The sequence below is a fragment of the Salminus brasiliensis genome, chromosome 13 (assembly GCF_030463535.1).
Source record: "Salminus brasiliensis chromosome 13, fSalBra1.hap2, whole genome shotgun sequence".
NCBI classification, from domain to species: Eukaryota; Metazoa; Chordata; class Actinopteri; order Characiformes; family Bryconidae; genus Salminus; species Salminus brasiliensis.
This window is the reverse complement of record NC_132890.1, coordinates 12,557,889-12,701,707: the sequence shown is the minus strand read 5'-3', so window position 1 is coordinate 12,701,707 and position 143,819 is coordinate 12,557,889. Positions and strand designations below refer to the sequence as shown.

The window sequence follows — 143,819 nt, the reverse complement described above, 5'->3', positions numbered from 1 at the left end:
TCTTACACAGAAGTTGTAGTTTCTGGAAACTCCAAGATGAGCTACTGAAAAGAAACCATCTGAAGATGCGCTTTAACTAAAGAAACTCGCCGGTTTTATAAAGGACATGTTTTATGTAACTGTGTTTTATCTGCTCGTTTTACTTAAGTCACTATTGCTGAACACGGGCGGACACGAAAAAACACTAGGAGGAATGTCGATATGTTCACAACTACAGCCATCATCGTTGAGTTAGCCTGCAGCAGACTGCAGCTGCTAACAGCAGGACAGCCATGCGTTGTGCAAGAATACAAAGCTACAACGACAGTCTGTATACCTTTAGCTTTGTAATGGGAAACAGACTGCACAAGCAGACGTGTAGACCTGTGACAAACTGAACTATCCCGAATACCGTTCAGACCTGCTTTAGTCAACCAGTATTTAGTCAGTCACTAATTGTGCAAGTTCTCCCACTTAAAAAAAATGAGAGAGGCCTGTAATTCACATCATAGGTAGACCTCAACTATGAGAGACAAAATGAGGGAAAAAATCTGAAAATCACATTGTCTGATTTTTAAAGAATTTATTTGCAAATAATGGTGGAAAATAAGTATTTGGTCACCTACAAACAAGCAAGATTTCTGGCTGTCACAGGCCTGTAACTTCTTCTTTAAGAGGCTTCTCTGTCCTCCACTCATTACCTGTATTAATGGCACCTGTTTGAACTCGTTAACAGTAGAAAAGACAACTGCCCACAACCTCAAACAGTCACACTCCAAACCCCACTATGGTGAAGACCAAAGAGCTGTCGAAGGACACCAGAAACAAAATTGTAGACCTGCACCAGGCTGGGAAGACTGAATCTGCAATAGGCAAGCAGCTTGGTGTGAAGAAATCTACTGTGGGAGCAATAATCAGAAAATGGGAGACCTACAAGACCACTACTAATGTGTTTGGTACAAACACAACTCGTGAATGCTGAGTTGCATCCAAAGAACACCCTACCAACTGTGAAGCATGGGGGTGGCAACATCATGCTTTGGGGCTGTTTCTCTGCAAAGGGACTAGGACGACTGGTCCATGTACATGAAAGAATGAATGGGGCCATGTGTTGTGAGATTTTGAGTGCAAACCTCCTTCCATCAGCAAGGGCATTGAAGATGAAACGTGGCTGGGTCTTTCAGCATGATAATGATCCCAAGCACACTGCCAGGGCAACAAAGGAGTGGCTTCGTAAGAAGCATTTCAAGGCCTAGCCAGTCTCCAGATCTCAACCCCATAGAAAACCTTTGGAGGGAGTTGAAAGTCCGCGTTGCCCACCGACAGCCCCACAATATCACTGCTCTAGAGGAGATCTGCATGGAGGAATGGGCCAACATACCAGCAACGGTGTATGCCTACCTTGTGAAGACTTACAGAAAACGTTTGACCTCTGCCATTGCCAACAAAGGATATATAACAAAGTATTGAGATGAACTTTTGTTATTGATCAAATACTTATTTCCCACCATTATTTGCAAATAAATTGTGTGTAGTGTGGAAGAGGCAGGCGTATTTTGCTGCATGCTTATAAAAAGGCTAAGTGGAAGTAGTGCTTTCGCTTACGGCCATACCACCCTGAGCACGCCCGATCTCGTCTGATCTAGGAAGCTAAGCAGGGTCGGGCCTGGTTAGTACTTGGATGGAAGACCGCCTGGGAATACCAGGTGCTGTAAGCTTTTCTCATCCTCAAGCACTCACATGCACATTCTTTCACTTGCTCTTCTTCCTTTTACTCCATCTTACTTTATGCTTTCACAAATATACAACACATTACACTTTTTTTTTTTACACATACCTCCTTGTATTACATTTCATACACTCTGTGGAGTCTTAGGAGTTGAAACTTTTCAGCGGAAAATTGCCGTTAAAGCCCACCTGCATGGCCTGCCATGGGATGGAAACCAATCACTTGTAGTTTGGCTTAATTATAGCCAAATTCTTACAAAACACTGAAAAATATCAAACCAGAACTCTGTGGAGGGAATGCTGTGGATAAAAGGAACCCAAGCCTGTCAGTAGGGGTCAGTGTACGTTAGAGGAAACTGACAACATGGGGGAAAGTCTGTTACAGGTTGTCAACGCATAGCAAGACTACAACCAATCATAATGACAGCGCTTGAGTGGGCCGACCCCAATATTTGCTATTTAAAAAAAACACCTGCTAATTTAGATCACTTAATTAGGTCATATTAAAGCAACACATCACGAAAGGGAGTGAGCTGTGGGGAAATAACAGCACCGTTTCATCACAGTCGTGATGTTATTTCACCGTTACACACAACCTCAAGTCGTGGGCCTTCATTCATGGGTTCTCGTTCTGGTTTCGGGGGCGGGGAGGGGAGCAAATCAAAAGTCCTTCACCACTTGTGAATTATTTTCTAGGAAGTGGAATGGCTGATTTCCAGTTGCATTGAGGTTTTTAAAATTCTCCTCCCAGATCTGCGTGCATCTACAACAGTTGTTCTTTTATCCCCCTGAAGCTTCACAGAGCTCTTTGAACTTGACATGGCGACACACACTTCCCTTAGTTAAATGGCTGGCCGGCCCACTCAGCCCGAGCCTGCTTCATCGGCATCCCTGCAACTCGCAACTCACCTGAGAGCGATGCTTCACCCGGCGTGCCAGCCTCTTGTTTTGTTTTCCCGGCTTCCATATTGGTAGGAAGTAGCCCCTGCATTTATCCCATAGTCATGTTGTAGCTTAGTATGTCAAATTTAAGGGTGTAAATAAAAGAAGCCAAGACTGTTGAGAAACATTTGGAATTTTAGAATTGACCCGTTTTACAACCGCATTTGACTGATGTGGGGTTTTTTTTGTTTTTGTTTTTTTTTTGCAGTTGAAGGAGAACACAAACTTAATTATTAAACTGCGGCAAAGTAAATACAGCACCATATTCCGGGGCCTCTTTGAAATGAATTTTTCTTTCACCATTCATAAATATTTCAACAGGGTTCACTCCTAAAAATAAAAGAGTTTATTGAAAAGATGGCGAGGAACGTCGAGATTAAAAGCCTGATAATACTTTTCATAATGAAATGGAGCAGCTTTTCTTGTGACCAGGAACACAAATCTTGTCCACATCAGCTCCAAATGAGATGTACAATTTCTCCATTTAGCGTTTTTTATTTTATTTATTTCCTTCCGGAAATGACGTTGGGTAAGGACTTTTATGTTGACAAGACCGAGTCTGCCGGCCGGTGTGAGCCTTTGCTGCTGCTGTAAAAGCAGAGTCGGTTTATTCCTGAAAGAGCAGTAAATGTCAGCTCCCTGACAAGTTGTTGTTTTTGTTTGTGAATGAGACTGAAAAAAATGTGTGATTCACTGTAGAACAGGTTGTTTGTGTTTTTGTGTTTTGTGAGATGAGAGAGATGGACCTGGTGGTGTTTAGATGCAAAGTATTTTTTGTAATGGCGGAGTAAGTTGTTGCTGAAAGTTAAAGTGTCGGGCAAAAGAGCAAGTTTATTTGTTTTTGCAAAAAGAGAAGGAGGACAGGAGAGAGAGCAATGAAAAGTGTGATTGGTGTGAATGAGCTTGGTGGGATTGCTTTGGAAGTAAGAAAGGGGAGGGGGTGAGCGAGTGAGCGTGTCCCCTGTAGTGTGGAAGAGGCAGGCGTATTTTGCTGCATGCTTATAAATAGGCTAAGTGGAAGCAGTGGTTTCGCTTACGGCCATACCACCCTGAGCACGCCCGATCTCGTCTGATCTCGGAAGCTAAGCAGGGTCGGGCCTGGTTAGTACTTGGATGGGAGACCGCCTGGGAATACCAGGTGCTGTAAGCTTTTCTCATCCTCAAGCACTCACATGCACATTCTTTCACTTGCTCTTCTTCCTTTTACTCCATCTTACTTTATGCTTTCACAAATATACAACACATTACACTTTTTTTTTTTTACACATACCTCCTTGTATTACATTTCATACACTCTGTGGAGTCTTAGGAGTTGAAACTTTTCAGCGGAAAATTGCCGTTAAAGCCCACCTGCATGGCCTGCCATGGGATGGAAACCAATCACTTGTAGTTTGGCTTAATTATAGCCAAATTCTTACAAAACACTGAAAAATATCAAACCAGAACTCTGTGGAGGGAATGCTGTGGATAAAAGGAACCCAAGCCTGTCAGTAGGGGTCAGTGTACGTTAGAGGAAACTGACAACATGGGGGAAAGTCTGTTACAGGATGTCAACATATAGCAAGACTACAACCAATCATAATGACAGCGCTTGGGTGGGACGACCCCAATATTTGCTATTTAAAAAAAAACACCTGCTAATTTAGATCACTTAATTAGGTCATATTAAAGCAACATATTACGAAAGGGAGTGAGCTGTGGGGAAATAACAGCACCGTTTCATCACAGTCGTTATGTTATTTCACTGTTACACACAACCTCAAGTCGTGGGCCTTCATTCATGGGTTCTCGTTCTCGTTTCGGGGGCGGGGAGGGGAGCAAATCAAAAGTCCTTCACCACTTGTGAATTGTTTTCTAGGAAGTGGAATGGCTGATTTCCAGTTGCATTGAGGTTTTTAAAATTCTCCTCCCAGATCTGCGTGCATCTACAACAGTTGTTCTTTTATCCCCCTGAAGCTTCACAGAGCTCTTTGAACTTGACATGGCGACACACACTTCCCTTAGTTAAATGGCTGGCCGGCCCACTCAGCCCGAGCCTGCTTCATCGGCATCCCTGCAACTCGCAACTCACCTGAGAGCGATGCTTCACCCGGCGTGCCAGCCTCTTGTTTTGTTTTCCCGGCTTCCATATTGGTAGGAAGTAGCCCCTGCATTTATCCCATAGTCATGTTGTAGCTTAGTATGTCAAATTTAAGGGTGTAAATAAAAGAAGCCAAGACTGTTGAGAAACATTTTAGAATTGACCTGTTTTACAACCGCATTTGACTGATGTGGGTTTTTTTTTTGTTTTTGTTTTTTTTTTGCAGTTGAAGGAGAACACAAGCTTAATTATTAAACTGCGGCAAAGTAAATACAGCACCATATTCCGACGTTGGGTAAGGCCTTTTATGTTGACAAGACCGAGTCTGCCGGCCGGTGTGAGCCTTTGCTGCTGTGTCGGTTTACTCCTGAAAGAGCAGTAAATGGAAGCTCCCTGTGCTTCAGAATGAAAAAGCACCTGTTACTCCCAATATTCAATAATCATTTATCAAGAGTAAAAAAAATGTAAACTGTAATGAATGTGGACAAGAACAGCTTCTTTTCCACACTAAAAAAAGGACTATGAAATATAAAATAAAATGCGAAATTAAATAATCTTTTAAAAACGTCTGTATAGAAATAGATACATCTTAATTATTGTCAATTGTATTTGTCACAAAAAGTGGCATTTGCATTTATTTGTGTTACTTGTGTAGTCTATAAAATATGTCAAATGTTCATGCTATCAAATGTAAAATAAGAAAATGAAGTTACTTATCACACCTAGTATGAATTAATTTAACCCTCAGTATATTGTATGGATACAACACTGACGTTATACTGAAGCTTTTCTGTTCTATGTGTTAGCAGGAGAAATAACTGAGCTTTACTTATTAAGAGTGGAAAATGATCCATCGGTTGTCTTCACTTTTCCCTATTCTCCCCAGCGAGAAGCCGAAACTAACTGATAAGTGCCTGATGTACTGAAGAGGCCTCCAGACCTCTATGAGGTTATATGTTTGCTGGGATAAACTCCATGATACACATTCTACTCATAACAAATTCGCTTAGTCTCTTTTGGGAAAACAGGCAGTGACGGAGAGTATGACATTTTCAGGGTGAAATAGATACACTACATAAATATCTTCCAATAATTACATTAAAAGTTACTTACACATATGCGTCGGACATTTACATAAATATTATTGCAATCGATGAAACCGACGCTTAAATTCGTAAAATCCACAAATATGGCACACATAAACATAACTAACCATTCTCATTTAAATTAACTTCACAGAGATTAAAAAAAAAAAAAAGTCTTACACAGAAGTTGTAGTTTCTGGAAACTCCAAGATGAGCTACTGAAAAGAAACCATCTGAAGATGCGCTTTAACTAAAGAAACTCGCCGGTTTTATAAAGGACATGTTTTATGTAACTGAGTTTTATCTGCTCGTTTTACTTATGTCACTATTGCTGAACACGGGCGGACACGAAAAAACACTAGGAGGAATGTCGATATGTTCACAACTACAGCCATCATCGTTGAGTTAGCCTGCAGCAGACTGCAGCTGCTAACAGCAGGACAGCCATGCGTTGTGCAAGAATACAAAGCTACAACGACAGTCTGTGTACCTTTAGCTTTGTAATGGGAAACAGACTACACAAGCAGACGTGTAGACCTGTGACAAACTGAACTATCCCGAATACCGTTCAGACCTGCTTTAGTCAACCAGTATTTAGTCAGTCACTAATTGTGCAAGTTCTCCCACTTAAAAAAATGAGAGAGGCCTGTAATTCACATCATAGGTAGACCTCAACTATGAGAGACAAAATGAGGGAAAAAATCTGAAAATCACATTGTCTGATTTTTAAAGAATTTATTTGCAAATAATGGTGGAAAATAAGTATTTGGTCACCTACAAACAAGCAAGATTTCTGGCTGTCACAGGCCTGTAACTTCTTCTTTAAGAGGCTTCTCTGTCCTCCACTCATTACCTGTATTAATGGCACCTGTTTGAACTCGTTAACAGTAGAAAAGACAACTGCCCACAACCTCAAACAGTCACACTCCAAACCCCACTATGGTGAAGACCAAAGAGCTGTCGAAGGACACCAGAAACAAAATTGTAGACCTGCACCAGGCTGGGAAGACTGAATCTGCAATAGGCAAGCAGCTTGGTGTGAAGAAATCTACTGTGGGAGCAATTATCAGAAAATGGGAGACCTACAAGACCACTGCTAATGTGTTTGGTACAAACACAACTCGTGAATGCTGAGTTGCATCCAAAGAACACCCTACCAACTGTGAAGCATGGGGGTGGCAACATCATGCTTTGGGGCTGTTTCTCTGCAAAGGGACTAGGACGACTGGTCCATGTACATGAAAGAATGAATGGGGCCATGTGTTGTGAGATTTTGAGTGCAAACCTCCTTCCATCAGCAAGGGCATTGAAGATGAAACGTGGCTGGGTCTTTCAGCATGATAATGATCCCAAGCACACTGCCAGGGCAACAAAGGAGTGGCTTCGTAAGAAGCATTTCAAGGCCTAGCCAGTCTCCAGATCTCAACCCCATAGAAAACCTTTGGAGGGAGTTGAAAGTCCGCGTTGCCCACCGACAGCCCCACAATATCACTGCTCTAGAGGAGATCTGCATGGAGGAATGGGCCAACATACCAGCAACGGTGTATGCCTACCTTGTGAAGACTTACAGAAAACGTTTGACCTCTGCCATTGCCAACAAAGGATATATAACAAAGTATTGAGATGAACTTTTGTTATTGATCAAATACTTATTTCCCACCATTATTTGCAAATAAATTCTTTAAAAATCAGACAATGTGATTTTCTGATTTAATTTTTTTCTCATTTTGTCTCTCATAGTTGAGGTGTACCTATGATGTGAATTACAGGCCTCTCTTATCTTTTTAAGTGTGAGAACTTGCACAATTGGTGACTGACGAAATCCTTTTTTCCCCCACTGTATAGCTAGCTAATAACCCTAAGACTGCAGCTGTAAAGTACAATAGACGGATCCAGCGTTAGATGTTCAACGTAGTTGAACGTTTTCGTATAGCTTTCAGTATTTGAGATACCTCACGAACAACCACATGAAGCAATTCGGAGCAGCTGGTGATACACAGTCTACTTTCACCGAATAAAACATAACTAACCATTCTCATTTAAATTAACTTCACAGAGATATAAAAAAAAACAGAAGTTGTAGTTTCTGGAAACTCCAAGATGAGCTACTGAAAAGAAACCATCTGAAGATGCGCTTTAACTAAAGAAACTCGCCGGTTTTATAAAGGACATGTTTTATGTAACTGAGTTTTATCTGCTCGTTTTACTTATGTCACTATTGCTGAACACGGGCGGACACGAAAAAACACTAGGAGGAATGTCGATATGTTCACAACTACAGCCATCATCGTTGAGTTAGCCTGCAGCAGACTGCAGCTGCTAACAGCAGGACAGCCATGCGTTGTGCAAGAATACAAAGCTACAACGACAGTCTGTGTACCTTTAGCTTTGTAATGGGAAACAGACTGCACAAGCAGACGTGTAGACCTGTGACAAACTGAACTATCCCGAATACCGTTCAGACCTGCTTTAGTCAACCAGTATTTAGTCAGTCACTAATTGTGCAAGTTCTCCCACTTAAAAAAATGAGAGAGGCCTGTAATTCACATCATAGGTAGACCTCAACTATGAGAGACAAAATGAGGGAAAAAATCTGAAAATCACATTGTCTGATTTTTAAAGAATTTATTTGCAAATAATGGTGGAAAATAAGTATTTGGTCACCTACAAACAAGCAAGATTTCTGGCTGTCACAGGCCTGTAACTTCTTCTTTAAGAGGCTTCTCTGTCCTCCACTCATTACCTGTATTAATGGCACCTGTTTGAACTCGTTAACAGTAGAAAAGACAACTGCCCACAACCTCAAACAGTCACACTCCAAACCCCACTATGGTGAAGACCAAAGAGCTGTCGAAGGACACCAGAAACAAAATTGTAGACCTGCACCAGGCTGGGAAGACTGAATCTGCAATAGGCAAGCAGCTTGGTGTGAAGAAATCTACTGTGGGAGCAATAATCAGAAAATGGGAGACCTACAAGACCACTACTAATGTGTTTGGTACAAACACAACTCGTGAATGCTGAGTTGCATCCAAAGAACACCCTACCAACTGTGAAGCATGGGGGTGGCAACATCATGCTTTGGGGCTGTTTCTCTGCAAAGGGACTAGGACGACTGGTCCATGTACATGAAAGAATGAATGGGGCCATGTGTTGTGAGATTTTGAGTGCAAACCTCCTTCCATCAGCAAGGGCATTGAAGATGAAACGTGGCTGGGTCTTTCAGCATGATAATGATCCCAAGCACACTGCCAGGGCAACAAAGGAGTGGCTTCGTAAGAAGCATTTCAAGGCCTAGCCAGTCTCCAGATCTCAACCCCATAGAAAACCTTTGGAGGGAGTTGAAAGTCCGCGTTGCCCACCGACAGCCCCACAATATCACTGCTCTAGAGGAGATCTGCATGGAGGAATGGGCCAACATACCAGCAACGGTGTATGCCTACCTTGTGAAGACTTACAGAAAACGTTTGACCTCTGCCATTGCCAACAAAGGATATATAACAAAGTATTGAGATGAACTTTTGTTATTGATCAAATACTTATTTCCCACCATTATTTGCAAATAAATTCTTTAAAAATGAGACAATGTGATTTTCTGATTTAATTTTTTTCTCATTTTGTCTCTCATAGTTGAGGTGTACCTATGATGTGAATTACAGGCCTCTCTTATCTTTTTAAGTGTGAGAACTTGCACAATTGGTGACTGACGAAATCCTTTTTTCCCCCACTGTATAGCTAGCTAATAACCCTAAGACTGCAGCTGTAAAGTACAATAGACGGATCCAGCGTTAGATGTTCAACGTAGTTGAACGTTTTCGTATAGCTTTCAGTATTTGAGATACCTCACGAACAACCACATGAAGCAATTCGGAGGCGCTGGTGATACACAGTCTATCTTTCACCGAATAAAGGGGGGAGGGGAAGGGAGAGGGGAGGGGGGTGTGTAGTGTGGAAGAGGCAGGCGTATTTTGCTGCATGCTTATAAAAAGGCTAAGTGGAAGTAGTGCTTTCGCTTACGGCCATACCACCCTGAGCACGCCCGATCTCGTCTGATCTCGGAAGCTAAGCAGGGTCGGGCCTGGTTAGTACTTGGATGGGAGACCGCCTGGGAATACCAGGTGCTGTAAGCTTTTCTCATCCTCAAGCACTCACATGCACATTCTTTCACTTGCTCTTCTTCCTTTTACTCCATCTTACTTTATGCTTTCACAAATATACAACACATTACACTTTTTTTTTTTACACATACCTCCTTGTATTACATTTCATACACTCTGTGGAGTCTTAGGAGTTGAAACTTTTCAGCGGAAAATTGCCGTTAAAGCCCACCTGCATGGCCTGCCATGGGATGGAAACCAATCACTTGTAGTTTGGCTTAATTATAGCCAAATTCTTACAAAACACTGAAAAATATCAAACCAGAACTCTGTGGAGGGAATGCTGTGGATAAAAGGAACCCAAGCCTGTCAGTAGGGGTCAGTGTACGTTAGAGGAAACTGACAACATGGGGGAAAGTCTGTTACAGGTTGTCAACGCATAGCAAGACTACAACCAATCATAATGACAGCGCTTGGGTGGGCCGACCCCAATATTTGCTATTTAAAAAAAACACCTGCTAATTTAGATCACTTAATTAGGTCATATTAAAGCAACACATCACGAAAGGGAGTGAGCTGTGGGGAAATAACAGCACCGTTTCATCACAGTCGTGATGTTATTTCACCGTTACACACAACCTCAAGTCGTGGGCCTTCATTCATGGGTTCTCGTTCTGGTTTCGGGGGCGGGGAGGGGAGCAAATCAAAAGTCCTTCACCACTTGTGAATTATTTTCTAGGAAGTGGAATGGTTTTTAAAATTCTCCTCCCAGATCTGCGTGCATCTACAACAGTTGTTCTTTTATCCCCCTGAAGCTTCACAGAGCTCTTTGAACTTGACATGGCGACACACACTTCCCTTAGTTAAATGGCTGGCCGGCCCACTCAGCCCGAGCCTGCTTCATCGGCATCCCTGCAACTCGCAACTCACCTGAGAGCGATGCTTCACCCGGCGTGCCAGCCTCTTGTTTTGTTTTCCCGGCTTCCATATTGGTAGGAAGTAGCCCCTGCATTTATCCCATAGTCATGTTGTAGCTTAGTATGTCAAATTTAAGGGTGTAAATAAAAGAAGCCAAGACTGTTGAGAAACATTTGGAATTTTAGAATTGACCCGTTTTACAACCGCATTTGACTGATGTGGGTTTTTTTTTGTTTTTGTTTTTTTTTTGCAGTTGAAGGAGAACACAAACTTAATTATTAAACTGCGGCAAAGTAAATACAGCACCATATTCCGGGGCCTCTTTGAAATGAATTTTTCTTTCACCATTCATAAATATTTCAACAGGGTTCACTCCTAAAAATAAAAGAGTTTATTGAAAAGATGGCGAGGAACGTCGAGATTAAAAGCCTGATAATACTTTTCATAATGAAATGGAGCAGCTTTTCTTGTGACCAGGAACACAAATCTTGTCCACATCAGCTCCAAATGAGATGTACAATTTCTCTATTTAGCATTTTTTATTTTATTTATTTCCTTCCGGAAATGACGTTGGGTAAGGACTTTTATGTTGACAAGACCGAGTCTGCCGGCCGGTGTGAGCCTTTGCTGCTGCTGTAAAAGCAGAGTCGGTTTATTCCTGAAAGAGCAGTAAATGTCAGCTCCCTGACAAGTTGTTGTTTTTGTTTGTGAATGAGACTGAAAAAAATGTGTGATTCACTGTAGAACAGGTTGTTTGTGTTTTTGTGTTTTGTGAGATGAGAGAGATGGACCTGGTGGTGTTTAGATGCAAAGTATTTTTTGTAATGGCGGAGTAAGTTGTTGCTGAAAGTTAAAGTGTCGGGCAAAAGAGCAAGTTTATTTGTTTTTGCAAAAAGAGAAGGAGGACAGGAGAGAGAGCAATGAAAAGTGTGATTGGTGTGAATGAGCTTGGTGGGATTGCTTTGGAAGTAAGAAAGGGGAGGGGGTGAGCGAGTGAGCGTGTCCCCTGTAGTGTGGAAGAGGCAGGCGTATTTTGCTGCATGCTTATAAATAGGCTAAGTGGAAGCAGTGTTTTCGCTTACGGCCATACCACCCTGAGCACGCCCGATCTCGTCTGATCTCGGAAGCTAAGCAGGGTCGGGCCTGGTTAGTACTTGGATGGGAGACCGCCTGGGAATACCAGGTGCTGTAAGCTTTTCTCATCCTCAAGCACTCACATGCACATTCTTTCACTTGCTCTTCTTCCTTTTACTCCATCTTACTTTATGCTTTCACAAATATACAACACATTACACTTTTTTTTTTTACACATACCTCCTTGTATTACATTTCATACACTCTGTGGAGTCTTAGGAGTTGAAACTTTTCAGCGGAAAATTGCCGTTAAAGCCCACCTGCATGGCCTGCCATGGGATGGAAACCAATCACTTGTAGTTTGGCTTAATTATAGCCAAATTCTTACAAAACACTGAAAAATATCAAACCAGAACTCTGTGGAGGGAATGCTGTGGATAAAAGGAACCCAAGCCTGTCAGTAGGGGTCAGTGTACGTTAGAGGAAACTGACAACATGGGGGAAAGTCTGTTACAGGATGTCAACATATAGCAAGACTACAACCAATCATAATGACAGCGCTTGGGTGGGCCGACCCCAATATTTGCTATTTAAAAAAAAAAACACCTGCTAATTTAGATCACTTAATTAGGTCATATTAAAGCAACATATTACGAAAGGGAGTGAGCTGTGGGGAAATAACAGCACCGTTTCATCACAGTCGTTATGTTATTTCACTGTTACACACAACCTCAAGTCGTGGGCCTTCATTCATGGGTTCTCGTTCTCGTTTCGGGGGCGGGGAGGGGAGCAAATCAAAAGTCCTTCACCACTTGTGAATTGTTTTCTAGGAAGTGGAATGGCTGATTTCCAGTTGCATTGAGGTTTTTAAAATTCTCCTCCCAGATCTGCGTGCATCTACAACAGTTGTTCTTTTATCCCCCTGAAGCATCACAGAGCTCTTTGAACTTGACATGGCGACACACACTTCCCTTAGTTAAATGGCTGGCCGGCCCACTCAGCCCGAGCCTGCTTCATCGGCATCCCTGCAACTCGCAACTCACCTGAGAGCGATGCTTCACCCGGCGTGCCAGCCTCTTGTTTTGTTTTCCCGGCTTCCATATTGGTAGGAAGTAGCCCCTGCATTTATCCCATAGTCATGTTGTAGCTTAGTATGTCAAATTTAAGGGTGTAAATAAAAGAAGCCAAGACTGTTGAGAAACATTTTAGAATTGACCTGTTTTACAACCGCATTTGACTGATGTGGGTTTTTTTTTTGTTTTTGTTTTTTTTTTGCAGTTGAAGGAGAACACAAGCTTAATTATTAAACTGCGGCAAAGTAAATACAGCACCATATTCCGACGTTGGGTAAGGCCTTTTATGTTGACAAGACCGAGTCTGCCGGCCGGTGTGAGCCTTTGCTGCTGTGTCGGTTTACTCCTGAAAGAGCAGTAAATGGAAGCTCCCTGTGCTTCAGAATGAAAAAGCACCTGTTACTCCCAATATTCAATAATCATTTATCAAGAGTAAAAAAAATGTAAACTGTAATGAATGTGGACAAGAACAGCTTCTTTTCCACACTAAAAAAAGGACTATGAAATATAAAATAAAATGCGAAATTAAATAATCTTTTAAAAACGTCTGTATAGAAATAGATACATCTTAATTATTGTCAATTGTATTTGTCACAAAAAGTGGCATTTGCATTTATTTGTGTTACTTGTGTAGTCTATAAAATATGTAAAATGTTCATGCTATCAAATGTAAAATAAGAAAATGAAGTTACTTATCACACCTAGTATGAATTAATTTAACCCTCAGTATATTGTATGGATACAACACTGACGTTATACTGAAGCTTTTCTGTTCTATGTGTTAGCAGGAGAAATAACTGAGCTTTACTTATTAAGAGTGGAAAATGATCCATCGGTTGTCTTCACTTTTCCCTATTCTCCCCAGCGAGAAGCCGAAACTAACTGATAAGTGCCTGATGTACTGAAGAGGCCTCCAGACCTCTATGAGGTTATATGTTTGCTGGGATAAACTCCATGATACACATTCTACTCATAACAAATTCGCTTAGTCTCTTTTGGGAAAACAGGCAGTGACGGAGAGTATGACATTTTCAGGGTGAAATAGATACACTACATAAATATCTTCCAATAATTACATTAAAAGTTACTTACACATATGCGTCGGACATTTACATAAATATTATTGCAATCGATGAAACCGACGCTTAAATTCGTAAAATCCACAAATATGGCACACATAAACATAACTAACCATTCTCATTTAAATTAACTTCACAGAGATTAAAAAAAAAAAAAAGTCTTACACAGAAGTTGTAGTTTCTGGAAACTCCAAGATGAGCTACTGAAAAGAAACCATCTGAAGATGCGCTTTAACTAAAGAAACTCGCCGGTTTTATAAAGGACATGTTTTATGTAACTGAGTTTTATCTGCTCGTTTTACTTATGTCACTATTGCTGAACACGGGCGGACACGAAAAAACACTAGGAGGAATGTCGATATGTTCACAACTACAGCCATCATCGTTGAGTTAGCCTGCAGCAGACTGCAGCTGCTAACAGCAGGACAGCCATGCGTTGTGCAAGAATACAAAGCTACAACGACAGTCTGTGTACCTTTAGCTTTGTAATGGGAAACAGACTACACAAGCAGACGTGTAGACCTGTGACAAACTGAACTATCCCGAATACCGTTCAGACCTGCTTTAGTCAACCAGTATTTAGTCAGTCACTAATTGTGCAAGTTCTCCCACTTAAAAAAATGAGAGAGGCCTGTAATTCACATCATAGGTAGACCTCAACTATGAGAGACAAAATGAGGGAAAAAATCTGAAAATCACATTGTCTGATTTTTTAAGAATTTATTTGCAAATAATGGTGGAAAATAAGTATTTGGTCACCTACAAACAAGCAAGATTTCTGGCTGTCACAGGCCTGTAACTTCTTCTTTAAGAGGCTTCTCTGTCCTCCACTCATTACCTGTATTAATGGCACCTGTTTGAACTCGTTAACAGTAGAAAAGACAACTGCCCACAACCTCAAACAGTCACACTCCAAACCCCACTATGGTGAAGACCAAAGAGCTGTCGAAGGACACCAGAAACAAAATTGTAGACCTGCACCAGGCTGGGAAGACTGAATCTGCAATAGGCAAGCAGCTTGGTGTGAAGAAATCTACTGTGGGAGCAATAATCAGAAAATGGGAGACCTACAAGACCACTGCTAATGTGTTTGGTACAAACACAACTCGTGAATGCTGAGTTGCATCCAAAGAACACCCTACCAACTGTGAAGCATGGGGGTGGCAACATCATGCTTTGGGGCTGTTTCTCTGCAAAGGGACTAGGACGACTGGTCCATGTACATGAAAGAATGAATGGGGCCATGTGTTGTGAGATTTTGAGTGCAAACCTCCTTCCATCAGCAAGGGCATTGAAGATGAAACGTGGCTGGGTCTTTCAGCATGATAATGATCCCAAGCACACTGCCAGGGCAACAAAGGAGTGGCTTCGTAAGAAGCATTTCAAGGCCTAGCCAGTCTCCAGATCTCAACCCCATAGAAAACCTTTGGAGGGAGTTGAAAGTCCGCGTTGCCCACCGACAGCCCCACAATATCACTGCTCTAGAGGAGATCTGCATGGAGGAATGGGCCAACATACCAGCAACGGTGTATGCCTACCTTGTGAAGACTTACAGAAAACGTTTGACCTCTGCCATTGCCAACAAAGGATATATAACAAAGTATTGAGATGAACTTTTGTTATTGATCAAATACTTATTTCCCACCATTATTTGCAAATAAATTCTTTAAAAATCAGACAATGTGATTTTCTGATTTAATTTTTTTCTCATTTTGTCTCTCATAGTTGAGGTGTACCTATGATGTGAATTACAGGCCTCTCTTATCTTTTTAAGTGTGAGAACTTGCACAATTGGTGACTGACGAAATCCTTTTTTCCCCCACTGTATAGCTAGCTAATAACCCTAAGACTGCAGCTGTAAAGTACAATAGACGGATCCAGCGTTAGATGTTCAACGTAGTTGAACGTTTTCGTATAGCTTTCAGTATTTGAGATACCTCACGAACAACCACATGAAGCAATTCGGAGCAGCTGGTGATACACAGTCTACTTTCACCGAATAAAACATAACTAACCATTCTCATTTAAATTAACTTCACAGAGATATAAAAAAAAACAGAAGTTGTAGTTTCTGGAAACTCCAAGATGAGCTACTGAAAAGAAACCATCTGAAGATGCGCTTTAACTAAAGAAACTCGCCGGTTTTATAAAGGACATGTTTTATGTAACTGAGTTTTATCTGCTCGTTTTACTTATGTCACTATTGCTGAACACGGGCGGACACGAAAAAACACTAGGAGGAATGTCGATATGTTCACAACTACAGCCATCATCGTTGAGTTAGCCTGCAGCAGACTGCAGCTGCTAACAGCAGGACAGCCATGCGTTGTGCAAGAATACAAAGCTACAACGACAGTCTGTGTACCTTTAGCTTTGTAATGGGAAACAGACTGCACAAGCAGACGTGTAGACCTGTGACAAACTGAACTATCCCGAATACCGTTCAGACCTGCTTTAGTCAACCAGTATTTAGTCAGTCACTAATTGTGCAAGTTCTCCCACTTAAAAAAATGAGAGAGGCCTGTAATTCACATCATAGGTAGACCTCAACTATGAGAGACAAAATGAGGGAAAAAATCTGAAAATCACATTGTCTGATTTTTAAAGAATTTATTTGCAAATAATGGTGGAAAATAAGTATTTGGTCACCTACAAACAAGCAAGATTTCTGGCTGTCACAGGCCTGTAACTTCTTCTTTAAGAGGCTTCTCTGTCCTCCACTCATTACCTGTATTAATGGCACCTGTTTGAACTCGTTAACAGTAGAAAAGACAACTGCCCACAACCTCAAACAGTCACACTCCAAACCCCACTATGGTGAAGACCAAAGAGCTGTCGAAGGACACCAGAAACAAAATTGTAGACCTGCACCAGGCTGGGAAGACTGAATCTGCAATAGGCAAGCAGCTTGGTGTGAAGAAATCTACTGTGGGAGCAATTATCAGAAAATGGGAGACCTACAAGACCACTGCTAATGTGTTTGGTACAAACACAACTCGTGAATGCTGAGTTGCATCCAAAGAACACCCTACCAACTGTGAAGCATGGGGGTGGCAACATCATGCATTGGGGCTGTTTCTCTGCAAAGGGACTAGGACGACTGGTCCATGTACATGAAAGAATGAATGGGGCCATGTGTTGTGAGATTTTGAGTGCAAACCTCCTTCCATCAGCAAGGGCATTGAAGATGAAACGTGGCTGGGTCTTTCAGCATGATAATGATCCCAAGCACACTGCCAGGGCAACAAAGGAGTGGCTTCGTAAGAAGCATTTCAAGGCCTAGCCAGTCTCCAGATCTCAACCCCATAGAAAACCTTTGGAGGGAGTTGAAAGTCCGCGTTGCCCACCGACAGCCCCACAATATCACTGCTCTAGAGGAGATCTGCATGGAGGAATGGGCCAACATACCAGCAACGGTGTATGCCTACCTTGTGAAGACTTACAGAAAACGTTTGACCTCTGCCATTGCCAACAAAGGATATATAACAAAGTATTGAGATGAACTTTTGTTATTGATCAAATACTTATTTCCCACCATTATTTGCAAATAAATTCTTTAAAAATGAGACAATGTGATTTTCTGATTTAATTTTTTTCTCATTTTGTCTCTCATAGTTGAGGTGTACCTATGATGTGAATTACAGGCCTCTCTTATCTTTTTAAGTGTGAGAACTTGCACAATTGGTGACTGACGAAATCCTTTTTTCCCCCACTGTATAGCTAGCTAATAACCCTAAGACTGCAGCTGTAAAGTACAATAGACGGATCCAGCGTTAGATGTTCAACGTAGTTGAACGTTTTCGTATAGCTTTCAGTATTTGAGATACCTCACGAACAACCACATGAAGCAATTCGGAGGCGCTGGTGATACACAGTCTATCTTTCACCGAATAAAGGGGGGAGGGGAAGGGGGAGGGGAGGGGGGTGTGTAGTGTGGAAGAGGCAGGCGTATTTTGCTGCATGCTTATAAAAAGGCTAAGTGGAAGTAGTGCTTTCGCTTACGGCCATACCACCCTGAGCACGCCCGATCTCGTCTGATCTCGGAAGCTAAGCAGGGTCGGGCCTGGTTAGTACTTGGATGGGAGACCGCCTGGGAATACCAGGTGCTGTAAGCTTTTCTCATCCTCAAGCACTCACATGCACATTCTTTCACTTGCTCTTCTTCCTTTTACTCCATCTTACTTTATGCTTTCACAAATATACAACACATTACACTTTTTTTTTTTACACATACCTCCTTGTATTACATTTCATACACTCTGTGGAGTCTTAGGAGTTGAAACTTTTCAGCGGAAAATTGCCGTTAAAGCCCACCTGCATGGCCTGCCATGGGATGGAAACCAATCACTTGTAGTTTGGCTTAATTATAGCCAAATTCTTACAAAACACTGAAAAATATCAAACCAGAACTCTGTGGAGGGAATGCTGTGGATAAAAGGAACCCAAGCCTGTCAGTAGGGGTCAGTGTACGTTAGAGGAAACTGACAACATGGGGGAAAGTCTGTTACAGGTTGTCAACGCATAGCAAGACTACAACCAATCATAATGACAGCGCTTGGGTGGGCCGACCCCAATATTTGCTATTTAAAAAAAACACCTGCTAATTTAGATCACTTAATTAGGTCATATTAAAGCAACACATCACGAAAGGGAGTGAGCTGTGGGGAAATAACAGCACCGTTTCATCACAGTCGTGATGTTATTTCACCGTTACACACAACCTCAAGTCGTGGGCCTTCATTCATGGGTTCTCGTTCTGGTTTCGGGGGCGGGGAGGGGAGCAAATCAAAAGTCCTTCACCACTTGTGAATTATTTTCTAGGAAGTGGAATGGCTGATTTCCAGTTGCATTGAGGTTTTTAAAATTCTCCTCCCAGATCTGCGTGCATCTACAACAGTTGTTCTTTTATCCCCCTGAAGCTTCACAGAGCTCTTTGAACTTGACATGGCGACACACACTTCCCTTAGTTAAATGGCTGGCCGGCCCACTCAGCCCGAGCCTGCTTCATCGGCATCCCTGCAACTCGCAACTCACCTGAGAGCGATGCTTCACCCGGCGTGCCAGCCTCTTGTTTTGTTTTCCCGGCTTCCATATTGGTAGGAAGTAGCCCCTGCATTTATCCCATAGTCATGTTGTAGCTTAGTATGTCAAATTTAAGGGTGTAAATAAAAGAAGCCAAGACTGTTGAGAAACATTTGGAATTTTAGAATTGACCCGTTTTACAACCGCATTTGACTGATGTGGGTTTTTTTTTGTTTTTGTTTTTTTTTTGCAGTTGAAGGAGAACACAAACTTAATTATTAAACTGCGGCAAAGTAAATACAGCACCATATTCCGGGGCCTCTTTGAAATGAATTTTTCTTTCACCATTCATAAATATTTCAACAGGGTTCACTCCTAAAAATAAAAGAGTTTATTGAAAAGATGGCGAGGAACGTCGAGATTAAAAGCCTGATAATACTTTTCATAATGAAATGGAGCAGCTTTTCTTGTGACCAGGAACACAAATCTTGTCCACATCAGCTCCAAATGAGATGTACAATTTCTCCATTTAGCGTTTTTTATTTTATTTATTTCCTTCCGGAAATGACGTTGGGTAAGGACTTTTATGTTGACAAGACCGAGTCTGCCGGCCGGTGTGAGCCTTTGCTGCTGCTGTAAAAGCAGAGTCGGTTTATTCCTGAAAGAGCAGTAAATGTCAGCTCCCTGACAAGTTGTTGTTTTTGTTTGTGAATGAGACTGAAAAAAATGTGTGATTCACTGTAGAACAGGTTGTTTGTGTTTTTGTGTTTTGTGAGATGAGAGAGATGGACCTGGTGGTGTTTAGATGCAAAGTATTTTTTGTAATGGCGGAGTAAGTTGTTGCTGAAAGTTAAAGTGTCGGGCAAAAGAGCAAGTTTATTTGTTTTTGCAAAAAGAGAAGGAGGACAGGAGAGAGAGCAATGAAAAGTGTGATTGGTGTGAATGAGCTTGGTGGGATTGCTTTGGAAGTAAGAAAGGGGAGGGGGTGAGCGAGTGAGCGTGTCCCCTGTAGTGTGGAAGAGGCAGGCGTATTTTGCTGCATGCTTATAAATAGGCTAAGTGGAAGCAGTGTTTTCGCTTACGGCCATACCACCCTGAGCACGCCCGATCTCGTCTGATCTCGGAAGCTAAGCAGGGTCGGGCCTGGTTAGTACTTGGATGGGAGACCGCCTGGGAATACCAGGTGCTGTAAGCTTTTCTCATCCTCAAGCACTCACATGCACATTCTTTCACTTGCTCTTCTTCCTTTTACTCCATCTTACTTTATGCTTTCACAAATATACAACACATTACACTTTTTTTTTTTTACACATACCTCCTTGTATTACATTTCATACACTCTGTGGAGTCTTAGGAGTTGAAACTTTTCAGCGGAAAATTGCCGTTAAAGCCCACCTGCATGGCCTGCCATGGGATGGAAACCAATCACTTGTAGTTTGGCTTAATTATAGCCAAATTCTTACAAAACACTGAAAAATATCAAACCAGAACTCTGTGGAGGGAATGCTGTGGATAAAAGGAACCCAAGCCTGTCAGTAGGGGTCAGTGTACGTTAGAGGAAACTGACAACATGGGGGAAAGTCTGTTACAGGATGTCAACATATAGCAAGACTACAACCAATCATAATGACAGCGCTTGGGTGGGCCGACCCCAATATTTGCTATTTAAAAAAAAAAACACCTGCTAATTTAGATCACTTAATTAGGTCATATTAAAGCAACATATTACGAAAGGGAGTGAGCTGTGGGGAAATAACAGCACCGTTTCATCACAGTCGTTATGTTATTTCACTGTTACACACAACCTCAAGTCGTGGGCCTTCATTCATGGGTTCTCGTTCTCGTTTCGGGGGCGGGGAGGGGAGCAAATCAAAAGTCCTTCACCACTTGTGAATTGTTTTCTAGGAAGTGGAATGGCTGATTTCCAGTTGCATTGAGGTTTTTAAAATTCTCCTCCCAGATCTGCGTGCATCTACAACAGTTGTTCTTTTATCCCCCTGAAGCATCACAGAGCTCTTTGAACTTGACATGGCGACACACACTTCCCTTAGTTAAATGGCTGGCCGGCCCACTCAGCCCGAGCCTGCTTCATCGGCATCCCTGCAACTCGCAACTCACCTGAGAGCGATGCTTCACCCGGCGTGCCAGCCTCTTGTTTTGTTTTCCCGGCTTCCATATTGGTAGGAAGTAGCCCCTGCATTTATCCCATAGTCATGTTGTAGCTTAGTATGTCAAATTTAAGGGTGTAAATAAAAGAAGCCAAGACTGTTGAGAAACATTTTAGAATTGACCTGTTTTACAACCGCATTTGACTGATGTGGGTTTTTTTTTTGTTTTTGTTTTTTTTTTGCAGTTGAAGGAGAACACAAGCTTAATTATTAAACTGCGGCAAAGTAAATACAGCACCATATTCCGACGTTGGGTAAGGCCTTTTATGTTGACAAGACCGAGTCTGCCGGCCGGTGTGAGCCTTTGCTGCTGTGTCGGTTTACTCCTGAAAGAGCAGTAAATGGAAGCTCCCTGTGCTTCAGAATGAAAAAGCACCTGTTACTCCCAATATTCAATAATCATTTATCAAGAGTAAAAAAAATGTAAACTGTAATGAATGTGGACAAGAACAGCTTCTTTTCCACACTAAAAAAAGGACTATGAAATATAAAATAAAATGCGAAATTAAATAATCTTTTAAAAACGTCTGTATAGAAATAGATACATCTTAATTATTGTCAATTGTATTTGTCACAAAAAGTGGCATTTGCATTTATTTGTGTTACTTGTGTAGTCTATAAAATATGTCAAATGTTCATGCTATCAAATGTAAAATAAGAAAATGAAGTTACTTATCACACCTAGTATGAATTAATTTAACCCTCAGTATATTGTATGGATACAACACTGACGTTATACTGAAGCTTTTCTGTTCTATGTGTTAGCAGGAGAAATAACTGAGCTTTACTTATTAAGAGTGGAAAATGATCCATCGGTTGTCTTCACTTTTCCCTATTCTCCCCAGCGAGAAGCCGAAACTAACTGATAAGTGCCTGATGTACTGAAGAGGCCTCCAGACCTCTATGAGGTTATATGTTTGCTGGGATAAACTCCATGATACACATTCTACTCATAACAAATTCGCTTAGTCTCTTTTGGGAAAACAGGCAGTGACGGAGAGTATGACATTTTCAGGGTGAAATAGATACACTACATAAATATCTTCCAATAATTACATTAAAAGTTACTTACGCATATGCGTCGGACATTTACATAAATATTATTGCAATCGATGAAACCGACGCTTAAATTCGTAAAATCCACAAATATGGCACACATAAACATAACTAACCATTCTCATTTAAATTAACTTCACAGAGATTAAAAAAAAAAAAAAGTCTTACACAGAAGTTGTAGTTTCTGGAAACTCCAAGATGAGCTACTGAAAAGAAACCATCTGAAGATGCGCTTTAACTAAAGAAACTCGCCGGTTTTATAAAGGACATGTTTTATGTAACTGAGTTTTATCTGCTCGTTTTACTTATGTCACTATTGCTGAACACGGGCGGACACGAAAAAACACTAGGAGGAATGTCGATATGTTCACAACTACAGCCATCATCGTTGAGTTAGCCTGCAGCAGACTGCAGCTGCTAACAGCAGGACAGCCATGCGTTGTGCAAGAATACAAAGCTACAACGACAGTCTGTGTACCTTTAGCTTTGTAATGGGAAACAGACTACACAAGCAGACGTGTAGACCTGTGACAAACTGAACTATCCCGAATACCGTTCAGACCTGCTTTAGTCAACCAGTATTTAGTCAGTCACTAATTGTGCAAGTTCTCCCACTTAAAAAAATGAGAGAGGCCTGTAATTCACATCATAGGTAGACCTCAACTATGAGAGACAAAATGAGGGAAAAAATCTGAAAATCACATTGTCTGATTTTTTAAGAATTTATTTGCAAATAATGGTGGAAAATAAGTATTTGGTCACCTACAAACAAGCAAGATTTCTGGCTGTCACAGGCCTGTAACTTCTTCTTTAAGAGGCTTCTCTGTCCTCCACTCATTACCTGTATTAATGGCACCTGTTTGAACTCGTTAACAGTATAAAAGACAACTGCCCACAACCTCAAACAGTCACACTCCAAACCCCACTATGGTGAAGACCAAAGAGCTGTCGAAGGACACCAGAAACAAAATTGTAGACCTGCACCAGGCTGGGAAGACTGAATCTGCAATAGGCAAGCAGCTTGGTGTGAAGAAATCTACTGTGGGAGCAATAATCAGAAAATGGGAGACCTACAAGACCACTGCTAATGTGTTTGGTACAAACACAACTCGTGAATGCTGAGTTGCATCCAAAGAACACCCTACCAACTGTGAAGCATGGGGGTGGCAACATCATGCTTTGGGGCTGTTTCTCTGCAAAGGGACTAGGACGACTGGTCCATGTACATGAAAGAATGAATGGGGCCATGTGTTGTGAGATTTTGAGTGCAAACCTCCTTCCATCAGCAAGGGCATTGAAGATGAAACGTGGCTGGGTCTTTCAGCATGATAATGATCCCAAGCACACTGCCAGGGCAACAAAGGAGTGGCTTCGTAAGAAGCATTTCAAGGCCTAGCCAGTCTCCAGATCTCAACCCCATAGAAAACCTTTGGAGGGAGTTGAAAGTCCGCGTTGCCCACCGACAGCCCCACAATATCACTGCTCTAGAGGAGATCTGCATGGAGGAATGGGCCAACATACCAGCAACGGTGTATGCCTACCTTGTGAAGACTTACAGAAAACGTTTGACCTCTGCCATTGCCAACAAAGGATATATAACAAAGTATTGAGATGAACTTTTGTTATTGATCAAATACTTATTTCCCACCATTATTTGCAAATAAATTCTTTAAAAATCAGACAATGTGATTTTCTGATTTAATTTTTTTCTCATTTTGTCTCTCATAGTTGAGGTGTACCTATGATGTGAATTACAGGCCTCTCTTATCTTTTTAAGTGTGAGAACTTGCACAATTGGTGACTGACGAAATCCTTTTTTCCCCCACTGTATAGCTAGCTAATAACCCTAAGACTGCAGCTGTAAAGTACAATAGACGGATCCAGCGTTAGATGTTCAACGTAGTTGAACGTTTTCGTATAGCTTTCAGTATTTGAGATACCTCACGAACAACCACATGAAGCAATTCGGAGCAGCTGGTGATACACAGTCTACTTTCACCGAATAAAACATAACTAACCATTCTCATTTAAATTAACTTCACAGAGATATAAAAAAAAACAGAAGTTGTAGTTTCTGGAAACTCCAAGATGAGCTACTGAAAAGAAACCATCTGAAGATGCGCTTTAACTAAAGAAACTCGCCGGTTTTATAAAGGACATGTTTTATGTAACTGAGTTTTATCTGCTCGTTTTACTTATGTCACTATTGCTGAACACGGGCGGACACGAAAAAACACTAGGAGGAATGTCGATATGTTCACAACTACAGCCATCATCGTTGAGTTAGCCTGCAGCAGACTGCAGCTGCTAACAGCAGGACAGCCATGCGTTGTGCAAGAATACAAAGCTACAACGACAGTCTGTGTACCTTTAGCTTTGTAATGGGAAACAGACTGCACAAGCAGACGTGTAGACCTGTGACAAACTGAACTATCCCGAATACCGTTCAGACCTGCTTTAGTCAACCAGTATTTAGTCAGTCACTAATTGTGCAAGTTCTCCCACTTAAAAAAATGAGAGAGGCCTGTAATTCACATCATAGGTAGACCTCAACTATGAGAGACAAAATGAGGGAAAAAATCTGAAAATCACATTGTCTGATTTTTAAAGAATTTATTTGCAAATAATGGTGGAAAATAAGTATTTGGTCACCTACAAACAAGCAAGATTTCTGGCTGTCACAGGCCTGTAACTTCTTCTTTAAGAGGCTTCTCTGTCCTCCACTCATTACCTGTATTAATGGCACCTGTTTGAACTCGTTAACAGTAGAAAAGACAACTGCCCACAACCTCAAACAGTCACACTCCAAACCCCACTATGGTGAAGACCAAAGAGCTGTCGAAGGACACCAGAAACAAAATTGTAGACCTGCACCAGGCTGGGAAGACTGAATCTGCAATAGGCAAGCAGCTTGGTGTGAAGAAATCTACTGTGGGAGCAATTATCAGAAAATGGGAGACCTACAAGACCACTGCTAATGTGTTTGGTACAAACACAACTCGTGAATGCTGAGTTGCATCCAAAGAACACCCTACCAACTGTGAAGCATGGGGGTGGCAACATCATGCATTGGGGCTGTTTCTCTGCAAAGGGACTAGGACGACTGGTCCATGTACATGAAAGAATGAATGGGGCCATGTGTTGTGAGATTTTGAGTGCAAACCTCCTTCCATCAGCAAGGGCATTGAAGATGAAACGTGGCTGGGTCTTTCAGCATGATAATGATCCCAAGCACACTGCCAGGGCAACAAAGGAGTGGCTTCGTAAGAAGCATTTCAAGGCCTAGCCAGTCTCCAGATCTCAACCCCATAGAAAGTCCGCGTTGCCCACCGACAGCCCCACAATATCACTGCTCTAGAGGAGATCTGCATGGAGGAATGGGCCAACATACCAGCAACGGTGTGTGCCTACCTTGTGAAGACTTACAGAAAACGTTTGACCTCTGCCATTGCCAACAAAGGATATATAACAAAGTATTGAGATGAACTTTTGTTATTGATCAAATACTTATTTCCCACCATTATTTGCAAATAAATTCTTTAAAAATCAGACAATGTGATTTTCTGATTTAATTTTTTTCTCATTTTGTCTCTCATAGTTGAGGTGTACCTATGATGTGAATTACAGGCCTCTCTTATCTTTTTAAGTGTGAGAACTTGCACAATTGGTGACTGACTAAATCCTTTTTCCCCCCACTGTATAGCTAGCTAATAACCCTAAGACTGCAGCTGTAAAGTACAATAGACGGATCCAGCGTTAGATGTTAAACGTAGTTGAACGTTTTCGTATAGCTTTCAGTATTTGAGATACCTCACGAACAACCACATGAAGCAATTCGGAGCCGCTGATGATACACAGTCTATCTTTCACCGAATAAAGGGGGGAGGGGAAGGGGAGGGGAAGGGGGAGGGGAGGGGAGGGGAGAGCGAGCGGGGTGTGTAGTGTGGAAGAGGCAGGCGTATTTTGCTGCATGCTTATAAATAGGCTAAGTGGAAGCAGTGCTTTCGCTTACGGCCATACCACCCTGAGCACGGCCTATCTCGTCTGATCTCGGAAGCTAAGCAGGGTCGGGCCTGGTTAGTACTTGGATGGGAGACCGCCTGGGAATACCAGGTGCTGTAAGCTTTTCTCATCCTCAAGCACTCACATGCACATTCTTTCACTTGCTCTTCTTCCTTTTACTCCATCTTACTTTATGCTTTCACAAATATACAACACATTACACTTTTTTTTTTTACACATACCTCCTTGTATTACATTTCATACACTCTGTGGAGTCTTAGGAGTTGAAACTTTTCAGCGGAAAATTGCCGTTAAAGCCCACCTGCATGGCCTGCCATGGGATGGAAACCAATCACTTGTAGTTTGGCTTAATTATAGCCAAATTCTTACAAAACACTGAAAAATATCAAACCAGAACTCTGTGGAGGGAATGCTGTGGATAAAAGGAACCCAAGCCTGTCAGTAGGGGTCAGTGTACGTTAGAGGAAACTGACAACATGGGGGAAAGTCTGTTACAGGATGTCAACATATAGCAAGACTACAACCAATCATAATGACAGCGCTTGGGTGGGCCGACCCCAATATTTGCTATTTAAAAAAAAAAACACCTGCTAATTTAGATCACTTAATTAGGTCATATTAAAGCAACATATTACGAAAGGGAGTGAGCTGTGGGGAAATAACAGCACCGTTTCATCACAGTCGTTATGTTATTTCACCGTTACACACAACCTCAAGTCGTGGGCCTTCATTCATGGGTTCTCGTTCTCGTTTCGGGGGCGGGGAGGGGAGCAAATCAAAAGTCCTTCACCACTTGTGAATTGTTTTCTAGGAAGTGGAATGGCTGATTTCCAGTTGCATTGAGGTTTTTAAAATTCTCCTCCCAGATCTGCGTGCATCTACAACAGTTGTTCTTTTATCCCCCTGAAGCATCACAGAGCTCTTTGAACTTGACATGGCGACACACACTTCCCTTAGTTAAATGGCTGGCCGGCCCACTCAGCCCGAGCCTGCTTCATCGGCATCCCTGCAACTCGCAACTCACCTGAGAGCGATGCTTCACCCGGCGTGCCAGCCTCTTGTTTTGTTTTCCCGGCTTCCATATTGGTAGGAAGTAGCCCCTGCATTTATCCCATAGTCATGTTGTAGCTTAGTATGTCAAATTTAAGGGTGTAAATAAAAGAAGCCAAGACTGTTGAGAAACATTTTAGAATTGACCTGTTTTACAACCGCATTTGACTGATGTGGGTTTTTTTTTTGTTTTTGTTTTTTTTTTGCAGTTGAAGGAGAACACAAGCTTAATTATTAAACTGCGGCAAAGTAAATACAGCACCATATTCCGACGTTGGGTAAGGCCTTTTATGTTGACAAGACCGAGTCTGCCGGCCGGTGTGAGCCTTTGCTGCTGTGTCGGTTTACTCCTGAAAGAGCAGTAAATGGAAGCTCCCTGTGCTTCAGAATGAAAAAGCACCTGTTACTCCCAATATTCAATAATCATTTATCAAGAGTAAAAAAAATGTAAACTGTAATGAATGTGGACAAGAACAGCTTCTTTTCCACACTAAAAAAAGGACTATGAAATATAAAATAAAATGCGAAATTAAATAATCTTTTAAAAACGTCTGTATAGAAATAGATACATCTTAATTATTGTCAATTGTATTTGTCACAAAAAGTGGCATTTGCATTTATTTGTGTTACTTGTGTAGTCTATAAAATATGTCAAATGTTCATGCTATCAAATGTAAAATAAGAAAATGAAGTTACTTATCACACCTAGTATGAATTAATTTAACCCTCAGTATATTGTATGGATACAACACTGACGTTATACTGAAGCTTTTCTGTTCTATGTGTTAGCAGGAGAAATAACTGAGCTTTACTTATTAAGAGTGGAAAATGATCCATCGGTTGTCTTCACTTTTCCCTATTCTCCCCAGCGAGAAGCCGAAACTAACTGATAAGTGCCTGATGTACTGAAGAGGCCTCCAGACCTCTATGAGGTTATATGTTTGCTGGGATAAACTCCATGATACACATTCTACTCATAACAAATTCGCTTAGTCTCTTTTGGGAAAACAGGCAGTGACGGAGAGTATGACATTTTCAGGGTGAAATAGATACACTACATAAATATCTTCCAATAATTACATTAAAAGTTACTTACACATATGCGTCGGACATTTACATAAATATTATTGCAATCGATGAAACCGACGCTTAAATTCGTAAAATCCACAAATATGGCACACATAAACATAACTAACCATTCTCATTTAAATTAACTTCACAGAGATTAAAAAAAAAAAAAAAAGTCTTATACAGAAGTTGTAGTTTCTGGAAACTCCAAGATGAGCTACTGAAAAGAAACCATCTGAAGATGCGCTTTAACTAAAGAAACTCGCCGGTTTTATAAAGGACATGTTTTATGTAACTGTGTTTTATCTGCTCGTTTTACTTAAGTCACTATTGCTGAACACGGGCGGACACGAAAAAACACTAGGAGGAATGTCGATATGTTCACAACTACAGCCATCATCGTTGAGTTAGCCTGCAGCAGACTGCAGCTGCTAACAGCAGGACAGCCATGCGTTGTGCAAGAATACAAAGCTACAACGACAGTCTGTATACCTTTAGCTTTGTAATGGGAAACAGACTGCACAAGCAGACGTGTAGACCTGTGACAAACTGAACTATCCCGAATACCGTTCAGACCTGCTTTAGTCAACCAGTATTTAGTCAGTCACTAATTGTGCAAGTTCTCCCACTTAAAAAAAATGAGAGAGGCCTGTAATTCACATCATAGGTAGACCTCAACTATGAGAGACAAAATGAGGGAAAAAATCTGAAAATCACATTGTCTGATTTTTAAAGAATTTATTTGCAAATAATGGTGGAAAATAAGTATTTGGTCACCTACAAACAAGCAAGATTTCTGGCTGTCACAGGCCTGTAACTTCTTCTTTAAGAGGCTTCTCTGTCCTCCACTCATTACCTGTATTAATGGCACCTGTTTGAACTCGTTAACAGTAGAAAAGACAACTGCCCACAACCTCAAACAGTCACACTCCAAACCCCACTATGGTGAAGACCAAAGAGCTGTCGAAGGACACCAGAAACAAAATTGTAGACCTGCACCAGGCTGGGAAGACTGAATCTGCAATAGGCAAGCAGCTTGGTGTGAAGAAATCTACTGTGGGAGCAATAATCAGAAAATGGGAGACCTACAAGACCACTGCTAATGTGTTTGGTACAAACACAACTCGTGAATGCTGAGTTGCATCCAAAGAACACCCTACCAACTGTGAAGCATGGGGGTGGCAACATCATGCTTTGGGGCTGTTTCTCTGCAAAGGGACTAGGACGACTGGTCCATGTACATGAAAGAATGAATGGGGCCATGTGTTGTGAGATTTTGAGTGCAAACCTCCTTCCATCAGCAAGGGCATTGAAGATGAAACGTGGCTGGGTCTTTCAGCATGATAATGATCCCAAGCACACTGCCAGGGCAACAAAGGAGTGGCTTCGTAAGAAGCATTTCAAGGCCTAGCCAGTCTCCAGATCTCAACCCCATAGAAAACCTTTGGAGGGAGTTGAAAGTCCGCGTTGCCCACCGACAGCCCCACAATATCACTGCTCTAGAGGAGATCTGCATGGAGGAATGGGCCAACATACCAGCAACGGTGTATGCCTACCTTGTGAAGACTTACAGAAAACGTTTGACCTCTGCCATTGCCAACAAAGGATATATAACGAAGTATTGAGATGAACTTTTGTTATTGATCAAATACTTATTTCCCACCATTATTTGCAAATAAATTCTTTAAAAATGAGACAATGTGATTTTCTGATTTAATTTTTTTCTCATTTTGTCTCTCATAGTTGAGGTGTACCTATGATGTGAATTACAGGCCTCTCTTATCTTTTTAAGTGTGAGAACTTGCACAATTGGTGACTGACGAAATCCTTTTTTCCCCCACTGTATAGCTAGCTAATAACCCTAAGACTGCAGCTGTAAAGTACAATAGACGGATCCAGCGTTAGATGTTAAACGTAGTTGAACGTTTTCGTATAGCTTTCAGTATTTGAGATACCTCACAAACAACCACATGAAGCAATTCGGAGCAGCTGGTGATACACAGTCTACTTTCACCGAATAAAGGGCGGAGGGGGGGTGTGTAGTGTGGAAGAGGCAGGCGTATTTTGCTGCATGCTTATAAATAGGCTAACTGGAAGCAGTGCTTTTGCTTACGGCCATACCACCCTGAGCACGCCCGATCTCGTCTGATCTCGGAAGCTAAGCAGGGTCGGGCCTGGTTAGTACTTGGATGGGAGACCGCCTGGGAATACCAGGTGCTGTAAGCTTTTCTCATTCTCAAGCACTCACATGCACATTCTTTCACTTGCTCTTCTTCCTTTTACTCCATCTTACTTTATGCTTTCACAAATATACAACACATTACACTTTTTTTTTTACACATACCTCCTTGTATTACATTTCATACACTCTGTGGAGTCTTAGGAGTCGAAACTTTTCAGCGGAAAATTGCCGTTAAAGACCACCTGCATGGCCTGCCATGGGATGGAAACCAATCACTTGTAGTTTGGCTTAATTATAGCCAAATTCTTACAAAACACTGAAAAATATCAAACCAGAACTCTGTGGAGGGAATGCTGTGGATAAAAGGAACCCAAGCCTGTCAGTAGGGGTCAGTGTACGTTAGAGGAAACTGACAACATGGGGGAAAGTCTGTTACAGGATGTCAACATATAGCAAGACTACAACCAATCATAATGACAGCGCTTGGGTGGGCCGACCCCAATATTTGCTATTTAAAAAAAAAAACACCTGCTAATTTAGATCACTTAATTAGGTCATATTAAAGCAACATATTACGAAAGGGAGTGAGCTGTGGGGAAATAACAGCACCGTTTCATCACAGTCGTTATGTTATTTCACTGTTACACACAACCTCAAGTCGTGGGCCTTCATTCATGGGTTGTCGTTCTCGTTTCGGGGGCGGGGAGGGGAGCAAATCAAAAGTCCTTCACCACTTGTGAATTATTTTCTAGGAAGTGGAATGGCTGATTTCCAGTTGCATTGAGGTTTTTAAAATTCTCCTCCCAGATCTGCGTGCATCTACAACAGTTGTTCTTTTATCCCCCTGAAGCATCACAGAGCTCTTTGAACTTGACATGGCGACACACACTTCCCTTAGTTAAATGGCTGGCCGGCCCACTCAGCCCGAGCCTGCTTCATCGGCATCCCTGCAACTCGCAACTCACCTGAGAGCGATGCTTCACCCGGCGTGCCAGCCTCTTGTTTTGTTTTCCCGGCTTCCATATTGGTAGGAAGTAGCCCCTGCATTTATCCCATAGTCATGTTGTAGCTTAGTATGTCAAATTTAAGGGTGTAAATAAAAGAAGCCAAGACTGTTGAGAAACATTTGGAATTTTAGAATTGACCTGTTTTACAACCGCATTTGACTGATGTGGGTTTTTTTTTTGTTTTTGTTTTTTTTTTTGCAGTTGAAGGAGAACACAAGCTTAATTATTAAACTGCGGCAAAGTAAATACAGCACCATATTCCGACGTTGGGTAAGGCCTTTTATGTTGACAAGACCGAGTCTGCCGGCCGGTGTGAGCCTTTGCTGCTGTGTCGGTTTACTCCTGAAAGAGCAGTAAATGGAAGCTCCCTGTGCTTCAGAATGAAAAAGCACCTGTTACTCCCAATATTCAATAATCATTTATCAAGAGTAAAAAAAATGTAAACTGTAATGAATGTGGACAAGAACAGCTTCTTTTCCACACTAAAAAAAGGACTATGAAATATAAAATAAAATGCGAAATTAAATAATCTTTTAAAAACGTCTGTATAGAAATAGATACATCTTAATTATTGTCAATTGTATTTGTCACAAAAAGTGGCATTTGCATTTATTTGTGTTACTTGTGTAGTCTATAAAATATGTAAAATGTTCATGCTATCAAATGTAAAATAAGAAAATGAAGTTACTTATCACACCTAGTATGAATTAATTTAACCCTCAGTATATTGTATGGATACAACACTGACGTTATACTGAAGCTTTTCTGTTCTATGTGTTAGCAGGAGAAATAACTGAGCTTTACTTATTAAGAGTGGAAAATGATCCATCGGTTGTCTTCACTTTTCCCTATTCTCCCCAGCGAGAAGCCGAAACTAACTGATAAGTGCCTGATGTACTGAAGAGGCCTCCAGACCTCTATAAGTTATATGTTTGCTGGGATAAACTCCATGATACACATTCTACTCATAACAAATTCGCTTAGTCTCTTTTGGGAAAACAGGCAGTGACGGAGAGTATGACATTTTCAGGGTGAAATAGATACACTACATAAATATCTTCCAATAATTACATTAAAAGTTACTTACACATATGCGTCGGACATTTACATAAATATTATTGCAATCGATGAAACTGACGCTTAAATTCGTAAAATCCACAAATATGGCACACATAAACATAACTAACCATTCTCATTTAAATTAACTTCACAGAGATTTAAAAAAAAAAAAAAAAAAGTCTTACACAGAAGTTGTAGTTTCTGGAAACTCCAAGATGAGCTACTGAAAAGAAACCATCTGAAGATGCGCTTTAACTAAAGAAACTCGCCGGTTTTATAAAGGACATGTTTTATGTAACTGAGTTTTATCTGCTCGTTTTACTTATGTCACTATTGCTGAACACGGGCGGACACGAAAAAACACTAGGAGGAATGTCGATATGTTCACAACTACAGCCATCATCGTTGAGTTAGCCTGCAGCAGACTGCAGCTGCTAACAGCAGGACAGCCATGCGTTGTGCAAGAATACAAAGCTACAACGACAGTCTGTGTACCTTTAGCTTTGTAATGGGAAACAGACTACACAAGCAGACGTGTAGACCTGTGACAAACTGAACTATCCCGAATACCGTTCAGACCTGCTTTAGTCAACCAGTATTTAGTCAGTCACTAATTGTGCAAGTTCTCCCACTTAAAAAAATGAGAGAGGCCTGTAATTCACATCATAGGTAGACCTCAACTATGAGAGACAAAATGAGGGAAAAAATCTGAAAATCACATTGTCTGATTTTTAAAGAATTTATTTGCAAATAATGGTGGAAAATAAGTATTTGGTCACCTACAAACAAGCAAGATTTCTGGCTGTCACAGGCCTGTAACTTCTTCTTTAAGAGGCTTCTCTGTCCTCCACTCATTACCTGTATTAATGGCACCTGTTTGAACTCGTTAACAGTAGAAAAGACAACTGCCCACAACCTCAAACAGTCACACTCCAAACCCCACTATGGTGAAGACCAAAGAGCTGTCGAAGGACACCAGAAACAAAATTGTAGACCTGCACCAGGCTGGGAAGACTGAATCTGCAATAGGCAAGCAGCTTGGTGTGAAGAAATCTACTGTGGGAGCAATAATCAGAAAATGGGAGACCTACAAGACCACTGCTAATGTGTTTGGTACAAACACAACTCGTGAATGCTGAGTTGCATCCAAAGAACACCCTACCAACTGTGAAGCATGGGGGTGGCAACATCATGCTTTGGGGCTGTTTCTCTGCAAAGGGACTAGGACGACTGGTCCATGTACATGAAAGAATGAATGGGGCCATGTGTTGTGAGATTTTGAGTGCAAACCTCCTTCCATCAGCAAGGGCATTGAAGATGAAACGTGGCTGGGTCTTTCAGCATGATAATGATCCCAAGCACACTGCCAGGGCAACAAAGGAGTGGCTTCGTAAGAAGCATTTCAAGGCCTAGCCAGTCTCCAGATCTCAACCCCATAGAAAACCTTTGGAGGGAGTTGAAAGTCCGCGTTGCCCACCGACAGCCCCACAATATCACTGCTCTAGAGGAGATCTGCATGGAGGAATGGGCCAACATACCAGCAACGGTGTATGCCTACCTTGTGAAGACTTACAGAAAACGTTTGACCTCTGCCATTGCCAACAAAGGATATATAACAAAGTATTGAGATGAACTTTTGTTATTGATCAAATACTTATTTCCCACCATTATTTGCAAATAAATTCTTTAAAAATGAGACAATGTGATTTTCTGATTTAATTTTTTTCTCATTTTGTCTCTCATAGTTGAGGTGTACCTATGATGTGAATTACAGGCCTCTCTTATCTTTTTAAGTGTGAGAACTTGCACAATTGGTGACTGACTAAATCCTTTTTCCCCCCACTGTATAGTTAGCTAATAACCCTAAGACTGCAGCTGTAAAGTACAATAGACGGATCCAGCGTTAGATGTTAAACGTAGTTGAACGTTTTCGTATAGCTTTCAGTATTTGAGATACCTCACGAACAACCACATGAAGCAATTCGGAGCCGCTGATGATACACAGTCTATCTTTCACCGAATAAAGGGGGGAGGGGAAGGGGAGGGGCGGGGGGAGGGGAGGGGAGAGCGAGCGGGGTGTGTAGTGTGGAAGAGGCAGGCGTATTTTGCTGCATGCTTATAAATAGGCTAAGTGGAAGCAGTGCTTTCGCTTACGGCCATACCACCCTGAGCACGCCCGATCTCGTCTGATCTCGGAAGCTAAGCAGGGTCGGGCCTGGTTAGTACTTGGATGGGAGACCGCCTGGGAATACCAGGTGCTGTAAGCTTTTCTCATCCTCAAGCACTCACATGCACATTCTTTCACTTGCTCTTCTTCCTTTTACTCCATCTTACTTTACGCTTTCACAAATATACAACACATTACACTTTTTTTTTTACACATACCTCCTTGTATTACATTTCATACACTCTGTGGAGTCTTAGGAGTTGAAACTTTTCAGCGGAAAATTGCCGTTAAAGCCCACCTGCATGGCCTGCCATGGGATGGAAACCAATCACTTGTAGTTTGGCTTAATTATAGCCAATTTCTCACAAAACACTGAAAAATATCAAACCAGAACTCTGTGGAGGAAATGCTGTGGATAAAAGGAACCCAAGCCTGTCAGTAGGGGTCAGTGTACGTTAGAGGAAACTGACAACATGGGGGAAAGTCTGTTACAGCATGTCAACGCATAGCAAGACTACAACCAATCATAATGACAACGCTTGGGTGGGCCGACCCCAATATTTGCTATTTAAAAAAAACACCTGCTAATTTAGATCACTTAATTAGGTCATATTAAAGCAACACATCCCGAAAGGGAGTGAGCTGTGGGGAAATAACAGCACCGTTTCATCACAGTCGTGATGTTATTTCACCGTTACACACAACCTCAGGTCTTGGGCCTTCATTCATGGGTTCCCGTTCTCGTTTCGGGGGCGGGGAGGGGAGCAAATCAAAAGTCCTTCACCACTTGTGAATTGTTTTCTAGGAAGTGGAATGGCTGATTTCCAGTTGCATTGAGGTTTTTAAAGTTCTCCTCCCAGACCTACGTACATCTACAACAGTTGTTCTTTTATTCCCCTGAAGCTTCACAGAGCTCTTTGAACTTGACATGGCGACACACACTTCCCTTAGTTAAATGGCTGGCCGGCCCACTCAGCCCGAGCCTGCTACATCGGCATCCCTGCAACTCGCAACTCACCTGAGAGCGATGCTTCACCCGGCGTGCCAGCCTCTTGTTTTGTTTTCCCGGTTTCCATATTGGTAGGAAGTAGCCCCTGCATTTATCCCATAGTCATGTTGTAGCTTAGTATGTCAAATTTTAGGGTGTAAATAAAAGAAGCCAAGACTGTTGAGAAACATTTGGAATTTTAGAATTGACCCGTTTTACAACCGCATTTGACTGATGTGGGTTTTTTTTTTGTTTTTTTGTTTTTGCAGTTGAAGGAGAACACAAGCTTAATTATTAAACTGCGGCAAAGTAAATACAGCACCATATTCCGGGGCCTCTTTGAAATGAATTTTTCTTTCACCATTCATAAATATTTCAACTGGGTTCACTCCTAAAAATAAAAGAGTTTATTGAAAAGATGGCGAGGAAAGTCGAGATTAAAAGCCTGATAATACTTTTCATAATGAAATGGAGCAGCTTTTCTTGTGACCAGGAACACAAATCTTGTCCACATCAGCTCCAAATGAGATGTACAATTTCTCTATTTAGCATTTTTTATTTCCTTCCGGAAATGATGTTGGGTAAGGCCTTTTATGTTGACAAGACCGAGTCTGCCGGCCGGTGTGAGCCTTTGCTGCTGTGTCGGTTTACTCCTGAAAGAGCAGTAAATGGAAGCTCCCTGTGCTTCAGAATGAAAAAGCACCTGTTACTCCCAATATTCAATAATCATTTATCAAGAGTAAAAAAAATGTAAACTGTAATGAATGTGGACAAGAACAGCTTCTTTTCCACACTAAAAAAAGGACTATGAAATATAAAATAAAATGCGAAATTAAATAATCTTTTAAAAACGTCTGTATAGAAATAGATACATCTTAATTATTGTCAATTGTATTTGTCACAAAAAGTGGCATTTGCATTTATTTGTGTTACTTGTGTAGTCTATAAAATATGTAAAATGTTCATGCTATCAAATGTAAAATAAGAAAATGAAGTTACTTATCACACCTAGTATGAATTAATTTAACCCTCAGTATATTGTATGGATACAACACTGACGTTATACTGAAGCTTTTCTGTTCTATGTGTTAGCAGGAGAAATAACTGAGCTTTACTTATTAAGAGTGGAAAATGATCCATCGGTTGTCTTCACTTTTCCCTATTCTCCCCAGCGAGAAGCCGAAACTAACTGATAAGTGCCTGATGTACTGAAGAGGCCTCCAGACCTCTATAAGTTATATGTTTGCTGGGATAAACTCCATGATACACATTCTACTCATAACAAATTCGCTTAGTCTCTTTTGGGAAAACAGGCAGTGACGGAGAGTATGACATTTTCAGGGTGAAATAGATACACTACATAAATATCTTCCAATAATTACATTAAAAGTTACTTACACATATGCGTCGGACATTTACATAAATATTATTGCAATCGATGAAACCGACGCTTAAATTCGTAAAATCCACAAATATGGCACACATAAACATAACTAACCATTCTCATTTAAATTAACTTCACAGAGATTTAAAAAAAAAAAAAAAAAGTCTTACACAGAAGTTGTAGTTTCTGGAAACTCCAAGATGAGCTACTGAAAAAAAACCATCTGAAGATGCGCTTTAACTAAAGAAACTCGCCGGTTTTATAAAGGACATGTTTTATGTAACTGAGTTTTATCTGCTCGTTTTACTTATGTCACTATTGCTGAACACGGGCGGACACGAAAAAACACTAGGAGGAATGTCGATATGTTCACAACTACAGCCATCATCGTTGAGTTAGCCTGCAGCAGACTGCAGCTGCTAACAGCAGGACAGCCATGCGTTGTGCAAGAATACAAAGCTACAACGACAGTCTGTGTACCTTTAGCTTTGTAATGGGAAACAGACTACACAAGCAGACGTGTAGACCTGTGACAAACTGAACTATCCCGAATACCGTTCAGACCTGCTTTAGTCAACCAGTATTTAGTCAGTCACTAATTGTGCAAGTTCTCCCACTTAAAAAAAATGAGAGAGGCCTGTAATTCACATCATAGGTAGACCTCAACTATGAGAGACAAAATGAGGGAAAAAATCTGAAAATCACATTGTCTGATTTTTAAAGAATTTATTTGCAAATAATGGTGGAAAATAAGTATTTGGTCACCTACAAACAAGCAAGATTTCTGGCTGTCACAGGCCTGTAACTTCTTCTTTAAGAGGCTTCTCTGTCCTCCACTCATTACCTGTATTAATGGCACCTGTTTGAACTCGTTAACAGTAGAAAAGACAACTGCCCACAACCTCAAACAGTCACACTCCAAACCCCACTATGGTGAAGACCAAAGAGCTGTCGAAGGACACCAGAAACAAAATTGTAGACCTGCACCAGGCTGGGAAGACTGAATCTGCAATAGGCAAGCAGCTTGGTGTGAAGAAATCTACTGTGGGAGCAATAATCAGAAAATGGGAGACCTACAAGACCACTGCTAATGTGTTTGGTACAAACACAACTCGTGAATGCTGAGTTGCATCCAAAGAACACCCTACCAACTGTGAAGCATGGGGGTGGCAACATCATGCTTTGGGGCTGTTTCTCTGCAAAGGGACTAGGACGACTGGTCCATGTACATGAAAGAATGAATGGGGCCATGTGTTGTGAGATTTTGAGTGCAAACCTCCTTCCATCAGCAAGGGCATTGAAGATGAAACGTGGCTGGGTCTTTCAGCATGATAATGATCCCAAGCACACTGCCAGGGCAACAAAGGAGTGGCTTCGTAAGAAGCATTTCAAGGCCTAGCCAGTCTCCAGATCTCAACCCCATAGAAAACCTTTGGAGGGAGTTGAAAGTCCGCGTTGCCCACCGACAGCCCCACAATATCACTGCTCTAGAGGAGATCTGCATGGAGGAATGGGCCAACATACCAGCAACGGTGTATGCCTACCTTGTGAAGACTTACAGAAAACGTTTGACCTCTGCCATTGCCAACAAAGGATATATAACAAAGTATTGAGATGAACTTTTGTTATTGATCAAATACTTATTTCCCACCATTATTTGCAAATAAATTCTTTAAAAATGAGACAATGTGATTTTCTGATTTAATTTTTTTCTCATTTTGTCTCTCATAGTTGAGGTGTACCTATGATGTGAATTACAGGCCTCTCTTATCTTTTTAAGTGTGAGAACTTGCACAATTGGTGACTGACTAAATCCTTTTTTTCCCCACTGTATAGCTAGCTAATAACCCTAAGACTGCAGCTGTAAAGTACAATAGACGGATCCAGCGTTAGATGTTAAACGTAGTTGAACGTTTTCGTATAGCTTTCAGTATTTGAGATACCTCACGAATAACCACATGAAGCAATTCGGAGCCGCTGGTGATACACAGTCTACTTTCACCGAATAAAGGGGGGAGGGGAGGGGAGGGGAGGGCGAGCGGGGTGTGTAGTGTGGAAGAGGCAGGCGTATTTTGCTGCATGCTTATAAATAGGCTAAGTGGAAGCAGTGCTTTCGCTTACGGCCATACCACCCTGAGCACGCCCGATCTCGTCTGATCTCGGAAGCTAAGCAGGGTCGGGCCTGGTTAGTACTTGGATGGGAGACCGCCTGGGAATACCAGGTGCTGTAAGCTTTTCTCATCCTCAAGCACTCACATGCACATTCTTTCACTTGCTCTTCTTCCTTTTACTCCATCTTACTTTACGCTTTCACAAATATACAACACATTACACTTTTTTTTTTACACATACCTCCTTGTATTACATTTCATACACTCTGTGGAGTCTTAGGAGTTGAAACTTTTCAGCGGAAAATTGCCGTTAAAGCCCACCTGCATGGCCTGCCATGGGATGGAAACCAATCACTTGTAGTTTGGCTTAATTATAGCCAATTTCTCACAAAACACTGAAAAATATCAAACCAGAACTCTGTGGAGGAAATGCTGTGGATAAAAGGAACCCAAGCCTGTCAGTAGGGGTCAGTGTACGTTAGAGGAAACTGACAACATGGGGGAAAGTCTGTTACAGCATGTCAACGCATAGCAAGACTACAACCAATCATAATGACAACGCTTGGGTGGGCCGACCCCAATATTTGCTATTTAAAAAAAACACCTGCTAATTTAGATCACTTAATTAGGTCATATTAAAGCAACACATCCCGAAAGGGAGTGAGCTGTGGGGAAATAACAGCACCGTTTCATCACAGTCGTGATGTTATTTCACCGTTACACACAACCTCAGGTCTTGGGCCTTCATTCATGGGTTCCCGTTCTCGTTTCGGGGGCGGGGAGGGGAGCAAATCAAAAGTCCTTCACCACTTGTGAATTGTTTTCTAGGAAGTGGAATGGCTGATTTCCAGTTGCATTGAGGTTTTTAAAGTTCTCCTCCCAGACCTACGTACATCTACAACAGTTGTTCTTTTATTCCCCTGAAGCTTCACAGAGCTCTTTGAACTTGACATGGCGACACACACTTCCCTTAGTTAAATGGCTGGCCGGCCCACTCAGCCCGAGCCTGCTACATCGGCATCCCTGCAACTCGCAACTCACCTGAGAGCGATGCTTCACCCGGCGTGCCAGCCTCTTGTTTTGTTTTCCCGGTTTCCATATTGGTAGGAAGTAGCCCCTGCATTTATCCCATAGTCATGTTGTAGCTTAGTATGTCAAATTTTAGGGTGTAAATAAAAGAAGCCAAGACTGTTGAGAAACATTTGGAATTTTAGAATTGACCCGTTTTACAACCGCATTTGACTGATGTGGGTTTTTTTTTTGTTTTTTTGTTTTTGCAGTTGAAGGAGAACACAAGCTTAATTATTAAACTGCGGCAAAGTAAATACAGCACCATATTCCGGGGCCTCTTTGAAATGAATTTTTCTTTCACCATTCATAAATATTTCAACTGGGTTCACTCCTAAAAATAAAAGAGTTTATTGAAAAGATGGCGAGGAAAGTCGAGATTAAAAGCCTGATAATACTTTTCATAATGAAATGGAGCAGCTTTTCTTGTGACCAGGAACACAAATCTTGTCCACATCAGCTCCAAATGAGATGTACAATTTCTCTATTTAGCATTTTTTATTTCCTTCCGGAAATGACGTTGGGTAAGGCCTTTTATGTTGACAAGACCGAGTCTGCCGGCCGGTGTGAGCCTTTGCTGCTGTGTCGGTTTACTCCTGAAAGAGCAGTAAATGGAAGCTCCCTGTGCTTCAGAATGAAAAAGCACCTGTTACTCCCAATATTCAATAATCATTTATCAAGAGTAAAAAAAATGTAAACTGTAATGAATGTGGACAAGAACAGCTTCTTTTCCACACTAAAAAAAGGACTATGAAATATAAAATAAAATGCGAAATTAAATAATCTTTTAAAAACGTCTGTATAGAAATAGATACATCTTAATTATTGTCAATTGTATTTGTCACAAAAAGTGGCATTTGCATTTATTTGTGTTACTTGTGTAGTCTATAAAATATGTAAAATGTTCATGCTATCAAATGTAAAATAAGAAAATGAAGTTACTTATCACACCTAGTATGAATTAATTTAACCCTCAGTATATTGTATGGATACAACACTGACGTTATACTGAAGCTTTTCTGTTCTATGTGTTAGCAGGAGAAATAACTGAGCTTTACTTATTAAGAGTGGAAAATGATCCATCGGTTGTCTTCACTTTTCCCTATTCTCCCCAGCGAGAAGCCGAAACTAACTGATAAGTGCCTGATGTACTGAAGAGGCCTCCAGACCTCTATAAGTTATATGTTTGCTGGGATAAACTCCATGATACACATTCTACTCATAACAAATTCGCTTAGTCTCTTTTGGGAAAACAGGCAGTGACGGAGAGTATGACATTTTCAGGGTGAAATAGATACACTACATAAATATCTTCCAATAATTACATTAAAAGTTACTTACACATATGCGTCGGACATTTACATAAATATTATTGCAATCGATGAAACCGACGCTTAAATTCGTAAAATCCACAAATATGGCACACATAAACATAACTAACCATTCTCATTTAAATTAACTTCACAGAGATTTAAAAAAAAAAAAAAAAAGTCTTACACAGAAGTTGTAGTTTCTGGAAACTCCAAGATGAGCTACTGAAAAAAAACCATCTGAAGATGCGCTTTAACTAAAGAAACTCGCCGGTTTTATAAAGGACATGTTTTATGTAACTGAGTTTTATCTGCTCGTTTTACTTATGTCACTATTGCTGAACACGGGCGGACACGAAAAAACACTAGGAGGAATGTCGATATGTTCACAACTACAGCCATCATCGTTGAGTTAGCCTGCAGCAGACTGCAGCTGCTAACAGCAGGACAGCCATGCGTTGTGCAAGAATACAAAGCTACAACGACAGTCTGTGTACCTTTAGCTTTGTAATGGGAAACAGACTACACAAGCAGACGTGTAGACCTGTGACAAACTGAACTATCCCGAATACCGTTCAGACCTGCTTTAGTCAACCAGTATTTAGTCAGTCACTAATTGTGCAAGTTCTCCCACTTAAAAAAATGAGAGAGGCCTGTAATTCACATCATAGGTAGACCTCAACTATGAGAGACAAAATGAGGGAAAAAATCTGAAAATCACATTGTCTGATTTTTAAAGAATTTATTTGCAAATAATGGTGGAAAATAAGTATTTGGTCACCTACAAACAAGCAAGATTTCTGGCTGTCACAGGCCTGTAACTTCTTCTTTAAGAGGCTTCTCTGTCCTCCACTCATTACCTGTATTAATGGCACCTGTTTGAACTCGTTAACAGTAGAAAAGACAACTGCCCACAACCTCAAACAGTCACACTCCAAACCCCACTATGGTGAAGACCAAAGAGCTGTCGAAGGACACCAGAAACAAAATTGTAGACCTGCACCAGGCTGGGAAGACTGAATCTGCAATAGGCAAGCAGCTTGGTGTGAAGAAATCTACTGTGGGAGCAATAATCAGAAAATGGGAGACCTACAAGACCACTGCTAATGTGTTTGGTACAAACACAACTCGTGAATGCTGAGTTGCATCCAAAGAACACCCTACCAACTGTGAAGCATGGGGGTGGCAACATCATGCTTTGGGGCTGTTTCTCTGCAAAGGGACTAGGACGACTGGTCCATGTACATGAAAGAATGAATGGGGCCATGTGTTGTGAGATTTTGAGTGCAAACCTCCTTCCATCAGCAAGGGCATTGAAGATGAAACGTGGCTGGGTCTTTCAGCATGATAATGATCCCAAGCACACTGCCAGGGCAACAAAGGAGTGGCTTCGTAAGAAGCATTTCAAGGCCTAGCCAGTCTCCAGATCTCAACCCCATAGAAAACCTTTGGAGGGAGTTGAAAGTCCGCGTTGCCCACCGACAGCCCCACAATATCACTGCTCTAGAGGAGATCTGCATGGAGGAATGGGCCAACATACCAGCAACGGTGTATGCCTACCTTGTGAAGACTTACAGAAAACGTTTGACCTCTGCCATTGCCAACAAAGGATATATAACAAAGTATTGAGATGAACTTTTGTTATTGATCAAATACTTATTTCCCACCATTATTTGCAAATAAATTCTTTAAAAATGAGACAATGTGATTTTCTGATTTAATTTTTTTCTCATTTTGTCTCTCATAGTTGAGGTGTACCTATGATGTGAATTACAGGCCTCTCTTATCTTTTTAAGTGTGAGAACTTGCACAATTGGTGACTGACTAAATCCTTTTTTTCCCCACTGTATAGCTAGCTAATAACCCTAAGACTGCAGCTGTAAAGTACAATAGACGGATCCAGCGTTAGATGTTAAACGTAGTTGAACGTTTTCGTATAGCTTTCAGTATTTGAGATACCTCACGAATAACCACATGAAGCAATTCGGAGCCGCTGGTGATACACAGTCTACTTTCACCGAATAAAGGGGGGAGGGGAGGGGAGGGGAGGGCGAGCGGGGTGTGTAGTGTGGAAGAGGCAGGCGTATTTTGCTGCATGCTTATAAATAGGCTAAGTGGAAGCAGTGCTTTCGCTTACGGCCATACCACCCTGAGCACGCCAGATCTCGTCTGATCTCGGAAGCTAAGCAGGGTCGGGCCTGGTTAGTACTTGGATGGGAGACCGCCTGGGAATACCAGGTGCTGTAAGCTTTTCTCATCCTCAAGCACTCACATGCACATTCTTTCACTTGCTCTTCTTCCTTTTACTCCATCTTACTTTACGCTTTCACAAATATACAACACATTACACTTTTTTTTTTACACATACCTCCTTGTATTACATTTCATACACTCTGTGGAGTCTTAGGAGTTGAAACTTTTCAGCGGAAAATTGCCGTTAAAGCCCACCTGCATGGCCTGCCATGGGATGGAAACCAATCACTTGTAGTTTGGCTTAATTATAGCCAATTTCTCACAAAACACTGAAAAATATCAAACCAGAACTCTGTGGAGGAAATGCTGTGGATAAAAGGAACCCAAGCCTGTCAGTAGGGGTCAGTGTACGTTAGAGGAAACTGACAACATGGGGGAAAGTCTGTTACAGCATGTCAACGCATAGCAAGACTACAACCAATCATAATGACAACGCTTGGGTGGGCCGACCCCAATATTTGCTATTTAAAAAAAACACCTGCTAATTTAGATCACTTAATTAGGTCATATTAAAGCAACACATCCCGAAAGGGAGTGAGCTGTGGGGAAATAACAGCACCGTTTCATCACAGTCGTGATGTTATTTCACCGTTACACACAACCTCAGGTCTTGGGCCTTCATTCATGGGTTCCCGTTCTCGTTTCGGGGGCGGGGAGGGGAGCAAATCAAAAGTCCTTCACCACTTGTGAATTGTTTTCTAGGAAGTGGAATGGCTGATTTCCAGTTGCATTGAGGTTTTTAAAGTTCTCCTCCCAGACCTACGTACATCTACAACAGTTGTTCTTTTATTCCCCTGAAGCTTCACAGAGCTCTTTGAACTTGACATGGCGACACACACTTCCCTTAGTTAAATGGCTGGCCGGCCCACTCAGCCCGAGCCTGCTACATCGGCATCCCTGCAACTCGCAACTCACCTGAGAGCGATGCTTCACCCGGCGTGCCAGCCTCTTGTTTTGTTTTCCCGGTTTCCATATTGGTAGGAAGTAGCCCCTGCATTTATCCCATAGTCATGTTGTAGCTTAGTATGTCAAATTTTAGGGTGTAAATAAAAGAAGCCAAGACTGTTGAGAAACATTTGGAATTTTAGAATTGACCCGTTTTACAACCGCATTTGACTGATGTGGGTTTTTTTTTTGTTTTTTTGTTTTTGCAGTTGAAGGAGAACACAAGCTTAATTATTAAACTGCGGCAAAGTAAATACAGCACCATATTCCGGGGCCTCTTTGAAATGAATTTTTCTTTCACCATTCATAAATATTTCAACTGGGTTCACTCCTAAAAATAAAAGAGTTTATTGAAAAGATGGCGAGGAAAGTCGAGATTAAAAGCCTGATAATACTTTTCATAATGAAATGGAGCAGCTTTTCTTGTGACCAGGAACACAAATCTTGTCCACATCAGCTCCAAATGAGATGTACAATTTCTCTATTTAGCATTTTTTATTTCCTTCCGGAAATGATGTTGGGTAAGGCCTTTTATGTTGACAAGACCGAGTCTGCCGGCCGGTGTGAGCCTTTGCTGCTGTGTCGGTTTACTCCTGAAAGAGCAGTAAATGGAAGCTCCCTGTGCTTCAGAATGAAAAAGCACCTGTTACTCCCAATATTCAATAATCATTTATCAAGAGTAAAAAAAATGTAAACTGTAATGAATGTGGACAAGAACAGCTTCTTTTCCACACTAAAAAAAGGACTATGAAATATAAAATAAAATGCGAAATTAAATAATCTTTTAAAAACGTCTGTATAGAAATAGATACATCTTAATTATTGTCAATTGTATTTGTCACAAAAAGTGGCATTTGCATTTATTTGTGTTACTTGTGTAGTCTATAAAATATGTAAAATGTTCATGCTATCAAATGTAAAATAAGAAAATGAAGTTACTTATCACACCTAGTATGAATTAATTTAACCCTCAGTATATTGTATGGATACAACACTGACGTTATACTGAAGCTTTTCTGTTCTATGTGTTAGCAGGAGAAATAACTGAGCTTTACTTATTAAGAGTGGAAAATGATCCATCGGTTGTCTTCACTTTTCCCTATTCTCCCCAGCGAGAAGCCGAAACTAACTGATAAGTGCCTGATGTACTGAAGAGGCCTCCAGACCTCTATAAGTTATATGTTTGCTGGGATAAACTCCATGATACACATTCTACTCATAACAAATTCGCTTAGTCTCTTTTGGGAAAACAGGCAGTGACGGAGAGTATGACATTTTCAGGGTGAAATAGATACACTACATAAATATCTTCCAATAATTACATTAAAAGTTACTTACACATATGCGTCGGACATTTACATAAATATTATTGCAATCGATGAAACCGACGCTTAAATTCGTAAAATCCACAAATATGGCACACATAAACATAACTAACCATTCTCATTTAAATTAACTTCACAGAGATTTAAAAAAAAAAAAAAAAAGTCTTACACAGAAGTTGTAGTTTCTGGAAACTCCAAGATGAGCTACTGAAAAAAAACCATCTGAAGATGCGCTTTAACTAAAGAAACTCGCCGGTTTTATAAAGGACATGTTTTATGTAACTGAGTTTTATCTGCTCGTTTTACTTATGTCACTATTGCTGAACACGGGCGGACACGAAAAAACACTAGGAGGAATGTCGATATGTTCACAACTACAGCCATCATCGTTGAGTTAGCCTGCAGCAGACTGCAGCTGCTAACAGCAGGACAGCCATGCGTTGTGCAAGAATACAAAGCTACAACGACAGTCTGTGTACCTTTAGCTTTGTAATGGGAAACAGACTACACAAGCAGACGTGTAGACCTGTGACAAACTGAACTATCCCGAATACCGTTCAGACCTGCTTTAGTCAACCAGTATTTAGTCAGTCACTAATTGTGCAAGTTCTCCCACTTAAAAAAATGAGAGAGGCCTGTAATTCACATCATAGGTAGACCTCAACTATGAGAGACAAAATGAGGGAAAAAATCTGAAAATCACATTGTCTGATTTTTAAAGAATTTATTTGCAAATAATGGTGGAAAATAAGTATTTGGTCACCTACAAACAAGCAAGATTTCTGGCTGTCACAGGCCTGTAACTTCTTCTTTAAGAGGCTTCTCTGTCCTCCACTCATTACCTGTATTAATGGCACCTGTTTGAACTCGTTAACAGTAGAAAAGACAACTGCCCACAACCTCAAACAGTCACACTCCAAACCCCACTATGGTGAAGACCAAAGAGCTGTCGAAGGACACCAGAAACAAAATTGTAGACCTGCACCAGGCTGGGAAGACTGAATCTGCAATAGGCAAGCAGCTTGGTGTGAAGAAATCTACTGTGGGAGCAATAATCAGAAAATGGGAGACCTACAAGACCACTGCTAATGTGTTTGGTACAAACACAACTCGTGAATGCTGAGTTGCATCCAAAGAACACCCTACCAACTGTGAAGCATGGGGGTGGCAACATCATGCTTTGGGGCTGTTTCTCTGCAAAGGGACTAGGACGACTGGTCCATGTACATGAAAGAATGAATGGGGCCATGTGTTGTGAGATTTTGAGTGCAAACCTCCTTCCATCAGCAAGGGCATTGAAGATGAAACGTGGCTGGGTCTTTCAGCATGATAATGATCCCAAGCACACTGCCAGGGCAACAAAGGAGTGGCTTCGTAAGAAGCATTTCAAGGCCTAGCCAGTCTCCAGATCTCAACCCCATAGAAAACCTTTGGAGGGAGTTGAAAGTCCGCGTTGCCCACCGACAGCCCCACAATATCACTGCTCTAGAGGAGATCTGCATGGAGGAATGGGCCAACATACCAGCAACGGTGTATGCCTACCTTGTGAAGACTTACAGAAAACGTTTGACCTCTGCCATTGCCAACAAAGGATATATAACAAAGTATTGAGATGAACTTTTGTTATTGATCAAATACTTATTTCCCACCATTATTTGCAAATAAATTCTTTAAAAATGAGACAATGTGATTTTCTGATTTAATTTTTTTCTCATTTTGTCTCTCATAGTTGAGGTGTACCTATGATGTGAATTACAGGCCTCTCTTATCTTTTTAAGTGTGAGAACTTGCACAATTGGTGACTGACTAAATCCTTTTTTTCCCCACTGTATAGCTAGCTAATAACCCTAAGACTGCAGCTGTAAAGTACAATAGACGGATCCAGCGTTAGATGTTAAACGTAGTTGAACGTTTTCGTATAGCTTTCAGTATTTGAGATACCTCACGAATAACCACATGAAGCAATTCGGAGCCGCTGGTGATACACAGTCTACTTTCACCGAATAAAGGGGGGAGGGGAGGGGAGGGGAGGGCGAGCGGGGTGTGTAGTGTGGAAGAGGCAGGCGTATTTTGCTGCATGCTTATAAATAGGCTAAGTGGAAGCAGTGCTTTCGCTTACGGCCATACCACCCTGAGCACGCCCGATCTCGTCTGATCTCGGAAGCTAAGCAGGGTCGGGCCTGGTTAGTACTTGGATGGGAGACCGCCTGGGAATACCAGGTGCTGTAAGCTTTTCTCATCCTCAAGCACTCACATGCACATTCTTTCACTTGCTCTTCTTCCTTTTACTCCATCTTACTTTACGCTTTCACAAATATACAACACATTACACTTTTTTTTTTACACATACCTCCTTGTATTACATTTCATACACTCTGTGGAGTCTTAGGAGTTGAAACTTTTCAGCGGAAAATTGCCGTTAAAGCCCACCTGCATGGCCTGCCATGGGATGGAAACCAATCACTTGTAGTTTGGCTTAATTATAGCCAATTTCTCACAAAACACTGAAAAATATCAAACCAGAACTCTGTGGAGGAAATGCTGTGGATAAAAGGAACCCAAGCCTGTCAGTAGGGGTCAGTGTACGTTAGAGGAAACTGACAACATGGGGGAAAGTCTGTTACAGCATGTCAACGCATAGCAAGACTACAACCAATCATAATGACAACGCTTGGGTGGGCCGACCCCAATATTTGCTATTTAAAAAAAACACCTGCTAATTTAGATCACTTAATTAGGTCATATTAAAGCAACACATCCCGAAAGGGAGTGAGCTGTGGGGAAATAACAGCACCGTTTCATCACAGTCGTGATGTTATTTCACCGTTACACACAACCTCAGGTCTTGGGCCTTCATTCATGGGTTCCCGTTCTCGTTTCGGGGGCGGGGAGGGGAGCAAATCAAAAGTCCTTCACCACTTGTGAATTGTTTTCTAGGAAGTGGAATGGCTGATTTCCAGTTGCATTGAGGTTTTTAAAGTTCTCCTCCCAGACCTACGTACATCTACAACAGTTGTTCTTTTATTCCCCTGAAGCTTCACAGAGCTCTTTGAACTTGACATGGCGACACACACTTCCCTTAGTTAAATGGCTGGCCGGCCCACTCAGCCCGAGCCTGCTACATCGGCATCCCTGCAACTCGCAACTCACCTGAGAGCGATGCTTCACCCGGCGTGCCAGCCTCTTGTTTTGTTTTCCCGGTTTCCATATTGGTAGGAAGTAGCCCCTGCATTTATCCCATAGTCATGTTGTAGCTTAGTATGTCAAATTTTAGGGTGTAAATAAAAGAAGCCAAGACTGTTGAGAAACATTTGGAATTTTAGAATTGACCCGTTTTACAACCGCATTTGACTGATGTGGGTTTTTTTTTTGTTTTTTTGTTTTTGCAGTTGAAGGAGAACACAAGCTTAATTATTAAACTGCGGCAAAGTAAATACAGCACCATATTCCGGGGCCTCTTTGAAATGAATTTTTCTTTCACCATTCATAAATATTTCAACTGGGTTCACTCCTAAAAATAAAAGAGTTTATTGAAAAGATGGCGAGGAAAGTCGAGATTAAAAGCCTGATAATACTTTTCATAATGAAATGGAGCAGCTTTTCTTGTGACCAGGAACACAAATCTTGTCCACATCAGCTCCAAATGAGATGTACAATTTCTCTATTTAGCATTTTTTATTTCCTTCCGGAAATGACGTTGGGTAAGGCCTTTTATGTTGACAAGACCGAGTCTGCCGGCCGGTGTGAGCCTTTGCTGCTGTGTCGGTTTACTCCTGAAAGAGCAGTAAATGGAAGCTCCCTGTGCTTCAGAATGAAAAAGCACCTGTTACTCCCAATATTCAATAATCATTTATCAAGAGTAAAAAAAATGTAAACTGTAATGAATGTGGACAAGAACAGCTTCTTTTCCACACTAAAAAAAGGACTATGAAATATAAAATAAAATGCGAAATTAAATAATCTTTTAAAAACGTCTGTATAGAAATAGATACATCTTAATTATTGTCAATTGTATTTGTCACAAAAAGTGGCATTTGCATTTATTTGTGTTACTTGTGTAGTCTATAAAATATGTAAAATGTTCATGCTATCAAATGTAAAATAAGAAAATGAAGTTACTTATCACACCTAGTATGAATTAATTTAACCCTCAGTATATTGTATGGATACAACACTGACGTTATACTGAAGCTTTTCTGTTCTATGTGTTAGCAGGAGAAATAACTGAGCTTTACTTATTAAGAGTGGAAAATGATCCATCGGTTGTCTTCACTTTTCCCTATTCTCCCCAGCGAGAAGCCGAAACTAACTGATAAGTGCCTGATGTACTGAAGAGGCCTCCAGACCTCTATAAGTTATATGTTTGCTGGGATAAACTCCATGATACACATTCTACTCATAACAAATTCGCTTAGTCTCTTTTGGGAAAACAGGCAGTGACGGAGAGTATGACATTTTCAGGGTGAAATAGATACACTACATAAATATCTTCCAATAATTACATTAAAAGTTACTTACACATATGCGTCGGACATTTACATAAATATTATTGCAATCGATGAAACCGACGCTTAAATTCGTAAAATCCACAAATATGGCACACATAAACATAACTAACCATTCTCATTTAAATTAACTTCACAGAGATTTAAAAAAAAAAAAAAAAGTCTTACACAGAAGTTGTAGTTTCTGGAAACTCCAAGATGAGCTACTGAAAAAAAACCATCTGAAGATGCGCTTTAACTAAAGAAACTCGCCGGTTTTATAAAGGACATGTTTTATGTAACTGAGTTTTATCTGCTCGTTTTACTTATGTCACTATTGCTGAACACGGGCGGACACGAAAAAACACTAGGAGGAATGTCGATATGTTCACAACTACAGCCATCATCGTTGAGTTAGCCTGCAGCAGACTGCAGCTGCTAACAGCAGGACAGCCATGCGTTGTGCAAGAATACAAAGCTACAACGACAGTCTGTGTACCTTTAGCTTTGTAATGGGAAACAGACTACACAAGCAGACGTGTAGACCTGTGACAAACTGAACTATCCCGAATACCGTTCAGACCTGCTTTAGTCAACCAGTATTTAGTCAGTCACTAATTGTGCAAGTTCTCCCACTTAAAAAAATGAGAGAGGCCTGTAATTCACATCATAGGTAGACCTCAACTATGAGAGACAAAATGAGGGAAAAAATCTGAAAATCACATTGTCTGATTTTTAAAGAATTTATTTGCAAATAATGGTGGAAAATAAGTATTTGGTCACCTACAAACAAGCAAGATTTCTGGCTGTCACAGGCCTGTAACTTCTTCTTTAAGAGGCTTCTCTGTCCTCCACTCATTACCTGTATTAATGGCACCTGTTTGAACTCGTTAACAGTAGAAAAGACAACTGCCCACAACCTCAAACAGTCACACTCCAAACCCCACTATGGTGAAGACCAAAGAGCTGTCGAAGGACACCAGAAACAAAATTGTAGACCTGCACCAGGCTGGGAAGACTGAATCTGCAATAGGCAAGCAGCTTGGTGTGAAGAAATCTACTGTGGGAGCAATAATCAGAAAATGGGAGACCTACAAGACCACTGCTAATGTGTTTGGTACAAACACAACTCGTGAATGCTGAGTTGCATCCAAAGAACACCCTACCAACTGTGAAGCATGGGGGTGGCAACATCATGCTTTGGGGCTGTTTCTCTGCAAAGGGACTAGGACGACTGGTCCATGTACATGAAAGAATGAATGGGGCCATGTGTTGTGAGATTTTGAGTGCAAACCTCCTTCCATCAGCAAGGGCATTGAAGATGAAACGTGGCTGGGTCTTTCAGCATGATAATGATCCCAAGCACACTGCCAGGGCAACAAAGGAGTGGCTTCGTAAGAAGCATTTCAAGGCCTAGCCAGTCTCCAGATCTCAACCCCATAGAAAACCTTTGGAGGGAGTTGAAAGTCCGCGTTGCCCACCGACAGCCCCACAATATCACTGCTCTAGAGGAGATCTGCATGGAGGAATGGGCCAACATACCAGCAACGGTGTATGCCTACCTTGTGAAGACTTACAGAAAACGTTTGACCTCTGCCATTGCCAACAAAGGATATATAACAAAGTATTGAGATGAACTTTTGTTATTGATCAAATACTTATTTCCCACCATTATTTGCAAATAAATTCTTTAAAAATGAGACAATGTGATTTTCTGATTTAATTTTTTTCTCATTTTGTCTCTCATAGTTGAGGTGTACCTATGATGTGAATTACAGGCCTCTCTTATCTTTTTAAGTGTGAGAACTTGCACAATTGGTGACTGACTAAATCCTTTTTTTCCCCACTGTATAGCTAGCTAATAACCCTAAGACTGCAGCTGTAAAGTACAATAGACGGATCCAGCGTTAGATGTTAAACGTAGTTGAACGTTTTCGTATAGCTTTCAGTATTTGAGATACCTCACGAATAACCACATGAAGCAATTCGGAGCCGCTGGTGATACACAGTCTACTTTCACCGAATAAAGGGGGGAGGGGAGGGGAGGGGAGGGCGAGCGGGGTGTGTAGTGTGGAAGAGGCAGGCGTATTTTGCTGCATGCTTATAAATAGGCTAAGTGGAAGCAGTGCTTTCGCTTACGGCCATACCACCCTGAGCACGCCCGATCTCGTCTGATCTCGGAAGCTAAGCAGGGTCGGGCCTGGTTAGTACTTGGATGGGAGACCGCCTGGGAATACCAGGTGCTGTAAGCTTTTCTCATCCTCAAGCACTCACATGCACATTCTTTCACTTGCTCTTCTTCCTTTTACTCCATCTTACTTTACGCTTTCACAAATATACAACACATTACACTTTTTTTTTTACACATACCTCCTTGTATTACATTTCATACACTCTGTGGAGTCTTAGGAGTTGAAACTTTTCAGCGGAAAATTGCCGTTAAAGCCCACCTGCATGGCCTGCCATGGGATGGAAACCAATCACTTGTAGTTTGGCTTAATTATAGCCAATTTCTCACAAAACACTGAAAAATATCAAACCAGAACTCTGTGGAGGAAATGCTGTGGATAAAAGGAACCCAAGCCTGTCAGTAGGGGTCAGTGTACGTTAGAGGAAACTGACAACATGGGGGAAAGTCTGTTACAGCATGTCAACGCATAGCAAGACTACAACCAATCATAATGACAACGCTTGGGTGGGCCGACCCCAATATTTGCTATTTAAAAAAAACACCTGCTAATTTAGATCACTTAATTAGGTCATATTAAAGCAACACATCCCGAAAGGGAGTGAGCTGTGGGGAAATAACAGCACCGTTTCATCACAGTCGTGATGTTATTTCACCGTTACACACAACCTCAGGTCTTGGGCCTTCATTCATGGGTTCCCGTTCTCGTTTCGGGGGCGGGGAGGGGAGCAAATCAAAAGTCCTTCACCACTTGTGAATTGTTTTCTAGGAAGTGGAATGGCTGATTTCCAGTTGCATTGAGGTTTTTAAAGTTCTCCTCCCAGACCTACGTACATCTACAACAGTTGTTCTTTTATTCCCCTGAAGCTTCACAGAGCTCTTTGAACTTGACATGGCGACACACACTTCCCTTAGTTAAATGGCTGGCCGGCCCACTCAGCCCGAGCCTGCTACATCGGCATCCCTGCAACTCGCAACTCACCTGAGAGCGATGCTTCACCCGGCGTGCCAGCCTCTTGTTTTGTTTTCCCGGTTTCCATATTGGTAGGAAGTAGCCCCTGCATTTATCCCATAGTCATGTTGTAGCTTAGTATGTCAAATTTTAGGGTGTAAATAAAAGAAGCCAAGACTGTTGAGAAACATTTGGAATTTTAGAATTGACCCGTTTTACAACCGCATTTGACTGATGTGGGTTTTTTTTTTGTTTTTTTGTTTTTGCAGTTGAAGGAGAACACAAGCTTAATTATTAAACTGCGGCAAAGTAAATACAGCACCATATTCCGGGGCCTCTTTGAAATGAATTTTTCTTTCACCATTCATAAATATTTCAACTGGGTTCACTCCTAAAAATAAAAGAGTTTATTGAAAAGATGGCGAGGAAAGTCGAGATTAAAAGCCTGATAATACTTTTCATAATGAAATGGAGCAGCTTTTCTTGTGACCAGGAACACAAATCTTGTCCACATCAGCTCCAAATGAGATGTACAATTTCTCTATTTAGCATTTTTTATTTCCTTCCGGAAATGACGTTGGGTAAGGCCTTTTATGTTGACAAGACCGAGTCTGCCGGCCGGTGTGAGCCTTTGCTGCTGTGTCGGTTTACTCCTGAAAGAGCAGTAAATGGAAGCTCCCTGTGCTTCAGAATGAAAAAGCACCTGTTACTCCCAATATTCAATAATCATTTATCAAGAGTAAAAAAAATGTAAACTGTAATGAATGTGGACAAGAACAGCTTCTTTTCCACACTAAAAAAAGGACTATGAAATATAAAATAAAATGCGAAATTAAATAATCTTTTAAAAACGTCTGTATAGAAATAGATACATCTTAATTATTGTCAATTGTATTTGTCACAAAAAGTGGCATTTGCATTTATTTGTGTTACTTGTGTAGTCTATAAAATATGTAAAATGTTCATGCTATCAAATGTAAAATAAGAAAATGAAGTTACTTATCACACCTAGTATGAATTAATTTAACCCTCAGTATATTGTATGGATACAACACTGACGTTATACTGAAGCTTTTCTGTTCTATGTGTTAGCAGGAGAAATAACTGAGCTTTACTTATTAAGAGTGGAAAATGATCCATCGGTTGTCTTCACTTTTCCCTATTCTCCCCAGCGAGAAGCCGAAACTAACTGATAAGTGCCTGATGTACTGAAGAGGCCTCCAGACCTCTATAAGTTATATGTTTGCTGGGATAAACTCCATGATACACATTCTACTCATAACAAATTCGCTTAGTCTCTTTTGGGAAAACAGGCAGTGACGGAGAGTATGACATTTTCAGGGTGAAATAGATACACTACATAAATATCTTCCAATAATTACATTAAAAGTTACTTACACATATGCGTCGGACATTTACATAAATATTATTGCAATCGATGAAACCGACGCTTAAATTCGTAAAATCCACAAATATGGCACACATAAACATAACTAACCATTCTCATTTAAATTAACTTCACAGAGATTTAAAAAAAAAAAAAAAAAGTCTTACACAGAAGTTGTAGTTTCTGGAAACTCCAAGATGAGCTACTGAAAAAAAACCATCTGAAGATGCGCTTTAACTAAAGAAACTCGCCGGTTTTATAAAGGACATGTTTTATGTAACTGAGTTTTATCTGCTCGTTTTACTTATGTCACTATTGCTGAACACGGGCGGACACGAAAAAACACTAGGAGGAATGTCGATATGTTCACAACTACAGCCATCATCGTTGAGTTAGCCTGCAGCAGACTGCAGCTGCTAACAGCAGGACAGCCATGCGTTGTGCAAGAATACAAAGCTACAACGACAGTCTGTGTACCTTTAGCTTTGTAATGGGAAACAGACTACACAAGCAGACGTGTAGACCTGTGACAAACTGAACTATCCCGAATACCGTTCAGACCTGCTTTAGTCAACCAGTATTTAGTCAGTCACTAATTGTGCAAGTTCTCCCACTTAAAAAAATGAGAGAGGCCTGTAATTCACATCATAGGTAGACCTCAACTATGAGAGACAAAATGAGGGAAAAAATCTGAAAATCACATTGTCTGATTTTTAAAGAATTTATTTGCAAATAATGGTGGAAAATAAGTATTTGGTCACCTACAAACAAGCAAGATTTCTGGCTGTCACAGGCCTGTAACTTCTTCTTTAAGAGGCTTCTCTGTCCTCCACTCATTACCTGTATTAATGGCACCTGTTTGAACTCGTTAACAGTAGAAAAGACAACTGCCCACAACCTCAAACAGTCACACTCCAAACCCCACTATGGTGAAGACCAAAGAGCTGTCGAAGGACACCAGAAACAAAATTGTAGACCTGCACCAGGCTGGGAAGACTGAATCTGCAATAGGCAAGCAGCTTGGTGTGAAGAAATCTACTGTGGGAGCAATAATCAGAAAATGGGAGACCTACAAGACCACTGCTAATGTGTTTGGTACAAACACAACTCGTGAATGCTGAGTTGCATCCAAAGAACACCCTACCAACTGTGAAGCATGGGGGTGGCAACATCATGCTTTGGGGCTGTTTCTCTGCAAAGGGACTAGGACGACTGGTCCATGTACATGAAAGAATGAATGGGGCCATGTGTTGTGAGATTTTGAGTGCAAACCTCCTTCCATCAGCAAGGGCATTGAAGATGAAACGTGGCTGGGTCTTTCAGCATGATAATGATCCCAAGCACACTGCCAGGGCAACAAAGGAGTGGCTTCGTAAGAAGCATTTCAAGGCCTAGCCAGTCTCCAGATCTCAACCCCATAGAAAACCTTTGGAGGGAGTTGAAAGTCCGCGTTGCCCACCGACAGCCCCACAATATCACTGCTCTAGAGGAGATCTGCATGGAGGAATGGGCCAACATACCAGCAACGGTGTATGCCTACCTTGTGAAGACTTACAGAAAACGTTTGACCTCTGCCATTGCCAACAAAGGATATATAACAAAGTATTGAGATGAACTTTTGTTATTGATCAAATACTTATTTCCCACCATTATTTGCAAATAAATTCTTTAAAAATGAGACAATGTGATTTTCTGATTTAATTTTTTTCTCATTTTGTCTCTCATAGTTGAGGTGTACCTATGATGTGAATTACAGGCCTCTCTTATCTTTTTAAGTGTGAGAACTTGCACAATTGGTGACTGACTAAATCCTTTTTTTCCCCACTGTATAGCTAGCTAATAACCCTAAGACTGCAGCTGTAAAGTACAATAGACGGATCCAGCGTTAGATGTTAAACGTAGTTGAACGTTTTCGTATAGCTTTCAGTATTTGAGATACCTCACGAATAACCACATGAAGCAATTCGGAGCCGCTGGTGATACACAGTCTACTTTCACCGAATAAAGGGGGGAGGGGAGGGGAGGGGAGGGCGAGCGGGGTGTGTAGTGTGGAAGAGGCAGGCGTATTTTGCTGCATGCTTATAAATAGGCTAAGTGGAAGCAGTGCTTTCGCTTACGGCCATACCACCCTGAGCACGCCCGATCTCGTCTGATCTCGGAAGCTAAGCAGGGTCGGGCCTGGTTAGTACTTGGATGGGAGACCGCCTGGGAATACCAGGTGCTGTAAGCTTTTCTCATCCTCAAGCACTCACATGCACATTCTTTCACTTGCTCTTCTTCCTTTTACTCCATCTTACTTTACGCTTTCACAAATATACAACACATTACACTTTTTTTTTTACACATACCTCCTTGTATTACATTTCATACACTCTGTGGAGTCTTAGGAGTTGAAACTTTTCAGCGGAAAATTGCCGTTAAAGCCCACCTGCATGGCCTGCCATGGGATGGAAACCAATCACTTGTAGTTTGGCTTAATTATAGCCAATTTCTCACAAAACACTGAAAAATATCAAACCAGAACTCTGTGGAGGAAATGCTGTGGATAAAAGGAACCCAAGCCTGTCAGTAGGGGTCAGTGTACGTTAGAGGAAACTGACAACATGGGGGAAAGTCTGTTACAGCATGTCAACGCATAGCAAGACTACAACCAATCATAATGACAACGCTTGGGTGGGCCGACCCCAATATTTGCTATTTAAAAAAAACACCTGCTAATTTAGATCACTTAATTAGGTCATATTAAAGCAACACATCCCGAAAGGGAGTGAGCTGTGGGGAAATAACAGCACCGTTTCATCACAGTCGTGATGTTATTTCACCGTTACACACAACCTCAGGTCTTGGGCCTTCATTCATGGGTTCCCGTTCTCGTTTCGGGGGCGGGGAGGGGAGCAAATCAAAAGTCCTTCACCACTTGTGAATTGTTTTCTAGGAAGTGGAATGGCTGATTTCCAGTTGCATTGAGGTTTTTAAAGTTCTCCTCCCAGACCTACGTACATCTACAACAGTTGTTCTTTTATTCCCCTGAAGCTTCACAGAGCTCTTTGAACTTGACATGGCGACACACACTTCCCTTAGTTAAATGGCTGGCCGGCCCACTCAGCCCGAGCCTGCTACATCGGCATCCCTGCAACTCGCAACTCACCTGAGAGCGATGCTTCACCCGGCGTGCCAGCCTCTTGTTTTGTTTTCCCGGTTTCCATATTGGTAGGAAGTAGCCCCTGCATTTATCCCATAGTCATGTTGTAGCTTAGTATGTCAAATTTTAGGGTGTAAATAAAAGAAGCCAAGACTGTTGAGAAACATTTGGAATTTTAGAATTGACCCGTTTTACAACCGCATTTGACTGATGTGGGTTTTTTTTTTGTTTTTTTGTTTTTGCAGTTGAAGGAGAACACAAGCTTAATTATTAAACTGCGGCAAAGTAAATACAGCACCATATTCCGGGGCCTCTTTGAAATGAATTTTTCTTTCACCATTCATAAATATTTCAACTGGGTTCACTCCTAAAAATAAAAGAGTTTATTGAAAAGATGGCGAGGAAAGTCGAGATTAAAAGCCTGATAATACTTTTCATAATGAAATGGAGCAGCTTTTCTTGTGACCAGGAACACAAATCTTGTCCACATCAGCTCCAAATGAGATGTACAATTTCTCTATTTAGCATTTTTTATTTCCTTCCGGAAATGACGTTGGGTAAGGCCTTTTATGTTGACAAGACCGAGTCTGCCGGCCGGTGTGAGCCTTTGCTGCTGTGTCGGTTTACTCCTGAAAGAGCAGTAAATGGAAGCTCCCTGTGCTTCAGAATGAAAAAGCACCTGTTACTCCCAATATTCAATAATCATTTATCAAGAGTAAAAAAAATGTAAACTGTAATGAATGTGGACAAGAACAGCTTCTTTTCCACACTAAAAAAAGGACTATGAAATATAAAATAAAATGCGAAATTAAATAATCTTTTAAAAACGTCTGTATAGAAATAGATACATCTTAATTATTGTCAATTGTATTTGTCACAAAAAGTGGCATTTGCATTTATTTGTGTTACTTGTGTAGTCTATAAAATATGTAAAATGTTCATGCTATCAAATGTAAAATAAGAAAATGAAGTTACTTATCACACCTAGTATGAATTAATTTAACCCTCAGTATATTGTATGGATACAACACTGACGTTATACTGAAGCTTTTCTGTTCTATGTGTTAGCAGGAGAAATAACTGAGCTTTACTTATTAAGAGTGGAAAATGATCCATCGGTTGTCTTCACTTTTCCCTATTCTCCCCAGCGAGAAGCCGAAACTAACTGATAAGTGCCTGATGTACTGAAGAGGCCTCCAGACCTCTATAAGTTATATGTTTGCTGGGATAAACTCCATGATACACATTCTACTCATAACAAATTCGCTTAGTCTCTTTTGGGAAAACAGGCAGTGACGGAGAGTATGACATTTTCAGGGTGAAATAGATACACTACATAAATATCTTCCAATAATTACATTAAAAGTTACTTACACATATGCGTCGGACATTTACATAAATATTATTGCAATCGATGAAACCGACGCTTAAATTCGTAAAATCCACAAATATGGCACACATAAACATAACTAACCATTCTCATTTAAATTAACTTCACAGAGATTTAAAAAAAAAAAAAAAAAGTCTTACACAGAAGTTGTAGTTTCTGGAAACTCCAAGATGAGCTACTGAAAAAAAACCATCTGAAGATGCGCTTTAACTAAAGAAACTCGCCGGTTTTATAAAGGACATGTTTTATGTAACTGAGTTTTATCTGCTCGTTTTACTTATGTCACTATTGCTGAACACGGGCGGACACGAAAAAACACTAGGAGGAATGTCGATATGTTCACAACTACAGCCATCATCGTTGAGTTAGCCTGCAGCAGACTGCAGCTGCTAACAGCAGGACAGCCATGCGTTGTGCAAGAATACAAAGCTACAACGACAGTCTGTGTACCTTTAGCTTTGTAATGGGAAACAGACTACACAAGCAGACGTGTAGACCTGTGACAAACTGAACTATCCCGAATACCGTTCAGACCTGCTTTAGTCAACCAGTATTTAGTCAGTCACTAATTGTGCAAGTTCTCCCACTTAAAAAAATGAGAGAGGCCTGTAATTCACATCATAGGTAGACCTCAACTATGAGAGACAAAATGAGGGAAAAAATCTGAAAATCACATTGTCTGATTTTTAAAGAATTTATTTGCAAATAATGGTGGAAAATAAGTATTTGGTCACCTACAAACAAGCAAGATTTCTGGCTGTCACAGGCCTGTAACTTCTTCTTTAAGAGGCTTCTCTGTCCTCCACTCATTACCTGTATTAATGGCACCTGTTTGAACTCGTTAACAGTAGAAAAGACAACTGCCCACAACCTCAAACAGTCACACTCCAAACCCCACTATGGTGAAGACCAAAGAGCTGTCGAAGGACACCAGAAACAAAATTGTAGACCTGCACCAGGCTGGGAAGACTGAATCTGCAATAGGCAAGCAGCTTGGTGTGAAGAAATCTACTGTGGGAGCAATAATCAGAAAATGGGAGACCTACAAGACCACTGCTAATGTGTTTGGTACAAACACAACTCGTGAATGCTGAGTTGCATCCAAAGAACACCCTACCAACTGTGAAGCATGGGGGTGGCAACATCATGCTTTGGGGCTGTTTCTCTGCAAAGGGACTAGGACGACTGGTCCATGTACATGAAAGAATGAATGGGGCCATGTGTTGTGAGATTTTGAGTGCAAACCTCCTTCCATCAGCAAGGGCATTGAAGATGAAACGTGGCTGGGTCTTTCAGCATGATAATGATCCCAAGCACACTGCCAGGGCAACAAAGGAGTGGCTTCGTAAGAAGCATTTCAAGGCCTAGCCAGTCTCCAGATCTCAACCCCATAGAAAACCTTTGGAGGGAGTTGAAAGTCCGCGTTGCCCACCGACAGCCCCACAATATCACTGCTCTAGAGGAGATCTGCATGGAGGAATGGGCCAACATACCAGCAACGGTGTATGCCTACCTTGTGAAGACTTACAGAAAACGTTTGACCTCTGCCATTGCCAACAAAGGATATATAACAAAGTATTGAGATGAACTTTTGTTATTGATCAAATACTTATTTCCCACCATTATTTGCAAATAAATTCTTTAAAAATGAGACAATGTGATTTTCTGATTTAATTTTTTTCTCATTTTGTCTCTCATAGTTGAGGTGTACCTATGATGTGAATTACAGGCCTCTCTTATCTTTTTAAGTGTGAGAACTTGCACAATTGGTGACTGACTAAATCCTTTTTTTCCCCACTGTATAGCTAGCTAATAACCCTAAGACTGCAGCTGTAAAGTACAATAGACGGATCCAGCGTTAGATGTTAAACGTAGTTGAACGTTTTCGTATAGCTTTCAGTATTTGAGATACCTCACGAATAACCACATGAAGCAATTCGGAGCCGCTGGTGATACACAGTCTACTTTCACCGAATAAAGGGGGGAGGGGAGGGGAGGGCGAGCGGGGTGTGTAGTGTGGAAGAGGCAGGCGTATTTTGCTGCATGCTTATAAATAGGCTAAGTGGAAGCAGTGCTTTCGCTTACGGCCATACCACCCTGAGCACGCCCGATCTCGTCTGATCTTGGAAGCTAAGCAGGGTCGGGCCTGGTTAGTACTTGGATGGGAGACCGCCTGGGAATACCAGGTGCTGTAAGCTTTTCTCATCCTCAAGCACTCACATGCACATTCTTTCACTTGCTCTTCTTCCTTTTACTCCATCTTACTTTACGCTTTCACAAATATACAACACATTACACTTTTTTTTTTACACATACCTCCTTGTATTACATTTCATACACTCTGTGGAGTCTTAGGAGTTGAAACTTTTCAGCGGAAAATTGCCGTTAAAGCCCACCTGCATGGCCTGCCATGGGATGGAAACCAATCACTTGTAGTTTGGCTTAATTATAGCCAATTTCTCACAAAACACTGAAAAATATCAAACCAGAACTCTGTGGAGGAAATGCTGTGGATAAAAGGAACCCAAGCCTGTCAGTAGGGGTCAGTGTACGTTAGAGGAAACTGACAACATGGGGGAAAGTCTGTTACAGCATGTCAACGCATAGCAAGACTACAACCAATCATAATGACAACGCTTGGGTGGGCCGACCCCAATATTTGCTATTTAAAAAAAACACCTGCTAATTTAGATCACTTAATTAGGTCATATTAAAGCAACACATCCCGAAAGGGAGTGAGCTGTGGGGAAATAACAGCACCGTTTCATCACAGTCGTGATGTTATTTCACCGTTACACACAACCTCAGGTCTTGGGCCTTCATTCATGGGTTCCCGTTCTCGTTTCGGGGGCGGGGAGGGGAGCAAATCAAAAGTCCTTCACCACTTGTGAATTGTTTTCTAGGAAGTGGAATGGCTGATTTCCAGTTGCATTGAGGTTTTTAAAGTTCTCCTCCCAGACCTACGTACATCTACAACAGTTGTTCTTTTATTCCCCTGAAGCTTCACAGAGCTCTTTGAACTTGACATGGCGACACACACTTCCCTTAGTTAAATGGCTGGCCGGCCCACTCAGCCCGAGCCTGCTACATCGGCATCCCTGCAACTCGCAACTCACCTGAGAGCGATGCTTCACCCGGCGTGCCAGCCTCTTGTTTTGTTTTCCCGGTTTCCATATTGGTAGGAAGTAGCCCCTGCATTTATCCCATAGTCATGTTGTAGCTTAGTATGTCAAATTTTAGGGTGTAAATAAAAGAAGCCAAGACTGTTGAGAAACATTTGGAATTTTAGAATTGACCCGTTTTACAACCGCATTTGACTGATGTGGGTTTTTTTTTTGTTTTTTTGTTTTTGCAGTTGAAGGAGAACACAAGCTTAATTATTAAACTGCGGCAAAGTAAATACAGCACCATATTCCGGGGCCTCTTTGAAATGAATTTTTCTTTCACCATTCATAAATATTTCAACTGGGTTCACTCCTAAAAATAAAAGAGTTTATTGAAAAGATGGCGAGGAAAGTCGAGATTAAAAGCCTGATAATACTTTTCATAATGAAATGGAGCAGCTTTTCTTGTGACCAGGAACACAAATCTTGTCCACATCAGCTCCAAATGAGATGTACAATTTCTCTATTTAGCATTTTTTATTTCCTTCCGGAAATGACGTTGGGTAAGGCCTTTTATGTTGACAAGACCGAGTCTGCCGGCCGGTGTGAGCCTTTGCTGCTGTGTCGGTTTACTCCTGAAAGAGCAGTAAATGGAAGCTCCCTGTGCTTCAGAATGAAAAAGCACCTGTTACTCCCAATATTCAATAATCATTTATCAAGAGTAAAAAAAATGTAAACTGTAATGAATGTGGACAAGAACAGCTTCTTTTCCACACTAAAAAAAGGACTATGAAATATAAAATAAAATGCGAAATTAAATAATCTTTTAAAAACGTCTGTATAGAAATAGATACATCTTAATTATTGTCAATTGTATTTGTCACAAAAAGTGGCATTTGCATTTATTTGTGTTACTTGTGTAGTCTATAAAATATGTAAAATGTTCATGCTATCAAATGTAAAATAAGAAAATGAAGTTACTTATCACACCTAGTATGAATTAATTTAACCCTCAGTATATTGTATGGATACAACACTGACGTTATACTGAAGCTTTTCTGTTCTATGTGTTAGCAGGAGAAATAACTGAGCTTTACTTATTAAGAGTGGAAAATGATCCATCGGTTGTCTTCACTTTTCCCTATTCTCCCCAGCGAGAAGCCGAAACTAACTGATAAGTGCCTGATGTACTGAAGAGGCCTCCAGACCTCTATAAGTTATATGTTTGCTGGGATAAACTCCATGATACACATTCTACTCATAACAAATTCGCTTAGTCTCTTTTGGGAAAACAGGCAGTGACGGAGAGTATGACATTTTCAGGGTGAAATAGATACACTACATAAATATCTTCCAATAATTACATTAAAAGTTACTTACACATATGCGTCGGACATTTACATAAATATTATTGCAATCGATGAAACCGACGCTTAAATTCGTAAAATCCACAAATATGGCACACATAAACATAACTAACCATTCTCATTTAAATTAACTTCACAGAGATTTAAAAAAAAAAAAAAAAAGTCTTACACAGAAGTTGTAGTTTCTGGAAACTCCAAGATGAGCTACTGAAAAAAAACCATCTGAAGATGCGCTTTAACTAAAGAAACTCGCCGGTTTTATAAAGGACATGTTTTATGTAACTGAGTTTTATCTGCTCGTTTTACTTATGTCACTATTGCTGAACACGGGCGGACACGAAAAAACACTAGGAGGAATGTCGATATGTTCACAACTACAGCCATCATCGTTGAGTTAGCCTGCAGCAGACTGCAGCTGCTAACAGCAGGACAGCCATGCGTTGTGCAAGAATACAAAGCTACAACGACAGTCTGTGTACCTTTAGCTTTGTAATGGGAAACAGACTACACAAGCAGACGTGTAGACCTGTGACAAACTGAACTATCCCGAATACCGTTCAGACCTGCTTTAGTCAACCAGTATTTAGTCAGTCACTAATTGTGCAAGTTCTCCCACTTAAAAAAATGAGAGAGGCCTGTAATTCACATCATAGGTAGACCTCAACTATGAGAGACAAAATGAGGGAAAAAATCTGAAAATCACATTGTCTGATTTTTAAAGAATTTATTTGCAAATAATGGTGGAAAATAAGTATTTGGTCACCTACAAACAAGCAAGATTTCTGGCTGTCACAGGCCTGTAACTTCTTCTTTAAGAGGCTTCTCTGTCCTCCACTCATTACCTGTATTAATGGCACCTGTTTGAACTCGTTAACAGTAGAAAAGACAACTGCCCACAACCTCAAACAGTCACACTCCAAACCCCACTATGGTGAAGACCAAAGAGCTGTCGAAGGACACCAGAAACAAAATTGTAGACCTGCACCAGGCTGGGAAGACTGAATCTGCAATAGGCAAGCAGCTTGGTGTGAAGAAATCTACTGTGGGAGCAATAATCAGAAAATGGGAGACCTACAAGACCACTGCTAATGTGTTTGGTACAAACACAACTCGTGAATGCTGAGTTGCATCCAAAGAACACCCTACCAACTGTGAAGCATGGGGGTGGCAACATCATGCTTTGGGGCTGTTTCTCTGCAAAGGGACTAGGACGACTGGTCCATGTACATGAAAGAATGAATGGGGCCATGTGTTGTGAGATTTTGAGTGCAAACCTCCTTCCATCAGCAAGGGCATTGAAGATGAAACGTGGCTGGGTCTTTCAGCATGATAATGATCCCAAGCACACTGCCAGGGCAACAAAGGAGTGGCTTCGTAAGAAGCATTTCAAGGCCTAGCCAGTCTCCAGATCTCAACCCCATAGAAAACCTTTGGAGGGAGTTGAAAGTCCGCGTTGCCCACCGACAGCCCCACAATATCACTGCTCTAGAGGAGATCTGCATGGAGGAATGGGCCAACATACCAGCAACGGTGTATGCCTACCTTGTGAAGACTTACAGAAAACGTTTGACCTCTGCCATTGCCAACAAAGGATATATAACAAAGTATTGAGATGAACTTTTGTTATTGATCAAATACTTATTTCCCACCATTATTTGCAAATAAATTCTTTAAAAATGAGACAATGTGATTTTCTGATTTAATTTTTTTCTCATTTTGTCTCTCATAGTTGAGGTGTACCTATGATGTGAATTACAGGCCTCTCTTATCTTTTTAAGTGTGAGAACTTGCACAATTGGTGACTGACTAAATCCTTTTTTTCCCCACTGTATAGCTAGCTAATAACCCTAAGACTGCAGCTGTAAAGTACAATAGACGGATCCAGCGTTAGATGTTAAACGTAGTTGAACGTTTTCGTATAGCTTTCAGTATTTGAGATACCTCACGAATAACCACATGAAGCAATTCGGAGCCGCTGGTGATACACAGTCTACTTTCACCGAATAAAGGGGGGAGGGGAGGGGAGGGGAGGGCGAGCGGGGTGTGTAGTGTGGAAGAGGCAGGCGTATTTTGCTGCATGCTTATAAATAGGCTAAGTGGAAGCAGTGCTTTCGCTTACGGCCATACCACCCTGAGCACGCCCGATCTCGTCTGATCTCGGAAGCTAAGCAGGGTCGGGCCTGGTTAGTACTTGGATGGGAGACCGCCTGGGAATACCAGGTGCTGTAAGCTTTTCTCATCCTCAAGCACTCACATGCACATTCTTTCACTTGCTCTTCTTCCTTTTACTCCATCTTACTTTACGCTTTCACAAATATACAACACATTACACTTTTTTTTTTACACATACCTCCTTGTATTACATTTCATACACTCTGTGGAGTCTTAGGAGTTGAAACTTTTCAGCGGAAAATTGCCGTTAAAGCCCACCTGCATGGCCTGCCATGGGATGGAAACCAATCACTTGTAGTTTGGCTTAATTATAGCCAATTTCTCACAAAACACTGAAAAATATCAAACCAGAACTCTGTGGAGGAAATGCTGTGGATAAAAGGAACCCAAGCCTGTCAGTAGGGGTCAGTGTACGTTAGAGGAAACTGACAACATGGGGGAAAGTCTGTTACAGCATGTCAACGCATAGCAAGACTACAACCAATCATAATGACAACGCTTGGGTGGGCCGACCCCAATATTTGCTATTTAAAAAAAACACCTGCTAATTTAGATCACTTAATTAGGTCATATTAAAGCAACACATCCCGAAAGGGAGTGAGCTGTGGGGAAATAACAGCACCGTTTCATCACAGTCGTGATGTTATTTCACCGTTACACACAACCTCAGGTCTTGGGCCTTCATTCATGGGTTCCCGTTCTCGTTTCGGGGGCGGGGAGGGGAGCAAATCAAAAGTCCTTCACCACTTGTGAATTGTTTTCTAGGAAGTGGAATGGCTGATTTCCAGTTGCATTGAGGTTTTTAAAGTTCTCCTCCCAGACCTACGTACATCTACAACAGTTGTTCTTTTATTCCCCTGAAGCTTCACAGAGCTCTTTGAACTTGACATGGCGACACACACTTCCCTTAGTTAAATGGCTGGCCGGCCCACTCAGCCCGAGCCTGCTACATCGGCATCCCTGCAACTCGCAACTCACCTGAGAGCGATGCTTCACCCGGCGTGCCAGCCTCTTGTTTTGTTTTCCCGGTTTCCATATTGGTAGGAAGTAGCCCCTGCATTTATCCCATAGTCATGTTGTAGCTTAGTATGTCAAATTTTAGGGTGTAAATAAAAGAAGCCAAGACTGTTGAGAAACATTTGGAATTTTAGAATTGACCCGTTTTACAACCGCATTTGACTGATGTGGGTTTTTTTTTTGTTTTTTTGTTTTTGCAGTTGAAGGAGAACACAAGCTTAATTATTAAACTGCGGCAAAGTAAATACAGCACCATATTCCGGGGCCTCTTTGAAATGAATTTTTCTTTCACCATTCATAAATATTTCAACTGGGTTCACTCCTAAAAATAAAAGAGTTTATTGAAAAGATGGCGAGGAAAGTCGAGATTAAAAGCCTGATAATACTTTTCATAATGAAATGGAGCAGCTTTTCTTGTGACCAGGAACACAAATCTTGTCCACATCAGCTCCAAATGAGATGTACAATTTCTCTATTTAGCATTTTTTATTTCCTTCCGGAAATGACGTTGGGTAAGGCCTTTTATGTTGACAAGACCGAGTCTGCCGGCCGGTGTGAGCCTTTGCTGCTGTGTCGGTTTACTCCTGAAAGAGCAGTAAATGGAAGCTCCCTGTGCTTCAGAATGAAAAAGCACCTGTTACTCCCAATATTCAATAATCATTTATCAAGAGTAAAAAAAATGTAAACTGTAATGAATGTGGACAAGAACAGCTTCTTTTCCACACTAAAAAAAGGACTATGAAATATAAAATAAAATGCGAAATTAAATAATCTTTTAAAAACGTCTGTATAGAAATAGATACATCTTAATTATTGTCAATTGTATTTGTCACAAAAAGTGGCATTTGCATTTATTTGTGTTACTTGTGTAGTCTATAAAATATGTCAAATGTTCATGCTATCAAATGTAAAATAAGAAAATGAAGTTACTTATCACACCTAGTATGAATTAATTTAACCCTCAGTATATTGTATGGATACAACACTGACGTTATACTGAAGCTTTTCTGTTCTATGTGTTAGCAGGAGAAATAACTGAGCTTTACTTATTAAGAGTGGAAAATGATCCATCGGTTGTCTTCACTTTTCCCTATTCTCCCCAGCGAGAAGCCGAAACTAACTGATAAGTGCCTGATGTACTGAAGAGGCCTCCAGACCTCTATAAGTTATATGTTTGCTGGGATAAACTCCATGATACACATTCTACTCATAACAAATTCGCTTAGTCTCTTTTGGGAAAACAGGCAGTGACGGAGAGTATGACATTTTCAGGGTGAAATAGATACACTACATAAATATCTTCCAATAATTACATTAAAAGTTACTTACACATATGCGTCGGACATTTACATAAATATTATTGCAATCGATGAAACCGACGCTTAAATTCGTAAAATCCACAAATATGGCACACATAAACATAACTAACCATTCTCATTTAAATTAACTTCACAGAGATTTAAAAAAAAAAAAAAAAAGTCTTACACAGAAGTTGTAGTTTCTGGAAACTCCAAGATGAGCTACTGAAAAAAAACCATCTGAAGATGCGCTTTAACTAAAGAAACTCGCCGGTTTTATAAAGGACATGTTTTATGTAACTGAGTTTTATCTGCTCGTTTTACTTATGTCACTATTGCTGAACACGGGCGGACACGAAAAAACACTAGGAGGAATGTCGATATGTTCACAACTACAGCCATCATCGTTGAGTTAGCCTGCAGCAGACTGCAGCTGCTAACAGCAGGACAGCCATGCGTTGTGCAAGAATACAAAGCTACAACGACAGTCTGTGTACCTTTAGCTTTGTAATGGGAAACAGACTACACAAGCAGACGTGTAGACCTGTGACAAACTGAACTATCCCGAATACCGTTCAGACCTGCTTTAGTCAACCAGTATTTAGTCAGTCACTAATTGTGCAAGTTCTCCCACTTAAAAAAATGAGAGAGGCCTGTAATTCACATCATAGGTAGACCTCAACTATGAGAGACAAAATGAGGGAAAAAATCTGAAAATCACATTGTCTGATTTTTAAAGAATTTATTTGCAAATAATGGTGGAAAATAAGTATTTGGTCACCTACAAACAAGCAAGATTTCTGGCTGTCACAGGCCTGTAACTTCTTCTTTAAGAGGCTTCTCTGTCCTCCACTCATTACCTGTATTAATGGCACCTGTTTGAACTCGTTAACAGTAGAAAAGACAACTGCCCACAACCTCAAACAGTCACACTCCAAACCCCACTATGGTGAAGACCAAAGAGCTGTCGAAGGACACCAGAAACAAAATTGTAGACCTGCACCAGGCTGGGAAGACTGAATCTGCAATAGGCAAGCAGCTTGGTGTGAAGAAATCTACTGTGGGAGCAATAATCAGAAAATGGGAGACCTACAAGACCACTGCTAATGTGTTTGGTACAAACACAACTCGTGAATGCTGAGTTGCATCCAAAGAACACCCTACCAACTGTGAAGCATGGGGGTGGCAACATCATGCTTTGGGGCTGTTTCTCTGCAAAGGGACTAGGACGACTGGTCCATGTACATGAAAGAATGAATGGGGCCATGTGTTGTGAGATTTTGAGTGCAAACCTCCTTCCATCAGCAAGGGCATTGAAGATGAAACGTGGCTGGGTCTTTCAGCATGATAATGATCCCAAGCACACTGCCAGGGCAACAAAGGAGTGGCTTCGTAAGAAGCATTTCAAGGCCTAGCCAGTCTCCAGATCTCAACCCCATAGAAAACCTTTGGAGGGAGTTGAAAGTCCGCGTTGCCCACCGACAGCCCCACAATATCACTGCTCTAGAGGAGATCTGCATGGAGGAATGGGCCAACATACCAGCAACGGTGTATGCCTACCTTGTGAAGACTTACAGAAAACGTTTGACCTCTGCCATTGCCAACAAAGGATATATAACAAAGTATTGAGATGAACTTTTGTTATTGATCAAATACTTATTTCCCACCATTATTTGCAAATAAATTCTTTAAAAATGAGACAATGTGATTTTCTGATTTAATTTTTTTCTCATTTTGTCTCTCATAGTTGAGGTGTACCTATGATGTGAATTACAGGCCTCTCTTATCTTTTTAAGTGTGAGAACTTGCACAATTGGTGACTGACTAAATCCTTTTTTTCCCCACTGTATAGCTAGCTAATAACCCTAAGACTGCAGCTGTAAAGTACAATAGACGGATCCAGCGTTAGATGTTAAACGTAGTTGAACGTTTTCGTATAGCTTTCAGTATTTGAGATACCTCACGAATAACCACATGAAGCAATTCGGAGCCGCTGGTGATACACAGTCTACTTTCACCGAATAAAGGGGGGAGGGGAGGGGAGGGGAGGGCGAGCGGGGTGTGTAGTGTGGAAGAGGCAGGCGTATTTTGCTGCATGCTTATAAATAGGCTAAGTGGAAGCAGTGCTTTCGCTTACGGCCATACCACCCTGAGCACGCCCGATCTCGTCTGATCTCGGAAGCTAAGCAGGGTCGGGCCTGGTTAGTACTTGGATGGGAGACCGCCTGGGAATACCAGGTGCTGTAAGCTTTTCTCATCCTCAAGCACTCACATGCACATTCTTTCACTTGCTCTTCTTCCTTTTACTCCATCTTACTTTACGCTTTCACAAATATACAACACATTACACTTTTTTTTTTACACATACCTCCTTGTATTACATTTCATACACTCTGTGGAGTCTTAGGAGTTGAAACTTTTCAGCGGAAAATTGCCGTTAAAGCCCACCTGCATGGCCTGCCATGGGATGGAAACCAATCACTTGTAGTTTGGCTTAATTATAGCCAATTTCTCACAAAACACTGAAAAATATCAAACCAGAACTCTGTGGAGGAAATGCTGTGGATAAAAGGAACCCAAGCCTGTCAGTAGGGGTCAGTGTACGTTAGAGGAAACTGACAACATGGGGGAAAGTCTGTTACAGCATGTCAACGCATAGCAAGACTACAACCAATCATAATGACAACGCTTGGGTGGGCCGACCCCAATATTTGCTATTTAAAAAAAACACCTGCTAATTTAGATCACTTAATTAGGTCATATTAAAGCAACACATCCCGAAAGGGAGTGAGCTGTGGGGAAATAACAGCACCGTTTCATCACAGTCGTGATGTTATTTCACCGTTACACACAACCTCAGGTCTTGGGCCTTCATTCATGGGTTCCCGTTCTCGTTTCGGGGGCGGGGAGGGGAGCAAATCAAAAGTCCTTCACCACTTGTGAATTGTTTTCTAGGAAGTGGAATGGCTGATTTCCAGTTGCATTGAGGTTTTTAAAGTTCTCCTCCCAGACCTACGTACATCTACAACAGTTGTTCTTTTATTCCCCTGAAGCTTCACAGAGCTCTTTGAACTTGACATGGCGACACACACTTCCCTTAGTTAAATGGCTGGCCGGCCCACTCAGCCCGAGCCTGCTACATCGGCATCCCTGCAACTCGCAACTCACCTGAGAGCCATGCTTCACCCGGCGTGCCAGCCTCTTGTTTTGTTTTCCCGGTTTCCATATTGGTAGGAAGTAGCCCCTGCATTTATCCCATAGTCATGTTGTAGCTTAGTATGTCAAATTTTAGGGTGTAAATAAAAGAAGCCAAGACTGTTGAGAAACATTTGGAATTTTAGAATTGACCCGTTTTACAACCGCATTTGACTGATGTGGGTTTTTTTTTTGTTTTTTTGTTTTTGCAGTTGAAGGAGAACACAAGCTTAATTATTAAACTGCGGCAAAGTAAATACAGCACCATATTCCGGGGCCTCTTTGAAATGAATTTTTCTTTCACCATTCATAAATATTTCAACTGGGTTCACTCCTAAAAATAAAAGAGTTTATTGAAAAGATGGCGAGGAAAGTCGAGATTAAAAGCCTGATAATACTTTTCATAATGAAATGGAGCAGCTTTTCTTGTGACCAGGAACACAAATCTTGTCCACATCAGCTCCAAATGAGATGTACAATTTCTCTATTTAGCATTTTTTATTTCCTTCCGGAAATGACGTTGGGTAAGGCCTTTTATGTTGACAAGACCGAGTCTGCCGGCCGGTGTGAGCCTTTGCTGCTGTGTCGGTTTACTCCTGAAAGAGCAGTAAATGGAAGCTCCCTGTGCTTCAGAATGAAAAAGCACCTGTTACTCCCAATATTCAATAATCATTTATCAAGAGTAAAAAAAATGTAAACTGTAATGAATGTGGACAAGAACAGCTTCTTTTCCACACTAAAAAAAGGACTATGAAATATAAAATAAAATGCGAAATTAAATAATCTTTTAAAAACGTCTGTATAGAAATAGATACATCTTAATTATTGTCAATTGTATTTGTCACAAAAAGTGGCATTTGCATTTATTTGTGTTACTTGTGTAGTCTATAAAATATGTAAAATGTTCATGCTATCAAATGTAAAATAAGAAAATGAAGTTACTTATCACACCTAGTATGAATTAATTTAACCCTCAGTATATTGTATGGATACAACACTGACGTTATACTGAAGCTTTTCTGTTCTATGTGTTAGCAGGAGAAATAACTGAGCTTTACTTATTAAGAGTGGAAAATGATCCATCGGTTGTCTTCACTTTTCCCTATTCTCCCCAGCGAGAAGCCGAAACTAACTGATAAGTGCCTGATGTACTGAAGAGGCCTCCAGACCTCTATAAGTTATATGTTTGCTGGGATAAACTCCATGATACACATTCTACTCATAACAAATTCGCTTAGTCTCTTTTGGGAAAACAGGCAGTGACGGAGAGTATGACATTTTCAGGGTGAAATAGATACACTACATAAATATCTTCCAATAATTACATTAAAAGTTACTTACACATATGCGTCGGACATTTACATAAATATTATTGCAATCGATGAAACCGACGCTTAAATTCGTAAAATCCACAAATATGGCACACATAAACATAACTAACCATTCTCATTTAAATTAACTTCACAGAGATTTAAAAAAAAAAAAAAAAAGTCTTACACAGAAGTTGTAGTTTCTGGAAACTCCAAGATGAGCTACTGAAAAAAAACCATCTGAAGATGCGCTTTAACTAAAGAAACTCGCCGGTTTTATAAAGGACATGTTTTATGTAACTGAGTTTTATCTGCTCGTTTTACTTATGTCACTATTGCTGAACACGGGCGGACACGAAAAAACACTAGGAGGAATGTCGATATGTTCACAACTACAGCCATCATCGTTGAGTTAGCCTGCAGCAGACTGCAGCTGCTAACAGCAGGACAGCCATGCGTTGTGCAAGAATACAAAGCTACAACGACAGTCTGTGTACCTTTAGCTTTGTAATGGGAAACAGACTACACAAGCAGACGTGTAGACCTGTGACAAACTGAACTATCCCGAATACCGTTCAGACCTGCTTTAGTCAACCAGTATTTAGTCAGTCACTAATTGTGCAAGTTCTCCCACTTAAAAAAATGAGAGAGGCCTGTAATTCACATCATAGGTAGACCTCAACTATGAGAGACAAAATGAGGGAAAAAATCTGAAAATCACATTGTCTGATTTTTAAAGAATTTATTTGCAAATAATGGTGGAAAATAAGTATTTGGTCACCTACAAACAAGCAAGATTTCTGGCTGTCACAGGCCTGTAACTTCTTCTTTAAGAGGCTTCTCTGTCCTCCACTCATTACCTGTATTAATGGCACCTGTTTGAACTCGTTAACAGTAGAAAAGACAACTGCCCACAACCTCAAACAGTCACACTCCAAACCCCACTATGGTGAAGACCAAAGAGCTGTCGAAGGACACCAGAAACAAAATTGTAGACCTGCACCAGGCTGGGAAGACTGAATCTGCAATAGGCAAGCAGCTTGGTGTGAAGAAATCTACTGTGGGAGCAATAATCAGAAAATGGGAGACCTACAAGACCACTGCTAATGTGTTTGGTACAAACACAACTCGTGAATGCTGAGTTGCATCCAAAGAACACCCTACCAACTGTGAAGCATGGGGGTGGCAACATCATGCTTTGGGGCTGTTTCTCTGCAAAGGGACTAGGACGACTGGTCCATGTACATGAAAGAATGAATGGGGCCATGTGTTGTGAGATTTTGAGTGCAAACCTCCTTCCATCAGCAAGGGCATTGAAGATGAAACGTGGCTGGGTCTTTCAGCATGATAATGATCCCAAGCACACTGCCAGGGCAACAAAGGAGTGGCTTCGTAAGAAGCATTTCAAGGCCTAGCCAGTCTCCAGATCTCAACCCCATAGAAAACCTTTGGAGGGAGTTGAAAGTCCGCGTTGCCCACCGACAGCCCCACAATATCACTGCTCTAGAGGAGATCTGCATGGAGGAATGGGCCAACATACCAGCAACGGTGTATGCCTACCTTGTGAAGACTTACAGAAAACGTTTGACCTCTGCCATTGCCAACAAAGGATATATAACAAAGTATTGAGATGAACTTTTGTTATTGATCAAATACTTATTTCCCACCATTATTTGCAAATAAATTCTTTAAAAATGAGACAATGTGATTTTCTGATTTAATTTTTTTCTCATTTTGTCTCTCATAGTTGAGGTGTACCTATGATGTGAATTACAGGCCTCTCTTATCTTTTTAAGTGTGAGAACTTGCACAATTGGTGACTGACTAAATCCTTTTTCCCCCCACTGTATAGTTAGCTAATAACCCTAAGACTGCAGCTGTAAAGTACAATAGACGGATCCAGCGTTAGATGTTAAACGTAGTTGAACGTTTTCGTATAGCTTTCAGTATTTGAGATACCTCACGAACAACCACATGAAGCAATTCGGAGCCGCTGATGATACACAGTCTATCTTTCACCGAATAAAGGGGGGAGGGGAAGGGGAGGGGCGGGGGGAGGGGCAGGGGGAGGGGAGGGGAGAGCGAGCGGGGTGTGTAGTGTGGAAGAGGCAGGCGTATTTTGCTGCATGCTTATAAATAGGCTAAGTGGAAGCAGTGCTTTCGCTTACGGCCATACCACCCTGAGCACGCCCGATCTCGTCTGATCTCGGAAGCTAAGCAGGGTCGGGCCTGGTTAGTACTTGGATGGGAGACCGCCTGGGAATACCAGGTGCTGTAAGCTTTTCTCATCCTCAAGCACTCACATGCACATTCTTTCACTTGCTCTTCTTCCTTTTACTCCATCTTACTTTATGCTTTCACAAATATACAACACATTACACTTTTTTTTTTACACATACCTCCTTGTATTACATTTCATACACTCTGTGGAGTCTTAGGAGTTGAAACTTTTCAGCGGAAAATTGCCGTTAAAGCCCACCTGCATGGCCTGCCATGGGATGGAAACCAATCACTTGTAGTTTGGCTTAATTATAGCCAATTTCTCACAAAACACTGAAAAATATCAAACCAGAACTCTGTGGAGGAAATGCTGTGGATAAAAGGAACCCAAGCCTGTCAGTAGGGGTCAGTGTACGTTAGAGGAAACTGACAACATGGGGGAAAGTCTGTTACAGCATGTCAACGCATAGCAAGACTACAACCAATCATAATGACAACGCTTGGGTGGGCCGACCCCAATATTTGCTATTTAAAAAAAACACCTGCTAATTTAGATCACTTAATTAGGTCATATTAAAGCAACACATCCCGAAAGGGAGTGAGCTGTGGGGAAATAACAGCACCGTTTCATCACAGTCGTGATGTTATTTCACCGTTACACACAACCTCAGGTCTTGGGCCTTCATTCATGGGTTCCCGTTCTCGTTTCGGGGGCGGGGAGGGGAGCAAATCAAAAGTCCTTCACCACTTGTGAATTGTTTTCTAGGAAGTGGAATGGCTGATTTCCAGTTGCATTGAGGTTTTTAAAGTTCTCCTCCCAGACCTATGTACATCTACAACAGTTGTTCTTTTATTCCCCTGAAGCTTCACAGAGCTCTTTGAACTTGACATGGCGACACACACTTCCCTTAGTTAAATGGCTGGCCGGCCCACTCAGCCCGAGCCTGCTACATCGGCATCCCTGCAACTCGCAACTCACCTGAGAGCGATGCTTCACCCGGCGTGCCAGCCTCTTGTTTTGTTTTCCCGGTTTCCATATTGGTAGGAAGTAGCCCCTGCATTTATCCCATAGTCATGTTGTAGCTTAGTATGTCAAATTTTAGGGTGTAAATAAAAGAAGCCAAGACTGTTGAGAAACATTTGGAATTTTAGAATTGACCCGTTTTACAACCGCATTTGACTGATGTGGGTTTTTTTTTTGTTTTTTTGTTTTTGCAGTTGAAGGAGAACACAAGCTTAATTATTAAACTGCGGCAAAGTAAATACAGCACCATATTCCGGGGCCTCTTTGAAATGAATTTTTCTTTCACCATTCATAAATATTTCAACTGGGTTCACTCCTAAAAATAAAAGAGTTTATTGAAAAGATGGCGAGGAAAGTCGAGATTAAAAGCCTGATAATACTTTTCATAATGAAATGGAGCAGCTTTTCTTGTGACCAGGAACACAAATCTTGTCCACATCAGCTCCAAATGAGATGTACAATTTCTCTATTTAGCATTTTTTATTTCCTTCCGGAAATGACGTTGGGTAAGGCCTTTTATGTTGACAAGACCGAGTCTGCCGGCCGGTGTGAGCCTTTGCTGCTGTGTCGGTTTACTCCTGAAAGAGCAGTAAATGGAAGCTCCCTGTGCTTCAGAATGAAAAAGCACCTGTTACTCCCAATATTCAATAATCATTTATCAAGAGTAAAAAAAATGTAAACTGTAATGAATGTGGACAAGAACAGCTTCTTTTCCACACTAAAAAAAGGACTATGAAATATAAAATAAAATGCGAAATTAAATAATCTTTTAAAAACGTCTGTATAGAAATAGATACATCTTAATTATTGTCAATTGTATTTGTCACAAAAAGTGGCATTTGCATTTATTTGTGTTACTTGTGTAGTCTATAAAATATGTAAAATGTTCATGCTATCAAATGTAAAATAAGAAAATGAAGTTACTTATCACACCTAGTATGAATTAATTTAACCCTCAGTATATTGTATGGATACAACACTGACGTTATACTGAAGCTTTTCTGTTCTATGTGTTAGCAGGAGAAATAACTGAGCTTTACTTATTAAGAGTGGAAAATGATCCATCGGTTGTCTTCACTTTTCCCTATTCTCCCCAGCGAGAAGCCGAAACTAACTGATAAGTGCCTGATGTACTGAAGAGGCCTCCAGACCTCTATAAGTTATATGTTTGCTGGGATAAACTCCATGATACACATTCTACTCATAACAAATTCGCTTAGTCTCTTTTGGGAAAACAGGCAGTGACGGAGAGTATGACATTTTCAGGGTGAAATAGATACACTACATAAATATCTTCCAATAATTACATTAAAAGTTACTTACACATATGCGTCGGACATTTACATAAATATTATTGCAATCGATGAAACCGACGCTTAAATTCGTAAAATCCACAAATATGGCACACATAAACATAACTAACCATTCTCATTTAAATTAACTTCACAGAGATTAAAAAAAAAAAAAAAAAGTCTTACACAGAAGTTGTAGTTTCTGGAAACTCCAAGATGAGCTACTGAAAAAAAACCATCTGAAGATGCGCTTTAACTAAAGAAACTCGCCGGTTTTATAAAGGACATGTTTTATGTAACTGAGTTTTATCTGCTCGTTTTACTTATGTCACTATTGCTGAACACGGGCGGACACGAAAAAACACTAGGAGGAATGTCGATATGTTCACAACTACAGCCATCATCGTTGAGTTAGCCTGCAGCAGACTGCAGCTGCTAACAGCAGGACAGCCATGCGTTGTGCAAGAATACAAAGCTACAACGACAGTCTGTGTACCTTTAGCTTTGTAATGGGAAACAGACTACACAAGCAGACGTGTAGACCTGTGACAAACTGAACTATCCCGAATACCGTTCAGACCTGCTTTAGTCAACCAGTATTTAGTCAGTCACTAATTGTGCAAGTTCTCCCACTTAAAAAAATGAGAGAGGCCTGTAATTCACATCATAGGTAGACCTCAACTATGAGAGACAAAATGAGGGAAAAAATCTGAAAATCACATTGTCTGATTTTTAAAGAATTTATTTGCAAATAATGGTGGAAAATAAGTATTTGGTCACCTACAAACAAGCAAGATTTCTGGCTGTCACAGGCCTGTAACTTCTTCTTTAAGAGGCTTCTCTGTCCTCCACTCATTACCTGTATTAATGGCACCTGTTTGAACTCGTTAACAGTAGAAAAGACAACTGCCCACAACCTCAAACAGTCACACTCCAAACCCCACTATGGTGAAGACCAAAGAGCTGTCGAAGGACACCAGAAACAAAATTGTAGACCTGCACCAGGCTGGGAAGACTGAATCTGCAATAGGCAAGCAGCTTGGTGTGAAGAAATCTACTGTGGGAGCAATAATCAGAAAATGGGAGACCTACAAGACCACTGCTAATGTGTTTGGTACAAACACAACTCGTGAATGCTGAGTTGCATCCAAAGAACACCCTACCAACTGTGAAGCATGGGGGTGGCAACATCATGCTTTGGGGCTGTTTCTCTGCAAAGGGACTAGGACGACTGGTCCATGTACATGAAATAATGAATGGGGCCATGTGTTGTGAGATTTTGAGTGCAAACCTCCTTCCATCAGCAAGGGCATTGAAGATGAAACGTGGCTGGGTCTTTCAGCATGATAATGATCCCAAGCACACTGCCAGGGCAACAAAGGAGTGGCTTCGTAAGAAGCATTTCAAGGCCTAGCCAGTCTCCAGATCTCAACCCCATAGAAAACCTTTGGAGGGAGTTGAAAGTCCGCGTTGCCCACCGACAGCCCCACAATATCACTGCTCTAGAGGAGATCTGCATGGAGGAATGGGCCAACATACCAGCAACGGTGTATGCCTACCTTGTGAAGACTTACAGAAAACGTTTGACCTCTGCCATTGCCAACAAAGGATATATAACAAAGTATTGAGATGAACTTTTGTTATTGATCAAATACTTATTTCCCACCATTATTTGCAAATAAATTCTTTAAAAATGAGACAATGTGATTTTCTGATTTAATTTTTTTCTCATTTTGTCTCTCATAGTTGAGGTGTACCTATGATGTGAATTACAGGCCTCTCTTATCTTTTTAAGTGTGAGAACTTGCACAATTGGTGACTGACTAAATCCTTTTTTTCCCCCACTGTATAGCTAGCTAATAACCCTAAGACTGCAGCTGTAAAGTACAATAGACGGATCCAGCGTTAGATGTTAAACGTAGTTGAACGTTTTCGTATAGCTTTCAGTATTTGAGATACCTCACGAACAACCACATGAAGCAGTTCGGAGCCGCTGGTGATACACAGTCTATCTTTCACCGAATAAAGGGGGGAGGGGAAGGGGAGAGGAAGGGGGAGGGGAGGGGAGAGCGAGCGGGGTGTGTAGTGTGGAAGAGGCAGGCGTATTTTGCTGCATGCTTATAAATAGGCTAAGTGGAAGCAGTGCTTTCGCTTACGGCCATACCACCCTGAGCACGCCCGATCTCGTCTGATCTCGGAAGCTAAGCAGGGTCGGGCCTGGTTAGTACTTGGATGGGAGACCGCCTGGGAATACCAGGTGCTGTAAGCTTTTCTCATCCTCAAGCACTCACATGCACATTCTTTCACTTGCTCTTCTTCCTTTTACTCCATCTTACTTTACGCTTTCACAAATATACAACACATTACACTTTTTTTTTTTACACATACCTCCTTGTATTACATTTCATACACTCTGTGGAGTCTTAGGAGTTGAAACTTTTCAGCGGAAAATTGCCGTTAAAGCCCACCTGCATGGCCTGCCATGGGATGGAAACCAATCACTTGTAGTTTGGCTTAATCATAGCCAAATTCTTACAAAACACTGAAAAATATCAAACCAGAACTCTGTGGAGGGAATGCTGTGGATAAAAGGAACCCAAGCCTGTCAGTAGGGGTCAGTGTACGTTAGAGGAAACTGACAACATGGGGGAAAGTCTGTTACAGGTTGTCAACGCATAGCAAGACTACAACCAATCATAATGACAGCGCTTGGGTGGGCCGACCCCAATATTTGCTATTTAAAAAAAACACCTGCTAATTTAGATCACTTAATTAGGTCATATTAAAGCAACACATCACGAAAGGGAGTAAGCTGTGGGGAAATAACAGCACCGTTTCATCACAGTCGTTATGTTATTTCACCATTACACACAACCTCAGGTCGTGGGCCTTCATTCATGGGTTCTCGTTCTGGTTTCGGGGGCGGGGAGGGGAGCAAATCAAAAGTCCTTCACCACTTGTGAATTATTTTCTAGGAAGTGGAATGGCTGATTTCCAGTTGCATTGAGGTTTTTAAAATTCTCCTCCCAGATCTGCGTGCATCTACAACAGTTGTTCTTTTATCCCCCTGAAGCATCACAGAGCTCTTTGAACTTGACATGGCGACACACACTTCCCTTAGTTAAATGGCTGGCCGGCCCACTCAGCCCGAGCCTGCTTCATCGGCATCCCTGCAACTCGCAACTCACCTGAGAGCGATGCTTCACCCGGCGTGCCAGCCTCTTGTTTTGTTTTCCCGGCTTCCATATTGGTAGGAAGTAGCCCCTGCATTTATCCCATAGTCATGTTGTAGCTTAGTATGTCAAATTTAAGGGTGTAAATAAAAGAAGCCAAGACTGTTGAGAAACATTTGGAATTTTAGAATTGACCCGTTTTACAACCGCATTTGACTGATGTGGGTTTTTTTTTGTTTTTGGTTTTTTTTTGCAGTTGAAGGAGAACACAAGCTTAATTATTAAACTGCGGCAAAGTAAATACAGCACCATATTCCGGGGCCTCTTTGAAATGAATTTTTCTTTCACCATTCATAAATATTTCAACAGGGTTCACTCCTAAAAATAAAAGAGTTTATTGAAAAGATGGCGAGGAACGTCGAGATTAAAAGCCTGATAATACTTTTCATAATGAAATGGAGCAGCTTTTCTTGTGACCAGGAACACAAATCTTGTCCACATCAGCTCCAAATGAGATGTACAATTTCTCCATTTAGCGTTTTTTATTTTATTTATTTCCTTCCGGAAATGACGTTGGGTAAGGACTTTTATGTTGACAAGACCGAGTCTGCCGGCCGGTGTGAGCCTTTGCTGCTGCTGTAAAAGCAGAGTCGGTTTATTCCTGAAAGAGCAGTAAATGTCAGCTCCCTGACAAGTTGTTGTTTTTGTTTGTGAATGAGACTGAAAAAAATGTGTGATTCACTGTAGAACAGGTTGTTTGTGTTTTTGTGTTTTGTGAGATGAGAGAGATGGACCTGGTGGTGTTTAGATGCAAAGTATTTTTTGTAATGGCGGAGTAAGTTGTTGCTGAAAGTTAAAGTGTCGGGCAAAAGAGCAAGTTTATTTGTTTTTGCAAAAAGAGAAGGAGGACAGGAGAGAGAGCAATGAAAAGTGTGATTGGTGTGAATGAGCTTGGTGGGATTGCTTTGGAAGTAAGAAAGGGGAGGGGGTGAGCGAGTGAGCGTGTCCCCTGTAGTGTGGAAGAGGCAGGCGTATTTTGCTGCATGCTTATAAATAGGCTAAGTGGAAGCAGTGCTTTCGCTTACGGCCATACCACCCTGAGCACGCCCGATCTCGTCTGATCTCGGAAGCTAAGCAGGGTCGGGCCTGGTTAGTACTTGGATGGGAGACCGCCTGGGAATACCAGGTGCTGTAAGCTTTTCTCATCCTCAAGCACTCACATGCACATTCTTTCACTTGCTCTTCTTCCTTTTACTCCATCTTACTTTACGCTTTCACAAATATACAACACATTACACTTTTTTTTTTTACACATACCTCCTTGTATTACATTTCATACACTCTGTGGAGTCTTAGGAGTTGAAACTTTTCAGCGGAAAATTGCCGTTAAAGCCCACCTGCATGGCCTGCCATGGGATGGAAACCAATCACTTGTAGTTTGGCTTAATTATAGCCAAATTCTTACAAAACACTGAAAAATATCAAACCAGAACTCTGTGGAGGGAATGCTGTGGATAAAAGGAACCCAAGCCTGTCAGTAGGGGTCAGTGTACGTTAGAGGAAACTGACAACATGGGGGAAAGTCTGTTACAGGTTGTCAACGCATAGCAAGACTACAACCAATCATAATGACAGCGCTTGGGTGGGCCGACCCCAATATTTGCTATTTAAAAAAAACACCTGCTAATTTAGATCACTTAATTAGGTCATATTAAAGCAACACATCACGAAAGGGAGTAAGCTGTGGGGAAATAACAGCACCGTTTCATCACAGTCGTTATGTTATTTCACCATTACACACAACCTCAGGTCGTGGGCCTTCATTCATGGGTTCTCGTTCTGGTTTCGGGGGCGGGGAGGGGAGCAAATCAAAAGTCCTTCACCACTTGTGAATTGTTTTCTAGGAAGTGGAATGGCTGATTTCCAGTTGCATTGAGGTTTTTAAAATTCTCCTCCCAGATCTGCGTGCATCTACAACAGTTGTTCTTTTATCCCCCTGAAGCTTCACAGAGCTCTTTGAACTTGACATGGCGACACACACTTCCCTTAGTTAAATGGCTGGCCGGCCCACTCAGCCCGAGCCTGCTTCATCGGCATCCCTGCAACTCGCAACTCACCTGAGAACGATGCTTCACCCGGCGTGCCAGCCTCTTGTTTTGTTTTCCCGGCTTCCATATTGGTAGGAAGTAGCCCCTGCATTTATCCCATAGTCATGTTGTAGCTTAGTATGTCAAATTTAAGGGTGTAAATAAAAGAAGCCAAGACTGTTGAGAAACATTTGGAATTTTAGAATTGACCCGTTTTACAACCGCATTTGACTGATGTGGGTTTTTTTTTGTTTTTGGTTTTTTTTTGCAGTTGAAGGAGAACACAAGCTTAATTATTAAACTGCGGCAAAGTAAATACAGCACCATATTCCGGGGCCTCTTTGAAATGAATTTTTCTTTCACCATTCATAAATATTTCAACAGGGTTCACTCCTAAAAATAAAAGAGTTTATTGAAAAGATGGCGAGGAACGTCGAGATTAAAAGCCTGATAATACTTTTCATAATGAAATGGAGCAGCTTTTCTTGTGACCAGGAACACAAATCTTGTCCACATCAGCTCCAAATGAGATGTACAATTTCTCCATTTAGCGTTTTTTATTTTATTTATTTCCTTCCGGAAATGACGTTGGGTAAGGACTTTTATGTTGACAAGACCGAGTCTGCCGGCCGGTGTGAGCCTTTGCTGCTGCTGTAAAAGCAGAGTCGGTTTATTCCTGAAAGAGCAGTAAATGTCAGCTCCCTGACAAGTTGTTGTTTTTGTTTGTGAATGAGACTGAAAAAAATGTGTGATTCACTGTAGAACAGGTTGTTTGTGTTTTTGTGTTTTGTGAGATGAGAGAGATGGACCTGGTGGTGTTTAGATGCAAAGTATTTTTTGTAATGGCGGAGTAAGTTGTTGCTGAAAGTTAAAGTGTCGGGCAAAAGAGCAAGTTTATTTGTTTTTGCAAAAAGAGAAGGAGGACAGGAGAGAGAGCAATGAAAAGTGTGATTGGTGTGAATGAGCTTGGTGGGATTGCTTTGGAAGTAAGAAAGGGGAGGGGGTGAGCGAGTGAGCGTGTCCCCTGTAGTGTGGAAGAGGCAGGCGTATTTTGCTGCATGCTTATAAATAGGCTAAGTGGAAGCAGTGCTTTCGCTTACGGCCATACCACCCTGAGCACGCCCGATCTCGTCTGATCTCGGAAGCTAAGCAGGGTCGGGCCTGGTTAGTACTTGGATGGGAGACCGCCTGGGAATATCAGGTGCTGTAAGCTTTTCTCATTCTCAAGCACTCACATGCACATTCTTTCACTTGCTCTTCTTCCTTTTACTCCATCTTACTTTATGCTTTCACAAATCTACAACACATTACACTTTTTTTTTTACACATACCTCCTTGTATTACATTTCATACACTCTGTGGAGTCTTAGGAGTTGAAACTTTTCAGCGGAAAATTGCCGTTAAAGCCCACCTGCATGGCCTGCCATGGGATGGAAACCAATCACTTGTAGTTTGGCTTAATTATAGCCAAGTTCTTACAAAACACTGAAAAATATCAAACCAGAACTCTGTGGAGGGAATGCTGTGGATAAAAGGAACCCAAGCCTGTCAGTAGGGGTCAGTGTACGTTTGAGGAAACTGACAACATGGGGGAAAGTCTGTTACAGCATGTCAACGCATAGCAAGACTACAACCAATCATAATGACAGCGCTTGGGTGGGCCGACCTCAATATTTGCTATTTAAAAAAAACACCTGCTAATTTAGATCATAATTAGGTCATATTAAAGCAACACATCACGAAAGGGAGTAAGCTGTGGGGAAATAACAGCACCGTTTCATCACAGTCGTTATGTTATTTCACCGTTACACACTACCTCAGGTCGTGGGCCTTCATTCATGGGTTCCCGTTCTGGTTTCGGGGGCGGGGAGGGGAGCAAATCAAAAGTCCTTCACCACTTGTGAATTATTTTCTAGGAAGTGGAATGGCTGATTTCCAGTTGCATTGAGGTTTTTAAAATTCTCCTCCCAGACCTGCGTGCATCTACAACAGTTGTTCTTTTATCCCCCTGAAGCTTCACAGAGCTCTTTGAACTTGACATGGCGACACACACTTCCCTTAGTTAAATGGCTGGCCGGCCCACTCAGCCCGAGCCTGCTTCATCGGCATCCCTGCAACTCGCAACTCACCTGAGAGCGATGCTTCACCCGGCGTGCCAGCCTCTTGTTTTGTTTTCCCGGCTTCCATATTGGTAGGAAGTAGCCCCTGCATTTATCCCATAGTCATGTTGTAGCTTAGTATGTCAAATTTAAGGGTGTAAATAAAAGAAGCCAAGACTGTTGAGAAACATTTGGAATTTGACCTGTTTTACAACCGCATTTGACTGATGTGGGTTTTTTTTTTGTTTTTGTTTTTTTTTTGCAGTTGAAGGAGAACACAAGCTTAATTATTAAACTGCGGCAAAGTAAATACAGCACCATATTCCGACGTTGGGTAAGGCCTTTTATGTTGACAAGACCGAGTCTGCCGGCCGGTGTGAGCCTTTGCTGCTGTGTCGGTTTACTCCTGAAAGAGCAGTAAATGGAAGCTCCCTGTGCTTCAGAATGAAAAAGCACCTGTTACTCCCAATATTCAATAATCATTTATCAAGAGTAAAAAAAATGTAAACTGTAATGAATGTGGACAAGAACAGCTTCTTTTCCACACTAAAAAAAGGACTATGAAATATAAAATAAAATGCGAAATTAAATAATCTTTTAAAAACGTCTGTATAGAAATAGATACATCTTAATTATTGTCAATTGTATTTGTCACAAAAAGTGGCATTTGCATTTATTTGTGTTACTTGTGTAGTCTATAAAATATGTAAAATGTTCATGCTATCAAATGTAAAATAAGAAAATGAAGTTACTTATCACACCTAGTATGAATTAATTTAACCCTCAGTATATTGTATGGATACAACACTGACGTTATACTGAAGCTTTTCTGTTCTATGTGTTAGCAGGAGAAATAACTGAGCTTTACTTATTAAGAGTGGAAAATGATCCATCGGTTGTCTTCACTTTTCCCTATTCTCCCCAGCGAGAAGCCGAAACTAACTGATAAGTGCCTGATGTACTGAAGAGGCCTCCAGACCTCTATGAGGTTATATGTTTGCTGGGATAAACTCCATGATACACATTCTACTCATAACAAATTCGCTTAGTCTCTTTTGGGAAAACAGGCAGTGACGGAGAGTATGACATTTTCAGGGTGAAATAGATACACTACATAAACATCTTCCAATAATTACATTAAAAGTTACTTACACATATTATAGTAGAAGCTGAACCCAATGTGAAACAAGTTCATAACAACATGTCATACTATTCACATGTTTGTCTATCTCAGATTGCTCCTTTCTTCTACCCAAATATCAGGGGAGAGCACAGTCCTCCACTACCACAAATTATGCAGTCTAGCTTTTCTATTCTGTGTGTTAGCACAGGAGTCAGCACAACCAATGTAATGCAATTGCTGAGCCTCGCCCTGGGTGAACCACCTTCTTGATCATGGTTTCTCCACTGCCAGATAAGTATGAGTTGTTCAGCGCCAACAGGGGAATCACTCCATCCTTTCTATTTCACATGCATGGTGAGGAGAAACAATAAGATAAGATAAGATAATCCTTTATTAGTCCCGCAGTGGGGAAATTCTCAGTGTCACAGCAGAAAGGGATAGCAAGACACTCAGTTACAAAAATATAGATAAATAATTTGCACTATATACACAATATAAATAAGAATTAAAAAGGAAATAACAATATTATTTACAGGTTATTGCAAATGACTCCTAATTGCACGTGTGTGTGTGTGTGGGGGGGGGTATTGCACATGGTATTTTTGCATTGAGGGATCTCTGTTCCCTAAACATGTGTGTGTAGTTTAAGTGTGTGTGTATGTGGTCCGCTGGGAGCAGTGCTGGTTGTGGAGTCTGACGGCAGCAGGAAGGAAGGACCTGCGATACCGCTCCTTTACACACTTGGGATGAAGCAGCCTGTCACTAAAGGAGCTGCCCAGTGCTGCCAGAGTCTCATGCATGGGGTGGGAGCTGTTCTCCAGCATGGATGCCAGCTTGGTTGTCATCCTCCTGTCTCCCACCACCTGCACTGGGTCTAACAAGCACCCCAGGACAGAGCCGGCCCTCTTTATGAGCTTATTCAGTCTTTTCTTATCTGCAGTCGAGATGCTACTGCCCCAGCAGACGACTCCATAAAAGATGGCAGATGCCACCACTGTGTCGAAGAAAGTCCTCAGGAGTGCTCCCTGCACCCAAAGGACCTCAGTCTCCTCAGTAGGTAGAGTCTGCTCTGGCCTTTCTTGAAGAGTGCAGCAGTGTTGACTGACCAGTCCAGTTTGTTGTTCAGATGAACACCCAGGTATTTATAAGAGTCCACACTCTCGATGTTCATACCCTGGATGTTCACTGATTGAGGGGGGTGTCTGCAACTGCGGAAATCCACCACCAGTTCTTTGTTTTTTCCTGCGTTTATCTGAAGGTGGTTCAGCGGACACCAGTCCACAAAGTCCTGGATCAGTTCTCTGTACTCGCTGTCCTCCACATTGGTTATGAGGCCGACGATCGCTGAGTCATCAGAGAACTTCTGGAGGTGACAGGTCGGTGAGCTGTACATGAAGTCAGCAGTGTACAGGGTGAAGAGGAACGGTGCCAAGACCGTTCCTTGAGGGGCTCCTGTGCTGCTGACCACCATATCAGAGATACAGGCCCGTCCCCTTACATACTGTGGTCGGTTGGTGAGGTAGTCCAGTATCCAGTTCGACAGGTGACTGTCCACTCCACAATGTCTCAGCTTGTCCTTTAGGAGGCCTGGCTGTATGGTGTTAAATGCACTGGAGAAATCAAAGAAGGTGATCCTCACAGTGCTGCCAGGCTTCTCCAGGTGAGAAAGAGTTCTGTGTAGAAGCATCATCCACCCCGACGCCAGGTTGGTAGGCAAGCTGAAGAGGGTCCATGGATGGGCTCACCAAAGGGCGGATGTGGTTGATGACCAGCCTCTCCAGTGACTTCATCGGATGTCAGTGCCACCGGCCTGTAGCTGTTTAGGTCCTTCGGGTGCTGTGTTTTGGGCACAGGTACCACACAAGATGTTTTCCACATCTGTGGTACTCTTCCCAATTTCAGGCTCATGTTGAACATATGCTCAACTACCCTGCACAGCTGATGTGCGAAGGACTTGAGGAGCCTGGCACTGATTCCATCAGGACCTGTAGCTTTGTTTGCCTTGATCTTCCTCAGCTCATATGTCACCTGGGTTGTTGTCAAGGACAGGTTGGAGCAGGGGGGCTGGGTGCTGGAATGTGTGAATGAAAAAATGAGTCCAACCATAATACAATACTCTGCTGCACCACTAAATAAAACAAAGCTCAAGGCTCAACACTATAGAAACATTTAAAAGCAACCATTGAATTCTTCCATCGTTCACTGCGTCAGACATTTACATAGCTAAATATTATTGCAATCAATGAAACCGACGCTTAAATTCGTAAAATACACAAATATGGCACACACAAACATAACTAACCATTCTCATTTAAATTTAAAAAAAAAAGTCTTACACAGAAGTTGTAGTTTCCGGAAACTCCAAGATGAGCTACTGAAAAGAAACCATCTGAAGATGCGCTTTAACTAAAGAAACTCGCCGGTTTTATAAAGGACATGTTTTATGTAACTGTGTTTTATCTGCTCGTTTTACTTAAGTCACTATTGCTGAACACGGGCGGACACGAAAAAACACTAGGAGGAATGTCGATATGTTCACAACTACAGCCATCATCGTTGAGTTAGCCTGCAGCAGACTGCAGCTGCTAACAGCAGGACAGCCATGCGTTGTGCAAGAATACAAAGCTACAACGACAGTCTGTATACCTTTAGCTTTGTAATGGGAAACAGACTGCACAAGCAGACGTGTAGACCTGTGACAAACTGAACTATCCCGAATACCGTTCAGACCTGCTTTAGTCAACCAGTATTTAGTCAGTCACTAATTGTGCAAGTTCTCCCACTTAAAAAAAATGAGAGAGGCCTGTAATTCACATCATAGGTAGACCTCAACTATGAGAGACAAAATGAGGGAAAAAATCTGAAAATCACATTGTCTGATTTTTAAAGAATTTATTTGCAAATAATGGTGGAAAATAAGTATTTGGTCACCTACAAACAAGCAAGATTTCTGGCTGTCACAGGCCTGTAACTTCTTCTTTAAGAGGCTTCTCTGTCCTCCACTCATTACCTGTATTAATGGCACCTGTTTGAACTCGTTAACAGTAGAAAAGACAACTGCCCACAACCTCAAACAGTCACACTCCAAACCCCACTATGGTGAAGACCAAAGAGCTGTCGAAGGACACCAGAAACAAAATTGTAGACCTGCACCAGGCTGGGAAGACTGAATCTGCAATAGGCAAGCAGCTTGGTGTGAAGAAATCTACTGTGGGAGCAATAATCAGAAAATGGGAGACCTACAAGACCACTGCTAATGTGTTTGGTACAAACACAACTCGTGAATGCTGAGTTGCATCCAAAGAACACCCTACCAACTGTGAAGCATGGGGGTGGCAACATCATGCTTTGGGGCTGTTTCTCTGCAAAGGGACTAGGACGACTGGTCCATGTACATGAAAGAATGAATGGGGCCATGTGTTGTGAGATTTTGAGTGCAAACCTCCTTCCATCAGCAAGGGCATTGAAGATGAAACGTGGCTGGGTCTTTCAGCATGATAATGATCCCAAGCACACTGCCAGGGCAACAAAGGAGTGGCTTCGTAAGAAGCATTTCAAGGCCTAGCCAGTCTCCAGATCTCAACCCCATAGAAAGTCCGCGTTGCCCACCGACAGCCCCACAATATCACTGCTCTAGAGGAGATCTGCATGGAGGAATGGGCCAACATACCAGCAACGGTGTGTGCCTACCTTGTGAAGACTTACAGAAAACGTTTGACCTCTGCCATTGCCAACAAAGGATATATAACAAAGTATTGAGATGAACTTTTGTTATTGATCAAATACTTATTTCCCACCATTATTTGCAAATAAATTCTTTAAAAATGAGACAATGTGATTTTCTGATTTAATTTTTTTCTCATTTTGTCTCTCATAGTTGAGGTGTACCTATGATGTGAATTACAGGCCTCTCTTATCTTTTTAAGTGTGAGAACTTGCACAATTGGTGACTGACTAAATCCTTTTTCCCCCCACTGTATAGTTAGCTAATAACCCTAAGACTGCAGCTGTAAAGTACAATAGACGGATCCAGCGTTAGATGTTCAACGTAGTTGAACGTTTTCGTATAGCTTTCAGTATTTGAGATACCTCACGAACAACCACATGAAGCAATTCGGAGCCGCTGGTGATATACAGTCTATCTTTCACCGAATAAAGGGGGGAGGGCGAGCGGGGTGTGTAGTGTGGAAGAGGCAGGCGTATTTTGCTGCATGCTTATAAATAGGCTAAGTGGAAGCAGTACTTTCGCTTACGGCCATACCACCCTGAGCACGCCCGATCTCGTCTGATCTCGGAAGCTAAGCAGGGTCGGGCCTGGTTAGTACTTGGATGGGAGACCGCCTGGGAATACCAGGTGCTGTAAGCTTTTCTCATCCTCAAGCACTCACATACACATTCTTTCACTTGCTCTTCTTCCTTTTGGAATTTTAGAATTGACCCGTTTTACAACCGCATTTGACTGATGTGGGTTTTTTTTTGTTTTTGGTTTTTTTTTGCAGTTGAAGGAGAACACAAGCTTAATTATTAAACTGCGGCAAAGTAAATACAGCACCATATTCCGGGGCCTCTTTGAAATGAATTTTTCTTTCACCATTCATAAATATTTCAACTGGGTTCACTCCTAAAAATAAAAGAGTTTATTGAAAAGATGGCGAGGAACGTCGAGATTAAAAGCCTGATAATACTTTTCATAATGAAATGGGAGCAGCTTTTCTTGTGACCAGGAACACAAATCTTGTCCACATCAGCTCCAAATGAGATGTACAATTTCTCCATTTAGCGTTTTTTATTTTATTTATTTCCTTCCGGAAATGACGTTGGGTAAGGACTTTTATGTTGACAAGACCGAGTCTGCCGGCCGGTGTGAGCCTTTGCTGCTGCTGTAAAAGCAGAGTCGGTTTATTCCTGAAAGAGCAGTAAATGTCAGCTCCCTGACAAGTTGTTGTTTTTGTTTGTGAATGAGACTGAAAAAAATGTGTGATTCACTGTAGAACAGGTTGTTTGTGTTTTTGTGTTTTGTGAGATGAGAGAGATGGACCTGGTGGTGTTTAGATGCAAAGTATTTTTTGTAATGGCGGAGTAAGTTGTTGCTGAAAGTTAAAGTGTCGGGCAAAAGAGCAAGTTTATTTGTTTTTGCAAAAAGAGAAGGAGGACAGGAGAGAGAGCAATGAAAAGTGTGATTGGTGTGAATGAGCTTGGTGGGATTGCTTTGGAAGTAAGAAAGGGGAGGGGGTGAGCGAGTGAGCGTGTCCCCTGTAGTGTGGAAGAGGCAGGCGTATTTTGCTGCATGCTTATAAATAGGCTAAGTGGAAGCAGTGCTTTCGCTTACGGCCATACCACCCTGAGCACGCCCGATCTCGTCTGATCTCGGAAGCTAAGCAGGGTCGGGCCTGGTTAGTACTTGGATGGGAGACCGCCTGGGAATACCAGGTGCTGTAAGCTTTTCTCATCCTCAAGCACTCACATACACATTCTTTCACTTGCTCTTCTTCCTTTTACTCCATCTTACTTTACGCTTTCACAAATATACAACACATTACACTTTTTTTTTTACACATACCTCCTTGTATTACATTTCATACACTCTGTGGAGTCTTAGGAGTTGAAACTTTTCAGCGGAAAATTGCCGTTAAAGCCCACCTGCATGGCCTGCCATGGGATGGAAACCAATCACTTGTAGTTTGGCTTAATTATAGCCAAATTCTTACAAAACACTGAAAAATATCAAACCAGAACTCTGTGGAGGGAATGCTGTGGATAAAAGGAACCCAAGCCTGTCAGTAGGGGTCAGTGTACGTTTGAGGAAACTGACAACATGGGGGAAAGTCTGTTACAGCATGTCAACGCATAGCAAGACTACAACCAATCATAATGACAGCGCTTGGGTGGGCCGACCTCAATATTTGCTATTTAAAAAAAACACCTGCTAATTTAGATCACTTAATTAGGTCATATTAAAGCAACACATCACGAAAGGAAGTGAGCTGTGGGGAAATAACAGCACCGTTTCATCACAGTCGTGATGTTATTTCACCGTTACACACAACCTCAGGTCGTGGGCCTTCATTCATGGGTTCCCGTTCTTGTTTCGGGGGCGGGGAGGGGAGCAAATCAAAAGTCCTTCACCACTTGTGAATTATTTTCTAGGAAGTGGAATGGCTGATTTCCAGTTGCATTGAGGTTTTTAAAATTCTCCTCCCAGATCTGCGTACATCTACAACAGTTGTTCTTTTATCCCCCTGAAGCTTCACAGAGCTCTTTGAACTTGACATGGCGACACACACTTCCCTTAGTTAAATGGCTGGCCGGCCCACTCAGCCCGAGCCTGCTTCATCGGCATCCCTGCAACTCGCAACTCACCTGAGAGCGATGCTTCACCCGGCGTGCCAGCCTCTTGTTTTGTTTTCCCGGCTTCCATATTGGTAGGAAGTAGCCCCTGCATTTATCCCATAGTCATGTTGTAGCTTAGTATGTCAAATTTAAGGGTGTAAATAAAAGAAGCCAAGACTGTTGAGAAACATTTGGAATTTTAGAATTGACCCGTTTTACAACCGCATTTGACTGATGTGGGTTTTTTTTTGTTTTTGTTTTTTTTTTGCAGTTGAAGGAGAACACAAGCTTAATTATTAAACTGCGGCAAAGTAAATACAGCACCATATTCCGACGTTGGGTAAGGCCTTTTATGTTGACAAGACCGAGTCTGCCGGCCGGTGTGAGCCTTTGCTGCTGTGTCGGTTTACTCCTGAAAGAGCAGTAAATGGAAGCTCCCTGTGCTTCAGAATGAAAAAGCACCTGTTACTCCCAATATTCAATAATCATTTATCAAGAGTAAAAAAAATGTAAACTGTAATGAATGTGGACAAGAACAGTTTCTTTTCCACACTAAAAAAAGGACTATGAAATATAAAATAAAATGCGAAATTAAATAATCTTTTAAAAACGTCTGTATAGAAATGGATACATCTTAATTATTGTCAATTGTATTTGTCACAAAAAGTGGCATTTGCATTTATTTGTGTTACTTGTGTAGTCTATAAAATATGTAAAATGTTCATGCTATCAAATGTAAAATAAGAAAATGAAGTTACTTATCACACCTAGTATGAATTAATTTAACCCTCAGTATATTGTATGGATACAACACTGACGTTATACTGAAGCTTTTCTGTTCTATGTGTTAGCAGGAGAAATAACTGAGCTTTACTTATTAAGAGTGGAAAATGATCCATCGGTTGTCTTCACTTTTCCCTATTCTCCCCAGCGAGAAGCCGAAACTAACTGATAAGTGCCTGATGTACTGAAGAGGCCTCCAGACCTCTATGAGGTTATATGTTTGCTGGGATAAACTCCATGATACACATTCTACTCATAACAAATTCGCTTAGTCTCTTTTGGGAAAACAGGCAGTGACGGAGAGTATGACATTTTCAGGGTGAAATAGATACACTACATAAATATCTTCCAATAATTACATTAAAAGTTACTTACACATATGCGTCGGACATTTACATAAATATTATTGCAATCGATGAAACCGACGCTTCCACAATCGATGAAACCGAAATCCACAAATATGGCACACATAAACATAACTAACCATTCTCATTTAAATTAACTTCACAGAGATTAAAAAAAAAAAAAAAAAGTCTTACACAGAAGTTGTAGTTTCTGGAAACTCCAAGATGAGCTACTGAAAAGAAACCATCTGAAGATGCGCTTTAACTAAAGAAACTCGCCGGTTTTATAAAGGACATGTTTTATGTAACTGAGTTTTATCTGCTCGTTTTACTTATGTCACTATTGCTGAACACGGGCGGACACGAAAAAACACTAGGAGGAATGTCGATATGTTCACAACTACAGCCATCATCGTTGAGTTAGCCTGCAGCAGACTGCAGCTGCTAACAGCAGGACAGCCATGCGTTGTGCAAGAATACAAAGCTACAACGACAGTCTGTATACCTTTAGCTTTGTAATGGGAAACAGACTACACAAGCAGACGTGTAGACCTGTGACAAACTGAACTATCCCGAATACCGTTCAGACCTGCTTTAGTCAACCAGTATTTAGTCAGTCACTAATTGTGCAAGTTCTCCCACTTAAAAAAATGAGAGAGGCCTGTAATTCACATCATAGGTAGACCTCAACTATGAGAGACAAAATGAGGGAAAAAATCTGAAAATCACATTGTCTGATTTTTAAAGAATTTATTTGCAAATAATGGTGGAAAATAAGTATTTGGTCACCTACAAACAAGCAAGATTTCTGGCTGTCACAGGCCTGTAACTTCTTCTTTAAGAGGCTTCTCTGTCCTCCACTCATTACCTGTATTAATGGCACCTGTTTGAACTCGTTAACAGTAGAAAAGACAACTGCCCACAACCTCAAACAGTCACACTCCAAACCCCACTATGGTGAAGACCAAAGAGCTGTCGAAGGACACCAGAAACAAAATTGTAGACCTGCACCAGGCTGGGAAGACTGAATCTGCAATAGGCAAGCAGCTTGGTGTGAAGAAATCTACTGTGGGAGCAATTATCAGAAAATGGGAGACCTACAAGACCACTGCTAATGTGTTTGGTACAAACACAACTCGTGAATGCTGAGTTGCATCCAAAGAACACCCTACCAACTGTGAAGCATGGGGGTGGCAACATCATGCATTGGGGCTGTTTCTCTGCAAAGGGACTAGGACGACTGGTCCATGTACATGAAAGAATGAATGGGGCCATGTGTTGTGAGATTTTGAGTGCAAACCTCCTTCCATCAGCAAGGGCATTGAAGATGAAACGTGGCTGGGTCTTTCAGCATGATAATGATCCCAAGCACACTGCCAGGGCAACAAAGGAGTGGCTTCGTAAGAAGCATTTCAAGGCCTAGCCAGTCTCCAGATCTCAACCCCATAGAAAGTCCGCGTTGCCCACCGACAGCCCCACAATATCACTGCTGTAGAGGAGATCTGCATGGAGGAATGGGCCAACATACCAGCAACGGTGTGTGCCTACCTTGTGAAGACTTACAGAAAACGTTTGACCTCTGCCATTGCCAACAAAGGATATATAACAAAGTATTGAGATGAACTTTTGTTATTGATCAAATACTTATTTCCCACCATTATTTGCAAATAAATTCTTTAAAAATGAGACAATGTGATTTTCTGATTTAATTTTTTTCTCATTTTGTCTCTCATAGTTGAGGTGTACCTATGATGTGAATTACAGGCCTCTCTTATCTTTTTAAGTGTGAGAACTTGCACAATTGGTGACTGACTAAATCCTTTTTCCCCCCACTGTATAGTTAGCTAATAACCCTAAGACTGCAGCTGTAAAGTACAATAGACGGATCCAGCGTTAGATGTTCAACGTAGTTGAACGTTTTCGTATAGCTTTCAGTATTTGAGATACCTCACGAACAACCACATGAAGCAATTCGGAGCCGCTGGTGATACACAGTCTATCTTTCACCGAATAAAGGGGGGAGGGCGAGCGGGGTGTGTAGTGTGGAAGAGGCAGGCGTATTTTGCTGCATGCTTATAAATAGGCTAAGTGGAAGCAGTGCTTTCGCTTACGGCCATACCACCCTGAGCACGCCCGATCTCGTCTGATCTCGGAAGCTAAGCAGGGTCGGGCCTGGTTAGTACTTGGATGGGAGACCGCCTGGGAATACCAGGTGCTGTAAGCTTTTCTCATCCTCAAGCACTCACATACACATTCTTTCACTTGCTCTTCTTCCTTTTACTCCATCTTACTTTACGCTTTCACAAATATACAACACATTACACTTTTTTTTTTACACATACCTCCTTGTATTACATTTCATACACTCTGTGGAGTCTTAGGAGTTGAAACATTTCAGCGGAAAATTGCCGTTAAAGCCCACCTGCATGGCCTGCCATGGGATGGAAACCAATCACTTGTAGTTTGGCTTAATTATAGCCAAATTCTTACAAAACACTGAAAAATATCAAACCAGAACTCTGTGGAGGGAATGCTGTGGATAAAAGGAACCCAAGCCTGTCAGTAGGGGTCAGTGTACGTTTGAGGAAACTGACAACATGGGGGAAAGTCTGTTACAGCATGTCAACGCATAGCAAGACTACAACCAATCATAATGACAGCGCTTGGGTGGGCCGACCTCAATATTTGCTATTTAAAAAAAACACCTGCTAATTTAGATCACTTAATTAGGTCATATTAAAGCAACACATCACGAAAGGGAGTAAGCTGTGGGGAAATAACAGCACCGTTTCATCACAGTCGTGATGTTATTTCACCGTTACACACAACCTCAAGTCGTGGGCCTTCATTCATGGGTTCCCGTTCTCGTTTCGGGGGCGGGGAGGGGAGCAAATCAAAAGTCCTTCACCACTTGTGAATTATTTTCTAGGAAGTGGAATGGCTGATTTCCAGTTGCATTGAGGTTTTTAAAATTCTCCTCCCAGATCTGCGTGCATCTACAACAGTTGTTCTTTTATCCCCCTGAAGCATCACAGAGCTCTTTGAACTTGACATGGCGACACACACTTCCCTTAGTTAAATGGCTGGCCGGCCCACTCAGCCCGAGCCTGCTTCATCGGCATCCCTGCAACTCGCAACTCACCTGAGAGCGATGCTTCACCCGGCGTGCCAGCCTCTTGTTTTGTTTTCCCGGCTTCCATATTGGTAGGAAGTAGCCCCTGCATTTATCCCATAGTCATGTTGTAGCTTAGTATGTCAAATTTAAGGGTGTAAATAAAAGAAGCCAAGACTGTTGAGAAACATTTGGAATTTTAGAATTGACCCGTTTTACAACCGCATGTGACTGATGTGGGTTTTTTTTTGTTTTTGGTTTTTTTTTGCAGTTGAAGGAGAACACAAGCTTAATTATTAAACTGCGGCAAAGTAAATACAGCACCATATTCCGGGGCCTCTTTGAAATGAATTTTTCTTTCACCATTCATAAATATTTCAACTGGGTTCACTCCTAAAAATAAAAGAGTTTATTGAAAAGATGGCGAGGAACGTCGAGATTAAAAGCCTGATAATACTTTTCATAATAAAATGGGAGCAGCTTTTCTTGTGACCAGGAACACAAATCTTGTCCACATCAGCTCCAAATGAGATGTACAATTTCTCCATTTAGCGTTTTTTATTTTATTTATTTCCTTCCGGAAATGACGTTGGGTAAGGACTTTTATGTTGACAAGACCGAGTCTGCCGGCCGGTGTGAGCCTTTGCTGCTGCTGTAAAAGCAGAGTCGGTTTATTCCTGAAAGAGCAGTAAATGTCAGCTCCCTGACAAGTTGTTGTTTTTGTTTGTGAATGAGACTGAAAAAAATGTGTGATTCACTGTAGAACAGGTTGTTTGTGTTTTTGTGTTTTGTGAGATGAGAGAGATGGACCTGGTGGTGTTTAGATGCAAAGTATTTTTTGTAATGGCGGAGTAAGTTGTTGCTGAAAGTTAAAGTGTCGGGCAAAAGAGCAAGTTTATTTGTTTTTGCAAAAAGAGAAGGAGGACAGGAGAGAGAGCAATGAAAAGTGTGATTGGTGTGAATGAGCTTGGTGGGATTGCTTTGGAAGTAAGAAAGGGGAGGGGGTGAGCGAGTGAGCGTGTCCCCTGTAGTGTGGAAGAGGCAGGCGTATTTTGCTGCATGCTTATAAATAGGCTAAGTGGAAGCAGTGCTTTCGCTTACGGCCATACCACCCTGAGCACGCCCGATCTCGTCTGATCTCGGAAGCTAAGCAGGGTCGGGCCTGGTTAGTACTTGGATGGGAGACCGCCTGGGAATACCAGGTGCTGTAAGCTTTTCTCATCCTCAAGCACTCACATACACATTCTTTCACTTGCTCTTCTTCCTTTTACTCCATCTTACTTTACGCTTTCACAAATATACAACACATTACACTTTTTTTTTTACACATACCTCCTTGTATTACATTTCATACACTCTGTGGTGTCTTAGGAGTTGAAACTTTTCAGCGGAAAATTGCCGTTAAAGCCCACCTGCATGGCCTGCCATGGGATGGAAACCAATCACTTGTAGTTTGGCTTAATTATAGCCAAATTCTTACAAAACACTGAAAAATATCAAACCAGAACTCTGTGGAGGGAATGCTGTGGATAAAAGGAACCCAAGCCTGTCAGTAGGGGTCAGTGTACGTTTGAGGAAACTGACAACATGGGGGAAAGTCTGTTACAGCATGTCAACGCATAGCAAGACTACAACCAATCATAATGACAGCGCTTGGGTGGGCCGACCCCAATATTTGCTATTTAAAAAAAACACCTGCTAATTTAGATCACTTAATTAGGTCATATTAAAGCAACACATCACGAAAGGGAGTGAGCTGTGGGGAAATAACAGCACCGTTTCATCACAGTCGTTATGTTATTTCACTGTTACACACAACCTCAAGTCGTGGGCCTTCATTCATGGGTTCCCGTTCTCGTTTCGGGGGCGGGGAGGGGAGCAAATCAAAAGTCCTTCACCACTTGTGAATTGTTTTCTAGGAAGTGGAATGGCTGATTTCCAGTTGCATTGAGGTTTTTAAAATTCTCCTCCCAGATCTGCGTGCATCTACAACAGTTGTTCTTTTATCCCCTTGAAGCTTCACAGAGCTCTTTGAACTTGACATGGCGACACACACTTCCCTTAGTTAAATGGCTGGCCGGCCCACTCAGCCCGAGCCTGCTTCATCGGCATCCCTGCAACTCGCAACTCACCTGAGAGCGATGCTTCACCCGGCGTGCCAGCCTCTTGTTTTGTTTTCCCGGCTTCCATATTGGTAGGAAGTAGCCCCTGCATTTATCCCATAGTCATGTTGTAGCTTAGTATGTCAAATTTAAGGGTGTAAATAAAAGAAGCCAAGACTGTTGAGAAACATTTGGAATTTTAGAATTGACCTGTTTTACAACCGCATTTGACTGATGTGGGTTTTTTTTTTGTTTTTGTTTTTTTTTTGCAGTTGAAGGAGAACACAAGCTTAATTATTAAACTGCGGCAAAGTAAATACAGCACCATATTCCGACGTTGGGTAAGGCCTTTTATGTTGACAAGACCGAGTCTGCCGGCCGGTGTGAGCCTTTGCTGCTGTGTCGGTTTACTCCTGAAAGAGCAGTAAATGGAAGCTCCCTGTGCTTCAGAATGAAAAAGCACCTGTTACTCCCAATACTCAATAATCATTTATCAAGAGTAAAAAAAAATTAAACTGCAATGAATGTGGACAAGAACAGCTTCTTTTCCACACTAAAAAAAGGACTATGAAATATAAAATAAAATGCGAAATTAAATAATCTTTTAAAAACGTCTGTATAGAAATAGATACATCTTAATTATTGTCAATTGTATTTGTCACAAAAAGTGGCATTTGCATTTATTTGTGTTACTTGTGTAGTCTATAAAATATGTAAAATGTTCATGCTATCAAATGTAAAATAAGAAAATGAAGTTACTTATCACACCTACTATGAATTAATTTAACCCTCAGTATATTGTATGGATACAACACTGACGTTATACTGAAGCTTTTCTGTTCTATGTGTTAGCAGGAGAAATAACTGAGCTTTACTTATTAAGAGTGGAAAATGATCCATCGGTTGTCTTCACTTTTCCTTATTCTCCCCAGCGAGAAGCCGAAACTAACTGATAAGTGCCTGATGTACTGAAGAGGCCTCCAGACCTCTATGAGGTTATATGTTTGCTGGGATAAACTCCATGATACACATTCTACTCATAACAAATTCGCTTAGTCTCTTTTGGGAAAACAGGCAGTGACGGAGAGTATGACATTTTCAGGGTGAAATAGATACACTACATAAATATCTTCCAATAATTACATTAAAAGTTACTTACACATATGCGTCGGACATTTACATAAATATTATTGCAATCGATGAAACCGACGCTTAAATTCGTAAAATCCACAAATATGGCACACATAAACATAACTAACCATTCTCATTTAAATTAACTTCACAGAGATTAAAAAAAAAAAAAAAAAAGTCTTACACAGAAGTTGTAGTTTCTGGAAACTCCAAGATGAGCTACTGAAAAGAAACCATCTGAAGATGCGCTTTAACTAAAGAAACTCGCCGGTTTTATAAAGGACATGTTTTATGTAACTGAGTTTTATCTGCTCGTTTTACTTAAGTCACTATTGCTGAACACGGGCGGACACGAAAAAACACTAGGAGGAATGTCGATATGTTCACAACTACAGCCATCATCGTTGAGTTAGCCTGCAGCAGACTGCAGCTGCTAACAGCAGGACAGCCATGCGTTGTGCAAGAATACAAAGCTACAACGACAGTCTGTGTACCTTTAGCTTTGTAATGGGAAACAGACTACACAAGCAGACGTGTAGACCTGTGACAAACTGAACTATCCCGAATACCGTTCAGACCTGCTTTAGTCAACCAGTATTTAGTCAGTCACTAATTGTGCAAGTTCTCCCACTTAAAAAAAATGAGAGAGGCCTGTAATTCACATCATAGGTAGACCTCAACTATGAGAGACAAAATGAGGGAAAAAATCTGAAAATCACATTGTCTGATTTTTAAAGAATTTATTTGCAAATAATGGTGGAAAATAAGTATTTGGTCACCTACAAACAAGCAAGATTTCTGGCTGTCACAGGCCTGTAACTTCTTCTTTAAGAGGCTTCTCTATCCTCCACTCATTACCTGTATTAATGGCACCTGTTTGAACTCGTTAACAGTAGAAAAGACAACTGCCCACAACCTCAAACAGTCACACTCCAAACCCCACTATGGTGAAGACCAAAGAGCTGTCGAAGGACACCAGAAACAAAATTGTAGACCTGCACCAGGCTGGGAAGACTGAATCTGCAATAGGCAAGCAGCTTGGTGTGAAGAAATCTACTGTGGGAGCAATTATCAGAAAATGGGAGACCTACAAGACCACTGCTAATGTGTTTGGTACAAACACAACTCGTGAATGCTGAGTTGCATCCAAAGAACACCCTACCAACTGTGAAGCATGGGGGTGGCAACATCATGCTTTGGGGCTGTTTCTCTGCAAAGGGACTAGGACGACTGGTCCATGTACATGAAAGAATGAATGGGGCCATGTGTTGTGAGATTTTGAGTGCAAACCTCCTTCCATCAGCAAGGGCATTGAAGATGAAACGTGGCTGGGTCTTTCAGCATGATAATGATCCCAAGCACACTGCCAGGGCAACAAAGGAGTGGCTTCGTAAGAAGCATTTCAAGGCCTAGCCAGTCTCCAGATCTCAACCCCATAGAAAACCTTTGGAGGGAGTTGAAAGTCCGCGTTGCCCACCGACAGCCCCACAATATCACTGCTCTAGAGGAGATCTGCATGGAGGAATGGGCCAACATACCAGCAACGGTGTATGCCTACCTTGTGAAGACTTACAGAAAACGTTTGACCTCTGCCATTGCCAACAAAGGATATATAACAAAGTATTGAGATGAACTTTTGTTATTGATCAAATACTTATTTCCCACCATTATTTGCAAATAAATTCTTTAAAAATGAGACAATGTGATTTTCTGATTTAATTTTTTTCTCATTTTGTCTCTCATAGTTGAGGTGTACCTATGATGTGAATTACAGGCCTCTCTTATCTTTTTAAGTGTGAGAACTTGCACAATTGGTGACTGACGAAATCCTTTTTTCCCCCACTGTATAGCTAGCTAATAACCCTAAGACTGCAGCTGTAAAGTACAATAGACGGATCCAGCGTTAGATGTTCAACGTAGTTGAACGTTTTCGTATAGCTTTCAGTATTTGAGATACCTCACGAACAACCACATGAAGCAATTCGGAGCAGCTGGTGATACACAGTCTACTTTCACCGAATAAAGGGGGGAGGGGGGGTGTGTAGTGTGGAAGAGGCAGGCGTATTTTGCTGCATGCTTATAAATAGGCTAAGTGGAAGCAGTGCTTTCGCTTACGGCCATACCACCCTGAGCACGCCCGATCTCGTCTGATCTCGGAAGCTAAGCAGGGTCGGGCCTGGTTAGTACTTGGATGGGAGACCGCCTGGGAATACCAGGTGCTGTAAGCTTTTCTCATCCTCAAGCACTCACATGCACATTCTTTCACTTGCTCTTCTTCCTTTTACTCCATCTTACTTTATGCTTTCACAAATATACAACACATTACACTTTTTTTTTTTACACATACCTCCTTGTATTACATTTCATACACTCTGTGGAGTCTTAGGAGTTGAAACTTTTCAGCGGAAAATTGCCGTTAAAGCCCACCTGCATGGCCTGCCATGGGATGGAAACCAATCACTTGTAGTTTGGCTTAATTATAGCCAAATTCTTACAAAACACTGAAAAATATCAAACCAGAACTCTGTGGAGGGAATGCTGTGGATAAAAGGAACCCAAGCCTGTCAGTAGGGGTCAGTGTACGTTAGAGGAAACTGACAACATGGGGGAAAGTCTGTTACAGGTTGTCAACATATAGCAAGACTACAACCAATCATAATGACAGCGCTTGGGTGGGCCGACCCCAATATTTGCTATTTAAAAAAAACACCTGCTAATTTAGATCACTTAATTAGGTCATATTAAAGCAACACATCACGAAAGGGAGTGAGCTGTGGGGAAATAACAGCACCGTTTCATCACAGTCGTGATGTTATTTCACCGTTACACACAACCTCAGGTCGTGGGCCTTCATTCATGGGTTCCCGTTCTTGTTTCGGGGGCGGGGAGGGGAGCAAATCAAAAGTCCTTCACCACTTGTGAATTGTTTTCTAGGAAGTGGAATGGCTGATTTCCAGTTGCATTGAGGTTTTTAAAATTCTCCTCCCAGATCTGCGTACATCTACAACAGTTGTTCTTTTATCCCCCTGAAGCTTCACAGAGCTCTTTGAACTTGACATGGCGACACACACTTCCCTTAGTTAAATGGCTGGCCGGCCCACTCAGCCCGAGCCTGCTTCATCGGCATCCCTGCAACTCGCAACTCACCTGAGAGCGATGCTTCACCCGGCGTGCCAGCCTCTTGTTTTGTTTTCCCGGCTTCCATATTGGTAGGAAGTAGCCCCTGCATTTATCCCATAGTCATGTTGTAGCTTAGTATGTCAAATTTAAGGGTGTAAATAAAAGAAGCCAAGACTGTTGAGAAACATTTGGAATTTTAGAATTGACCCGTTTTACAACCGCATTTGACTGATGTGGGTTTTTTTTTTGTTTTTTTGTTTTTGCAGTTGAAGGAGAACACAAGCTTAATTATTAAACTGCGGCAAAGTAAATACAGCACCATATTCCGGGGCCTCTTTGAAATGAATTTTTCTTTCACTATTCATAAATATTTCAACAGGGTTCACTCCTAAAAATAAATGAGTTTATTGAAAAGATGGCGAGGAAAGTCGAGATTAAAAGCCTGATAATACTTTTCATAATGCGATGGAGCAGCTTTTCTTGTGACCAGGAACACAAATCTTGTCCACATCAGCTCCAAATGAGATGTACAATTTCTCTATTTAGCATTTTTTATTTCCTTCCGGAAATGACGTTGGGTAAGGCCTTTTATGTTGACAAGACCGAGTCTGCCGGCCGGTGTGAGCCTTTGCTGCTGTGTCGGTTTACTCCTGAAAGAGCAGTAAATGGAAGCTCCCTGTGCTTCAGAATGAAAAAGCACCTGTTACTCCCAATATTCAATAATCATTTATCAAGAGTAAAAAAAATTTAAACTGTAATGAATGTGGACAAGAACAGCTTCTTTTCCACACTAAAAAAAGGACTATGAAATATAAAATAAAATGCGAAATTAAATAATCTTTTAAAAACGTCTGTATAGAAATAGATACATCTTAATTATTGTCAATTGTATTTGTCACAAAAAGTGGCATTTGCATTTATTTGTGTTACTTGTGTAGTCTATAAAATATGTCAAATGTTCATGCTATCAAATGTAAAATAAGAAAATGAAGTTACTTATCACACCTACTATGAATTAATTTAACCCTCAGTATATTGTATGGATACAACACTGACGTTATACTGAAGCTTTTCTGTTCTATGTGTTAGCAGGAGAAATAACTGAGCTTTACTTATTAAGAGTGGAAAATGATCCATCGGTTGTCTTCACTTTTCCCTATTCTCCCCAGCGAGAAGCCGAAACTAACTGATAAGTGCCTGATGTACTGAAGGTTATATGTTTGCTGGGATAAACTCCATGATACACATTCTACTCATAACAAATTCGCTTAGTCTCTTTTGGGAAAACAGGCAGTGACGGAGAGTATGACATTTTCAGGGTGAAATAGATACACTACATAAATATCTTCCAATAATTACATTAAAAGTTACTTACACATATGCGTCGGACATTTACATAAATATTATTGCAATCGATGAAACCGACGCTTAAATTCGTAAAATCCACAAATATGGCACACATAAACATAACTAACCATTCTCATTTAAATTAACTTCACAGAGATTTAAAAAAAAAAAAAAAAAAAAAAAAAAAAAGTCTTACACAGAAGTTGTAGTTTCTGGAAACTCCAAGATGAGCTACTGAAAAGAAACCATCTGAAGATGCGCTTTAACTAAAGAAACTCGCCGGTTTTATAAAGGACATGTTTTATGTAACTGAGTTTTATCTGCTCGTTTTACTTATGTCACTATTGCTGAACACGGGCGGACACGAAAAAACACAGAGGAATGTCGATATGTTCACTACAGCTGCAGCTGCTAACAGCAGGACAGCCATGCGTTGTGCAAGAATACAAAGCTACAACGACAGTCTGTGTACCTTTAGCTTTGTAATGGGAAACAGACTACACAAGCAGACGTGTAGACCTGTGACGAACTGAACTATCCCGAATACCGTTCAGACCTGCTTTAGTCAACCATATATACACGATGTAGTTCTCCAAAGCCCTACTTCAGAGCTTCAGTTCATACATATAGGTAGCTAATAACCCTAAGACTGCAGCTGTAAAGTACAGTAGACGGATCCAGCGTTAGATGTTACACGTTGTTTAACGTTTTCGTATAGCTTTCAGTATTTGATATACCTCACGAACAACCACAAGAAGCAATTCGGAGCCGCTGATGATACACAGTCTATCTTTCACCGATTAAAAGGGGGTGCACCGTTCCCGGAGGTACTGCAATACCGGGTCGATGCGTGGAGTGGACGGAGCAAGCCCCTATTCCATCTCCCTGTTCCAAAAATCAATTTAATATATGGTCCCCGGGTAGGGGACGTATCAGATATTAAACTGATAAGAACAGATACTACACTTGATCTTAGCCAAAAGGCCGAGAAGCGATACCGGACCGCTAAGAGAAACAGGGAAGTCATTCTAGACAGTAAGTTTCACTGTTATGGTGAAATGTTTAAATCCACTTCAACTAAATTCCCGGCAATAATAAAAAAGTAAGTCGGGGAATCAAGGGTTAAATATCACTCACAACTCTGAGAAAACAGTGGTATTAACAGATAACGGACATAAAAACAGAATATGTAAATATTTCTGCACAACGGCCAATCAAATACGAGGATATCATTTTTGCCTCCGACTTCTTTTAAAAGCAATTCAGAAACAAAACTACAACAATACATCAACTGTACTGATCACGAACAGCTAACGTGCTGGAGTGGAGGTGAACAGTTGGATTTCTTACTGAAAAACAAAGACATATGTTTGATACGCTTGATAACCTTGTGGTTGAATGTGGTACTACAACCTAAACACGAGGAGTGAAACCTAAAACAACTGCTGACTGACTATGATCTCTTCAACTTAAGTTTACCATGTACCTGTAAACCAACACAACACATGTATGAATCTCTCACGTTCAGCAAACCGACATCCAGACCACTTGTCAAAAGAAAATGCCAATTCTATCCAGTTCCCCTCATTCCAAGTCCGACTGCTTCATTAACCTTCATTCCTAGACCTATATTAGGTTTCTCACACTGTAATTAAGTAAAATTAGCAAACTGTTTCATGGTGTAAGAAAATAACTGGAAAATGCCCATGTTTTACGCCTGCCCATTCACCAACACACGACTGTGAAATGTCCCGGCCTTCGGAATTAATAGGATTAATTGACAAGGCCAAAGAATAGGCCTTAAAATTAGCACTCCACTCATTACAGGACATTCACGAATTTCTAATTAGCCAACAAACACAACATGTTTGGTAAATAAGGAGAGAGTACAAACCTATTTCACGTTTATTAACAGCAGGTTTGGGAAGAGATCTTTCGAGCGCTTTCTGTCAGCCATGTTTAAAGTTCAAGACTGAACTCTTAGAAGACATTTTACATTTGACCTAATTTATTATTATTATTATTATTATTATTATTATTATTATTTAGACACCACACTAAGGTGTTAAGTGTTACACTTACGTTTTCCAAAAATAAAGCAAAGACAGAAGCTACCTGTTTACTGCAGGTTTGACATTAACAAGTCCCGTTTTCAGGCGTTGTTGTTTTTTTAGTATGTTGTACTGCCATCTCCTGGATGTGAACTGAACTAGATGATTAATTTGCCATTTGTGATTTATTCATTTAAAATGATTTTATTATAAAATACATTGCAGTCTAATATAGGAAAGCTTGTAACCAATAACATGGTTTATGATAAAAAAAAATGTAATAAAAAATCTATCGTTTTTGTCTGACTTTAAATTACTTTGCATGTAGACTATTCCAGATATAGACTAACTAGTTTCAGTAACGTACTGAAATGTGTTTATTAGAACATCTCCAACCTTACTCTTGTCTCACAGGGAAGAAGAATGTTGCCCAGTGTAGATGGCAACATTAACTAGAACTTGACTCGGCAAACCTGAGGGTCAATACTGAGGGTCAATATCGGCACAGTGACTGTAGACATTTATCCTTCGAATTGGTTGAGAGTCTACACTCACTGTAGACGGCGACTGTAGATCACCCATCACATTGAAGAGTTTGAGTGTGTAGACTGTTAGTCATAGGGCAGAGATGCAGAGATCCTGCCCCCTCATTTATTGTTGCTTTGTATTTGAACTCAAAAGATTCCTTCTTTGTAAGTATATAATTGAATATATCCACAAATTAAATCATAGTTATTCAAGGATGTCATTTAATTATTGATTCTAAATGGGTGAGAATCTACTTTACTAATTATTAATTTACTAACAGGTTCTACTGTAACTGCAGTTGGTGGCATGCCTTCGTCCTGATTTTTTTTACATGCAGCTGTAAACCTAGTAGGAGATGTAAAAAAGTAATTCATAGTGGTCTGATAAGAAATCTTTAATTGTGGAGAAACTTACAGATTCAGTTTAATTTACAGTGGTGGGGATATGAACCACAATATATACAACACAACTGGACATTTTATTTGTTGTCTAAATGAATTAGTTATGACTTTTATATGTAATACTCATACAGGTAAAATACACCCTTTATGTACCTGTTAGGTCTAAACCTTATAAGAAAACATAAAACGATGCTTTGCGGCAACTTTAAGTGTGAAGTGTTTAAGTGTTTAAGATATGACAAGGAACACAGCTTTGGGTAAAGAGCATCTCTAACAGTGGGTTCAGTACACAATGTAAAGACTGTCAAAATCAAAGACTGCAAAGACTGTATCACTGTAACTGTATTGATGTAGAATTTGTCTTGATGAGATAAACATGTAAATTAAATAAAAAGTCTTTTTTTTAATCAATTATCAAGAGAAGAAAAAACTAAAACCGTAATGAATGTGGACAGGAACAGCTTCTTTGTCACACTACAAAAAGGACTATGAAATATAAAACAAAATGTGAAATTAAATAATCTTTTACAAATGTCTGTATAGAAATAGATACATCTCAATTATTGTCAATTGTATTTGCCACAAAAAGTGCCAATTGCATTTATTTGTGTTACTTGTGTAGTCTATAAAATATGTAAAATGTTAATTCTATCAAATGTAAAACAAACAAGAAAATGAAGTTACTTATCACACCTAGTATGAATTAATTTAACCCTCAGTATATTGTGTGGATACAACACCGACTTTATACTGAAGCTTTCCTGTTCTATGTGTTAGCAGGAGAAATAACTGAGCTTTACTTATTAAGAGTGGAAAATGAATGAAAACAATCCATCGGTTGTCTTCACTCTTCCCTATTCTCCCCAGCGAGAACCCGAAACTAACTGATAAGTGCCTGATGTACTGAAGAGGCCTCCAGACCTCTATGAGGTTATGTGTTTGCTGGGATAAACTCCATGATACACATTCTACTTATAACAAATTCGCTTGGTCTCTATTGGGAAAACAGGCAGTGACGGAGAGTATGACATTTTTCAGGGTAAAATAGATACACTACATAAACATCTTCCAATAATTACATTAAAAGTTACTTACACATATTATAGTAGAAGCTGAACCCAATGTGAAACAAGTTCATAACAACATGTCATACTATTCACATGTTTGTCTATCTCAGATTGCTCCTTTCTTCTACCCAAATATCAGGGGAGAGCACAGTCCTCCACTACCACAAATTATGCAGTCTAGCTTTTCTATTCTGTGTGTTAGCACAGGAGTCAGCACAACCAATGTAATGCAATTGCTGAGCCTCGCCCTGGGTGAACCACCTTCTTGATCATGGTTTCTCCACTGCCAGATAAGTATGAGTTGTTCAGCGCCAACAGGGGAATCACTCCATCCTTTCTATTTCACATGCATGGTGAGGAGAAACAATAAGATAAGATAAGATAATCCTTTATTAGTCCCGCAGTGGGGAAATTCTCAGTGTCACAGCAGAAAGGGATAGCAAGACACTCAGTTACAAAAATATAGATAAATAATTTGCACTATATACACAATATAAATAAGAATTAAAAAGGAAATAACAATATTATTTACAGGTTATTGCAAATGACTCCTAATTGCACGTGTGTGTGTGGGGGGGGGGGGTATTGCACATGGTATTTTTGCATTGAGGGATCTCTGTTCCCTAAACATGTGTGTGTAGTTTAAGTGTGTGTGTATGTGGTCCGCTGGGAGCAGTGCTGGTTGTGGAGTCTGACGGCAGCAGGAAGGAAGGACCTGCGATACCGCTCCTTTACACACTTGGGATGAAGCAGCCTGTCACTAAAGGAGCTGCCCAGTGCTGCCAGAGTCTCATGCATGGGGTGGGAGCTGTTCTCCAGCATGGATGCCAGCTTGGTTGTCATCCTCCTGTCTCCCACCACCTGCACTGGGTCTAACAAGCACCCCAGGACAGAGCCGGCCCTCTTTATGGGCTTATTCAGTCTTTTCTTATCTGCAGTCGAGATGCTACTGCCCCAGCAGACGACTCCATAAAAGATGGCAGATGCCACCACTGTGTCGAAGAAAGTCCTCAGGAGTGCTCCCTGCACCCAAAGGACCTCAGTCTCCTCAGTAGGTAGAGTCTGCTCTGGCCTTTCTTGAAGAGTGCAGCAGTGTTGACTGACCAGTCCAGTTTGTTGTTCAGATGAACACCCAGGTATTTATAAGAGTCCACACTCTCGATGTTCATACCCTGGATGTTCACTGATTGAGGGGGGTGTCTGCAACTGCGGAAATCCACCACCAGTTCTTTGTTTTTTCCTGCGTTTATCTGAAGGTGGTTCAGCGGACACCAGTCCACAAAGTCCTGGATCAGTTCTCTGTACTCGCTGTCCTCCACATTGGTTATGAGGCCGACGATCGCTGAGTCATCAGAGAACTTCTGGAGGTGACAGGTCGGTAAGCTGTACATGAAGTCAGCAGTGTACAGGGTGAAGAGGAACGGTGCCAAGACCGTTCCTTGAGGGGCTCCTGTGCTGCTGACCACCATATCAGAGATACAGGCCCGTCCCCTTACATACTGTGGTCGGTTGGTGAGGTAGTCCAGTATCCAGTTCGACAGGTGACTGTCCACTCCACAATGTCTCAGCTTGTCCTTTAGGAGGCCTGGCTGTATGGTGTTAAATGCACTGGAGAAATCAAAGAAGGTGATCCTCACAGTGCTGCCAGGCTTCTCTAGGTGAGAAAGAGTTCTGTGTAGAAGCATCATCCACCCCGACGCCAGGTTGGTAGGCAAGCTGAAGAGGGTCCATGGATGGGCTCACCAAAGGGCGGATGTGGTTGATGACCAGCCTCTCCAGTGACTTCATCGGATGTCAGTGCCACCGGCCTGTAGCTGTTTAGGTCCTTCGGGTGCTGTGTTTTGGGCACAGGTACCACACAAGATGTTTTCCAAATCTGTGGTACTCTTCCCAATTTCAGGCTCATGTTGAACATATGCTCAACTACCCTGCACAGCTGATGTGCGAAGGACTTGAGGAGCCTGGCACTGATTCCATCAGGACCTGTAGCTTTGTTTGCCTTGATCTTCCTCAGCTCATATGTCACCTGGGTTGTTGTCAAGGACAGGTTGGAGCAGGGGGGCTGGGTGCTGGAATGTTTGAATGAAAAAATGCATCCAACCATAATACAATACACTGCTGCACCACTAAATAAAAAAAGAGCTCAAGGCTCAACACTTTAGAAACATTTAAAAGCAGCCATTGAATTCTTCCATCGTTCACTGCGTCAGACATTTACATAGCTAAATATTATTGCAATCAATGAAACCGACGCTTAAATTCGTAAAATACACAAATATGGCACACACAAACATAACTAACCATTCTCATTTAAATTAACTTCACAGAGATTTAAAAAAAAAAAAAGTCTTACACAGAAGTTGTAGTTTCCGGAAACTCCAAGATGAGCTACTGAAAAGAAACCATCTGAAGATGCGCTTTAACTAAAGAAACTCGCCGGTTTTATAAAGGACATGTTTTATGTAACTGTGTTTTATCTGCTCGTTTTACTTAAGTCACTATTGCTGAACACGGGCGGACACGAAAAAACACTAGGAGGAATGTCGATATGTTCACAACTACAGCCATCATCGTTGAGTTAGCCTGCAGCAGACTGCAGCTGCTAACAGCAGGACAGCCATGCGTTGTGCAAGAATACAAAGCTACAACGACAGTCTGTATACCTTTAGCTTTGTAATGGGAAACAGACTACACAAGCAGACGTGTAGACCTGTGACAAACTGAACTATCCCGAATACCATTCAGACCTGCTTTAGTCAACCAGTATTTAGTCAGTCACTAATTGTGCAAGTTCTCCCACTTAAAAAAAATGAGAGAGGCCTGTAATTCACATCATAGGTAGACCTCAACTATGAGAGACAAAATGAGGGAAAAAATCTGAAAATCACATTGTCTGATTTTTAAAGAATTTATTTGCAAATAATGGTGGAAAATAAGTATTTGGTCAACTACAAACAAGCAAGATTTCTGGCTGTCACAGGCCTGTAACTTCTTCTTTAAGAGGCTTCTCTGTCCTCCACTCATTACCTGTATTAATGGCACCTGTTTGAACTCGTTAACAGTAGAAAAGACAACTGCCCACAACCTCAAACAGTCACACTCCAAACCCCACTATGGTGAAGACCAAAGAGCTGTCGAAGGACACCAGAAACAAAATTGTAGACCTGCACCAGGCTGGGAAGACTGAATCTGCAATAGGCAAGCAGCTTGGTGTGAAGAAATCTACTGTGGGAGCAATAATCAGAAAATGGGAGACCTACAAGACCACTGCTAATGTGTTTGGTACAAACACAACTCGTGAATGCTGAGTTGCATCCAAAGAACACCCTACCAACTGTGAAGCATGGGGGTGGCAACATCATGCTTTGGGGCTGTTTCTCTGCAAAGGGACTAGGACGACTGGTCCATGTACATGAAAGAATGAATGGGGCCATGTGTTGTGAGATTTTGAGTGCAAACCTCCTTCCATCAGCAAGGGCATTGAAGATGAAACGTGGCTGGGTCTTTCAGCATGATAATGATCCCAAGCACACTGCCAGGGCAACAAAGGAGTGGCTTCGTAAGAAGCATTTCAAGGCCTAGCCAGTCTCCAGATCTCAACCCCATAGAAAGTCCGCGTTGCCCACCGACAGCCCCACAATATCACTGCTCTAGAGGAGATCTGCATGGAGGAATGGGCCAACAAACCAGCAACGGTGTGTGCCTACCTTGTGAAGACTTACAGAAAACGTTTGACCTCTGCCATTGCCAACAAAGGATATATAACAAAGTATTGAGATGAACTTTTGTTATTGATCAAATACTTATTTCCCACCATTATTTGCAAATAAATTCTTTAAAAATGAGACAATGTGATTTTCTGATTTAATTTTTTTTTTTCTCATTTTGTCTCTCATAGTTGAGGTGTACCTATGATGTGAATTACAGGCCTCTCTTATCTTTTTAAGTGTGAGAACTTGCACAATTGGTGACTGACTAAATCCTTTTTCCCCCCACTGTATAGCTAGCTAATAACCCTAAGACTGCAGCTGTAAAGTACAATAGACGGATCCAGCGTTAGATGTTCAACGTAGTTGAACGTTTTCGTATAGCTTTCAGTATTTGAGATACCTCACGAACAACCACATGAAGCAATTCGGAGCCGCTGATGATACACAGTCTATCTTTCACCGAATAAAGGGGGGAGGGGAAGGGGGAGGGGAGGGGAGAGCGAGCGGGGTGTGTAGTGTGGAAGAGGCAGGCGTATTTTGCTGCATGCTTATAAATAGGCTAAGTGGAAGCAGTGCTTTCGCTTACGGCCATACCACCCTGAGCACGCCCGATCTCGTCTGATCTCGGAAGCTAAGCAGGGTCGGGCCTGGTTAGTACTTGGATGGGAGACCGCCTGGGAATACCAGGTGCTGTAAGCTTTTCTCATCCTCAAGCACTCACATGCACATTCTTTCACTTGCTCTTCTTCCTTTTACTCCATCTTACTTTACGCTTTTACAAATATACAACACATTACACTTTTTTTTTTACACATACCTCCTTGTATTACATTTCATACACTCTGTGGAGTCTTAGGAGTTGAAACTTTTCAGCGGAAAATTGCCGTTAAAGCCCACCTGCATGGCCTGCCATGGGATGGAAACCAATCACTTGTAGTTTGGCTTAATTATAGCCAATTTCTCACAAAACACTGAAAAATATCAAACCAGAACTCTGTGGAGGAAATGCTGTGGATAAAAGGAACCCAAGCCTGTCAGTAGGGGTCAGTGTACGTTAGAGGAAACTGACAACATGGGGGAAAGTCTGTTACAGCATGTCAACGCATAGCAAGACTACAACCAATCATAATGACAACGCTTGGGTGGGCCGACCCCAATATTTGCTATTTAAAAAAAACACCTGCTAATTTAGATCACTTAATTAGGTCATATTAAAGCAACACATCCCGAAAGGGAGTGAGCTGTGGGGAAATAACAGCACCGTTTCATCACAGTCGTGATGTTATTTCACCGTTACACACAACCTCAGGTCTTGGGCCTTCATTCATGGGTTCCCGTTCTCGTTTCGGGGGCGGGGAGGGGAGCAAATCAAAAGTCCTTCACCACTTGTGAATTGTTTTCTAGGAAGTGGAATGGCTGATTTCCAGTTGCATTGAGGTTTTTAAAGTTCTCCTCCCAGACCTACGTACATCTACAACAGTTGTTCTTTTATTCCCCTGAAGCTTCACAGAGCTCTTTGAACTTGACATGGCGACACACACTTCCCTTAGTTAAATGGCTGGCCGGCCCACTCAGCCCGAGCCTGCTACATCGGCATCCCTGCAACTCGCAACTCACCTGAGAGCGATGCTTCACCCGGCGTGCCAGCCTCTTGTTTTGTTTTCCCGGTTTCCATATTGGTAGGAAGTAGCCCCTGCATTTATCCCATAGTCATGTTGTAGCTTAGTATGTCAAATTTTAGGGTGTAAATAAAAGAAGCCAAGACTGTTGAGAAACATTTGGAATTTTAGAATTGACCCGTTTTACAACCGCATTTGACTGATGTGGGTTTTTTTTTTGTTTTTTTGTTTTTGCAGTTGAAGGAGAACACAAGCTTAATTATTAAACTGCGGCAAAGTAAATACAGCACCATATTCCGGGGCCTCTTTGAAATGAATTTTTCTTTCACCATTCATAAATATTTCAACTGGGTTCACTCCTAAAAATAAAAGAGTTTATTGAAAAGATGGCGAGGAAAGTCGAGATTAAAAGCCTGATAATACTTTTCATAATGAAATGGAGCAGCTTTTCTTGTGACCAGGAACACAAATCTTGTCCACATCAGCTCCAAATGAGATGTACAATTTCTCTATTTAGCATTTTTTATTTCCTTCCGGAAATGACGTTGGGTAAGGCCTTTTATGTTGACAAGACCGAGTCTGCCGGCCGGTGTGAGCCTTTGCTGCTGTGTCGGTTTACTCCTGAAAGAGCAGTAAATGGAAGCTCCCTGTGCTTCAGAATGAAAAAGCACCTGTTACTCCCAATATTCAATAATCATTTATCAAGAGTAAAAAAAATGTAAACTGTAATGAATGTGGACAAGAACAGCTTCTTTTCCACACTAAAAAAAGGACTATGAAATATAAAATAAAATGCGAAATTAAATAATCTTTTAAAAACGTCTGTATAGAAATAGATACATCTTAATTATTGTCAATTGTATTTGTCACAAAAAGTGGCATTTGCATTTATTTGTGTTACTTGTGTAGTCTATAAAATATGTAAAATGTTCATGCTATCAAATGTAAAATAAGAAAATGAAGTTACTTATCACACCTAGTATGAATTAATTTAACCCTCAGTATATTGTATGGATACAACACTGACGTTATACTGAAGCTTTTCTGTTCTATGTGTTAGCAGGAGAAATAACTGAGCTTTACTTATTAAGAGTGGAAAATGATCCATCGGTTGTCTTCACTTTTCCCTATTCTCCCCAGCGAGAAGCCGAAACTAACTGATAAGTGCCTGATGTACTGAAGAGGCCTCCAGACCTCTATAAGTTATATGTTTGCTGGGATAAACTCCATGATACACATTCTACTCATAACAAATTCGCTTAGTCTCTTTTGGGAAAACAGGCAGTGACGGAGAGTATGACATTTTCAGGGTGAAATAGATACACTACATAAATATCTTCCAATAATTACATTAAAAGTTACTTACACATATGCGTCGGACATTTACATAAATATTATTGCAATCGATGAAACCGACGCTTAAATTCGTAAAATCCACAAATATGGCACACATAAACATAACTAACCATTCTCATTTAAATTAACTTCACAGAGATTAAAAAAAAAAAAAAAAAGTCTTACACAGAAGTTGTAGTTTCTGGAAACTCCAAGATGAGCTACTGAAAAGAAACCATCTGAAGATGCGCTTTAACTAAAGAAACTCGCCGGTTTTATAAAGGACATGTTTTATGTAACTGAGTTTTATCTGCTCGTTTTACTTATGTCACTATTGCTGAACACGGGCGGACACGAAAAAACACTAGGAGGAATGTCGATATGTTCACAACTACAGCCATCATCGTTGAGTTAGCCTGCAGCAGACTGCAGCTGCTAACAGCAGGACAGCCATGCGTTGTGCAAGAATACAAAGCTACAACGACAGTCTGTGTACCTTTAGCTTTGTAATGGGAAACAGACTACACAAGCAGACGTGTAGACCTGTGACAAACTGAACTATCCCGAATACCGTTCAGACCTGCTTTAGTCAACCAGTATTTAGTCAGTCACTAATTGTGCAAGTTCTCCCACTTAAAAAAATGAGAGAGGCCTGTAATTCACATCATAGGTAGACCTCAACTATGAGAGACAAAATGAGGGAAAAAATCTGAAAATCACATTGTCTGATTTTTAAAGAATTTATTTGCAAATAATGGTGGAAAATAAGTATTTGGTCACCTACAAACAAGCAAGATTTCTGGCTGTCACAGGCCTGTAACTTCTTCTTTAAGAGGCTTCTCTGTCCTCCACTCATTACCTGTATTAATGGCACCTGTTTGAACTCGTTAACAGTAGAAAAGACAACTGCCCACAACCTCAAACAGTCACACTCCAAACCCCACTATGGTGAAGACCAAAGAGCTGTCGAAGGACACCAGAAACAAAATTGTAGACCTGCACCAGGCTGGGAAGACTGAATCTGCAATAGGCAAGCAGCTTGGTGTGAAGAAATCTACTGTGGGAGCAATAATCAGAAAATGGGAGACCTACAAGACCACTGCTAATGTGTTTGGTACAAACACAACTCGTGAATGCTGAGTTGCATCCAAAGAACACCCTACCAACTGTGAAGCATGGGGGTGGCAACATCATGCTTTGGGGCTGTTTCTCTGCAAAGGGACTAGGACGACTGGTCCATGTACATGAAAGAATGAATGGGGCCATGTGTTGTGAGATTTTGAGTGCAAACCTCCTTCCATCAGCAAGGGCATTGAAGATGAAACGTGGCTGGGTCTTTCAGCATGATAATGATCCCAAGCACACTGCCAGGGCAACAAAGGAGTGGCTTCGTAAGAAGCATTTCAAGGCCTAGCCAGTCTCCAGATCTCAACCCCATAGAAAACCTTTGGAGGGAGTTGAAAGTCCGCGTTGCCCACCGACAGCCCCACAATATCACTGCTCTAGAGGAGATCTGCATGGAGGAATGGGCCAACATACCAGCAACGGTGTATGCCTACCTTGTGAAGACTTACAGAAAACGTTTGACCTCTGCCATTGCCAACAAAGGATATATAACAAAGTATTGAGATGAACTTTTGTTATTGATCAAATACTTATTTCCCACCATTATTTGCAAATAAATTCTTTAAAAATGAGACAATGTGATTTTCTGATTTAATTTTTTTCTCATTTTGTCTCTCATAGTTGAGGTGTACCTATGATGTGAATTACAGGCCTCTCTTATCTTTTTAAGTGTGAGAACTTGCACAATTGGTGACTGACTAAATCCTTTTTCCCCCACTGTATAGTTAGCTAATAACCCTAAGACTGCAGCTGTAAAGTACAATAGACGGATCCAGCGTTAGATGTTAAACGTAGTTGAACGTTTTCGTATAGCTTTCAGTATTTGAGATATCTCACGAACAACCACATGAAGCAATTCGGAGCCGCTGATGATACACAGTCTATCTTTCACCTAATAAAGGGGGGAGGGGAAGGGGAGGGGCGGGGGGAGGGGAGGGGAGAGCGAGCGGGGTGTGTAGTGTGGAAGAGGCAGGCGTATTTTGCTGCATGCTTATAAATAGGCTAAGTGGAAGCAGTGCTTTCGCTTACGGCCATACCACCCTGAGCACGCCCGATCTCGTCTGATCTCGGAAGCTAAGCAGGGTCGGGCCTGGTTAGTACTTGGATGGGAGACCGCCTGGGAATACCAGGTGCTGTAAGCTTTTCTCATCCTCAAGCACTCACATGCACATTCTTTCACTTGCTCTTCTTCCTTTTACTCCATCTTACTTTATGCTTTCACAAATATACAACACATTACACTTTTTTTTTTACACATACCTCCTTGTATTACATTTCATACACTCTGTGGAGTCTTAGGAGTTGAAACTTTTCAGCGGAAAATTGCCGTTAAAGCCCACCTGCATGGCCTGCCATGGGATGGAAACCAATCACTTGTAGTTTGGCTTAATTATAGCCAATTTCTCACAAAACACTGAAAAATATCAAACCAGAACTCTGTGGAGGAAATGCTGTGGATAAAAGGAACCCAAGCCTGTCAGTAGGGGTCAGTGTACGTTAGAGGAAACTGACAACATGGGGGAAAGTCTGTTACAGCATGTCAACGCATAGCAAGACTACAACCAATCATAATGACAACGCTTGGGTGGGCCGACCCCAATATTTGCTATTTAAAAAAAACACCTGCTAATTTAGATCACTTAATTAGGTCATATTAAAGCAACACATCCCGAAAGGGAGTGAGCTGTGGGGAAATAACAGCACCGTTTCATCACAGTCGTGATGTTATTTCACCGTTACACACAACCTCAGGTCTTGGGCCTTCATTCATGGGTTCCCGTTCTCGTTTCGGGGGCGGGGAGGGGAGCAAATCAAAAGTCCTTCACCACTTGTGAATTGTTTTCTAGGAAGTGGAATGGCTGATTTCCAGTTGCATTGAGGTTTTTAAAGTTCTCCTCCCAGACCTACGTACATCTACAACAGTTGTTCTTTTATTCCCCTGAAGCTTCACAGAGCTCTTTGAACTTGACATGGCGACACACACTTCCCTTAGTTAAATGGCTGGCCGGCCCACTCAGCCCGAGCCTGCTACATCGGCATCCCTGCAACTCGCAACTCACCTGAGAGCGATGCTTCACCCGGCGTGCCAGCCTCTTGTTTTGTTTTCCCGGTTTCCATATTGGTAGGAAGTAGCCCCTGCATTTATCCCATAGTCATGTTGTAGCTTAGTATGTCAAATTTTAGGGTGTAAATAAAAGAAGCCAAGACTGTTGAGAAACATTTGGAATTTTAGAATTGACCCGTTTTACAACCGCATTTGACTGATGTGGGTTTTTTTTTTGTTTTTTTGTTTTTGCAGTTGAAGGAGAACACAAGCTTAATTATTAAACTGCGGCAAAGTAAATACAGCACCATATTCCGGGGCCTCTTTGAAATGAATTTTTCTTTCACCATTCATAAATATTTCAACTGGGTTCACTCCTAAAAATAAAAGAGTTTATTGAAAAGATGGCGAGGAAAGTCGAGATTAAAAGCCTGATAATACTTTTCATAATGAAATGGAGCAGCTTTTCTTGTGACCAGGAACACAAATCTTGTCCACATCAGCTCCAAATGAGATGTACAATTTCTCTATTTAGCATTTTTTATTTCCTTCCGGAAATGACGTTGGGTAAGGCCTTTTATGTTGACAAGACCGAGTCTGCCGGCCGGTGTGAGCCTTTGCTGCTGTGTCGGTTTACTCCTGAAAGAGCAGTAAATGGAAGCTCCCTGTGCTTCAGAATGAAAAAGCACCTGTTACTCCCAATATTCAATAATCATTTATCAAGAGTAAAAAAAATGTAAACTGTAATGAATGTGGACAAGAACAGCTTCTTTTCCACACTAAAAAAAGGACTATGAAATATAAAATAAAATGCGAAATTAAATAATCTTTTAAAAACGTCTGTATAGAAATAGATACATCTTAATTATTGTCAATTGTATTTGTCACAAAAAGTGGCATTTGCATTTATTTGTGTTACTTGTGTAGTCTATAAAATATGTAAAATGTTCATGCTATCAAATGTAAAATAAGAAAATGAAGTTACTTATCACACCTAGTATGAATTAATTTAACCCTCAGTATATTGTATGGATACAACACTGACGTTATACTGAAGCTTTTCTGTTCTATGTGTTAGCAGGAGAAATAACTGAGCTTTACTTATTAAGAGTGGAAAATGATCCATCGGTTGTCTTCACTTTTCCCTATTCTCCCCAGCGAGAAGCCGAAACTAACTGATAAGTGCCTGATGTACTGAAGAGGCCTCCAGACCTCTATAAGTTATATGTTTGCTGGGATAAACTCCATGATACACATTCTACTCATAACAAATTCGCTTAGTCTCTTTTGGGAAAACAGGCAGTGACGGAGAATATGACATTTTCAGGGTGAAATAGATACACTACATAAATATCTTCCAATAATTACATTAAAAGTTACTTACACATATGCGTCGGACATTTACATAAATATTATTGCAATCGATGAAACCGACGCTTAAATTCGTAAAATCCACAAATATGGCACACATAAACATAACTAACCATTCTCATTTAAATTAACTTCACAGAGATTAAAAAAAAAAAAAAGTCTTACACAGAAGTTGTAGTTTCTGGAAACTCCAAGATGAGCTACTGAAAAGAAACCATCTGAAGATGCGCTTTAACTAAAGAAACTCGCCGGTTTTATAAAGGACATGTTTTATGTAACTGAGTTTTATCTGCTCGTTTTACTTATGTCACTATTGCTGAACACGGGCGGACACGAAAAAACACTAGGAGGAATGTCGATATGTTCACAACTACAGCCATCATCGTTGAGTTAGCCTGCAGCAGACTGCAGCTGCTAACAGCAGGACAGCCATGCGTTGTGCAAGAATACAAAGCTACAACGACAGTCTGTGTACCTTTAGCTTTGTAATGGGAAACAGACTACACAAGCAGACGTGTAGACCTGTGACAAACTGAACTATCCCGAATACCGTTCAGACCTGCTTTAGTCAACCAGTATTTAGTCAGTCACTAATTGTGCAAGTTCTCCCACTTAAAAAAATGAGAGAGGCCTGTAATTCACATCATAGGTAGACCTCAACTATGAGAGACAAAATGAGGGAAAAAATCTGAAAATCACATTGTCTGATTTTTAAAGAATTTATTTGCAAATAATGGTGGAAAATAAGTATTTGGTCACCTACAAACAAGCAAGATTTCTGGCTGTCACAGGCCTGTAACTTCTTCTTTAAGAGGCTTCTCTGTCCTCCACTCATTACCTGTATTAATGGCACCTGTTTGAACTCGTTAACAGTAGAAAAGACAACTGCCCACAACCTCAAACAGTCACACTCCAAACCCCACTATGGTGAAGACCAAAGAGCTGTCGAAGGACACCAGAAACACAATTGTAGACCTGCACCAGGCTGGGAAGACTGAATCTGCAATAGGCAAGCAGCTTGGTGTGAAGAAATCTACTGTGGGAGCAATAATCAGAAAATGGGAGACCTACAAGACCACTGCTAATGTGTTTGGTACAAACACAACTCGTGAATGCTGAGTTGCATCCAAAGAACACCCTACCAACTGTGAAGCATGGGGGTGGCAACATCATGCTTTGGGGCTGTTTCTCTGCAAAGGGACTAGGACGACTGGTCCATGTACATGAAAGAATGAATGGGGCCATGTGTTGTGAGATTTTAAGTGCAAACCTCCTTCCATCAGCAAGGGCATTGAAGATGAAACGTGGCTGGGTCTTTCAGCATGATAATGATCCCAAGCACACTGCCAGGGCAACAAAGGAGTGGCTTCGTAAGAAGCATTTCAAGGCCTAGCCAGTCTCCAGATCTCAACCCCATAGAAAACCTTTGGAGGGAGTTGAAAGTCCGCGTTGCCCACCGACAGCCCCACAATATCACTGCTCTAGAGGAGATCTGCATGGAGGAATGGGCCAACATACCAGCAACGGTGTATGCCTACCTTGTGAAGACTTACAGAAAACGTTTGACCTCTGCCATTGCCAACAAAGGATATATAACAAAGTATTGAGATGAACTTTTGTTATTGATCAAATACTTATTTCCCACCATTATTTGCAAATAAATTCTTTAAAAATGAGACAATGTGATTTTCTGATTTAATTTTTTTCTCATTTTGTCTCTCATAGTTGAGGTGTACCTATGATGTGAATTACAGGCCTCTCTTATCTTTTTAAGTGTGAGAACTTGCACAATTGGTGACTGACTAAATCCTTTTTCCCCCCACTGTATAGTTAGCTAATAACCCTAAGACTGCAGCTGTAAAGTACAATAGACGGATCCAGCGTTAGATGTTAAACGTAGTTGAACGTTTTCGTATAGCTTTCAGTATTTGAGATATCTCACGAACAACCACATGAAGCAATTCGGAGCAGCTGGTGATACACAGTCTATCTTTCACCGAATAAAGGGGGGAGGGGAAGGGGAGGGGCGGGGGGGAGGGGAGGGGAGAGCGAGCGGGGTGTGTAGTGTGGAAGAGGCAGGCGTATTTTGCTGCATGCTTATAAATAGGCTAAGTGGAAGCAGTGCTTTCGCTTACGGCCATACCACCCTGAGCACGCCCGATCTCGTCTGATCTCGGAAGCTAAGCAGGGTCGGGCCTGGTTAGTACTTGGATGGGAGACCGCCTGGGAATACCAGGTGCTGTAAGCTTTTCTCATCCTCAAGCACTCACATGCACATTCTTTCACTTGCTCTTCTTCCTTTTACTCCATCTTACTTTATGCTTTCACAAATATACAACACATTACACTTTTTTTTTTACACATACCTCCTTGTATTACATTTCATACACTCTGTGGAGTCTTAGGAGTTGAAACTTTTCAGCGGAAAATTGCCGTTAAAGCCCACCTGCATGGCCTGCCATGGGATGGAAACCAATCACTTGTAGTTTGGCTTAATTATAGCCAAATTCTTACAAAACACTGAAAAATATCAAACCAGAACTCTGTGGAGGGAATGCTGTGGATAAAAGGAACCCAAGCCTGTCAGTAGGGGTCAGTGTACGTTAGAGGAAACTGACAACATGGGGGAAAGTCTGTTACAGGATGTCAACATATAGCAAGACTACAACCAATCATAATGACAGCGCTTGGGTGGGCCGACCCCAATATTTGCTATTTAAAAAAAAAAACACCTGCTAATTTAGATCACTTAATTAGGTCATATTAAAGCAACATATTACGAAAGGGAGTGAGCTGTGGGGAAATAACAGCACCGTTTCATCACAGTCGTTATGTTATTTCACTGTTACACACAACCTCAAGTCGTGGGCCTTCATTCATGGGTTCTCGTTCTCGTTTCGGGGGCGGGGAGGGGAGCAAATCAAAAGTCCTTCACCACTTGTGAATTGTTTTCTAGGAAGTGGAATGGCTGATTTCCAGTTGCATTGAGGTTTTTAAAGTTCTCCTCCCAGACCTACGTACATCTACAACAGTTGTTCTTTTATTCCCCTGAAGCTTCACAGAGCTCTTTGAACTTGACATGGCGACACACACTTCCCTTAGTTAAATGGCTGGCCGGCCCACTCAGCCCGAGCCTGCTACATCGGCATCCCTGCAACTCGCAACTCACCTGAGAGCGATGCTTCACCCGGCGTGCCAGCCTCTTGTTTTGTTTTCCCGGTTTCCATATTGGTAGGAAGTAGCCCCTGCATTTATCCCATAGTCATGTTGTAGCTTAGTATGTCAAATTTTAGGGTGTAAATAAAAGAAGCCAAGACTGTTGAGAAACATTTGGAATTTTAGAATTGACCCGTTTTACAACCGCATTTGACTGATGTGGGTTTTTTTTTTGTTTTTTTGTTTTTGCAGTTGAAGGAGAACACAAGCTTAATTATTAAACTGCGGCAAAGTAAATACAGCACCATATTCCGGGGCCTCTTTGAAATGAATTTTTCTTTCACCATTCATAAATATTTCAACTGGGTTCACTCCTAAAAATAAAAGAGTTTATTGAAAAGATGGCGAGGAAAGTCGAGATTAAAAGCCTGATAATACTTTTCATAATGAAATGGAGCAGCTTTTCTTGTGACCAGGAACACAAATCTTGTCCACATCAGCTCCAAATGAGATGTACAATTTCTCTATTTAGCATTTTTTATTTCCTTCCGGAAATGACGTTGGGTAAGGCCTTTTATGTTGACAAGACCGAGTCTGCCGGCCGGTGTGAGCCTTTGCTGCTGTGTCGGTTTACTCCTGAAAGAGCAGTAAATGGAAGCTCCCTGTGCTTCAGAATGAAAAAGCACCTGTTACTCCCAATATTCAATAATCATTTATCAAGAGTAAAAAAAATGTAAACTGTAATGAATGTGGACAAGAACAGCTTCTTTTCCACACTAAAAAAAGGACTATGAAATATAAAATAAAATGCGAAATTAAATAATCTTTTAAAAACGTCTGTATAGAAATAGATACATCTTAATTATTGTCAATTGTATTTGTCACAAAAAGTGGCATTTGCATTTATTTGTGTTACTTGTGTAGTCTATAAAATATGTTAAATGTTCATGCTATCAAATGTAAAATAAGAAAATGAAGTTACTTATCACACCTAGTATGAATTAATTTAACCCTCAGTATATTGTATGGATACAACACTGACGTTATACTGAAGCTTTTCTGTTCTATGTGTTAGCAGGAGAAATAACTGAGCTTTACTTATTAAGAGTGGAAAATGATCCATCGGTTGTCTTCACTTTTCCCTATTCTCCCCAGCGAGAAGCCGAAACTAACTGATAAGTGCCTGATGTACTGAAGAGGCCTCCAGACCTCTATAAGTTATATGTTTGCTGGGATAAACTCCATGATACACATTCTACTCATAACAAATTCGCTTAGTCTCTTTTGGGAAAACAGGCAGTGACGGAGAATATGACATTTTCAGGGTGAAATAGATACACTACATAAATATCTTCCAATAATTACATTAAAAGTTACTTACACATATGCGTCGGACATTTACATAAATATTATTGCAATCGATGAAACCGACGCTTAAATTCGTAAAATCCACAAATATGGCACACATAAACATAACTAACCATTCTCATTTAAATTAACTTCACAGAGATTAAAAAAAAAAAAAAAGTCTTACACAGAAGTTGTAGTTTCTGGAAACTCCAAGATGAGCTACTGAAAAGAAACCATCTGAAGATGCGCTTTAACTAAAGAAACTCGCCGGTTTTATAAAGGACATGTTTTATGTAACTGAGTTTTATCTGCTCGTTTTACTTATGTCACTATTGCTGAACACGGGCGGACACGAAAAAACACTAGGAGGAATGTCGATATGTTCACAACTACAGCCATCATCGTTGAGTTAGCCTGCAGCAGACTGCAGCTGCTAACAGCAGGACAGCCATGCGTTGTGCAAGAATACAAAGCTACAACGACAGTCTGTGTACCTTTAGCTTTGTAATGGGAAACAGACTACACAAGCAGACGTGTAGACCTGTGACAAACTGAACTATCCCGAATACCGTTCAGACCTGCTTTAGTCAACCAGTATTTAGTCAGTCACTAATTGTGCAAGTTCTCCCACTTAAAAAAATGAGAGAGGCCTGTAATTCACATCATAGGTAGACCTCAACTATGAGAGACAAAATGAGGGAAAAAATCTGAAAATCACATTGTCTGATTTTTAAAGAATTTATTTGCAAATAATGGTGGAAAATAAGTATTTGGTCACCTACAAACAAGCAAGATTTCTGGCTGTCACAGGCCTGTAACTTCTTCTTTAAGAGGCTTCTCTGTCCTCCACTCATTACCTGTATTAATGGCACCTGTTTGAACTCGTTAACAGTAGAAAAGACAACTGCCCACAACCTCAAACAGTCACACTCCAAACCCCACTATGGTGAAGACCAAAGAGCTGTCGAAGGACACCAGAAACACAATTGTAGACCTGCACCAGGCTGGGAAGACTGAATCTGCAATAGGCAAGCAGCTTGGTGTGAAGAAATCTACTGTGGGAGCAATAATCAGAAAATGGGAGACCTACAAGACCACTGCTAATGTGTTTGGTACAAACACAACTCGTGAATGCTGAGTTGCATCCAAAGAACACCCTACCAACTGTGAAGCATGGGGGTGGCAACATCATGCTTTGGGGCTGTTTCTCTGCAAAGGGACTAGGACGACTGGTCCATGTACATGAAAGAATGAATGGGGCCATGTGTTGTGAGATTTTAAGTGCAAACCTCCTTCCATCAGCAAGGGCATTGAAGATGAAACGTGGCTGGGTCTTTCAGCATGATAATGATCCCAAGCACACTGCCAGGGCAACAAAGGAGTGGCTTCGTAAGAAGCATTTCAAGGCCTAGCCAGTCTCCAGATCTCAACCCCATAGAAAACCTTTGGAGGGAGTTGAAAGTCCGCGTTGCCCACCGACAGCCCCACAATATCACTGCTCTAGAGGAGATCTGCATGGAGGAATGGGCCAACATACCAGCAACGGTGTATGCCTACCTTGTGAAGACTTACAGAAAACGTTTGACCTCTGCCATTGCCAACAAAGGATATATAACAAAGTATTGAGATGAACTTTTGTTATTGATCAAATACTTATTTCCCACCATTATTTGCAAATAAATTCTTTAAAAATGAGACAATGTGATTTTCTGATTTAATTTTTTTCTCATTTTGTCTCTCATAGTTGAGGTGTACCTATGATGTGAATTACAGGCCTCTCTTATCTTTTTAAGTGTGAGAACTTGCACAATTGGTGACTGACTAAATCCTTTTTCCCCCCACTGTATAGTTAGCTAATAACCCTAAGACTGCAGCTGTAAAGTACAATAGACGGATCCAGCGTTAGATGTTAAACGTAGTTGAACGTTTTCGTATAGCTTTCAGTATTTGAGATATCTCACGAACAACCACATGAAGCAATTCGGAGCAGCTGGTGATACACAGTCTATCTTTCACCGAATAAAGGGGGGAGGGGAAGGGGAGGGGCGGGGGGAGGGGAGGGGAGAGCGAGCGGGGTGTGTAGTGTGGAAGAGGCAGGCGTATTTTGCTGCATGCTTATAAATAGGCTAAGTGGAAGCAGTGCTTTCGCTTACGGCCATACCACCCTGAGCACGCCCGATCTCGTCTGATCTCGGAAGCTAAGCAGGGTCGGGCCTGGTTAGTACTTGGATGGGAGACCGCCTGGGAATACCAGGTGCTGTAAGCTTTTCTCATCCTCAAGCACTCACATGCACATTCTTTCACTTGCTCTTCTTCCTTTTACTCCATCTTACTTTATGCTTTCACAAATATACAACACATTACACTTTTTTTTTTACACATACCTCCTTGTATTACATTTCATACACTCTGTGGAGTCTTAGGAGTTGAAACTTTTCAGCGGAAAATTGCCGTTAAAGCCCACCTGCATGGCCTGCCATGGGATGGAAACCAATCACTTGTAGTTTGGCTTAATTATAGCCAAATTCTTACAAAACACTGAAAAATATCAAACCAGAACTCTGTGGAGGGAATGCTGTGGATAAAAGGAACCCAAGCCTGTCAGTAGGGGTCAGTGTACGTTAGAGGAAACTGACAACATGGGGGAAAGTCTGTTACAGGATGTCAACATATAGCAAGACTACAACCAATCATAATGACAGCGCTTGGGTGGGCCGACCCCAATATTTGCTATTTAAAAAAAAAAACACCTGCTAATTTAGATCACTTAATTAGGTCATATTAAAGCAACATATTACGAAAGGGAGTGAGCTGTGGGGAAATAACAGCACCGTTTCATCACAGTCGTTATGTTATTTCACTGTTACACACAACCTCAAGTCGTGGGCCTTCATTCATGGGTTCTCGTTCTCGTTTCGGGGGCGGGGAGGGGAGCAAATCAAAAGTCCTTCACCACTTGTGAATTATTTTCTAGGAAGTGGAATGGCTGATTTCCAGTTGCATTGAGGTTTTTAAAATTCTCCTCCCAGATCTGCGTGCATCTACAACAGTTGTTCTTTTATCCCCCTGAAGCATCACAGAGCTCTTTGAACTTGACATGGCGACACACACTTCCCTTAGTTAAATGGCTGGCCGGCCCACTCAGCCCGAGCCTGCTTCATCGGCATCCCTGCAACTCGCAACTCACCTGAGAGCGATGCTTCACCCGGCGTGCCAGCCTCTTGTTTTGTTTTCCCGGCTTCCATATTGGTAGGAAGTAGCCCCTGCATTTATCCCATAGTCATGTTGTAGCTTAGTATGTCAAATTTAAGGGTGTAAATAAAAGAAGCCAAGACTGTTGAGAAACATTTGGAATTTTAGAATTGACCTGTTTTACAACCGCATTTGACTGATGTGGGTTTTTTTTTTGTTTTTGTTTTTTTTTTGCAGTTGAAGGAGAACACAAGCTTAATTATTAAACTGCGGCAAAGTAAATACAGCACCATATTCCGACGTTGGGTAAGGCCTTTTATGTTGACAAGACCGAGTCTGCCGGCCGGTGTGAGCCTTTGCTGCTGTGTCGGTTTACTCCTGAAAGAGCAGTAAATGGAAGCTCCCTGTGCTTCAGAATGAAAAAGCACCTGTTACTCCCAATATTCAATAATCATTTATCAAGAGTAAAAAAAATTTAAACTGTAATGAATGTGGACAAGAACAGCTTCTTTTCCACACTAAAAAAAGGACTATGAAATATAAAATAAAATGCGAAATTAAATAATCTTTTAAAAACGTCTGTATAGAAATAGATACATCTTAATTATTGTCAATTGTATTTGTCACAAAAAGTGGCATTTGCATTTATTTGTGTTACTTGTGTAGTCTATAAAATATGTAAAATGTTCATGCTATCAAATGTAAAATAAGAAAATGAAGTTACTTATCACACCTAGTATGAATTAATTTAACCCTCAGTATATTGTATGGATACAACACTGACGTTATACTGAAGCTTTTCTGTTCTATGTGTTAGCAGGAGAAATAACTGAGCTTTACTTATTAAGAGTGGAAAATGATCCATCGGTTGTCTTCACTTTTCCCTATTCTCCCCAGCGAGAAGCCGAAACTAACTGATAAGTGCCTGATGTACTGAAGAGGCCTCCAGACCTCTATGAGGTTATATGTTTGCTGGGATAAACTCCATGATACACATTCTACTCATAACAAATTCGCTTAGTCTCTTTTGGGAAAACAGGCAGTGACGGAGAGTATGACATTTTCAGGGTGAAATAGATACACTACATAAATATCTTCCAATAATTACATTAAAAGTTACTTACACATATGCGTCGGACATTTACATAAATATTATTGCAATCGATGAAACCGACGCTTAAATTCGTAAAATCCACAAATATGGCACACATAAACATAACTAACCATTCTCATTTAAATTAACTTCACAGAGATTTAAAAAAAAAAAAAAAAAGTCTTACACAGAAGTTGTAGTTTCTGGAAACTCCAAGATGAGCTACTGAAAAAAAACCATCTGAAGATGCGCTTTAACTAAAGAAACTCGCCGGTTTTATAAAGGACATGTTTTATGTAACTGAGTTTTATCTGCTCGTTTTACTTATGTCACTATTGCTGAACACGGGCGGACACGAAAAAACACTAGGAGGAATGTCGATATGTTCACAACTACAGCCATCATCGTTGAGTTAGCCTGCAGCAGACTGCAGCTGCTAACAGCAGGACAGCCATGCGTTGTGCAAGAATACAAAGCTACAACGACAGTCTGTGTACCTTTAGCTTTGTAATGGGAAACAGACTACACAAGCAGACGTGTAGACCTGTGACAAACTGAACTATCCCGAATACCGTTCAGACCTGCTTTAGTCAACCAGTATTTAGTCAGTCACTAATTGTGCAAGTTCTCCCACTTAAAAAAATGAGAGAGGCCTGTAATTCACATCATAGGTAGACCTCAACTATGAGAGACAAAATGAGGGAAAAAATCTGAAAATCACATTGTCTGATTTTTAAAGAATTTATTTGCAAATAATGGTGGAAAATAAGTATTTGGTCACCTACAAACAAGCAAGATTTCTGGCTGTCACAGGCCTGTAACTTCTTCTTTAAGAGGCTTCTCTGTCCTCCACTCATTACCTGTATTAATGGCACCTGTTTGAACTCGTTAACAGTAGAAAAGACAACTGCCCACAACCTCAAACAGTCACACTCCAAACCCCACTATGGTGAAGACCAAAGAGCTGTCGAAGGACACCAGAAACAAAATTGTAGACCTGCACCAGGCTGGGAAGACTGAATCTGCAATAGGCAAGCAGCTTGGTGTGAAGAAATCTACTGTGGGAGCAATAATCAGAAAATGGGAGACCTACAAGACCACTGCTAATGTGTTTGGTACAAACACAACTCGTGAATGCTGAGTTGCATCCAAAGAACACCCTACCAACTGTGAAGCATGGGGGTGGCAACATCATGCTTTGGGGCTGTTTCTCTGCAAAGGGACTAGGACGACTGGTCCATGTACATGAAAGAATGAATGGGGCCATGTGTTGTGAGATTTTGAGTGCAAACCTCCTTCCATCAGCAAGGGCATTGAAGATGAAACGTGGCTGGGTCTTTCAGCATGATAATGATCCCAAGCACACTGCCAGGGCAACAAAGGAGTGGCTTCGTAAGAAGCATTTCAAGGCCTAGCCAGTCTCCAGATCTCAACCCCATAGAAAACCTTTGGAGGGAGTTGAAAGTCCGCGTTGCCCACCGACAGCCCCACAATATCACTGCTCTAGAGGAGATCTGCATGGAGGAATGGGCCAACATACCAGCAACGGTGTATGCCTACCTTGTGAAGACTTACAGAAAACGTTTGACCTCTGCCATTGCCAACAAAGGATATATAACAAAGTATTGAGATGAACTTTTGTTATTGATCAAATACTTATTTCCCACCATTATTTGCAAATAAATTCTTTAAAAATGAGACAATGTGATTTTCTGATTTAATTTTTTTCTCATTTTGTCTCTCATAGTTGAGGTGTACCTATGATGTGAATTACAGGCCTCTCTTATCTTTTTAAGTGTGAGAACTTGCACAATTGGTGACTGACTAAATCCTTTTTCCCCCCACTGTATAGTTAGCTAATAACCCTAAGACTGCAGCTGTAAAGTACAATAGACGGATCCAGCGTTAGATGTTAAACGTAGTTGAACGTTTTCGTATAGCTTTCAGTATTTGAGATACCTCACGAACAACCACATGAAGCAATTCGGAGGCGCTGGTGATACACAGTCTACTTTCACCGAATAAAGGGGGGAGGGGAAGGGGAGGGCGAGCGGAGTGTGTAGTGTGGAAGAGGCAGGCGTATTTTGCTGCATGCTTATAAATAGGCTAAGTGGAAGCAGTGCTTTCGCTTACGGCCATACCACCCTGAGCACGCCCGATCTCGTCTGATCTCGGAAGCTAAGCAGGGTCGGGCCTGGTTAGTACTTGGATGGGAGACCGCCTGGGAATACCAGGTGCTGTAAGCTTTTCTCATCCTCAAGCACTCACATGCACATTCTTTCACTTGCTCTTCTTCCTTTTACTCCATCTTACTTTATGCTTTCACAAATATACAACACATTACACTTTTTTTTTTACACATACCTCCTTGTATTACATTTCATACACTCTGTGGAGTCTTAGGAGTTGAAACTTTTCAGCGGAAAATTGCCGTTAAAGCCCACCTGCATGGCCTGCCATGGGATGGAAACCAATCACTTGTAGTTTGGCTTAATTATAACGAAATTTTTACAAAACACTGAAAAATATCAAACCAGAACTCTGTGGAGGGAATGCTGTGGATAAAAGTAACCCAAGCCTGTCAGTAGGGGTCAGTGTACGTTTGAGGAAACTGACAACATGGGGGAAAGTCTGTTATAGCATGTCAACGCATAGCAAGACTACAACCAATCATAATAACAGCGCTTGGGTGGGCCGACCTCAATATTTGCTAATTAAAAAAAACACCTGCTAATTTAGATCACTTAATTAGGTCATATTAAAGCAACACATCACGAAAGGGAGTAAGCTGTGGGGAAATAACAGCACCGTTTCATCACAGTCGTGATGTTATTTCACCATTACACACAACCTCAGGTCGTGGGCCTTCATTCATGGGTTCCCGTTCTCGTTTCGGGGGCGGGGAGGGGAGCAAATCAAAAGTCCTTCACCACTTGTGAATTGTTTTCTAGGAAGTGGAATGGCTGATTTCCAGTTGCATTGAGGTTTTTAAAATTCTCCTCCCAGACCTGCGTGCATCTACAACAGTTGTTCTTTTATCCCCCTGAAGCTTCACAGAGCTCTTTGAACTTGACATGGCGACACACACTTCCCTTAGTTAAATGGCTGGCCGGCCCACTCAGCCCGAGCCTGCTTCATCGGCATCCCTGCAACTCGCAACTCACCTGAGAGCGATGCTTCACCCGGCGTGCCAGCCTCTTGTTTTGTTTTCCCGGCTTCCATATTGGTAGGAAGTAGCCCCTGCATTTATCCCATAGTCATGTTGTAGCTTAGTATGTCAAATTTAAGGGTGTAAATAAAAGAAGCCAAGACTGTTGAGAAACATTTGGAATTTTAGAATTGACCCGTTTAACAACCGCATTTGACTGATGTGGGTTTTTTTTTTTTTTTTTTTTTTTGCAGTTGAAGGAGAACACAAACTTAATTATTAAACTGCGGCAAAGTAAATACAGCACCATATTCCGGGGTCTCTTTGAAATGAATTTTTCTTTCACCATTCATAAATATTTCAACTGGGTTCACTCCTAAAAATAAAAGAGTTTATTGAAAAGATGGCGAGGAAAGTCGAGATTAAAAGCCTGATAATACTTTTCATAATGAAATGGAGCAGCTTTTCTTGTGACCAGGAACACAAATCTTGTCCACATCAGCTCCAAATGAGATGTACAATTTCTCTATTTATCATTTTTTATTTCCTTCCGGAAATGACGTAAGGTAAGGCCTTTTATTTTGACAAGACCGAGTCTGCCGGCCGGTGTGAGCCTTTGCTGCTGTGTCGGTTTACTCCTGAAAGAGCAGTAAATGGAAGCTCCCTGTGCTTCAGAATGAAAAAGCACCTGTTACTCCCAATATTCAATAATCATTTATCAAGAGTAAAAACAATTTAAACTGTAATGAATGTGGACAAGAACAGCTTCTTTTCCACACTAAAAAAAGGGCTATGAAATATAAAATAAAATGCGAAATTAAATAATCTTTTAAAAACGTCTGTACAGAAATAAATACATCTTAATTATTGTAAATTGTATTTGTCACAAAAAGTGGCATTTGCATTTATTTGTGTTACTTGTGTAGTCTATAAAATATGTAAAATGTTCATGCTATCAAATGTAAAATAAGAAAATGAAGTTACTTATCACACCTAGTATGAATTAATTTAACCCTCAGTATATTGTATGGATACAACACTGACGTTATACTGAAGCTTTTCTGTTCTATGTGTTAGCAGGAGAAATAACTGAGCTTTACTTATTAAGAGTGGAAAATGATCCATCGGTTGTCTTCACTTTTCCCTATTCTCCCCAGCGAGAAGCCGAAACTAACTGATAAGTGCCTGATGTACTGAAGAGGCCTCCAGACCTCTATGAGGTTATATGTTTGCTGGGATAAACTCCATGATACACATTCTACTCATAACAAATTCGCTTAGTCTCTTTTGGGAAAACAGGCAGTGACGGAGAGTATGACATTTTCAGGGTGAAATAGATACACTACATAAATATCTTCCAATAATTACATTAAAAGTTACTTACACATATGCGTCGGACATTTACATAAATATTATTACAATCAATGAAACCGACGCTTAAATTCGTAAAATCCACAAATATGGCACACATAAACATAACTAACCATTCTCATTTAAATTAACTTCACAGAGATTTAAAAAAAAAAAAAAAAGTCGTACACAGAAGTTGTAGTTTCCGGAAACTACAAGATGAGCTACTGAAAAGAAACCATCTGAAGATGCGCTTTAACTAAAGAAACTCGCCGGTTTTATAAAGGACATGTTTTATGTAACTGAGTTTTATCTGCTCGTTTTACTTAAGTCACTATTGCTGAACACGGGCGGACACGAAAAACACAGAGGAATGTCGATATGTTCACTACAGCTGCAGCTGCTAACAGCAGGACAGTCATTCGTTGTGCAAGAATACAAAGCTACAACGACAGTCTGTGTACCTTTAGCTTTGTAATGGGAAACAGACTACACAAGCAGACGTGTAGACCTGTGACAAACTGAACTATCCCGAATACCATTCAGACCTGCTTTAGTCAACCATATATACACGATGTAGTTCTCCAAAGCCCTACTTCAGAGCTTCAGTTCATACATACAGGTAGCTAATAACCCTAAGACTGCAGCTGTAAAGTACAGTAGACGGATCCAGCGTTAGATGTTACACGTTGTTTAACGTTTTCGTATAGCTTTCAGTATTTGATATACCTCACGAACAACCACAAGAAGCAATTCGGAGCCGCTGATGATACACAGTCTATCTTTCACCGATTAAAAGGGGGTGCACCGTTCCCGGAGGTACTGCAATACCGGGTCGATGCGTGGAGTGGACGGAGCAAGCCCCTATTCCATCTCCCTGTTCCAAAAATCAATTTAATATATGGTCCCCGGGTAGGGGACGTATCAGATATTAAACTGATAAGAACAGATACTACACTTGATCTTAGCCAAAAGGCCGAGAAGCGATACCGGACCGCTAAGAGAAACAGGGAAGTCATTCTAGACAGTAAGTTTCACTGTTATGGTGAAATGTTTAAATCCACTTCAACTAAATTCCCGGCAATAATAAAAAAGTAAGTCGGGGAATCAAGGGTTAAATATCACTCACAACTCTGAGAAAACAGTGGTATTAACAGATAACGGACATAAAAACAGAATATGTAAATATTTCTGCACAACGGCCAATCAAATACGAGGATATCATTTTTGCCTCCGACTTCTTTTAAAAGCAATTCAGAAACAAAACTACAACAATACATCAACTGTACTGATCACGAACAGCTAACGTGCTGGAGTGGAGGTGAACAGTTGGATTTCTTACTGAAAAACAAAGACATATGTTTGATACGCTTGATAACCTTGTGGTTGAATGTGGTACTACAACCTAAACACGAGGAGTGAAACCTAAAACAACTGCTGACTGACTATGATCTCTTCAACTTAAGTTTACCATGTACCTGTAAACCAACACAACACATGTATGAATCTCTCACGTTCAGCAAACCGACATCCAGACCACTTGTCAAAAGAAAATGCCAATTCTATCCAGTTCCCCTCATTCCAAGTCCGACTGCTTCATTAACCTTCATTCCTAGACCTATATTAGGTTTCTCACACTGTAATTAAGTAAAATTAGCAAACTGTTTCATGGTGTAAGAAAATAACTGGAAAATGCCCATGTTTTACGCCTGCCCATTCACCAACACACGACTGTGAAATGTCCCGGCCTTCGGAATTAATAGGATTAATTGACAAGGCCAAAGAATAGGCCTTAAAATTAGCACTCCACTCATTACAGGACATTCACGAATTTCTAATTAGCCAACAAACACAACATGTTTGGTAAATAAGGAGAGAGTACAAACCTATTTCACGTTTATTAACAGCAGGTTTGGGAAGAGATCTTTCGAGCGCTTTCTGTCAGCCATGTTTAAAGTTCAAGACTGAACTCTTAGAAGACATTTTACATTTGACCTAATTTATTATTATTATTATTATTATTATTATTATTATTATTATTATTTAGACACCACACTAAGGTGTTAAGTGTTACACTTACGTTTTCCAAAAATAAAGCAAAGACAGAAGCTACCTGTTTACTGCAGGTTTGACATTAACAAGTCCCGTTTTCAGGCGTTGTTGTTTTTTTAGTATGTTGTACTGCCATCTCCTGGATGTGAACTGAACTAGATGATTAATTTGCCATTTGTGATTTATTCATTTAAAATGATTTTATTATAAAATACATTGCAGTCTAATATAGGAAAGCTTGTAACCAATAACATGGTTTATGATAAAAAAAAAATGTAATAAAAAATCTATCGTTTTTGTCTGACTTTAAATTACTTTGCATGTAGACTATTCCAGATATAGACTAACTAGTTTCAGTAACGTACTAAATGTGTTTATTAGAACATCTCCAACCTTACTCTTGTCTCACAGGGAAGAAGAATGTTGCCCAGTGTAGATGGCAACATTAACTAGAACTTGACTCGGCAAACCTGAGGGTCAATACTGAGGGTCAATATCGGCACAGTGACTGTAGACATTTATCCTTCGAATTGGTTGAGAGTCTACACTCACTGTAGACGGCGACTGTAGATCACCCATCACATTGAAGAGTTTGAGTGTGTAGACTGTTAGTCATAGGGCAGAGATGCAGAGATCCTGCCCCCTCATTTATTGTTGCTTTGTATTTGAACTCAAAAGATTCCTTCTTTGTAAGTATATAATTGAATATATCCACAAATGAAATCATAGTTATTCAAGGATGTCATTTAATTATTGATTCTAAATGGGTGAGAATCTACTTTACTAATTATTAATTTACTAACAGGTTCTACTGTAACTGCAGTTGGTGGCATGCCTTCGTCCTGATTTTTTTACATGCAGCTGTAAACCTAGTAGGAGATGTAAAAAAGTAATTCATAGTGGTCTGATAAGAAATCTTTAATTGTGGAGAAACTTACAGATTCAGTTTAATTTACAGTGGTGGGGATATGAACCACAATATATACAACACAACTGGACATTTTATTTGTTGTCTAAATGAATTAGTTATGACTTTTATATGTAATACTCATACAGGTAAAATACACCCTTTATGTACCTGTTAGGTCTAAACCTTATAAGAAAACATAAAACGATGCTTTGCGGCAACTTTAAGTGTGAAGTGTTTAAGTGTTTAAGATATGACAAGGAACACAGCTTTGGGTAAAGAGCATCTCTAACAGTGGGTTCAGTACACAATGTAAAGACTGTCAAAATCAAAGACTGCAAAGACTGTATCACTGTAACTGTATTGATGTAGAATTTGTCTTGATGAGATAAACATGTAAATTAAATAAAAAGTCTTTTTTTTAATCAATTATCAAGAGAAGAAAAAACTAAAACTGTAATGAATGTGGACAGGAACAGCTTCTTTGTCACACTACAAAAAGGACTATGAAATATAAAACAAAATGTGAAATTAAATAATCTTTTACAAATGTCTGTATAGAAATAGATACATCTCAATTATTGTCAATTGTATTTGCCACAAAAAGTGCCAATTGCATTTATTTGTGTTACTTGTGTAGTCTATAAAATATGTAAAATGTTAATTCTATCAAATGTAAAACAAACAAGAAAATTAAGTTACTTATCATACCTAGTATGAATTAATTTAACCCTCAGTATATTGTGTGGATACAACACCGACTTTATACTGAAGCTTTCCTGTTCTATGTGTTAGCAGGAGAAATAACTGAGCTTTACTTATTAAGAGTGGAAAATGAATGAAAACAATCCATCGGTTGTCTTCACTCTTCCCTATTCTCCCCAGCGAGAACCCGAAACTAACTGATAAGTGCCTGATGTACTGAAGAGGCCTCCAGACCTCTATGAGGTTATGTGTTTGCTGGGATAAACTCCATGATACACATTCTACTTATAACAAATTCGCTTGGTCTCTATTGGGAAAACAGGCAGTGACGGAGAGTATGACATTTTTCAGGGTAAAATAGATACACTACATAAACATCTTCCAATAATTACATTAAAAGTTACTTACACATATTATAGTAGAAGCTGAACCCAATGTGAAACAAGTTCATAACAACATGTCATACTATTCACATGTTTGTCTATCTCAGATTGCTCCTTTCTTCTACCCAAATATCAGGGGAGAGCACAGTCCTCCACTACCACAAATTATGCAGTCTAGCTTTTCTATTCTGTGTGTTAGCACAGGAGTCAGCACAACCAATGTAATGCAATTGCTGAGCCTCACCCTGGGTGAACCACCTTCTTGATCATGGTTTCTCCACTGCCAGATAAGTATGAGTTGTTCAGCGCCAACAGGGGAATCACTCCATCCTTTCTATTTCACATGCATGGTGAGGAGAAACAATAAGATAAGATAAGATAATCCTTTATTAGTCCCGCAGTGGGGAAATTCTCAGTGTCACAGCAGAAAGGGATAGCAAGACACTCAGTTACAAAAATATAGATAAATAATTTGCACTATATACACAATATAAATAAGAATTAAAAAGGAAATAACAATATTATTTACAGGTTATTGCAAATGACTCCTAATTGCACGTGTGTGTGTGTGTGTGTGTGTGTGGGGGGGGGGGGGGGGGGGTATTGCACATGGTATTTTTGCATTGAGGGATCTCTGTTCCCTAAACATGTGTGTGTAGTTTAAGTGTGTGTGTATGTGGTCCGCTGGGAGCAGTGCTGGTTGTGGAGTCTGACGGCAGCAGGAAGGAAGGACCTGCGATACCGCTCCTTTACACATTTGGGATGAAGCAGCCTGTCACTAAAGGAGCTGCCCAGTGCTGCCAGAGTCTCATGCATGGGGTGGGAGCTGTTCTCCAGCATGGATGCCAGCTTGGTTGTCATCCTCCTGTCTCCCACCACCTGCACTGGGTCTAACAAGCACCCCAGGACAGAGCCGGCCCTCTTTATGAGCTTATTCAGTCTTTTCTTATCTGCAGTCGAGATGCTACTGCCCCAGCAGACGACTCCATAAAAGATGGCAGATGCCACCACTGTGTCGAAGAAAGTCCTCAGGAGTGCTCCCTGCACCCAAAGGACCTCAGTCTCCTCAGTAGGTAGAGTCTGCTCTGGCCTTTCTTGAAGAGTGCAGCAGTGTTGACTGACCAGTCCAGTTTGTTGTTCAGATGAACACCCAGGTATTTATAAGAGTCCACACTCTCGATGTTCATACCCTGGATGTTCACTGATTGAGGGGGGTGTCTGCAACTGCGGAAATCCACCACCAGTTCTTTGTTTTTTCCTGCGTTTATCTGAAGGTGGTTCAGCGGACACCAGTCCACAAAGTCCTGGATCAGTTCTCTGTACTCGCTGTCCTCCACATTGGTTATGAGGCCGACGATCGCTGAGTCATCAGAGAACTTCTGGAGGTGACAGGTCGGTGAGCTGTACATGAAGTCAGCAGTGTACAGGGTGAAGAGGAACGGTGCCAAGACCGTTCCTTGAGGGGCTCCTGTGCTGCTGACCACCATATCAGAGATACAGGCCCGTCCCCTTACATACTGTGGTCGGTTGGTGAGGTAGTCCAGTATCCAGTTCGACAGGTGACTGTCCACTCCACAATGTCTCAGCTTGTCCTTTAGGAGGCCTGGCTGTATGGTGTTAAATGCACTGGAGAAATCAAAGAAGGTGATCCTCACAGTGCTGCCGGGCTTCTCCAGGTGAGAAAGAGTTCTGTGTAGAAGCATCATCCACCCCGACGCCAGGTTGGTAGGCAAGCTGAAGAGGGTCCATGGATGGGCTCACCAAAGGGCGGATGTGGTTGATGACCAGCCTCTCCAGTGACTTCATCGGATGTCAGTGCCACCGGCCTGTAGCTGTTTAGGTCCTTCGGGTGCTGTGTTTTGGGCACAGGTACCACACAAGATGTTTTCCACATCTGTGGTACTCTTCCCAATTTCAGGCTCATGTTGAACATATGCTCAACTACCCTGCACAGCTGATGTGCGAAGGACTTGAGGAGCCTGGCACTGATTCCATCAGGACCTGTAGCTTTGTTTGCCTTGATCTTCCTCAGCTCATATGTCACCTGGGTTGTTGTCAAGGACAGGTTGGAGCAGGGGGGCTGGGTGCTGGAATGTGTGAATGAAAAAATGAGTCCAACCATAATACAATACTTTGCTGCACCACTAAATAAAACAAAGCTCAAGGCTCAACACTATAGAAACATTTAAAAGCAACCATTGAATTCTTCCATCGTTCACTGCGTCAGACATTTACATAGCTAAATATTATTGCAATCAATGAAACCGACGCTTAAATTCGTAAAATACACAAATATGGCACACACAAACATAACTAACCATTCTCATTTAAATTAACTTCACAGGGATTAAAAAAAAAAAAGTCTTACACAGAAGTTGTAGTTTCCGGAAACTCCAAGATGAGCTACTGAAAAGAAACCATCTGAAGATGCGCTTTAACTAAAGAAACTCGCCGGTTTTATAAAGGACATGTTTTATGTAACTGTGTTTTATCTGCTCGTTTTACTTAAGTCACTATTGCTGAACACGGGCGGACACGAAAAAACACTAGGAGGAATGTCGATATGTTCACAACTACAGCCATCATCGTTGAGTTAGCCTGCAGCAGACTGCAGCTGCTAACAGCAGGACAGCCATGCGTTGTGCAAGAATACAAAGCTACAACGACAGTCTGTATACCTTTAGCTTTGTAATGGGAAACAGACTGCACAAGCAGACGTGTAGACCTGTGACAAACTGAACTATCCCGAATACCGTTCAGACCTGCTTTAGTCAACCAGTATTTAGTCAGTCACTAATTGTGCAAGTTCTCCCACTTAAAAAAAATGAGAGAGGCCTGTAATTCACATCATAGGTAGACCTCAACTATGAGAGACAAAATGAGGGAAAAAATCTGAAAATCACATTGTCTGATTTTTAAAGAATTTATTTGCAAATAATGGTGGAAAATAAGTATTTGGTCACCTACAAACAAGCAAGATTTCTGGCTGTCACAGGCCTGTAACTTCTTCTTTAAGAGGCTTCTCTGTCCTCCACTCATTACCTGTATTAATGGCACCTGTTTGAACTCGTTAACAGTAGAAAAGACAACTGCCCACAACCTCAAACAGTCACACTCCAAACCCCACTATGGTGAAGACCAAAGAGCTGTCGAAGGACACCAGAAACAAAATTGTAGACCTGCACCAGGCTGGGAAGACTGAATCTGCAATAGGCAAGCAGCTTGGTGTGAAGAAATCTACTGTGGGAGCAATAATCAGAAAATGGGAGACCTACAAGACCACTGCTAATGTGTTTGGTACAAACACAACTCGTGAATGCTGAGTTGCATCCAAAGAACACCCTACCAACTGTGAAGCATGGGGGTGGCAACATCATGCTTTGGGGCTGTTTCTCTGCAAAGGGACTAGGACGACTGGTCCATGTACATGAAAGAATGAATGGGGCCATGTGTTGTGAGATTTTGAGTGCAAACCTCCTTCCATCAGCAAGGGCATTGAAGATGAAACGTGGCTGGGTCTTTCAGCATGATAATGATCCCAAGCACACTGCCAGGGCAACAAAGGAGTGGCTTCGTAAGAAGCATTTCAAGGCCTAGCCAGTCTCCAGATCTCAACCCCATAGAAAACCTTTGGAGGGAGTTGAAAGTCCGCGTTGCCCACCGACAGCCCCACAATATCACTGCTCTAGAGGAGATCTGCATGGAGGAATGGGCCAACATACCAGCAACGGTGTATGCCTACCTTGTGAAGACTTACAGAAAACGTTTGACCTCTGCCATTGCCAACAAAGGATATATAACAAAGTATTGAGATGAACTTTTGTTATTGATCAAATACTTATTTCCCACCATTATTTGCAAATAAATTCTTTAAAAATGAGACAATGTGATTTTCTGATTTAATTTTTTTCTCATTTTGTCTCTCATAGTTGAGGTGTACCTATGATGTGAATTACAGGCCTCTCTTATCTTTTTAAGTGTGAGAACTTGCACAATTGGTGACTGACTAAATCCTTTTTCCCCCCACTGTATAGTTAGCTAATAACCCTAAGACTGCAGCTGTAAAGTACAATAGACGGATCCAGCGTTAGATGTTAAACGTAGTTGAACGTTTTCGTATAGCTTTCAGTATTTGAGATACCTCACGAACAACCACATGAAGCAATTCGGAGCCGCTGGTGATACACAGTCTATCTTTCACCGAATAAAGGGGGGAGGGGAAGGGGAGGGGCGGGGGGAGGGGCAGGGGGAGGGGAGGGGAGAGCGAGCGGGGTGTGTAGTGTGGAAGAGGCAGGCGTATTTTGCTGCATGCTTATAAATAGGCTAAGTGGAAGCAGTGCTTTCGCTTACGGCCATACCACCCTGAGCACGCCCGATCTCGTCTGATCTCGGAAGCTAAGCAGGGTCGGGCCTGGTTAGTACTTGGATGGGAGACCGCCTGGGAATACCAGGTGCTGTAAGCTTTTCTCATCCTCAAGCACTCACATGCACATTCTTTCACTTGCTCTTCTTCCTTTTACTCCATCTTACTTTATGCTTTCACAAATATACAACACATTACACTTTTTTTTTTTTACACATACCTCCTTGTATTACATTTCATACACTCTGTGGAGTCTTAGGAGTTGAAACTTTTCAGCGGAAAATTGCCGTTAAAGCCCACCTGCATGGCCTGCCATGGGATGGAAACCAATCACTTGTAGTTTGGCTTAATTATAGCCAATTTCTCACAAAACACTGAAAAATATCAAACCAGAACTCTGTGGAGGGAATGCTGTGGATAAAAGGAACCCAAGCCTGTCAGTAGGGGTCAGTGTACGTTAGAGGAAACTGACAACATGGGGGAAAGTCTGTTACAGCATGTCAACGCATAGCAAGACTACAACCAATCATAATGACAGCGCTTGGGTGGGCCGACCTCAATATTTGCTATTTAAAAAAAACACCTGCTAATTTAGATCACTTAATTAGGTCATATTAAAGCAACACATCACGAAAGGGAGTGAGCTGTGGGGAAATAACAGCACCGTTTCATCACAGTCGTGATGTTATTTCACCGTTACACACAACCTCAAGTCGTGGGCCTTCATTCATGGGTTCCCGTTCTGGTTTCGGGGGCGGGGAGGGGAGCAAATCAAAAGTCCTTCACCACTTGTGAATTGTTTTCTAGGAAGTGGAATGGCTGATTTCCAGTTGCATTGAGGTTTTTAAAATTCTCCTCCCAGACCTGCGTACATCTACAACAGTTGTTCTTTTATCCCCCTGAAGCTTCACAGAGCTCTTTGAACTTGACATGGCGACACACACTTCCCTTAGTTAAATGGCTGGCCGGCCCACTCAGCCCGAGCCTGCTTCATCGGCATCCCTGCAACTCGCAACTCACCTGAGAGCGATGCTTCACCCGGCGTGCCAGCCTCTTGTTTTGTTTTCCCGGCTTCCATATTGGTAGGAAGTAGCCCCTGCATTTATCCCATAGTCATGTTGTAGCTTAGTATGTCAAATTTAAGGGTGTAAATAAAAGAAGCCAAGACTGTTGAGAAACATTTGGAATTTTAGAATTGACCCGTTTTACAACCACATTTGACTGATGTGGGGTTTTTTTTGTTTTGTTTTGTTTTTGCAGTTGAAGGAGAACACAAGCTTAATTATTAAACTGCGACAAAGTAAATACAGCGCCATATTCCGGGGCCTCTTTGAAATGAATTTTTCTTTCACCATTCATAAATATTTCACCTGGGTTCACTCCTAAAAATAAAAGAGTTTATTGAAAAGATGGCGAGGAAAGTCGAGATTAAAAGCCTGATAATACTTTTCATAATGAAATGGAGCAGCTTTTCTTGTGACCAGGAACACAAATCTTGTCCACATCAGCTCCAAATGAAATGTACAATTTCTCTATTTAGCGTTTTTTATTTCCTTCCGGAAATTACGTAAGGTAAGGCCTTTTATGTTGACAAGACCGAGTCTGCGGGCCGGTGTGAGCCTTTGCTGCTGTGTCGGTTTACTCCTGAAAGAGCAGTAAATGGAAGCTCCCTGTGCTTCAGAATGAAAAAGCACCTGTTACTCCCAATATTCAATAATCATTTATCAAGAGTAAAAAAAAATTAAACTGCAATGAATGTGGACAAGAACAGCTTCTTTTCCACACTAAAAAAAGGACTATGAAATATAAAATAAAATGCGAAATTAAATAATCTTTTAAAAACATCTGTACAGAAATAAATACATCTTAATTATTGTCAATTGTATTTGTCACAAAAAGTGGCATTTGCATTTATTTGTGTTACTTGTGTAGTCTATAAAATATGTAAAATGTTCATGCTATCAAATGTAAAATAAGAAAATGAAGTTACTTATCACACCTACTATGAATTAATTTAACCCTCAGTATATTGTATGGATACAACACTGACGTTATACTGAAGCTTTTCTGTTCTATGTGTTAGCAGGAGAAATAACTGAGCTTTACTTATTAAGAGTGGAAAATGATCCATCGGTTGTCTTCACTTTTCCCTATTCTCCCCAGCGAGAAGCCGAAACTAACTGATAAGTGCCTGATGTACTGAAGAGGCCTCCAGACCTCTATGAGGTTATATGTTTGCTGGGATAAACTCCATGATACACATTCTACTCATAACAAATTCGCTTAGTCTCTTTTGGGAAAACAGGCAGTGACGGAGAGTATGACATTTTCAGGG

General features: G+C 41.1%; 37 non-coding genes across 37 annotated transcripts; 32 read left to right on the top strand and 5 right to left on the bottom strand.

Moving 5' to 3' along the window:
- Positions 1-1,578: 1,578 nt before the first annotated feature.
- On the top strand, positions 1,579-1,697 carry LOC140575923 (5S ribosomal RNA). Its single transcript, XR_011981176.1, has one exon. It is a non-coding gene; the product is annotated as a 5S ribosomal RNA (ribosomal RNA).
- A 1,983-nt stretch (positions 1,698-3,680) lies between these two features.
- LOC140575704 (5S ribosomal RNA) lies at positions 3,681-3,799 on the top strand. Its single transcript, XR_011980970.1, has one exon. It is a non-coding gene; the product is annotated as a 5S ribosomal RNA (ribosomal RNA).
- Positions 3,800-9,825: 6,026 nt separating this feature from the next.
- Positions 9,826-9,944, top strand: LOC140575692 (5S ribosomal RNA). The gene has a single exon (XR_011980959.1). It is a non-coding gene; the product is annotated as a 5S ribosomal RNA (ribosomal RNA).
- A 1,961-nt stretch (positions 9,945-11,905) lies between these two features.
- LOC140575680 (5S ribosomal RNA) lies at positions 11,906-12,024 on the top strand. Its single transcript, XR_011980948.1, has one exon. It is a non-coding gene; the product is annotated as a 5S ribosomal RNA (ribosomal RNA).
- Positions 12,025-18,051: 6,027 nt separating this feature from the next.
- Positions 18,052-18,170, top strand: LOC140575668 (5S ribosomal RNA). Its single transcript, XR_011980937.1, has one exon. It is a non-coding gene; the product is annotated as a 5S ribosomal RNA (ribosomal RNA).
- Positions 18,171-20,153: 1,983 nt separating this feature from the next.
- Positions 20,154-20,272, top strand: LOC140575656 (5S ribosomal RNA). The gene has a single exon (XR_011980926.1). It is a non-coding gene; the product is annotated as a 5S ribosomal RNA (ribosomal RNA).
- A 6,035-nt stretch (positions 20,273-26,307) lies between these two features.
- On the top strand, positions 26,308-26,426 carry LOC140575951 (5S ribosomal RNA). Its single transcript, XR_011981202.1, has one exon. It is a non-coding gene; the product is annotated as a 5S ribosomal RNA (ribosomal RNA).
- Positions 26,427-30,549: 4,123 nt separating this feature from the next.
- On the top strand, positions 30,550-30,668 carry LOC140575644 (5S ribosomal RNA). The gene has a single exon (XR_011980915.1). It is a non-coding gene; the product is annotated as a 5S ribosomal RNA (ribosomal RNA).
- Positions 30,669-34,838: 4,170 nt separating this feature from the next.
- On the top strand, positions 34,839-34,957 carry LOC140575632 (5S ribosomal RNA). The gene has a single exon (XR_011980904.1). It is a non-coding gene; the product is annotated as a 5S ribosomal RNA (ribosomal RNA).
- Positions 34,958-39,344: 4,387 nt separating this feature from the next.
- LOC140575621 (5S ribosomal RNA) lies at positions 39,345-39,463 on the top strand. Its single transcript, XR_011980892.1, has one exon. It is a non-coding gene; the product is annotated as a 5S ribosomal RNA (ribosomal RNA).
- A 4,386-nt stretch (positions 39,464-43,849) lies between these two features.
- On the top strand, positions 43,850-43,968 carry LOC140575667 (5S ribosomal RNA). The gene has a single exon (XR_011980936.1). It is a non-coding gene; the product is annotated as a 5S ribosomal RNA (ribosomal RNA).
- Positions 43,969-48,354: 4,386 nt separating this feature from the next.
- On the top strand, positions 48,355-48,473 carry LOC140575608 (5S ribosomal RNA). Its single transcript, XR_011980880.1, has one exon. It is a non-coding gene; the product is annotated as a 5S ribosomal RNA (ribosomal RNA).
- Positions 48,474-52,858: 4,385 nt separating this feature from the next.
- Positions 52,859-52,977, top strand: LOC140575596 (5S ribosomal RNA). The gene has a single exon (XR_011980869.1). It is a non-coding gene; the product is annotated as a 5S ribosomal RNA (ribosomal RNA).
- Positions 52,978-57,363: 4,386 nt separating this feature from the next.
- LOC140575584 (5S ribosomal RNA) lies at positions 57,364-57,482 on the top strand. Its single transcript, XR_011980858.1, has one exon. It is a non-coding gene; the product is annotated as a 5S ribosomal RNA (ribosomal RNA).
- A 4,381-nt stretch (positions 57,483-61,863) lies between these two features.
- LOC140575637 (5S ribosomal RNA) lies at positions 61,864-61,982 on the top strand. The gene has a single exon (XR_011980908.1). It is a non-coding gene; the product is annotated as a 5S ribosomal RNA (ribosomal RNA).
- Positions 61,983-66,368: 4,386 nt separating this feature from the next.
- On the top strand, positions 66,369-66,487 carry LOC140575573 (5S ribosomal RNA). The gene has a single exon (XR_011980847.1). It is a non-coding gene; the product is annotated as a 5S ribosomal RNA (ribosomal RNA).
- A 4,386-nt stretch (positions 66,488-70,873) lies between these two features.
- LOC140575561 (5S ribosomal RNA) lies at positions 70,874-70,992 on the top strand. Its single transcript, XR_011980835.1, has one exon. It is a non-coding gene; the product is annotated as a 5S ribosomal RNA (ribosomal RNA).
- A 4,417-nt stretch (positions 70,993-75,409) lies between these two features.
- Positions 75,410-75,528, top strand: LOC140576525 (5S ribosomal RNA). Its single transcript, XR_011981734.1, has one exon. It is a non-coding gene; the product is annotated as a 5S ribosomal RNA (ribosomal RNA).
- Positions 75,529-79,933: 4,405 nt separating this feature from the next.
- On the top strand, positions 79,934-80,052 carry LOC140576513 (5S ribosomal RNA). The gene has a single exon (XR_011981723.1). It is a non-coding gene; the product is annotated as a 5S ribosomal RNA (ribosomal RNA).
- A 1,983-nt stretch (positions 80,053-82,035) lies between these two features.
- Positions 82,036-82,154, top strand: LOC140576502 (5S ribosomal RNA). The gene has a single exon (XR_011981712.1). It is a non-coding gene; the product is annotated as a 5S ribosomal RNA (ribosomal RNA).
- A 1,983-nt stretch (positions 82,155-84,137) lies between these two features.
- Positions 84,138-84,256, top strand: LOC140576442 (5S ribosomal RNA). Its single transcript, XR_011981655.1, has one exon. It is a non-coding gene; the product is annotated as a 5S ribosomal RNA (ribosomal RNA).
- Positions 84,257-86,402: 2,146 nt separating this feature from the next.
- LOC140576020 (U1 spliceosomal RNA) lies at positions 86,403-86,564 on the bottom strand. The gene has a single exon (XR_011981259.1). It is a non-coding gene; the product is annotated as a U1 spliceosomal RNA (small nuclear RNA).
- Positions 86,565-90,512: 3,948 nt separating this feature from the next.
- On the top strand, positions 90,513-90,631 carry LOC140576490 (5S ribosomal RNA). The gene has a single exon (XR_011981701.1). It is a non-coding gene; the product is annotated as a 5S ribosomal RNA (ribosomal RNA).
- Positions 90,632-91,588: 957 nt separating this feature from the next.
- Positions 91,589-91,707, top strand: LOC140576479 (5S ribosomal RNA). The gene has a single exon (XR_011981690.1). It is a non-coding gene; the product is annotated as a 5S ribosomal RNA (ribosomal RNA).
- A 4,120-nt stretch (positions 91,708-95,827) lies between these two features.
- On the top strand, positions 95,828-95,946 carry LOC140576466 (5S ribosomal RNA). Its single transcript, XR_011981678.1, has one exon. It is a non-coding gene; the product is annotated as a 5S ribosomal RNA (ribosomal RNA).
- A 1,983-nt stretch (positions 95,947-97,929) lies between these two features.
- Positions 97,930-98,048, top strand: LOC140576455 (5S ribosomal RNA). Its single transcript, XR_011981667.1, has one exon. It is a non-coding gene; the product is annotated as a 5S ribosomal RNA (ribosomal RNA).
- Positions 98,049-102,176: 4,128 nt separating this feature from the next.
- LOC140576443 (5S ribosomal RNA) lies at positions 102,177-102,295 on the top strand. Its single transcript, XR_011981656.1, has one exon. It is a non-coding gene; the product is annotated as a 5S ribosomal RNA (ribosomal RNA).
- A 3,044-nt stretch (positions 102,296-105,339) lies between these two features.
- LOC140576032 (U2 spliceosomal RNA) lies at positions 105,340-105,530 on the bottom strand. Its single transcript, XR_011981269.1, has one exon. It is a non-coding gene; the product is annotated as a U2 spliceosomal RNA (small nuclear RNA).
- Positions 105,531-108,717: 3,187 nt separating this feature from the next.
- LOC140576019 (U1 spliceosomal RNA) lies at positions 108,718-108,879 on the bottom strand. The gene has a single exon (XR_011981258.1). It is a non-coding gene; the product is annotated as a U1 spliceosomal RNA (small nuclear RNA).
- Positions 108,880-112,871: 3,992 nt separating this feature from the next.
- Positions 112,872-112,990, top strand: LOC140576432 (5S ribosomal RNA). Its single transcript, XR_011981645.1, has one exon. It is a non-coding gene; the product is annotated as a 5S ribosomal RNA (ribosomal RNA).
- A 4,403-nt stretch (positions 112,991-117,393) lies between these two features.
- On the top strand, positions 117,394-117,512 carry LOC140576420 (5S ribosomal RNA). Its single transcript, XR_011981634.1, has one exon. It is a non-coding gene; the product is annotated as a 5S ribosomal RNA (ribosomal RNA).
- A 4,402-nt stretch (positions 117,513-121,914) lies between these two features.
- LOC140576408 (5S ribosomal RNA) lies at positions 121,915-122,033 on the top strand. Its single transcript, XR_011981623.1, has one exon. It is a non-coding gene; the product is annotated as a 5S ribosomal RNA (ribosomal RNA).
- A 4,405-nt stretch (positions 122,034-126,438) lies between these two features.
- Positions 126,439-126,557, top strand: LOC140576397 (5S ribosomal RNA). The gene has a single exon (XR_011981612.1). It is a non-coding gene; the product is annotated as a 5S ribosomal RNA (ribosomal RNA).
- A 4,146-nt stretch (positions 126,558-130,703) lies between these two features.
- LOC140576386 (5S ribosomal RNA) lies at positions 130,704-130,822 on the top strand. The gene has a single exon (XR_011981601.1). It is a non-coding gene; the product is annotated as a 5S ribosomal RNA (ribosomal RNA).
- Positions 130,823-133,871: 3,049 nt separating this feature from the next.
- LOC140576030 (U2 spliceosomal RNA) lies at positions 133,872-134,062 on the bottom strand. Its single transcript, XR_011981268.1, has one exon. It is a non-coding gene; the product is annotated as a U2 spliceosomal RNA (small nuclear RNA).
- Positions 134,063-137,254: 3,192 nt separating this feature from the next.
- On the bottom strand, positions 137,255-137,416 carry LOC140576009 (U1 spliceosomal RNA). Its single transcript, XR_011981248.1, has one exon. It is a non-coding gene; the product is annotated as a U1 spliceosomal RNA (small nuclear RNA).
- A 4,049-nt stretch (positions 137,417-141,465) lies between these two features.
- LOC140576375 (5S ribosomal RNA) lies at positions 141,466-141,584 on the top strand. The gene has a single exon (XR_011981590.1). It is a non-coding gene; the product is annotated as a 5S ribosomal RNA (ribosomal RNA).
- Positions 141,585-143,819: the final 2,235 nt, after the last annotated feature.